Source organism: Rattus rattus, chromosome 8 (genome assembly GCF_011064425.1).
Source record: "Rattus rattus isolate New Zealand chromosome 8, Rrattus_CSIRO_v1, whole genome shotgun sequence".
In the NCBI taxonomy this organism is placed as follows: domain Eukaryota; kingdom Metazoa; phylum Chordata; class Mammalia; order Rodentia; family Muridae; genus Rattus; species Rattus rattus.
Genome location: NC_046161.1, coordinates 84,173,257 through 84,317,435, shown reverse-complemented (window position 1 = coordinate 84,317,435; position 144,179 = coordinate 84,173,257). Strand labels below are relative to the sequence as shown.

Genomic DNA, 144,179 nt, shown 5'->3' with positions numbered 1-144,179 from the left:
GGAAGGCACACATTTAATCCAGATCTTGAGGTCAGAAGGCTGACCTTTAATCCAAATATAATCTGGGCTAGGGGCTAGGCCTTCTGCTAGAAACCTATGTAAATACTTGGAAGAACAAAGATTTTGCTCTTTGCCTGCTTGTCACTGTCTTGCTAGCAAATCAATTCTTTCACTAACATTAGAACCTACTACTTCTGGACTCTGGTTTATACTATAGACTAGCTGAGACATCAGAATCATGGACCATTCAACCATTGTGTACGTGAACCTTCTGTTCATTGGCAACCATTGTTGTATTAGCTGAACCACAGCCTGTAAGTCATTCTAATAAATCCCTGTTTTATACATATAGATTCACTCTGTAAGTTTTGTTACTCTAGAGAAATCTAATACAGTTCCCAATTAGCCAAAGCAGTGATGAGCAGAGAGCAATTCTGGAGGCAATACTTTCCAGATTTCAAGCTGCGTTACAGAGACCTACTAATAACATACTGACACAGAAATAAATGGACCAAAATGGAAGGTATTAATCAAACGACATATACCTAAAATCATCTGATATTTGACAAAGATGCCAAAAATAGCCATGGAGGAAAGGGGTGTCTGAAACAAATGGTGCAAGGCAAACTGGATGCCCACACGTAGAAGAATAAAGTTAGACCTCTACCCATTGCCTGCACAAAAATCAGCACCAAATGCATCAAGAACTTCAATGTAAAACTTGAAACACTAACAAGTTGTAGACAGAAGGCATACCTTGCAAGACACAGGAACAAGAAAAGACTTTCTGCATGCAATTCCATTCATTCTTGACTTAATGCTAAAAATCGGCAAACACAACCTCATAAAACTAAAGGTTTCTATGCAGCAAGGGAAATAATCAAGTGAAGAGAAATCCAACAGCATAGGGCATCTCTGCTGGCTATGTATCCAACAGAGGATTAAAATCCAGAATATACAAAGAAATCAACAAAGAACCAAGAACGAACTAATCAAAAATGGCTAAGAGATCTAAAGAGTGAGTTCTTAAAGGAAGAAACAAAATTAGCTAATAAATAGCTTTAAGAGTATTTAACATCCCAAGCCATCAGGGAAATGCAAATTCCGTCTTCCTCCAGTTAGAATGACTAAGACCAAGGAAATAAGTAAGAGAAAATACTAGTGAATTTGTTGGGAGGAAGGAACCTTCATTTATAACTGCTGGGATTACAAACTGGTATAGAGGACAGTGTAAGGGATTCTCAAAAAAGCTAAAAATAAATCTAGCCTACGGCCTAGCCATACCAATCCTTGACATAAGTCCAAAAGACTAGATATCTAATACACAGATACTTGCTCGGTCACTCTCATTGCTACTACATTTGCAAGAGCAAGGAAATGATAGTAATTTAGATGTCTGTCTTAGTTAGAGATTTTCTGCTGTGAAGAGACACCACGACCAAGGCAACTCTTATAAGGATAACATTTAATTGGGGCTTGCTTACAGGTTCAGATGTTTAGTCCATAATTATCAAGGCAGGAGCATGGCAGCACCCAGGCAGGCATTGTGCAGGCAGTGCTGAGAGTTCTACATCTTCATCTGAAGGCTACTTTAAGGAGACTGACCTCCAGGTAGCTAGGATGAGGGTCTTAAGCCAATGCCCGTAACACACCTACTCCAACAAGGCCACACTTCCTAACCGTGCCACACCTGGGCCAAGCATCTACAAACCATCACAGTGTCCTTCAACAGATTCATGGAAAAATAAATTAGACGGCATATACCATATGAAATTCTATTGAAATGCATTCAGAAAGGAACATGGAGTCATGACATTTGCAGGCAAATGGCTAGAACTGAACCTACCACCACCACTTCCTCAAACCAGGGAATATCTCATTTCATTCTAAGTACTTAGCCTTATACCCACAGATCTGTGTAACTCTCACAATCGTTAAAGAAGCTGCTGTTTGCAGCAATCAGAAATCATTACAGAAACCCACAGCTGGTCAAAATACAGAGAAAAACTCAGCATAGAGTGGCCAACACCAATCAATACATCCACAACACAAGTCCTACACATCCAGAGCAGTAAACCTCATTGATGACTGGAGGAAAACTTGTAAAACGCAAGGAACCAGGACACAAGCTTTGAGCAAGTGTATCTTAGACGTGACAGGGATGCTATACCTACTAGTCTCAACGATATGGTTAAGTAAACCAGAGCTACAGAATGACCAATCAGTAGCCCTGGAAAGATAGATTGGGGGAAACTTTGCAAGGCCCCACCCTATCTCTCACACCTATTTGTACACATCATAAACATGCATTGCTGGAACGTTATTGGACGAACTCCAGAAATGCAGCTAATTTTCAAAGAAATGACTGAGATTATTCACTGGAAAGGCTCTTCTTAGTAACTATGACATAGTTCCTTTTAAAAATCCCTTGTGGTGGTGTTTTTCAGCACTTAGGTATTACAAATATTATGTTATGGATAAACTGTAGACTTCATCATTTTAGATGCGATTACAACAGAATTACAAATTCTGTTTCACATATGTCTGTGCATGCCGGCCTTGCCAAAATCCCTCTTGCATTTGAATAGATATTTGTAGATTTTTACATTTTCACTACTTCTCTTGCCAATCTACTTGAATTTTTTATGTACATACAAATATTAGCATGCACAAGTTGTCTGGGAAATCCTCTGCACATCAGCCACTTACATATGCATGTGTGTGTATGAACACACACACACACACACACACACACACACACACACACACACACACAGAGCCAATTTGAACTGGTTAGAAACTCTAACATGAGGTATATTTTAAAAAGCTTTGACGTTTGCTCTGATTTTAGAAGAACTCAGACTTGACATTAACTGTGATGGTATCTGTAAATTTATCCAGTTGTGAGAAATTCAATCCACTAAAAATATATTAAAGCTGCACTTTTAAAATTTTTCAATTGTTTTCTATATAAGTAAACATGATTTTCTTGTATTCTGTAAGGACAACTATTCTATCAATATTTCCTTTAATATTCAATCAACTTGGCATTCCTGAAAGAAAATCTCACTTGAACATGATGCTCTGTCCATGTATTGCTGGATTGAATTTACTACGATTCTGGGTCTGCCTTTAGTTTTCCATTAAATTTTTGTGAACCTTTAGTAGTGAGGGCAATGTGTTTATTATTGTGTTCCCTTATTCATTTTCTGAAATCCTCTTTGGGAATTTCATCACAGCTTTCTTAAACATTCTATTGCATTCAGCACGAAGCCAGTTGAGCCTGTGTGGGAATGTCTGTGCGTGAGCATCTGTGTGAGGATGTGCATGTGTATGTGTTCTGCATTTATGTGAGTGTGTGTATGGGGGAAGTGTCAGTGTGTGTGAATGCAGTGTATGTGCATATGAGTGTGTGTGTGAGTGTGATTGTATGTTTTACTGTGTTAACTTCAATCCTTCTTTAAACAATAATGATAACAGGTTTTCCATGCAAGCATAGTTTTACAATTTGCATTTACAAATAGCTTCAATGTGTATTGCTGTTTTCGTGACATAACATTGTTGGTGTACTTTTTGTTATTGATTTTTTTTCAAGTTATGAGATAGTAACCCCTCTATTATCCTAGAACTTGCAAATTTTATGCTTACTTTAATGAATTTTATTGATCTTTTGAAATGATCAACTGTTTGTTTCACTTATTTCTCTATATCATTTTCTGTTATATAGTTTCATATATTTTTTACTGTTTATTATTTCATTCTTCTACAACTTTTTCTTAGCTACTACATGAAAATTTGTCACTGTCTTAAAATACTTTTTCACTTCTCATAATAAGCATTAAAGGCATAAATATAAAATTTCTCAGCATTGAATTAGCTGTACATTTAATAGGACTTGCTGTATGTGCTTCAAATAGATTCTATTTTTTTCATTTCAAAAGATAGCTTCACTTAGAAAATGTTGACAAATGAGGTCAAAATTCACCAGAAGATGGAATTTTCTGGGCTGTCAGGAGCGGTGATCTGAGGCCTCTTTCCTTCTTCACATATTCTTTATCCCTCAGCATCTTGAGAACCTCTGGCTAGGCTGAATGGGGTTAGTTACAGGAAAGTTTATCCCAGCGCTATTTCTTAGAAGCAATTGGGGTTCATGGAGTCCTCAAGAGTCCTTTCTTCTGGAAGGGCTCTGATGCCGCAATACTGTGTAGATGTAAGTTTTACATCTATAACCTGTTACATCCATGTCTGTGTCATCAGGACACAGAAATAAAGCAATCGAAGGGAGAAAATGTAAGCATGAAACTGTAATAGGAAACAAGTTTGAGGCTACAAGGAAGAAGACAGCGCTGTGCTACTATGGGGGCCAGCATTTAGTCTTGATGGAGAGTACAGTAGCCACTGTGAATGTGGACGGGCTGACAGAACTACACCAATCCAGACTTGGCAGGCAAGACAACAGATTTCTGCAGTGTAGGCAGAAGCCCTTCTTGAGAGGGGAGCACTGTTTAGACTTTGAGTTCCACTGTGGATGTGAAGCCTCGAAGATGCCACGCCCACGAGAGGAACTCAGAGAAAATCAGCCTTTCGTGTAGATCAGCTGGAGATCGTGGGAATTGTCTTAGCTCTGGGATCTGCGTGAGTTAGCATGAGGTCCTGATTCTGAGTTAGCTGGCAATGCGCAAAGATGCTGTATCATTCCTGCCAAAAGCTGCCCCAGGCTAAATCACCCTCTGCCCACTCTGAGACGTTAAAAAGAAGTGCCTGTACCCAGTTCTGGTCAGGGGCAGTGGATGCCAGTGCCTGCACAAATGCTCAGTAGCTAGGGTGAGGGGCATAGCACCCTCACATTTTCCTGGGTTGGGTCCGGGAAGAAAGAGTGGAAGATTATTACGAATGTCGTGTTTCTTTGTTAGACCCAAATGATCCTGTTTTTAAATTAGAAATCCCGCATGCTGTTTAGGGGGACACAGGGATTCAGTCGTTATCTCAGAAAGGAGAATGATTGATTTTTTTTCACAGAATCACCATTCGGAAATACAGAAAAGTTGGTAAGGATGGGTCGGGGTCCCAGTGGGGACGAAGTGTAAGCTCAGCTACTTACACAGAAAATGGGAAACTACTGAAGCAGATAGTTTGTATCTGCGCCCCTATTTCCCTTCATTCTTTCTGTCATTCAGAAAGATGAGAAGGCACGCAGGCAGGGCAGTGTCAGATCACAGAGACAAGAGGCATGTGAATGAATAGAAGTCAGCAGAGACAGAAGAGAGGACGATAAAGGGACAAAGGAAAATGCTGTTTTGAAAGACTGAGTGAAGACAGTAGGTGAACCTGTGAGAAGTAATTTTAGGGCTTCCCACAGGACTGGGAAGTCATTTCCAGACTTCGTAGATCTGCAGTTGGCTAAACAACACAAGTTAGGGCACTGTAAGCTCGAAGCTGTGCACTTGGTTTGTTCAAGAGATGATTCGCTTTGAAAACAAGACAAGAGTCTAATCTTTTTAACGAACATCTTCTGATTTTTGAGGATATGCTTTTTGAAAGATGAAGCCAGCACCTAAGATGCGGGGGGGGGGGGACCGTGTGGTATAGGAAGTCTGCCACCTCCAAGGAAGATCTGTAGAGGGAAAAGAGCCCTCAGGTTATGCTAATTTAGTCTGGTCTTGTACTAAGGTTTTCCAGCTTACGTGCCAGACTGCTGAAACGGCAGTATAAATAAGATATAATTACTGGTTTGCCCATTGAGAATTACAGTCCTGCTGGGATGGAAAGAAAGAAGCAAGAAAATCATAGCCCTAAAACCCAGAGGTCACAAACCCAAGGGCCTGCTGAGGTCAGAGTGACTGCTGAGGAGGAGCTGTGGGCACTGCGGCAACACAGACTCTGAGCCATGACAGGGCCAGTGCCACTCCCGGTTCTATGGTTGTGTTCTTACCATGTGACACCTCAGATTCCACATGGCCGATTCCCCTCTGAAACTGCAAACATAGGTTATAAGTAAAATTACCTAGCTTTTTCTTTATTATTTACTTTTATACATTTTAATTAAAATAGAAATGTACCACTTTCTCCCCTCCTTTTTTCCCTTCCGGTCCCTCCCAGTCCCTCCCACTGGTAGCTTACTTCTCTTGGATTGCGACTGTTACATACATGTTACACTTACGTGTGTTAAGTATGTATATGTAGATGATATATAAATATGTACATTAGGTGATGCAGATATAGATGGTGTAGATATTAATATAGATGTCGATATAGACGGAGACGGAGACAGAGTAGAAATATCTACTGAGTCCATTTAGGTTATTTGCGTGTGTATCATTTCAGAACTCGCAGCTCTGCATTGGACATGGTAGCCATATCTGAGAGACGTTAATTCTTCTTTTCCCAGCAGTTATTGGTCACCTTCATTTCTTTGCCTAGGGGTGGCATCCTGTAAAATTGTCCCCCTCCAAGTGAATGTGCCCATTGCCATTGCCATCGTCACAGTCCTGTTTAGGTAGCCATTTCTAGGAGTGACTATTTCACATCCGATTTTCTTGTATTCTGAAGAAAAATTACTCAATGATTAAGTGTTCCAACCTTTTTAACTATGAGAAATGAGGAAAGAAAGAGACTTCTGTGGATGTAATGTATAATGCTTCCACGGACTTCCACCGTTCTAAGTCAGTACACATATTTCAGATGAGGAGTTTGGCCCCAGGGATGGGAACAGGCTTTCGCCCTGTTCACAGACTGGTTAATAGCAGGGCCAACATTTAGTATGAAGACTCCCTTGTTACCATGTCAGTACCTGCCAGCTTCTGTAGATTCCAATGTTCCCAAACATCCACACTGAACACTCAGAGCTTTTTGAGCTTAGAGAGAGCCTCGCTTGTAGTCCCAGTTCTTGCTGTTTTACTGAGAAGCCACCGCACTGAGTGCTGTTCCGAATCCAGGGTTGCTGTGGCCTATCAAATTCATTTTCTCCTGATTCAGTGTAGAGGGCTAAAAGGTCCCTGTGCACAGAGGTAAGTACTGGAGAAACCAGGAAAGGTTACACACACAGCTGATCTTTCCAAAGAGAGAAGATACTCGGCCATTCTCCAGGAATGCTGGGGAAAATGTAGTTTACCTGGTAATCCTTGGCTACCTTTTGAGCCAGGCTCCACCCATATCAACCAGAATATTATGTTTCTTTATCCCAGACCTTTTCTTCCTAAAACCTTGACCATTTTTGTTTAGGCCATAAAACTTATCCTGGTGAGGTTTGTACTTCACATATTTAATTCTATATTATGTTACAGGTTGAATTCTGTGTTATTTTAGGGCCAGACCAAATCCCACAGGGATTTTGTTCACCTCGGCCATTCTCTCTAGACCCCTATCTTGAGCATTGCTTCTAAGTCAACCAGGGCCCTTCCTATGCACAAAGTCCTGTATTGTAAGGAGCTCCAATACCAACAACCTTGAAGCACTGTTGTCCTCATGGGACAGAGTCAATTGTTATCTGAAAACTTCTTGCAAAATTGTGCTGCGCTTAAATTTGGCAAAAATATACAAGCTGATATCAGACTCCAAGAAGTCTTGGCCCAGCACCAGTCACCTAAATTGGACTGAGCCGTGTCTCACTCTTCCCTGGACCAGATCATTTTTCCTGCCAGCTGTAAAACCCACAGGGATCTCCTACAATTTGGGAGGCAATTCGGAGAAGGTGAATGCCTACACATTTTATGGTAATCTGAGCTGTTATATGAGTGGAGCATAAACCTTTGATCTACACTAGCCTGAGGCTGTCTAATCTCTCTGCCCACTTCTTGCTAAACATTTCCAGTGCAGTGGTGATAAGCACCAACCCGAATATTAAAATGTGTTAAGTACCTTAGATTTTTAGGAATACTCTTGAATAAATTCGAGATTTTTAGAGCTCAATGAAAATGACACCAAAGTACAAATCTGCGGAAGACTTTCCTGAGGGAGACCGTCACTCTTCAGGTTGAACCAGACACCATGGGGAGTAGAAGGGCTCAGACCCAGGGAGAGGAAGGAATTCCTCTGGTTCAGCAAAGATTGACAGTCCTGGTAAGCATCTGGGAGATGGATGAACTCTGTCTGACTAAGTTTGAAAGACGCCCGCCCCTCATCTTGCACTGAGATCTTGTGGTGGTGCTAATGGAAAAGAAGAAATCTTACACCTCTTCCAAGAAGAATGAACGGGAGGGAAAGGATACAATGGCTGGCCTGAATCGCTATAAGGTGCATGAAAATTGTAAAAATGAGTCACTCTTGTGGATGGTGTCATTCTATGAAGGTAGTGCTAGAGTGACCGTGGTCACCTGCTTTGATTGATAGCGTTGTGACAAGTGCTTGTCTATGAGTTAACAAAAAGATAGGAATAGATGAAAAAAATCCACAGAAGGTATATCGTGGGGAAGCACATGGAACCATCAGGCACTTCAAAGTGAAAACGCAGTCCCCTGCTGCTCAGATGTCTGCAGATGTTGCAGAAGTGGTTATTCCTGAATGGCACTCAGTTTGCTGTTTAGAGAACTCTGACAGTTGTGAGTAGTCTTGATGACTAATGCGGGTTATTAATAGCATCTACATCTGGTTTTAAGTCAAAGATGTCTGCAAATCCTGAAAAAGAAGAGGAGAGAGCTGCTGATCCTGGAGGGCATTGGACCTCGTGAATCCGGCAGCACTGCTGACCCTCGGGCACTGGCAGTGCTCACTCTTGGGAACTGGCATTGCTACTGCTTCCAACAGTTCCCTGCAATTTCTTAGAGATTTCAATAAAATCACTAAAGAATGATACACAAATGCAAAATGCTTCTGTGTTCTCTTAGCCACCAGAATGCCATTAAACATGCTTCATAATCTTGTATTTTTAACTGAATCTTTGTTCTTGTCTGCTGTAATTCACAGATTCAGTCAACAAGTCCTACTCAAAAGCATTTGGTGGGACAAGATGTGTGTGTAGCATCTACTATTAAAACGGACCAGGGGAAAATAGGTCAATGGGATGGTGTAACGGAGTTATAGATTTTTCTATCCCATCATGCCACGTTCTGTTTTGTGAGAGTCAAATCTAATTTCAGAAATTTCACTAACACAGAGGAAAACACATAAATCCCTGCAAAGTGCTTCCTTCTGAGGAAGGCTGAGGTTGCAAGAGAAATGGACCTCCCGGGATAACTGATGGGTGTGGGACCCTCCTCCTGCCAGCTGTTGAATCACTGAGCGGGAAGCTTCATCATTCAAGAACTCCCCTGCTCTGTCATTAGCACAAACCCTCACAGAAGGCTTCATTATGCTCCATCAGTGGGTGAAGTCTTCATCTAACTGTGTGTTGGAAAATGACCACTGTTGTACTGCAGATCCCCACACCTGTCTTTTTATAGGCAAAGCCTGCTCCTGATGCTCAGCCTCCGACTACCAGAATTCACCATACCAAACGAGCTCTCCACCTTCCCTGAATGCAAATCTGCTGTTCTCACAGTAGAAGGAGCTTCCAAGGACCCAGTTTCTCTAACAATAATGTGGTCGTGTGTTGGCTCTTCTCTCTCATGCTCTTCTTTTGTGTGCATCCCACCAAGTATGCATCTATTTCCTGGGCCATCTCAGTTGCCTACATTGCCCAGTTTTCTTCACACTCAAATATATTCACAATATATTTATCGTCATTTATCACTACATCTTCCTTACTGAGCCCATTCTATATTTTCAGCTAAAATTATTTCTATAGAAATTGATGTCTCTATAAGCTTATAAAGAAATGAAATGCTGGGACCGAGATACAGCTCAAGAGGTCAAAGTTTGTATATGAGAAAAGTCGGAGTTCAGGTTCACAGAATCTGTGTGAGCTGCATTGGGTGGAGGAAGGACAAACAGATTCCCAGAGCTTGCTCACTAAACAGTCTAGCTTAAAAAATTCAATATGAGCCCTGTCTGGGAAAAAAAAATGTGAACAGAAATAAGCAACGGAGGAAGGCACACACAGTTGATTTCAGCCCTCCACAAGTACACACAGGCTAGTGAATCCATGCAGGGACACTTTTCACAACATACATTCAGAAAAAAAGAAAATATATACATATAATGTTGATGACCCCTCTGTGCCTGCACACCCATTACTCTCAAGGGAAAAGTTTAAACCCTGTTTTCCCCATTGACATTGTTTGAAATTCTAAATCAAATTTCTAAGTTAAAAATATAATTCTTTTAAAGATACCAATCCTTAAACTTTAAAATGTATATAACGGATAAACTTATCAACAATCAAACTTTGGGCTGGAGAGACGGCACAGTGGTTAAGAGCATGCACTGCCCTTACAGTGAACCCACGTTCGGTTTCCAGCAACACGGCAGAGTTGAAAAGACTTGTAACTCTATGTCCAGGGAATTTGACATTCTCTTCTTGGACACTGTGTTCACATGCACCCAACCCCGCCCCGCAAAGACACATGCATATACACACAATTTCTAAAAAATAAAAATGTAAGCTTTCTGTTCATTCAAATGAAAGCTACAGTTAGAAATGTCTAGGCTAGGTTAAAATACTAGTGTACTAGATATATAATAAATCCACAACAGCTTAACAGTAATAAGAAAAATAACAAAGTTGGCCAAGGCTTACACAGATGTTTCCCAAATGAAAAAATACTAAAGACCTATAAATTCACTTTAATGTCACAGTGGGATACCAAGCCATGTTCACTGGGACAACTAAAATAAAAATACTGACAGGGACAGTGGTGCAGGTCAGCTGACACCCTTATAAGAACAGACCCCACCTTTAGATGGTGGCCACCTTGTCTTTTCTTTTATGGGTAAACGCAGTGAGTCAGGTTAGGAACCTCCCTGGGGACCAGCCCAAGATGGCAGGTTCACCTCAGGAAAATGGACTTTCCCTTCTCAGAATTCTTACCCCCTATTGGAATACTGAGAAACAAAGCAAAGTCTGGCTGGGCCACCAGCCTTTCTGAGCGCTCAGTCAGGAAGGTGTAATGTCTCTTTCTTCTCTTCTGCATTTGTTGGGCAGAACCTAAGTATGTCTTTAAAGTTTCCATTGCTTTCGGCTCCCTTACTCTCTTTGCTAAAGCCTCCCTGTCTATCTCATGGCTGGCTGCAGCCGGCTCCCTTTTCTTCTCCACTCTCCTTCCTCACAGTCCTGTGAGATTTCCTACCGTCTGGTTTTCATTTTAAACACTAGTGAAGTGTCATCAAGCTTCTGTTTGAGTCCACTCTTAAATTCTTTCAGTAACAAAACTAATGACATCTCTTATCACATTCCAGTCGGCAACTCTTGCTAAATCATTATTTGAGGGAAGTTTCGGTTTGAACATCTCAGTGAGTGTGGAAACCACAAATTCCAACAAGCTCAAGTGTTATTGGAATCTAGAAGGCTGGAAGTGAAGCAAGAAGTGTAAGGTCTGCTAAGCACAGAGATTCATTCTCCGTGGGCATTTCTCATCCTCTACTCCCAAAATATTGACTGGCAGAGGCTGACGAACAGAACAGGACCAATATACTCAACATAAAGAAGTAAAACCCATGACAGAACTTTCTCCCATAGAGATTTCCTTGAGGTTTTGTTACATATATATATATATATATATATATATATATATATATATATATAAAATCTGCATGTATATCTGCATACTAGATGATGGTACCACACAATTGTGACTGCCATGTGGGTTCTGGGAACTGAATTCAGTATCACTGGGAGAGAAATGAGTTTTCTTAATCACTGAGTCATCTCTCCAACCACATTGTTACTACTTTCTTTTATTTTTTATTATTAATTTTAAAGTTAATTATTTTATTTATTTCCAGCCCAAATATTGCCCACTCCCAGAGTCCTTCACCTCATCCCTCCTCTCTTTCATTCCCGAAAGGGTCCTCCTCTGCCAAGCCCCTTGGGCATTTCCTTTCCTTGGGGCATCAAGTATCTACAGGATTAGGCAAATCCTCTCCCACTGAAGCCAGACAGGGCAGTCCTCTGCTACCTATGTGCTGGAGGCCTCAGACCAGCCCAAGTATGCACTTTGGTTGGTGGCCTAGTCTCTGAGAGCTCCCAAGGATCTGGGTTAGTTGACACTGTTGGTCTTCCTATGGGGTTGCCATCCCCTTCAGCTCCTTCAATCCTTCCCCTAAATCTTCCACTGGGGTCCACAGGCTTGGTCAAATGCTTTCATGTCCCTGAAAAACGAAATCAAAGAAGACCTCAGAAGATGGAACGATCTCCCATGCTGTGGATTGGTAGGATTAACCTAGTGAAAAATGGCCATCTTACCAAAAGCAATCTACAGATTCAATGCAAACTCCATCCAAATTCCAACCCAATTCTTCATAGACATGGAAAGAGTAATTCTCAAATTCACATTGAAAAACAAAAAACCCAGAATAGGCAAAACAATTTTCAACAATAAAAGAACTTCTTGGGACTCACCATCCCTGACTTCAAACTGTACTACGCAGCAATAGTAATAAAAAAAAACCCACATGATATTGGTACAGGAACAGGACAGCCAATCAGTGCAAAAGAATCAAAGACCCAGAAATAAACCCACACACCTATGGTTACTTGATCTTTGACAAAGAAAGCAAAAATATACAATGAAAAAAAGAAAGCATATTCAACAAATGGATCTGGTTCAACTGGATGTCTGCAAGTAGAAGAATGCAAATTGATCCATATCTATCACCCTACACAAAGCTCAAGTCCAAGTGGATCCAGGACTTCAACACAAAAGAAGATATCCTGAATCTAACAGAAAAGAGAGAAATAGCTGCAAACACATTGGCACAGGGGAATATTTCCTGAAGAGAACACCGATGGCTCAGGCTCTAAGATCGACTATTGAGAAACGGGACCTCACACAACTGAAAAGCTTCTGTAAAACAGAGGACACTGTTACTACTTTCTAAACAGACTGCAGACCACGCTTGCCTCAGATTCTGCTCTTTTGAGAAACTTCTGAAAGGAACAGTTAAATCTCAGTGCTGCTCTCTGTTGTTGCCCGAGGAGTGTGTTAACAACCTGCAAAAGCTTGCTTTCTGGTGCAGCCACGTTTCTAAAATAGCTGGGGTTGCTTACCTCCGAGGACGACCTTCAGAAGAATAATCTCAAACTAAAATTGTGTGGGATTTAACAAACAAATGTGGAATGATTTTACTTTAAAAAAAAAAAAATTCTATCCCTAAATCTTTGCTTGCTTTAATCTTAATAATCTAAAACCTGTTAACTTTTATTCGCAGTACATGGTACACAGAGGTCCAAATTCCAGGTTGTTACCAAAGGTATTTAAAATTCCATGTTTTAGTTACACAAGCTTTCACCTACAGCGATACCCCGGCCTAGGCAAGGCTAGGAATGGACCTTCCCACTTTCCGTCCTCACTACACGAGCACAGGGCTCTACATTCTGATATTTGGAGAAGTTGATGATAAAACAAATAAAGATCGGGACTGTTATGTAGAAGTGAAATAACTGGCAGTATTAGTCTTTTATACTGTTAGTTTTCACAGCTTCAGCTCCTGCCAAAAACAGAGCCAACTATGTAAACTGTTTAAAGGAAAGTAAACTGTGGTATCGGCAGCGTGCCTGAGGGAGTGTCCAGAACATGACATTCCCCAGAAAGTACAGTTGATCCCTTAACAATACCCAATGAACGCTGCTGCTAGATATAGGCAGACGCAAATATAACCTTGCTGTTCTTGTGGGTAAGCTGAATTACTGCCTTCAGTTCTGTCTTTAACCTAGGGACATAAATTTGCAAGACATGTTACTGTGTTGTCAGATTTGTGGAGAGAAAAACCAAAGGACTGTCTGCGTGGCACGGCCTGCAGCGCTGGGTGCTAATGGTGTGAGCTGCGCTCCAGTCAGAACTCAATTAGAACGTACTAAAAGCATGGACATCTTTAAATATTGATTCTTGGTCAACCGAGGCCCAAGCCTTTTCTTCTTTCCTTGTATGTTGCCACTTACAGGATGTAAACGGATCAACAACTTGAAAATCCAGTGAATTCAGAATGATGTTCACATGATAACAAGTTTGAAATACGTATGATTTCAGGAAACAGTTATTTTATTGTGACAAGGGTCTTTCTAGCTCGTTACTTCCTATCACTATATGGGCCCCAAGAGTCAAGCTCATGTTTGAGGCTTAGTGGGAACCACCACCTTTACTTGGTAAGGTATCTCGCCAGCTCACATTTCTTAAATGTCACAATAAATAGTAAAAAAATGAAACCGTCAGATGAGAAAAAGAAAAGTAAAAATTGTATAAGTATTTTACTAAAGGAAAAAAAAGCAGGTTAAAGGAAACATAAAAATACTTTTAGATAAGAAAGGATATAAGATTTTAAATTAGATGAGCCCTTAAACAAATGATTGTTTCAAAGTTGTAAATACAAGATAAAAACAAAACAAGAAGGTTAATCACAAAAATGCTATAAAAGTTAAAATTGAAATAAAGGTTACATGCTAAGACTAAATTGGCTATAGCTAGAAGGCATCGAAATTCCCAAGGTCAAAATTCAATGCGTTAATACTGATGTAGTGGCTGAATTTCTGTTGAGAACGTAGCTTTCTTAAAATATTGCTCTTTTAATGGCCCTGGAATTGTTGGGGTCAGAGGCTGGGCTTTACAAGTCTGTGAAGCTAGAATCAGTCACACATTCCCAACAGGCCAATTAAAGAGATAAATAACGGTGAAACAAATGAATACACAAACACACCACCAGCAACAAAACAAACAGCAACAGATACAGAAATGAGATTCTTCCTGATATGGCTACCTTGGGGAGAGGAAGAGTAGTAAATAAATTCCCTCTTTCACCCAAAGCCCCTCCCACAACCTCTGCATTGGTATTTGAATAAAGAAGAAACACTAATTGTTAGACTTGATTTTAGACTTTGTCTTCCCTGGTCTGAGACCCTCCCATTAGACCTTCCACATCTAAGACCTGTCCTTGGTAAGGAAACACCCATGATCTCTTTACAAAGTATTAAACATCCTATAAAAATACGGTCAAAAGACTACTAAAGGGAGCCACAGTATACTATTATAAGGAAACCTTAAACCTGATAACTAAAAATTCAGAATTGATTACAGAATCTTTCCACTGAGAGTTCCCAGACATTAATAATTAACGGAACATGGGCTAAATCCAGCTGCTTTGATCTACTGGAAAAAGGAGCGCAGAGCCAAGGCTCCCTTCAGCCTAGAGGGAAAGACCACAGTGGCACGTCTAACCACCTCCTGTGCTGGAGACCATCAGGAAGTAAATTCTTCAGGCCACACTTTTCACCCCACACTTTTCTTTTGAAAACACATCCTCAGACTTGGGAAAAGCTGGGCAACCCCAAATACCACAACTAATGCATACTCCGATTGTGTTTTATTACGGACAATTTGTAGCCAGATAAAATTTTGTTCCCAACACAACCTTATAGTTGCTTTTTTTTTTTTTTTTTTTTTTTTTTTTGGAGCCAAGTATAGAAGCTATCAATTCAAAGCTACAAACTTTGTGGTTTTAGTTTGTAGTTCTAGATGGTTGGCACATTTGTGAAAGGTGGTTTTTCTTCCCACCTAACATAATTTTTCAGCCTGCCCCTGGTTCATGTCACCTAAGTATGTGCAAGTCACATTTAAAGTACAGACCTGTTCAGAAAGTTCAGCCTATGAAGGAGCTGAAGGGGATTGCAACCCGATAGGAAGAATAACAATATCAATTAAGCAGACCCCCACCCCCACCCCCAGAGCTCCCAGGGACTAAACCACCAACCAAAGTGTACACATGGAGGGACCCATGGCTCAGGCTGCAGATGTGGCTGAGGACTGCCTTGTCTGACATCAATGGGAGGGGAGGATCGATGTCCCAGCATAGGGGGATGCTAGGGTGGTGAGGTGAGAATGGGTGGGTGGGGGAGTACCCTCATAGGAACAGGGGAAGGAATAGGGGGCTTGCAGAGAAGAAGCTAGGACGGGACATTTGAAATGTAAACAAACAAAATAACTAACAAAAGAAGGAACTTGAGTGTAAGTTAAAATTACATCTTAATCTGAGTGGCAATTATGACTACAAGTATTAAAAAAATTGAAAGTTTATTAGTGTGTGTATATTCTTTCATATGATTCATTGATATACAAAAATATTCTCAGTAGAACTTATTAATGACCGATTTCAACAGTTCAAAGAAGTTTGTGATTTGTTTCCCAGGGATCTGCAGAATAGAACAGTGTCTACTTCATGTTTTCCTCTTGCAAGTCCACGATGAGTCACTCACTAAGAGAAGACTGCAAGTGACTGAGTGTGCATGGCCAACAAAGAAGGGATTAAAAGCTTTGCTTAGAGAAGAAGTGCTCAGAGCATGAACTTCTCTTTTATTAATAAAAATTTTATTTATTGGATATTTTAAACTTACATTTCAAATGTTATTCCCTTTCCTGGTTTCCGGGTCCCTAAGCCTCCCCCTATCCCTTCCCCCCCCCTTCTATGAGAGAGTGTTCCCCACCCAATCGCCACCCTTCCCGCCTCCCACCCTGACATTCCCCTATACTGGGATGCTTCAGCCTTGGCAAGACCAAGGGCTTCTCCTCCCATTGGTGCCCAACAATGCCATCCTCTGCTACATATGCAGCTGGAGCCATGTGTCTGTCCATGTGTACTCTTTGGATGGTGGTTTAGTCCCTGGGAGCTCTGGTTGGTTGGTATTGTTCTTAGGGGGTTGCAAACCCCTTTAGCTCCTTCAATCCTTTCTCTAACTCCTCCAATGGGGCCCCCACCAGCCACTGACATACATCTTCTCTCCTTAGATGATAAATGGAATCACATTTTATTATTTGAAATTCAATTCATACTAACTCCACATATCCTCTAGATAAGAGGGAGTTATATCTCAACACACAATAAATTTAAAAACCTTGTTGAAAATCCACTTAGCACAAGCCTGACATCCTAACACAGCAGTGCAGAGCACCCGTCCTGAGTCCAAACTTCTTGGGAAGTTCGGCACACTGAACTGACACTGAAACATGGAGGCAGTACTATGTACAGCAACAACCTGAAAAGAAGATAAAATTGCAACATGTGCATTACTTTTGAATCATCAACAGTTAAAAAAAAAACTAACTTGTCAGTGACTATCTTTTCTCTTCCCGTTGACTGTTAGTTATGTCACCACATTTTGCTGTTGCTGCAATAAATCATCATGACCAAGGCAACGTCTACAGGGATTTAGAGTTCTAGAGGGGTAAGAGTCCACCACCCTCAAGAGTGGTAAAGAACGGTAGCAGGAAGACAGGGGAGGCAGGAACAGCTGAGAGTTCACATCTGGAACAGCAAACAGCAAGCAGAAGGAGGAGAGAGGGAAGAAGGAAGAGAAAGACAGAGACAGAGACAGACAGAGAGAAACAGAGACAGAGAGAACTAACTGGGAATGGTGCGAGCATTTAGAACTCTCAAAGCCTGACTCAGTGACACATTTCACCTAGCAAGGCCATACCTCCTAAGCACCCCCACAGACAGTACCACCTACTGGGGATCGATTATTCAAATGATCCAGAACACACAGGACATCTAATTCAAACCACCAGTTACAATGCAATAAACTGCTTGGCAAATCGCAAAGTCTCAGGTAATTAATTATCTCAAATCAACTTCATTTCTCACACAAATGTCCTGGGTCGTGCAGCGCTCAAGAGTTATTTACTTATTTCCATGAGGGACTCTAAGATCAGGTCTCTCAGTGTACCTGGCTTAAGGGATATCCCAAACGAGGGCTAAATGCTTGTCTCTGGAGCAAGTTACAAAGAGTTACATGATCCCACGGAATCTGGGAATTCCTCGGGACAAGGCAGGGAATCTGGAAGCACAGTAGGACTCAATGAGTACCTGTAACGATCACAAGAGTGAACTATCAACCACCATCCAGGGTCATAAGCATCTGAGAGCCATCACCTATGTCATAGAGACAAGTATGTATTTTAAAATTAGTTGTGTCCTCATTTAGACCACAAATAGTTTAACAATGGACTATATTTTTACAAAATGTATTGCAAATACCCTTATCAAAAAAAAAAACAAAACTTTCAAGACAAGTGCCCCCAAATTTGCAGAGGAAAGCTATTTAACCAGCGACAAGCTCGTGTTAATTTTTCACCATGCATGGTGGGTGATAAAATCAGATTATTCCCTCAGCAGTGTCAGCCCTCACCTTTAATCCCAGTACTCAGAAGGTAGAGGCAAGCAGAGTTTGAGGCCAGCCTTGTTTACGTAGCTAGTTTCAGAACAGTCAGAACTACATAGACCCTGTCTCAACACACACACACACACACACACACACACACACACACACACACACACACACACACGTAATCACATTTCCTGAGCCCTGCCTACTCTACAATCTTCCTCATTATTTTATCCTTGAATTCACTGCAAGTTCCCTTTCTACACGACCAACTCACTTATAGCAATTGTAGAGTTAAAAATAACATGTTCATACTTTTACAAAAATTACTATTTTCTAAGGTTATATGATCCACTAATATCTACCTTTCAGCCAAAAAAGTTACTAAGTTTTAGCCTTTTTTTTCTTTTCTTCCGACACTACTCTAGTTTTAACGCTCCTAAATGGTATTTATCCCATTTTGCAGACCAGTCGAAAAAAGATGTTGAAATGATGTTTGGTCAAATCAGCCAGCCAAGCGGAATGAGCAATGCCTTCAGTAACCAGGGTAACCATGTGGCTCCAGTAAACACGTCAAGGCCACTCTCAGCCTCAGCATCTGAATCCACTCTCTTCACTCGTTACTATTTTAGAGCCATATTTTACTTCAGAGTTAGACGATTAAATGGGAGCTTTTTAGATAGTTTATAGGCATAGCACTTTCGGAAATACATATGAATACACTCTTTTTGAAGATATGGAACAACAAAATGACTATTGGAAGTCATGCATGTGGTCAGTGGGCAGGTCGCTCATAAACTGAATAAGCAGGGAGTTCTTGTTAGAGTCTTAATGCATCACTCTCTCCAATTTGGACTATATGTACACAGCTCTGTTCAAGGACAGACTCAACACCTTCATCCCTCACCTTGTATGTAGTAAAAAGGCCATGCATTTTCAAAAATGAACCTATTAGGTTCAAAGCATCTGCCCCACCCAAGCCTCTAGCAAATACTGGTCCAAACACAATAAAATTTTAGGAATAAAAGCACCTCCCAGTTACTCACAATTAAGCAGCACCAGACTTCAGACTGGGTGGCCAGAATGCAGGAGAGGCTCCCGAACTGGAAAGGCTGTTGAGGGAGGAGCCTTCACTCCTGCCCCTGGGAAGCTCTGGGTCTTGAGAGGGAAATGTAAATAGAGTGCTCAGAGGGCTTCCCAGGGGAGCTTAGTGGCTTACAGTTATCCCACCACTTTAACTTTTGAAGCCCATCTCTAACATGTGACTTGATAGGTGCTCAGCCTATGTAAAAACACTGCACTGGAGTCTGGAGAGATTTCCCGAAGAGTCACTGTCCAAGGAACTAAAGCTGTAAGTTCTGTAATTAAACCTGGACGCTGCACTTCCACTTCTGGGTGGATTTCTTTCCTCTCTAGAGTGTTCACACGGATGTGACATGGAGGACAGAGACTTCACAAGGGCCCATGACACTACCATCTAGGACCAGCTCTGGACAATCACGGCCACAAGCATCCACTCCTCACAATAACATGTATTTCCCATCCCTTATCCTTGAGGTTAAGGATGATTGTACAGTTACCACCTTAGAGCAATGGTTCTCAACCTGTGGGTCATGTCCCCTTTGTGGTTCAATGACTTGGTTCTCAACCTGTGGATCATGTCCCCTTTGTGGTCCAATGACTCTTTCACAGGACTCACTTAAGACTTTCAGAAAACACTAACATTTGCATCATGATTCATAACAGTAGCAAAATTGTAGTTATGAAGTACCAGCAAAAATAATTTTATAGTTGTGGGTTACCACAACATGACCAACTGTATTAAGGGGTCACAACATAAGGACAGTTGAGAACCATTACTGTAGAGTGAGCTGGATCCCTTTGATTCGGTTAAAGAGCAAAGGCACAAGGCAAGGGTGGTGGTGAACATGTGAACAGGAAAAGTAGACATACCTGGGAACTACTTCCCAACCTCTCTCCATTGACAAGAACATCATTAAGTCAAAAGTGTATCTTCAGAGTCTTGATCACCCAGTTTCTATTTTGTAATCACAGTAACTTGTCCTTAATGTTACACGCATCAGCCATGTGATGACCACTCACAATTATTATTCATTACTATTCATACACAGTAAATCAAAAGTTTCCTTTGTAGAATCCTATGGAGCTCTTCCTGTGGTGATAATAGCTATAACTTGTGTACTCTAATATTTATCAAACGTACCAGCATGTGACATCTTCTACACAAGGTTTATCAGTAAGTAACCCATGCTAGCAGTTCCTAGCAGTTGCTGGTAGAGACTGAACGTCAATGAGAAGCCGACAATGGAGGTCAGAACTGAGGACAAAGCATTTCATTAGCATTCACTGGCAGCAGGCCCATTCTTTGAGACTAAGGTTACAATTACTCCTTTTGAAACACTGATCCAGAGCACAGCAGAACATTTAAAAAGAACTGTGGAAAAAGCATCTCTGCGATTTTCATTTGTATAAGCTTTAAAGAAAAGGAAAAAGCTCAGGAATAACAAAAAGAAAATTCAAGTTTTTGCATTGTTTAGCTTAGACTGTTATCCTTGAATTCTAACCACAAGGTGGAGCTGTGATGTCACGGTTTGCAAACACAAACCATGTAAACGCAGATGAGAATACTTTAGTAAAACACAATGTAAGAGGATAACTTCATTTTCAAACTATGTACTTTTTCCAATTAATCAATTATATACCACTGATGCTCATTATCAAATGTTTCCACTTGCTCAGTCCTGCCCTGGCTGTCACAAGCTCTAGCAGATGCAGCTACCATGTGATTAACGCTTCCTTGCTCTTCTAAGAGATCCTATTACAGTGTCAAAGTTCACTGAACAACATTGTAAGGAATGCTTTTAAAAATTACTTTTAAAGTTACTGTGCAATTATGCAGAGAGCAGTTTATTATCTACCACAAATTTACAGGAAACCTCCATGTCTTAATTCCCAGTGATGAAGTAACATTTACTTTAGAACAAACTTTTGGAAGGGTAACCCTGAGGGAATGCTGTGGCAACTTTAATCTAACGACTCATGTTTTTACTATTATATAGTCAGAAATTCCTAATCTAAAAGAATATTAGTATTCAAAAGTAGTCACTTATTTTTCGGTGAAGACAGAACATGCTAATTGGTTTCTTAATGTACAAATAAACAAATATGAACATCATAAATTTGACAGCACAAAAATTGCTCTCATAACTGAATGCAGGGTTTTGTACCTACCTCTATGGCGAGAGCCCTTCCAATGGGCTCCAAGCCCAGTCCACAGCTCAGTCTGCATTTTTAGAAGCATGCATCCATGTAGTTTTCTACTTTACTTCTTAATTGGAATCAAAGCTCATTTCTTACACACACAAACATACACACAGACAGACACACGGCCTCTATGTTTCCCTCCAATGTCTTTCTCTTAATAGCAATTTCAAGTCTGTACTTGTTCTCTGAAAGACCACAGAAAAACAGTGCTGACAAAGCCTGCTTTCACGATGTCCTAAATAATTTAATTTTCCAAAAACAACATCTAGTGAAAGGAAGTTATTGACACAGACTGGTTCTTCACCATGAACAGCAATTTTAAATTCTATTAGATTTGTCTGCAGTTTAATGAGATCCGGGGTTTAAATAGTCCAAAACTCCGAATGAATGACATGTCCAAACACTAACACATAAGATGTGGTCTAGTGCTTAGCCAGCAGGCAAGCTAGCAGGAATGTGGGTGCCTTCTGTCACTAAGAGCCCCCCACTTACTACTACATATATGTGTGCTTTTCCATATTTTTACTCTATGAAATTACCAATAAAATGTTAGCAGTTTTTAAAGGCAAAGCAGAACAGAGGCTGAAATATTAGAATATAATGATCTATTCTAGGGGACGCTATACATATTGATTCCCATGTGCATAAATAGTTAACAAAAGCAGACTTGGGAGGTGTTTAACGAACATGAGTGAGTAAGAGGTTCCGGTTTCGAACAGGATAGGAGAGGAAGAAATTAGAAAAAGAGAGAAATAACTTGGAACAAAATAACTATCATGAGGATTTGAAAGTCTTCTCGTCTTACACATGTAAATGGTATTTTTTGCATTTTCTTTTAATATTACCTAAATGCATTTACAGAGTGAAAAATTTCAGTTGCAAGGAAACAAAAGACCAAAATATATTTACTCCTCCAAGGTCTCATACCTTTATGTCCTCTCTACAATATTTTACAAACACACACACACACACACACACACACACACACACACACACACACACACACACACACATGCAAAGAGATAGAGAGACAGAGATTTTTTTTAACCATAGCTGGTATTGTCCTCTAGCACCATGGTTTTCCTCACATATCTCTCTTCCAGAGACATCTGTCACCTTGTTATTCCTAAAAAGAATGCACGAATCATGGCTTCGGGAACTCTTCCCATCGGTGTCTCAATAATCAGTTTTCCCCACCTACCCAATCTTACATTTCCCCATCTTTTAACTTGTATGATCTACTTGTGGGAGGTTCACTCTCACTAATCATGATTCTAAGACACACTGCCTACTATTTCATTAAAGCGAGATGAAAAATAAAACCAGAAGATTTGCTAGTCTGTTATCCTTATTCAATTTCTGGAAACATGGCCTGATGTGTCACGGAGGAGCCAATGCTTGGCATCTGGCCTCCACAGAACAGTGTAGCAAGTGTCTGAGCCTAGCCTGCAGAAAGTAAATCCTTTAGTTTCTGGTGGACCTGGATGGCACCATTGCCAGACCAGATCTACATATTGTGAACAATCTGCCTGAAGTGCGATTAAATTAATAAATCATTACTAAAACACTTCCTCAATCTAGCTGATCTACTTTGGATGTTTAGGGCCACCAAAAAGAACAAGGGGGGGGGGAATCCAACTTCTTTACCTCTCGATCAGTCTCCCAGTGAGCACCAGAACAGAATCACAATATCCTCACTGCTTGGGACAGAGCCTGGATCTTCACAGAGATGTGAAACTACAGCTGGACAAATATGTAGATTGATTAAATGCATGGTTTCTGTTTGCACTGCTATAAAACGAGTTATACCATCTCATTGGTCTCTGTATGATGACCTGTCACTCTAGGAGTAGAAAAAGTACAGTTGAATTTAAAATTTAGGTAGTAACTGATATACTATTAAACCATCAAGGTAAATAAAATAATTACAGCTTTTATATCCAGGTATGCTTTCAGAATAGTTTATAATATGTTCACTTCTAAAGAACCACCAATAATACAGAAAGGCACAACGTTTATTTTAAATTATTTTATTTTTCATTATTTTCTAACACACAGAGTTAGAAAAATGCATTTTGGCACCATGAATAAAGACTTTCTTCAAGTTTAACCTTTAAATTAAAAACAGTAGCTCTAATAAAGATATTTAAACCTCATTCAGAGAAATATTAAAAATTCAAATAAAAATTTTGCTGTGGGAATTTTTAAAAAGTGGGGTAGAGGAAAAGTAATAACAAGACTAAGAATGAGAAAATAGTTTATGATGAGGAAAAGAAATGCCCCTCCTCCAGGAAAAACAAAGAGACCAACTACCAACTACGGCCAAAGGTAAGAACAGGCTCAAAAACTATTTTCCTGATATAAAATTCAAGTACTTAATCGTTAAAAAAAAAGATAGTAAAATGTACTACTAATCTCAATGAAACTGATATTTGTCCTTACTATTTTCTATAATTAGAGGGGAAGAACAGAAGGAAACACATCCTGTTTGACATAAGGCCACTTGGAGCTGACGCCTGAAGCGCTCTGTAAAGCAGGCAGATGTGAGCTTCCCCTGAGAGCTTGCCCTGGAGACACACAGGGGCCCAGTTTCCAACGGACAGGAGCACCTGCCTCACAAGCTGAGGATCTCCAGTGGATGGGCTTCCACTGGCCATCTGCCCAGGCTGCTTGAGAAAAGCCTCTGTGCAATGTTTTCTTTGGGTTTTCTTCCTTATCACTGAAAAGCGAATCTACCCGGAGGTCAGCATGGCTTAAAAGTTACACATAAATTCAGTACGCGGCAGAATCCCGGGCTGCCAGACGTGCCGGTCCTCATTTAGAACCATTTTCCATACTTCTCCCACTGAAAAATAAAATCTTCTCAGGTTCTCCTTAAATAAGAAAATATTATTAGGCTTACTGATTATCATTCATGCCTTTGTACCTAAACATTTTATAAAATGTCATCATTTTCAGAGACAATTAAAGCACAGAAATAAATACCAACTTTCACTTTTTTCCTCTCTCTTCTTCTTCAACCTGTGTTTTAAGGCTCAGAGCAGACGTTAAGAAACATAAAACAAATTTATATAAAAAGTTTTCAAATGCTTGGCCCAAAGGGACGTTGTTCTGGTGACATTATTTAAATATTCCTTTCGTCTTCTCAAGTACAACTTCAGAGACATGTTCCCGCCAGTCATCCATCTCAAAGAGCCACTCAGTTTGATTTCCGTCAATAACTTAGGGATCGATAAATGAGACTGCAATGTATCTTGTTCCATTTTTGACAGGAAGCCCTTCGTGCAGATGAGTAAGCCTCCCAGGATGCATGAAGCTCCAGCCTTTTCGGGGGGACTCGATGGAGCAATTATACCTTAGGAATTTGCATCCACCTCCCTAAGAAAGTTAAACACAAACACATTTTCAATCAGCAGCAATATTCAAACTGCGCCGTCTAAATAGCGAGCCAAGCCCAAATATCAGCAGAGCCTTTCCTGTATTACCACAGCTCAAAACGTTCTCCTATGCTTGTCATAATTACCTGAAAATCCTCTCCTACATTATTTAGAGCAATGTTGATGGTGAAGGTTGACGCATCGTGGTGAGGCCGAAGCGAGCGCTGTCTGTCGGGTGAGTACTTCACTACGAAGTTCAGCCGGGCAAATCCCTAGAAGATCAACGCAGGAGACTTGCTTAACAATGGAGACAGAAGAGCATGTTCCCATGCTCTTCTTCTACCAGCGGCGAGCTGGCAGGCACAGGACAGGCGGGACTACCTTGGTGTAATATCCCGCGAAGACCTTCAGGGTAACCGGAGCGATAAACTCTCGGATAAAGTGAAGCCAGACATTCTCCAGGTCAATCTGCTTCATATGAATATCATCCGTTGGGACATTTTCATAGCCACCAGATATACGGCTATCCTGGAAATAACATTAATATACCAAGACAGTTTGTATTGATTATTGGTGTTGTTTTCAATCAAGAACCATAATAAAATAAACAGCTGTTTGATTATGCTGTGCCATCTGTCTTAGTTTCAAGACGGTAAAGTTCATTCAGGTAACACGGCTTTGCGTATGACATACATGTGTCAGTGGGGAAGTGAGCTTCCATTGGAAAATGCTTCTCTACTTATTAGTTATCATAGAGTTTCACTGTTAAAGTGACTTTCTAAGCCTTCATACCACCCCTGAAAACAACTTTACAATCACCCTTGCTATGTGGATTGCCCTGGTGCTGTTTGTATTTTGATGCTAATTATGCTTCCTGAAAAGGGGCTCCCCCCAACCCCATGAGGACAGGATCACAGCACTCAGGGGATTTCATGAGAACCTTCTCCCCATTTTAACTGCTCAAATAAAAGCTAGAGCTAAAAGGTGGGGCTGGAAGTTTTGGAGAAGGAAGGAGAGATGATGAGACAGAGGGAGGGAGAGAGAGGATGATGGAGGAAAAGGAGGTGGAAGATGGAGCAGAACCACGTGGCCGGGAGGAGGCACGAGTATCAAGGTATCTCATAGCTGGGGGATAGAGTAGTGTAGTGGTATATCAACCTAGGCATGCAGCTTATAAATATTATAACCGAATTGTTTGTTCTTTGCATGGGCATATTGGGGGTGGAGATTTACCGATAGAAATCTGGCTGGTATTAAATATTAAGGCTGTATGGAGTTTTCTATTTGTGACCATTTAGGTGGCCAAGAGAGAGGGTGAAACTGCAAAGCAGTCATTGGCGAAGCCAACGGGGCAGACTGTGGAACTCATAGCTCCAGGTGATCTCAGAAAGGACCGGTTTGGGAGGCTTAGCAAGCCAGCCGCAGGAACCAGGGCCAGAAGGCCATTTTCAGCATCCAGCAAGGAGAAATGGGCAGCTACTGATTCTAGAGCCAAGCTGAAGCTAGCGTGGATTTTTAAAATTACAAGCAACACAGCTTCATGGTAGACCCCTCTGTGAGCTCTCTGGACTAGAGCCCCTTAACCCTTCTTGTGTTTGGTGTAACCCAAGGCTTTCAGCAATTGTTCACCACACCGCCAACGTCAGACTGCAGGTTCTCCCTCATATCTTGAAAGCATGCCTTCCTGGTCAGGTACATAACTGTGAGCAAAGCTAGGCAAATGCAGCTAGGATTCCAAACTATTCCCTAAAATTCCTTTGTAATGTTAAAAAGCAGGCTGCCCCCATGGCTTCTCAAATGACACACATGGAATCAGGGCTTGTATTACTTTCCTGCCAAGTTTCCTAACAATGTAAATAAAAAGCAGAATTCCAGATTCTGCTGCACTATTTTACACACACACACACACACACACACACACACACACACACAGGACCATGCAAACAGTCAAATGCATGATTGGGACAATAAGCACAGGAATAAAAACTGTCCTTGGAACACTGGTGAGTGAAGACATGGATTTACTCATTGCTTCCAGTCTGGGGGCACAGATCCCTCATGGCTACACAGTGGAATTACTCTCATAAATGAGAAAGTGACCCAGGTACACAGTGAGCTAAAACAACTAGCAATCAGTACAATTAGGCTTCCAAGTTTCTTGATGGCTAATTCAATTAGCTCAAGGCCCCAGAGACATGTACCAAACAAGGCGCACATCCTCTGAAATATCTCTGAATATCTACCCCTCCCTCCTCATTTCCTTTCTGCAAATTACAACTCACATGATGCTTTCCCCCGGACCACTTGCCGTAATGTTCCATTTCTTCTACCAACTCGTCACAGGCTCGTTCAGAAAATATGGGAAACCAGAAGACATCTGGACAGGGCTACAATACAGCGTGTCATTAGAAAGTTGAGTAACACCAGTAATAGTTCTTGATATGTATGCATTTTTTAAAAAATCTTCACCAGAAAATAATTTTATCATTGTTTACTTGATAGTGTATTTTATTCTTCTTGCTCCATAAAACAATGGTGTATCACAGTCCTGGCAAAGCTTCCACAGCAACAAATCTGAATGACAGTTTTGAACATTGAAATGTAGTTCATTTTTAGTAGATTTGCATAAAACTGTTTAAGAAAGGGAATCCACTGTTTTTACAAGACAAGGTTCCACTGTACCATTGTCTATCAGTAGTTCGCCAGCTTTAGTGGCTTGAGGGAGGTCCAACACCTAGATGCACATCTGCATGTTTTCAAAGACAGGTCTTAATGGTTGGCTCCATTAAGAAAACTAAAAGCCGTAGGTAAACCTTATGAATAGTACCTAACCAATACTTTCTCTATATTTAAAATTTCTGCTAATGTAGGATTGCTTAAGATTTTGTGGAAATTATAGAAAAACCACTCTACAAGTTAGAATCATTAGTACAAACCTGCTCGACTATATTTTCAGTGAAAATCTTTGAATAGTCACGGTTTATATATTTTTCCTTCCAATCCTAAGAAAACAAAGAACACATTTAAATAAATAACTGTTCCATAAACAAGTATACACATTGTTAAAATATTCAAATAATTTATAAGTTCAGAAACTTACAATTTTTAAAAACAAGCTTTTATTTCAGTTTTGGCCTGATTCTGCAAATGGGTACACCCCATGAAACCAAGCCTTTCATCTATATAGTTTCATGTCTCAGGTTACTAAAATTGAACAACATTCTAATAAATAGATTTATATGCAATTTTACGGAACTAAACATGTGGGATGTAAACAAAAAAGAAAACAGAACTGAGAATGTAGCTCAGAGTGTTAAGGGTAGGAGAAAAACCTCACATTCCAATTGAGTTGGGCCATCCTATTTTTAACTTGTTGATGTTAAAATCCCTAACGTTTTATATTGGGCACTGACACAAACTCTTCACTTGAAAACATATCTCTAGACATTAGAGACAAATAAGACAAATTATAATCTCACTCATCTTTTAGAACTTCTAAAAATGGGAAAATCTCTAAGTATTCTGTCACCAAGCATCTTCAGACTGAAGTAGGAAAGAGTGAGCAAGGCCATGGGAAGGCAGGAAGGGCCGGCTCCCTCAGCACAGTCACCACGACCTCTGGGGAGAGCTGAGCTCCCACAGGAACACAGACAAGGAAGGACACGAGCTGAAGCTCACCTGCGAGCTACAACCAAGTCCTGCTACCTCTCAAACTTCTACAAAAGGTAAGAGCATAAGTTAAGCATTCTATTCTCTCCATAAGAAAAAAAAAAAAAAACCATCCAGTTCTACCTCATAAAAGTTGAAAATATCCAGGTAAAATAAGACAAATGTTTCTTTGAAACACCAAAGTACCAAAAAGATATTCTCTCTCTCTTTTTTTTTTAATTCAACAGAGAATTCAGTGTTCAAAGTTGCTCTTTCTGGAATCCTGCTATTTTTCCAAAAATCAAAGATTACTCTCGTCAGGAGGTCAGAGTCTTTGTAATTTAAAACTTGCTGTTGGAAAGGGACGAGATCTTAAGAAGGTACAAAAATGACTGTCCAAGAAAGCTTTCTTTCTAATGGACAGATGTGCCAAAGCTACTGATGAACGAGGGCCCTAATTCAAAACCAGCAGCTATTACCATCTGACTCAATTTTCTTCAACTTAAGAGCACATTACCTTAGGAGGGAGGAAGATTTGCTCTGCACTGTCCTCTGGCTATCTTAGTTTACATTTACAAAACTGTTGTTTTATGACACTAAGTAACTTTAGTTAAATACTGGGTGTTTTCCAAAACTAACTTGTGATAGTGTGTGTGTCTGTGTAGGTGGGGAGGGGGATGCACAGCTGGGGATGAACTTAATGCATTTTGCATGCTAGGAGAGAGTTCTAAGCCCAAGTCAGTAAGGTCTTTTTTTCCCCTCCTTTTGAAAATATGTATGATATTCATATTTTTTTAAATTATGCTTAGTACTTAGAGAAAGTAATGAAACTGATAAATTCCTTTCCTTTGAGGATGTGTCTTAATTTTAAAACATTCTTGGTCAAATTTAGAACTATAAGAAATCATAAAACACAATTAATTGAACCCATTTAAAAACATCTATGCGTCAATATTAGTGCACAATATATGTCCATGTCGTGTGACAGGAAGACAAGCAGCAAGGGAGTTACTTGAACATGAACATACCACGGGATTTTCAAAAATCTGCCAGAGGTCATTGTTGAGATGGGAAGTGTTGTAATTAGCAGTTGATATCAGCCGTCCAAATTCATGTCTGTTAGAAATGTACATAAACACACCCTACATACCAAAAAACAGCAGTATTAATCTCAAAGCATAGAACACTTAATCATGGGAAAAATATATAAGATGCATTAATTTCAATTTTTACAATACTTCATTTGTAAAGACACATTATAATTCTGCATAAAACACGGATTATTTAAAACAGATATTGTTATAGATTCACACAACACACAAAACTACTAGCACTAAGGGTCAACTGAAAGGAAGAGGAGGACTGGGCTGCTGGGCCACTCTGTTACTTTCTCAGTGATCCTAGACACAGATGAGGGAAAAGTAGAAAACATTTCAGACATCAACAGGCAATCAAGTGTGTCTTCTCTTTCTCTTCATCTCCTTTCAAAGAAACACATATTTTATGGAAGCTCAAGATGTCCGAAGTTCTTTCTCAGCGATGCACTCCTCTATGGTTCTGCCCCAGCACCCACACCGTTCTGTAGGCACTGGGAGGATCTAAGAGGGTTGTCTCTTGGTCTCCTGCCCTTGCCTTAAACCCAGTAATTATGGCTGACACCACTGGATCAAGGACATCTCTCTGTACCTGTTTTTTGTTATAAAAAGGATTAGTGGCAAACAAACACATCCACAAGTACCCAAGTCTCATCTCTAATGGAGGTGCCCTTTAAACTCACTTCCTTCTCCTCTCCACAGCACCCTAAAACCTTACAACAATAAGTAAAAGTATCTGAAGTTATTTCTCTCACCTGCTAATTATAAAATGTAAACTACTTTAATCAGCCAAGAGCTGACCCTCCAGCAACACGTCTACAAAATCCCACAACACACATACAAGCAGATATGGATCCCCTGAGAAGCATCATTTTACCAGTCAGTGCAAAGGAGGCTCTTACGGGGTGGCTTGACTGCCACTGGAAACAGCATATCTAACAATTACATAAAGAAAAATCAGTAAAAATAAATAAAAATGACACCTTTGGGGGGCTGAGCATTTGGAATGTTTCCGGAGTGGGGGAGTCTTTTTCCCTTTGTAAGGTCTAAAATGAAGAGAAGCATCAGGTCAGTGATCTGCATACCCTGTGCGAGGCATCTTGGTAAATAAATACAGCAGCTCGGATAAAAGCAGACACTGTGAAATGCCCTTCCTAGACACATGCAAAACAAGCAAAGCTTACAGAGCACACAAGTACATGAAGCCTTCCCTGCCGCTTTATTTTAACTTGTTTGGTGAAACACATATCCAAGCTCATTCCTTAGCAAACTTCATTAGACACATAATTAAGACAAAGGAAAAAAATGAGTAACAGAGGCCATTCCGGATGCACTGTTGAGTGAAATCAGCCAAACATGAGCACAAATACAATCAAAGTCCTGAGGGTGTTCACTGAGGGTGCACACAGATACACAGGCAGTACAAACACACCGGAACACATGCCTTGTTAAACTAAGGAAAAATACTTGCCAACTTTTCTGATATTCCTTAGGCCATGACTGCTTATATAAATTGAGGAACAAAATAACAATGTCTGAAATAGAAAATCTTTTAAATATGTTTTCTGAATTAAAACATATCTGTGCATTTTGAAAAATTATTTTCTACGAGCATTTATATTTTATTGTAAAAGTACATTTATAAAATACTAATGTATCATCAATTCCACATATGTTAAATATACTCTTTTTATAGTTAGGGAACCTGCTTCGTTCGTACCATCACTTATCTTATAGGGTGCACTCAGAAAAAAATAGTCACTGATTTCACAAGAAGAGTATGTGCTTATCAAATGTGTAAAGTACATTTCATTCAAATTAATATTAACTTGATTTTCTTAAGTTAAAAAAAATTCAAATGTGAGTAAAGATAGTTCTCTTAAAAAGAACAACTCTTATTCTTAATTCTGCCTTTATTAAAATCTTTTCAGGTTGCTTATAAGACAAGCTCAGTCGAACATTTAAAACTCTACATTATAGACGCTCACGGATTATTCTTCAAAGAGCACAGGATCAAAAAAATTGGCTGGTATTTACAAGTAAGGGAGAAGGGGTCATCCAAACACAGGGGCACGCGGACTGAAAAGCAAGCGTCTCATGAGGAGGCTGCAGGAAGCCGCAGCTGCGGACTTACCATGTCTCGAGCATTGCGGCAGAGAGACATGTCGGGATCCAACTTATCACGCACAAAATAGTTCCTTTCACTCATCTCTGATCGCAGCGTCTTTCCTTGAATTAAGTACACATTAGCCATGTATGGGACATTCCAGATTCCTCTGAAGGTAAAAAAAAAAATGCATTCCAATAATACCACACATACAAGAAATATCTTTCGTGCTTACATTCTAAAATAAATACTTTGTAATGTTCAGGGTTTGCATATATAAATTATTCAGCTGGCTAACAATATGATGATGTTTGACAAAAATGAAGTTTTGTATATACATGTCCTAATGAGGTTCAGAAGAAACTATTATCCCTAGATAGACTCTAGTTTAGGTGTATCTAGCTGTTGTTACATGCCACTTTGTTACAGTTATGTTACGACAGACTACTGTACAGAATGGTTTCTGTTTATCAGTGAACGTCTGATAGTGAAAGCACTCACACAGAATCAGAGGTATGCTAGCATTAGCTGGCATAGCTCCCTGCAGCGGACATCAATACCAAGACACAGGTCATAGAAGTAGTCATACCACAGGACTTTGTAAACACCATTCCTGAGGGCATGCATCCAACCACAGTCAAAATAAATAAATAAAAAATACATGAACATAGAAATAAGAACCCCCTATGACGTGTCACAAGAGGGGCAATGATCGTCCTAAGGAAACTCACAGCATTATTAACTTTGAAATATTCACTGGAGTTGTGTATTTTGCAAGACATATAACAGACATATAACATGGTGCAGTTCATTTAACTTCATACATATGGTATTCTCACGGAATTCATTGAGCTTTCCTTAAATCTGGGCATGAAGAAGCCGTGAGGAAATGCAGCTGGAGTGGAACTGTCAGCAGACAGTTCCCTCTCTGCACTATCCCCAGCCCAGCCTGACACGACTCATCCTATATGAACAGTATCAGCTCCTGAAGGCCCATGTCTGTCACGACTAGGAAACAGAAAGTCTTGACCAAGGACGTGTAAGAATTCATTTTGTCTTACTTAGATGAGAAAATATAAACAATCAAAGGCCTTTAAATCAATATGATTTGTCAGGTAAATTCAAACACTAAACATGCTGGGATACACAATACTTCTTTCTGAGGGCACATATGCAGATGCACTCCTATGCCATGAATCACTCCTTCCTCCAGCTCAGTAACTGACCACAGTGCTTACCATCCTCTATGGGTGGATCAGACAGCAAACCACTGTGTACAGAGCAACAATAATGGTTTACTATAATCCACAGGAAGGCACGGCTCTGCATTTGACAACCTTCACTTCCATCCAATCCATGGATAGTATCAAATATATGACTTCTGTAAGTCATTTTAGACTCAATAAAAGTAACTGAAATGGAGTTGTCTTCCCACTGATTCCTCAGCTAACAAAAACTTTATTATAGATTCATCAATCAGATGTAATGCTCCTAAGTCCATCTTTATTTTCAGATTGACCTTGCCACATCTACAATTTCCCCAAGGACAATATGAGGTATTTAATCTGAGAACACCTCTTTTTAGATGTCAGCTGGAGTCGGATAATTAAGACCAAGCACTTAGGACTCCGGCATGCTAGCCTACCATCTGGGAAAACAGAGTGACATTCTTGCCTAGTAGTTCCTTAACAAAACTCTTGATATTTGACAGACTAATTTTCTTAATTTTAGAAAATGTCAGCTATCATCTAGAAAGTATATATGACTTGTACACTGGCACATTGTAGCATGTCACCTAAAAGATGACAATTGAATGTCGGTGAAGTTTCCTATCTTTTTAGGAACACATTAACTCTTACACACAGAGATGATAGACAAACTAAAAGCTACCGCCATCACCAACAAAACACCTCATAAGATTGCAAATGTTGGGAAGTTTTGGTTTTCTGCATTATTATTTCCATATTTATAAATTTTAAAGACAAGAAAGACAAGTTTTATTGGAGCTATTAAATGAATTAGGTAAACTAAACTCTTTTCCAGCTTTTAGGAGAGAGCTCTATTCCTCTCCTCCACTAGACAGGTACACATGGCAACCAAGTATTATCATCTAACAGTGAAGTTGCCCACTAATCACGTAGACCGCTTTCTAACTTAAAAAATGTTATTATGTAACTGTAAGTGATCTCCCAGTTTTCAAATTTATACTAAGGAAATTGAAGATAGATAGAGATGGTTTTCAAGTAACATTGCATGTTATACTGAACCACCCAGTCTAGAAGTCCACATAAGATCATATCTTCACTGTATTGTATATGAAAAGATTAATCAGTTAACTCACACTCTGTTTCCCTGAACGATATCTACGTAATCTTCCGAACGAGCATAGTATCCATCAGGACTCAGGGCTCCCCAGAAGTTGGACCACAACTTTCCATGACGTGTCACAAGAGGGGCAATGATCTTCCTAAGAAAGGAAACCCACAGCATTATTAACTTTAAAATATTCATTGGAGTTGTGCATTTTGCAAAACATATAACATGTTAACGTTCATTTAACATATAACAATCATAACGTGTGTGTATGTATATATATATATATACATACATACATATAAATACACAAATAAAAAATTAATCTCATCATTTTTTCTTCGATACAAAATTTTTAATTATGGTAATTAAAAAGAGCAAAAATGGAAAATTTATCGGAAATGCTAACAAAATATTCAAATAACTTAGCATGTTAGTTACATTGAAGAGAGTAAAGATAGATTGTTTCACTCTGTTTAAATTACATTCTAGTTTAACTGGCAAACCAAACACTCTCCACAGTGTTAAGGTAGCCAATGGATACTTGTTGAATGAAAAACAACACAGGCAGATGGGCCGAGACACTGACAAGGCAGTGTTCCAAAAACAAACCCTAATTACTTTACCGTCTGTCTTCGGGATTTTAGGACTTTTAAAACTGGGTTACAGTTGTAAGCTGGCCTCGCAGCAATGGATACGTCAGCTTTCACTTTAGAAAACAAAACAGAGATGCTTGCCTGGAACTGAAAGTCCCCTAGGAAACTAGAGTTTGAATTTAATTGCTACCACGATGGGGCTGAGAGGTGGGACTTTGAGAGGCCTCCAATGAATCTCGGTCCCTAACTTCAGAGAAGGTTATAAGAGCAGAGAGACCTTGAAACTCTTTTCCTCTTCTCCCTCTTCTCCTCATACAGTACTCAAGAATGTTGTGAGGCAGCTGGAGGCCTGCAGCAGCCCCTGCATGTTATACTGAACCACCCAGCCTAGAAGTCCACATGAGTGAAAGAATAAACTCTTACTCTTTATAAATTACCCAGTTGGTGGCCTTTTGTTACAGCCATAGCGAATAGAGTAAGACACTGTGACAATATCTTGTCTTATTAACTATTTGGAACGTGGTTCCTTTGAGAGAAACACGGTACAGGTTTGAAGTACATCAGGTTTTCCCTTCCCTTGGTTAGTCTTACTTATATTATCCATTTGCAAATGAGTAAAGTCTGACAGTCAGTCTCTATGTTTACTTTTAGGTTGCAGTGGCACCAGATCATGATTCTTCCATGCTTATGGACTGAACATTCTCCACAAAGAATCCTAATTCAAAATGCCCAATACTTCCGAAGATCAGCAGGCCCCTTGCATGAACATATACTAAAATAAAATAAATATAAAAATATTATATCTCAAGGCTAGAGAGATTGTTCAGTAATTAGGAGTATTAGCTTGTTATCCAAAGACTCAGGCTTGGTTCCCAGCACCTTCATGTCAGCTCACAAACCTTTTTCACTTTAGTTCCAATGGATCTGACAGACATTACGGTCTCTGGGCAACGGGCATACACATGTGGTTCCCAAACCTACATGCAGGCCATGCATTTATACACAGAAAAAGATCAATTAAAGAAAAATATGTATCATGCCCACTAAGATATTTTTTTTACTATTTACCAAATATTAGCCAGAAGCATGTGGTTTTGTCTTGTAGAATAGCATTAGAAATAATGCTACGAATTAGCACTATGAGAATTCAGGGAATGATGATTCAATGTCCATAACTGACATGAAGTATTTTGACAGTTTAAAAAGGCCAAAACAAACAAAAAAATCTTAGAATTTCTGATCAGTTGCTCCTGAAGTGTTAGACTGAGAAACTTAGAAACCAAAGCTTGCTTGCCGTGCACCTTAGTGTTTTTTAAGAATGGAAAATATAAAGACACAAACTGGGGGAGATGACTTCTCTTTTATCAAAGAAGTAAAACGGGGAGCAAGAAACAGGGAGAACAGAGAGGTGACAGATGCTCAAAGCTACATGTCCCATCCTGAACAAGTGGCCTACACTTGAGTTCTCTGTATCTCACACATATCGTTATGCACACATTTCTCGTGTAAACTTCAGAAACAGAAGCAAGAACCACGAGAGTCATACGTAAACTTTTGTAACTGAGAAGTCCATGCAAATAGGAACCATTGGGTTTACAAGTCTGTAAAGGGGTAAAGAATAAAAAAGGCAACTCATTTCCTCTTGAAATAAATTTTATTTTTCAGATTATTAAAACCTTTGATTAATAGTAAGGGGAATCTATACTTAATATCTGGCATGAATTGTTACACTAGGATAGTAACTAATAATTAAGTAACTATGACCAGACAAACTGTCATAAAATTAACTCATTCATGATGGTTAATTTTAAGTCTCAACCCAGCAAAACTTAGCATCACCAAGAAGGAGACTTAAAGAAAAAACTTCCAGATCAGGTTGGCCAATGGGCATCTCAGGGTGTTTTAATTGTTAACTGAGGTGTGATGATTCAGTCTACTGCGGGCGGTACCATTCCCTACACAGGGGATCCTGAGTAGTAACAAAAGACAGAAAAACTAGCTGAGAACAAGCGAGCAATTGTCCAAGAGCAATTACACTCTCTCTGCTCTCGACTGTTGATAATTTATATCCCAACCTTGACTATCTCACAATAATTGACTGTAACCCGAACCTTGTGCCAAATAAAGCTTCTTCCCTAAGTTGTTTTTGTCAGGTTATTTTTTTTTTACAGCAACAGAAATAGAACTAGACTGAAAGTCTGTATGTGTCATATGACAAGCATTCAAATCAGAGTGGGAAAAATATTAACAAAGCAAAATTTTAAAATTATTGAATTCTCCTAGATTTTTTATGAATCTGAGAGAACTTTGTAATATCTCATATCAGCTTATTCAAGTCAAATGGTTAAAACCTTAAAATACTTTGAGAAAGTATGAACTTGAAATTGGCTTAGAGCAGGTATCTGTGGATGAGCACAATGGGACAGAACAGACAGACCGCGTGTGCTCTGTCAGGTTATGTAGCAAAGGCTGGATCTGCAGACTGAGCAGACCTAGGAGCATGACTCCACATGCAGGAAGGGTTGATGCAGCATAGCTGACTTCCTGTGTAACTTGTAACACAGTGAAGTCATGCTGACATTTCAATTCCTGCTCCTTTTTTTTTTTATTGTGTCAAGTATAAATGCACACAAACAGCACAGATGTGGGCCGTGAGGACCGGGGAACAACAACGGAGTCAGTAGTCACTGTATTAGAGCAGGTAGGATTACGACCCTTGAATCCATGATGTTTTTATACCATTTCAATTCGAGTCAGTGACAGTCAGTATAACAGGAAATGCAACTCCAGCTCGCTGTGGAATGATCAGAGTGTTGGAAAAGTCTGACTTTAGAACTACAGTTCTACCAAATAACTGATGAGCTTTATGAAGGCCTAGATTTAAAATATCTACAAATGATAAAAATTTAAAAATGTTCTAGGATTAGATATATTAATATTTTAATTAAATGCTGCTTATATAAAAAATAGACCAAATACCGTTAAACAGCCACTTTTTGTCTATAAGTGCTATTAAACACTTTTGGCTACGATTGCTAATGGAATATTTAGTACAGGGAGTTTACAAGATCCAGAAGACAGTTGAATGTGACCTACCTCAATTTATTACAGTTAGAGAGTATGTCCACACAGAGGTGGGAAATTACCGACTAATGAATTCATGTTAAATCTTAGTACCTGTTTTGTTCAATCAAAATTTTTAAAGTTCTTGGGTTTGTCAAAACAACATCTGCATCCACACTAAAGTAGTAATCACACTTTTCATCCTGACGGCAGAAATCCCTGGTGTTGAGAAGGAAAATAAAGTAAGCATTAGATAAAAATTCCTGTTTGGAAATATTAGCATAAAGCAAACCTAAGTAGGGATGCTCTGATGCTATTTTCCCAACCACACTGCTTGACACTGAAAATCCCTAATTCATCAATGTACAGGAATACATCACTACAATCTTAGACCAAGTGAGACTGTATTTCAAGTCACTATATACTTTAAGGCATAAAACATACAGGAGCCACAGGGATGGCTCAGTGCATCACAGTTCTCGCTTTGCAAGTATAGGGACTTATGCCCCAAATCCATGTAAAAAGCTCAGCGTGGTCCAACATGCAGGCTGTACCCCAGGACTATAGCGACATAAACAGAGGGGGTGGCTGTGACTGGCTGGCTTAACACTGCCTCCAGGGAAGTGAGAGACGTTTCTCAAGGGAATAAAGATAGATAAGGGGATCTGATGTCCTGCTCTGGCTTCTGCATACACTGTAGTTGTGCACACTTATGCACATACATACACCATACATACAAAACATCTTGTGACAATGAGAATACGAGAACCTTGTAAATGCTTTCTGAAAAGGAAAAAATAATTCATCTTAATTTGTTTCATTTGAAATTACGTTTTACATGCTAACACATAGGTACACAATATGAAATACTGTATCTAAATAACTCAGATTCTTTTAGTGGTGTAGGTTTTTTGCTGGTGTGTGTGTGTGTGTGTGTGTGTGTGTGTGTGTGTGTGTGTGTGTGTGTGTGTGTAGTGATGGAGATTAATCCCAGCCTTATCCATGCTAAGACCAATGTACTACAAACCTAGACACCACATCTGGAATTTGAGAGGAATTATGGAGATGAAGCTAAAGGTGCCTTGAGTATTAATATCTAATACATGATTGCAGAGAATGTTTCTTAAGACAGTTGTCTCCTGCCTGCTCACTGGAGGTGGTGACTGGTATCTTTTTCCAAGAGAGCCTGCAGCGTTATCAGCAGAAATACCAAGGACTGAGCCTGTGCTGATACCATGATGACCTGTGAAATCATCCACATGCATTTAGGATTCTTTTGCCTGCTTGATCCTTCGAGTACTAGCCCCGCTGACTACTTTCTGCTTTAAGTTCATTTTCAAAGTAGATGCCAGCAGGAAAGTTGACTGGGAAGACTTACAGCAGTCACTCAAACCATCAGAGGGAGGGAGTCCTGAATGGGGACTCAGGGGGTTGGCTAATGATTCAGTTAGGGGGAAAAGCACTTCGGACTGTACAAAAAGCTCATCCCAAGCAGAACCCTAGCTATGAGTCAGACTTGCACAGTAAAAGGCGTAAGAGTCAGCAACAGAGAAGAATGTCTCCTGATAAGAAGCCACGGCATGTTTGCCCTTTGACAAGCAGTTTACGAAATGTTTCTGGAGAATCGGCTTGGCATTCTCTGAAGCCATGACGTCTCCATGAGCAGAGTTTTACATGGATTCTATTAGACGTATGCAGACTTCCAACGCTCTTCTGCGCACACAATATTAGCCATGGCAAGTAGGAGCACCTGTATTTCCCATAGGGGCTTTACTACATATAGGGCCTCTAACGGTGAATTTAAAAGCAAGTCATTCACTATTGCAGCCATAATATTCATTTATCTGCTGTTTTGCTTCAATCTTTATCTGACGTTCAATTCATAAACTGATTAAACATTTTGACTCAGTTTAAAGAAAAATGTAAGAAACTTCTATAGCCGTCCTGTGTAACCACACCCATGCAGAGCTGACTCCTGGAGCTGTATCTGTGACAGACATGAGGCAGCTGCCTTGCAACTTTAATGGAATAATTTTGAGACAATTTTCTCATGAAGTTCATCTATTAGAACACTAGTTCGGCATACAGCGTTCAGACATACATTCCCATGTTTCTGGCTTCCGCTTGACTTAGATTTTCCTCTGGTCCTACTATTTTTATAGAGCTGATGTCGTGTTTAGCTTTATCAACAAACACTTTGATGTCCTTTTCATGATAAACTTCCTGTAACATATTTTAAATAGAAAAAGTTAGAGAGAGAACAATCATGATTTATACATGAAGACAATGCTTCACTCTGAAAGTGTGAATTATACGATTCACAGTTGTTCAATTGGAGAAAATACACTTAACTGTCAGTTAAAACACACACACACACACACACACACACACACACACACACACACACACACCCCAAACATAAAATCGGTTTGCATCAATATCCAAAAAGAGAATTGCTTCAAAAATATTTCAGTATCCAGTCCTTGGTTAAGTCCTGCAATGCTACTCAAATCCTAGTCATTCAAGAGAATTTGAACTGAAGGGAGAAAAAAAAAATCTTATAGCCTAGGAATCCCATACATTTGTCATAAAAATCTAGAAAAGAAGGTCTACTAAATATAATAAATATTAATCTGTTATGAATGTAAAGTCTTGTGAAAAAACGTAACAATAATCTTTGAAGCCAAAGACAGCAATACAATGATATGAGAGACTGTCGTTAGTAATGGAGACTGTTTGATGTATTAATATCGACAGATATCCCGTCTGCAGTGTCAACCGCCAGTTTAGCCTGATCAGCCATACTGAAGTTCAGGGGGATTCTCTCTCCAGCACCAGGCCGTGAGGAGAGTTTTATGCAACAATCAAACTCAGCCTTCTCGAAAGGCTATCATAGCACGGCCAGGTCAGCTACCACACAAGGTGCAAGACACAGCCTTAAACAGAATGACGAACAGAAACGTTAAAGATTTTTTAAGGCCATTTAAGGCAGGTAAAATGTGAAGAAAAAGCCTAATACCATGAAAGTAAAAAGGGTTTGTTTTAAGTATCTCTACTATGATGAATTTTGGATGGCAAATGTCTGACATTTACTCTTTGAAATTATGAAAGATGGGTTTCTGAAATTTTAAAATACTCTACAGAAAAAAAATGATTCTGAGACATCCAAACGCAATAGTTAAACAAAATTCAAAATTATTACCACAAAAGTAGAAAATACCATGCTTCGTGGCTTGCAAGAAATAACAACATCAAATTCTCTGGTGAAGCAGATGCCACTTTGGGATGGATGGAAGTGGTTTTAGTTCTAATGCTGTGGGATTATTGCTAGAAAATCAGCAATGGCAGAAATCCACTAAAAGAAAGCCCCGAACCCTCTTCAGTGCAAAGGAACACAAGCTCTTACACACATCATTCACAGACATGTCGTATGAAAACGGCTAATATTCAGCCATTTTGATCTACAGAAACCGTCGATTTCATGCTGCTCAGCCTAACATTAGATTCAATTTTCAATTCTCAACATAGAATGGAAGCAAAACCTTCCACTTGGTTTATTTGCAAGGAAAGTCACTTCCAAAGAATTCTCACCCACGACACTCATGAGCGAAATACTCACTTTATTATGGATAAAGAGTCGAAGTGCTTCTTTAGGGTAATCCAGTGTTAACAGTAAGTCCAGGAACCGAGGTAGAAAGGGGGTTGGTTGTTCAATAAAAACACCTAGTGTTACCTTCGGATAGACCTACATGTTATAGCAAATACAAAAGCAAACTATGATCAGTCCGACTTCAAATTCTGCTCAGATCTTAAACAGTATCACAGTGGGGGAAAACCACAAACAAACGACACCACGCTAGACTTTAAAGTCAGCATAATCACTAAGCTCGCATCAAGCACTGATGTGCTCTGCACTGTAAGTTAATTTCCACAAAGCCAGTCAAGGTGACTTTATCAAATCACATCACATGCCTCCTGAAACTTGGGTGTAGAACTTAAAGTTCTTATCCTACTCATTACATGAATGTGGGATACTTCTGTGATTCATGTCCTTCAAGGCTGCTCTCAAAGAAATGTCTTCCGAGCTGAACTGTTTTGAAAGAATGCTGTAAGTTCCAGACCAGGGGTGTTGCTCACTGGTGGAGACCCTAACTATCCCTGAGCATGGAGAAAGGAGAGATGGCAAGGAAGGGAAAGGGAAAGGAGGGGGGTGGAAATGAATAATCTCACCTTATTAATAGGCTCTTTTTATCTTACTCTTTTCCTCACATTTTAAATACACTACTTTCACTAACATTTTGTTTTAATGAAAACGTTTATGCATTTTCTTAAATCTACGTTAGCATATTTAGGTGTCGTTTGCCCTTTTATTCTTTATATGAAACTGCAATCCACATTGACCACGATGGATGGTCATGTGATGTTTTCACCAAAGAGAATGGAAGCTCCCTGTTTTAAAAGAGTATCAGTAAGGAGGAAAAACAGACATACAAGTTAACTGCTATGCAACAGGGCTAAAGCCAGACCTACGAGCCGCTAAACACGCTGAGCAAGCTCGGTACCACTGAGCCAGAGCTTCAGTCCCACCCGTGCTGTGTGGACTTGGCTCTTCTCATCTCTTCACACCCATCCCTGCGTTATCTGAATGCGAGAATAGGTTTGCAGGAAACTGAGCCGATCCAGTGGGCTTGACTTATCACTTCAAACACTGATTACTAGACGAGCAAATAAATGCAAAGCCCCTAGAAGCAGCACATCCACCCTCTAGGAGCTTTCAATGGGGGAAATCAGTCAGGAGTAGCTCACGACCTTCTCTGATGTGTCTCATTCAATGTCCTAATGCCTTAGAAGTTATGAACCATCCCACATTATACAAAAGCAAGATGGAACTCAGGGGGAACTTAGAGCCATTAAATGTTCTTGGTTTATTTTTCTTAACAGTAGCAACAACAGGGAAACATCTATCAAACATTAAAAGTATCTGAAATATGCACACATAGTGCCAGTAAGATGAGTCCAGGAGTCAAGGCGGTAAAGGTGTTTATGACCTATAAGACTCATACTAAAAGGAGAAAACAAACTCTTGCAAGCGTCCTCTGACCTCTGTATGTGCACACAGAATGTGCACACTAGCATGCACACAAACATACGCACAAACAAAGCATGAATGAATTAAAATATAACTGAAATTTGATTTTAGCCAATAAAAATGTGCTATGACCCATATCTAAACATATTCTGACTCTGGAATCTTAACTCCTACAAATATTTAATTTCTATGTCCCTACTGAATGATCACTACATTTTGAGACTACAGACTTTTACTATATTTAGGAATAAGTTGTTTTCCTTTCCTAGCAGATTTTATTAAGTTTTAAGTCAAACAATTTAGAACGAAATTATTTATATACAAAAACCTTATTTATATGTTGAACTAAAAAAAAAACCCTCAACACGAACATTTTCTCCTTCAACCAGAAAGTTTATATTAGAAAGGAAAATCCAAACAGAAGGAATTGATTCTCCTTCCAGAGGACAACACCATTTTCTGCAGAAAACATTAAGACAAACGTTTAAACATCTCTGTGGTGCAGCTTCATTCAGAACTGCTCTGGCTTGCTTTCCAGATAGGAAACGTTTAGTTTGTTGCTTGAAAGTCTGGCCAAAATATCCTTCCTTCCAAGTGACATAGAGCTCTATTCAGAAGTTACTAAATGCAGACAATTTACTTTTTATCCTCCCTTCAGGCAGCAATGAGAAATGAAGCATTCATTTTGGGAGTTCCAGGGTGCTGCGTGGGGGACCCTGCCGCTCCACAGGTACCGCGGCCACACAGCCCTCACAGACTTTATTTTGAGCCTGTGCTGCTTTACCTCCCAGTCATGCTGTAAATGCTCGATTCTCTCAACTTTCAGCTGTTAGTGGTTTCAAAACAATTCAAAAGGACAAGTCAATAGATTTTCTCAGTCACCGTATCTTTACAGTATAAATCCATTACCTAATATCCAAGGGACGGTATAAAACAATTTGCCTTTTCTCCTGAGTCACTGCATTTTATGACAATGTAGATTTTTAATATAAATTGAAACAAATAATTTCCACTTACATCTACTGTAGACAGGTCAATTGTGTCAAAGTCACAAAGAGCACAGCCATTTTCCTGTGTCCATGAATTTGGAACATAGTTTCCAAAGTAATTCAAGAGAATCTAGTAAATGCAAGAAAAACAGATGAGCAGTAGTCCTTACCCACTGCGGTGTTGTCACCGGATACTCGTAGTTCCACAGAATTCTGTCTGTACCTGGCATATCCCAATAACCACACTAACATTTATCAACAATAAATACACATTAAGTAAAGCTCTCTTTAGACTAACTGCTTCAAACTGTGTCTAGAAAGGTCTATGTGGTTACAATGTGTGTTGTACTACTTTATATAATTTGATAAAGGAATACTAATAAAATATGATCATTGCAAAAATATGTCAAAAAATCTATTAAAGGAGCAAATAAGACATTTTAGACCAATTTCCATAAATCATATGTTAGCACTTTAGTGATGAGATAAGTGTGTTTAAATGTCCAGCAGACACTGCAGTAAATAGGGCAGGGTTAATGTGATCTCTTCCTAACACATCACACAAAACAAATGCTGAGAAAACGTCATCACCAAAGGACATTAAGCAATTTCTGGAGACTTAAGTGTCACTAGGCTTTGGAGTGCTGCTCAGAACACTGGTGCTGCATGGGAAATGTCCAATGCACAAACCAAGGTTGTGCTAAAGTAGAAGCTGCTTACCCATCTGACAAGCTCCCTGCTCCCTGACTATGGCCCTCCCTTCTCAGTATCGATTGAGAGCAATTGGAAGAGGTCACAAGACGCAAGCTCAGTACAATTCCCTTTGAGCCCTAAAAATAACTCCAAACTCTCCGAAATCAGGACATGGCAGGAGATACTCTCTAGGTGTCACTACACGTTTTGCAGTCTTGATATACATTAGCACTGTAGAACACCCCTCAAATCCCCATTGTGCTTATTTAATCATGTTTTTTTCATCGTGGCAAAAGTAAGATCATCAAAAGAAAGACTCAACTGTATTAAAGACAGAAGTGGAAATACATAAGGAAGTGCCCAGATTTTTTTTTCCAGCTCCTCCTGGCTCTACAGTGCAGCACAGATGACCTCGCCGCTTCACCAGAGCCCTTCCACAGTCTGGGCCACATTTTCCACAGCACTGAAAGTTTCAATCAGAGGCTGCTGCAACCAGTAAACTCTGCGTTAGGACAGAAAAGCCTTTGTGCTGCTAGGATGCTACAGATGTGGCTACACTGAACCTCTGCAAACCTGAGACAAGGACGTGCAGCACACGGTATCTGCTGTGGATGACATGGTACCTCTGAAGGCAGGAGCCATATGGCCATGACAGTCACTGTGACATTCAAGGGTCAGTGAGGCTGAGCACGGGGTTGCACACCTTTAACCCCAGCACTCCTAGCCTCCAGACTAGCCAGAACTGTACAGTGACATCCTCTGAAAAGGGGTAGAGGCCAATGGTGACATTTTAAATGTATAACAGAAACAAACACAGAAAGTACTTCTGATTGTCCAATAATTAGTGACTAATAAGACATACTTATATAAAAATGGACACCCTGATATGTGTAACTTTTAAAGGGCACGAAAATGTAAAACATGAATTGAAATACATAATTGGACACATTAAGAAAGTCCTCACAACATTTGACTGACAACTTTCCCACTTAGAAATAAAAACTTTAACATTTATGCCATGAATTCATCTACTAGATCCTTGGTATGAACATGAAAATGGTCAGGAACTCCAAGGGGTAAAGCACAAAGGGGCATTTGTGCCTTCTGTTTTTAGAATTAAAATTTGATCTTGTAACTTTCCACCTTCTGCCCTTTGTTTCTAGAGTAAGTAAGCTGTTGAGAAACAGTTCTTTTGATGGGAAATGTCCTCCCGTTTGTCATCCATGGCAGAGACTATCCACCTCCTCCCAATTCCCACACACCAGGGCATCTGTTTTCCTCATAATTGGAGACATTTCTGCTGGCTGCTGAGCAAGGTGTGGAAAGCTGCTCACAGGGCGAGGCTGCCTTGGGCTCCAGGGCACTGGATCTAGAACTTCCTGACTCTTCAAAGCACTTCCAAGTGTGATGTCATTTGCACTTGCCGAGGACCGATCCTGAACCAGAGCTAGCTATTCTTGAAGGTCACAGTGGCTACACATTATGATCTGGGGGCACGAATTGAGGTCATTTTTATTATACATCAAAAGAGTTGAAGAAATTACTTCTTTTCATGTGCAAACCGAGATTCTTCTAAGGTCTCTGAACAATATGGGGAATAAGGCCTGCTCTCCTGTCCCCTGGCCTTTGCTCTTCCTAAAAATACAAATAAATAAACACTAAAGCGAAGTATCTACCTATGGAATAAAAGGTCATAATCTTGCCAACGGAAAATCCTATTTTAAGCCAGATGCTATACTGCATAAAGACAATGTAAGTAAATGCTCACATGAAAGTTTCTCACACAGGTTTTAAGAGACGATGATCCTCACATAGTCGCCACAGTTCAACACTGAGAAACAGTGAACTGAGGACGCGGTTACTCACTTTGGTGGGCCCATTCCCATTGATTGCCACTGGCAGTGTTTCATAAAATGTATTCTTCACTCTGCTTTTACCATTTTCAAACTTTAAAACAACTTCGTCTGGGTTAAAAAGAGAAAAGTTTTTGTCAACTTCAAACATATACAGGTCTATAGATTTGTAAACACACTATCCCATTTTTTTATTGCACAGAAACTGTCTTCTCCAAGTCCGTAGTTAGCAAACAAAGGCTGGCTCCTAACCAAACGCCTTATCACTAAGCTAGGTTGTGAAGTGGTTCAAGGCCGCTTCACTGGTTCCTGACCAGGTTCCTAGTTGTGTGATACAAGCCACACTATCAAAGTTTATCCTCCTGCAGTGGACCCAGACTGGCCTTGAATGGTTGTTCTAGAAACAGCAAGCCATGTGTGTGTGGTGAGTGTGCATTCCCAGGTCTAAGCAAGACTTGCATAGTTGACTGGGCACCTGATCGGGTGGATGTATAATTCTCAGCTGTGATGGTCCAGAAAAACATAGAGGGGCATGAAAGGCACCGTGTTTGTACTCCAGGCTTCTCCCTTCACAGTTCTAAACACTACACGCTTTCTATCCGAACAACTTAATCACTGTACGGTCAGCACTGTGAACTATGCTGAACTCTAGCACGTTCTTAATTTTTAAAATGATAATGCATTAATAGATAAAAATATTTGACTCTTAGTACACAAATCAATGTACCGACATGTCCTACTAGGGTATATGTATCTCTAGAAAAGAATAAAATCAAGGATCCTCTCTATGAACATGTGCATGCTCCGTACAGATACACTTAAATATGCAGGTATGCACATGTTCTGTGTGTGTACTCACAAGTATGTAAGTGTGTGCACAAGTACTGTTTGAGCAGCCAGAAGTATACAGTTGTGTGCGCGCGCACACAAGTGTGCAGATGTATCTGCATGTTGTATGGGCAAGTTCTGACAAAAGCACAGGTGTACACAAATGTTACATATATACTCATGTGCAGGTGTGTGCCCATGCCTGTATGGATCCTCACAAGTGTGCACAAGCATGCTCTGTACATGCGCTCTCAAGTATGCAGACATGCTTGCTTGTGTACAAGTATACAGGTGTGCTTATACACTCTGTAAGAATGTACTCACATATGTAGTAGTGTACATACGTGCTTTTTGTGAGTATACACACATGTGCAGGTGTTGTACACCTTGTGCACACAGTCATAAGTTTGCAGGTGTTATGTACACACTGAGAGTGTATTCACACATGTGCAGGTATGCACACGCTCTATACATACTCACAAGTATACAGATGGTCAGAGCTACTCTCACTCTTCCACCATCCATTCATAGATTTTACCAATTGCCTTTCAATTTACTAAAGGGTCTCTAACCCTTCCAGGTAACTCAGGATCCAAAGAACTTGAACCAAACAGTGTGTTGTACAGATGTAATTAACACACAGCTACCCATCCAAGGTAAGTGACCCAAAGGACTATATGGAAACGTGCCACGTTAAATTCAGTATTTGATGGTTTTGAACATTTTAAGGGTTGCCACCTTGGCTACAGTACCACATGGTCTAATGCAGGAGAGAATGCATGGGTATCTGTACCTGTAGCTCCATTCAAGGCCTGGAAAATTTTGCATCTGTGATCCAATGTGATGTTAAGAGCTTCCTAAAAAAATAGAAAAACAGATAACACTGAAAACTACAACAGAAACAGCCAACACCAGCAATATTGATATATCTATCTTTGAGGGGATTTGCAACTTTTTAAAATACTTGTTTAACATATTATGAAAATATTCAGATGTCTAAGATAGACACCACTGTACACTTGACACTTGCTCTCACACACATCAAGCGTCCCTGGTGACAGTGTGCAGGGAAGAAAAATTACAATTATATTTATAGGGCACAGAAAATGCACAAAATGTTACCTCATGTTATTTAAATAATTTGTTCAAATTACATTTGCTTTATCTCTGAATTAAAGCTTAAATCAATTTTAAGAATGTTTTCTATAAAGCATGAGGCAGACTGAGTTATAACAGTACCCAGAATTTTTAGTATGGTCTATGCACTTGAGAACCACAAAATTTTATTCATGTGTAATGTGCAGTCACAGAATATTTTGTTAAAGAAATGCAAATGCACTTCCTGACCCCTCCAGAAAGGCTCACTAAGGAGAGCCCATGAATTTCAACGGCTTTCTTTGTGAAGTCTCCCGACTTTTATCTGTCTAGAATATGTCTGTGAAGACTGGGGATCCACCAGTCATCGAAGCTACAGAGAACACTGGGAAAATACGCACTCCAGGCTAGGTACGGTGCAGTGATGAGCAGAAAGACCACCACTGTCAGAGCCCATGTTCTCTCTCTTTATATTTAGTATAATAGAAAGGAAAAATAAACACAGACAAAGCATCTATCTTATTAGGCCCACTACTTTTGTTACTCTGTTTGTGACAACTATAGTATTTTACCTAGGAGATAAGACACTGTCTCTGCCTCCCTAGAATCTCAGGTCATGATCTCTGGAATTTCATAATCAATCCATTCCACGATCTACATACACACCAAAGCACCCTTTTTTTCCCTCCGCCTTTTGGATGATGATGGTGGTGGTGGTAGTGGTGGTGGTGTATGTGTGTATGTGTGTGTGTGTTAACCTGTATGTGAGCACACATGTATGTAGAAGCCAGAACTCTACACTGATTATCTTTCTCTACTGTATTCCACCTTACATGGAGGCAGGGCTTCTCACTTGAACTTGGGGCTCACCAACTGAGCTAATTTAGCTGGCCAGCTTGCCCCAGAGACAGCAGCCTCTGTTTTTCAGCACTGAGATTACAGGTGAGCCTGCGTAGCATTCATGTGATATTTAGGACCCCAACTTGGTCTTCAAGCTGACACAGCCAGTGTTTTACCCACGGAGACATCTGCCGAGCCCCTTTGCAAACATCCTTAGCCTTCCCGCTGGCTATAAAACTGACTAAAATTTATCTGCACAGGACCATATTCCCACACAGCCCCTGGATAACGGTGAGGCACCCTCAGACTCCAAGGGACAGGTCTCACAGAGATGCCCATTCTAGCTTGACATACGTCATTTTTCAAATCAAAAACTGTCTTTGAAGTGAGCTCATCAATATGCCATTTCAAAGTTATCAAAGTACTGCCTGGCACAGTTGTAATTGTGATTGTAATTTACAGCACTCCAGAGACAGAGACAGGAGGCTAAGTAGCTCAAGGAAAGCCTGGACTAAACAGGACCTTGCATAAAGATAGATAGATAGATAGATAGATAGATAGATAGATAGATAGATAGATAGATAGATAGATAGATAGATAGATAGATAGACAGATAGATAGATAGATATAGACAGACAGACAGATGATAGATTACTTTGTTATTGCTAAAACACTGTCTTAATGAAAGATATGTGCTCCAAATTTGGCATAATTGTCTGGTATTGTCGTTGGTCTCCAGGCTCAGAATCGCTACTGTCTTCACCTCATTCTGATATTCAGAGGCCTAGCAATGAAGTACAGCAGGTGGGCAGGTATGACGGTGTTGGGCCCTGAATTTTCTAGTTGTTCAATGTATCCTTCCATACAATATGGCAAATAACAGGGTCTTAACCCTACTGTTTTCCTCTCTGATGAACCCAGGCTCAACAAGGCTCCTGACCCAGCCACTGAGAGATACAGAGAGTTTTCATACCCAAGGGAGGGAGGGAAACCAAGGCCACCACTCTACTCTTGCTACGCTGACTTGTATGTTTTCAACTGTGATGGTAATAAACATAATTCGCAATTCAGCTTCCAAAATCCTTTGTTTCCCTGACCACTTGGTGAAAGCCAAAACAGCAGATGAGAAACCGCAAGCTACTGCTCACCCTTTTCAGCGGATCGATGTAAACTTTAGTGTAAAAGAGCTGGTCGTCATCATTATCCTGCAGATCCCACTGCTGGACCAGACGGCTGATGTAGGGAGCATAGCCAATAAAGCCTGCAACGCACAAAAACACAACAGAGAGCTTAGGATTCAAAGACCTAAATGCATGTCAACCTGTCAGTGTTAGCGCTGTTGGAGAACTGACAACGTTGCAAAGCCATGAGGTCTAACATACCTGTATGCACGCTACAATAGAGATAATACCAATATAATATATTACAAAGCAAGATAATCAAAGATACTTTTAGCCGCATGCATCCTGAAGTTAACTGACATACAGGAACGAACCTTTGAAGGTTGCCAAGGGAAGGCTAGCTAGGAGGAAGCAGGATAAAGTGGCATCCCTCCGACCTTGTGAGTAGCTCTCCTTGGACCCACTGGGGGAAAGAAAAAGGAGGCACTGCTTCTGAATGAGGGAAATGTCTCCTGCCGTGCCAAGATTCCAGTGTAGGCAAAGAATGTAGGTTGTCACTGACTACAAAAAATCGTGAAGAAATTAAATTTTTTCCATTACTTGAACCAGTCTTACTGTGCCAGCTAGACTGTTTTGCTGGCTAGCTTTTATATGTCATTGTCTGGAAAAGGGAATTCTAAAATTAGAGTGTTCCCCTTGGCCTTCGAACCAAGGCAATAAATCTGCCAATGGCATGTATCTATAAAGACCAGGGACCACAGGATCATTTTCTAAGCATTCCCCTGAGCTGCAGACATGCAGCCAGCCATTCTGCTTCACTGACAGACAAGAATCACCACACGGAGACGATACTTTATAAAACGACTTATGTTATGTTTGTGAGCAGTCTGCCTGTTTGCATGTGTGCCATGTGTGTGCACACTGGCCAGAAGACGGTGTCAGAGCCCCTTGAACTGGAATTACAGACTTGTGAGCTAGCTGATATGATCTGGGCACTGTGACCTGGAGAAACAGTGAGAGCATTGACCCAGAGAACCTCTCCGGCCTGACAATGCCATTTTAATTACTATGAGTAATGTTTTAAAATAAAAAATTAGTAATGTAACATTTTTAGTTGGTCATAGTATTGACTTATAAAAAATATTTTCTTATCCTTCTTCTAAGGTCAAATATCCTTAAATAAGTAAAATACAATTACATTCATATACATTCTCAATGCATTTTTTCTACTGCCATGTTTTAAGACCAAACGATCCATTTTCACTAGGTCATAGCTCATGTCCTCTGAGTATCTCTCACAGACTGTCTCTGAAACCACACACTGACACGCCCATGGTCCCTGCCTTCCCACTCACAATCCTGCTGCACACAGAAGCTTCATCCCCTGTCTCCTAGGCTTCCCTGTATTAGATCACTGCCAGCATCACTTCCGTGCTAATGTCTGTCATCTCCACAGCACCATGGGGCCCTCTGACATTTCCCTCAGTGGCTTTTTACTGCCCAGATGAATGTGTATCACAGGATATCGTGTACGTGCTATTTTCAGGAAAAAACAGTTGAATACAAAACACAACCTAATCCAAAGCTATTCACTCATGTGGAACACATGTCCTCCGTCTATGAGGTCATGATGTCCCCCATCTATGAGTTTATGCCTTCTATCTGTGTGTTTGCATGAATCTCAGTTCAAGGGAAACATCTTCTATAGTCATAATGTCTCCTGGGTCAAATTTTCTCTTATCTTTAAGGAGCATATGTGATCACTGTTATTTAATCTGTGGTGATTCATGTAAAGAATGCAACACTTCTGTACACTCAGAAACTATTTAAAATTTTGACTTAAAAAAGTCAAAACAAGTAACTTAGCACAATATATTTAAAAACAGACCAAATTAACAAGTGACTGCTTTTAATCACAGGATTATAGATTAAACGTGAAACGTTTTCAAAGAAAACTCAATAAACATCATATCCTATATCCAAAACACCTCAACGAACTGCAGTGGGAAGACGTCATTCTCACTTATAATGTGGAAATTTGAGCATCCACACTGCCTAGATACACAGACAGCTCCTGGGAAATGGTTTCCAGGCTCTAACCTGTGCATGAGCTTTCAGGATACTCCCTAGCAAGAACAGGGGCTGTGAGCCGTCCTGTCTCTAGCTGCATTGTTCATACCTCCAGAATTCAGGTAGCGTTTCCCAATGTGCACACCAGGATACTTGTCTGCCAGCCGCTTATCTGGCCACAACAGCGCATCCGCTGCAAAGACGATTTTATGATTTGTCTTTTGGAACTTTTTAAGAAGTTCTTCAGGCCCACCAGCAAATATAACATCAAAACTGTTTTTAAAAGAAACAAACAAGTCTTAAAATGCATGTTTCCGAATTTAAGCACAAAAACTAAGAAAAAAATCCCTAAAACATGAGAATTTAGAATCCATACAGGATTAAAACACATTTAGAGAACACAGCAGGCAACCTCTTCCCAACTCACATCACACGAACCAGGTTTGTTTTGGTTTTATTCTACATTGACACATGAAGTGAAAATATGAGACATTTTCATTATAATATATAGCAACTTATCTCCAAAATAAAACGTGTAAGTTAGTGTGCAAATGTTACAGCTAATTTAAATTAATAACACCGGCATAAATACTTAATAAAGCCTCCATCTTAACAGTCAAATATTTCAGTGACATTCACAGACAGGAAGTTTAAGGGACCAATTCATTAATACCCCTGAAAGTGGTTTTGACTTGTACGTCTCAAACTGCTATCAGTATACACTTAATACTTGATATACTCTATAATACGGAGTCTTAATCACATTCATAATCTTATTCAGATCCATAAATTCAAAATGATGTAAAATTAACAAAATTAACAATAGAATTTAAGGTCTCAGGTTTATTGATACCACCCAGCCTCAGATTTTATTTTCAGATCTAACTCATGGGATCATGACTTAACAGAAAATTAACTGTAATAACCTCTATTAGGAATACAACCCCTCTGCAGAAGTCCCTGTTTATTGCAACTTTAAATCTCCCAGTGTGGCAAGGATATGGAAGAAAGAGGAACATTCCTCCATTGTTGGTGGGATTGCAGACTGGTACAACCATTCTGGAAATCAGTCTGGAGGTTCCTCAGGAAATTGGACATTGTACTACCTGAGGACCCAGCTATGCCTCTCTTAGGCATATACCCAAAAGATGCTCCAACATATAACAAAGACACATGCTCCACTATGTTCATAGCAGCCTTATTTACAATAGCCAGAAGCTGGAAAGAACCCAGATGCCCTTCAACAGAGGAATGGATACAGAAAATGTGGTACATCTACACAAGAGAATACTACTCTGCTATCAAAAACAATGACTTTAAGAAATTCATAGGCAAATGAATGGAATTGGAAAATATCATCCTGAGTGAGGTAACCCAATCACAGAAAAACACACATGGTATGCACTCATTGGTAAGTGGCTATTAGCCCAAATGCTCGAATTAACCCAGATCCACAGAACACATGAAACTCAAGAAGGATGACCAAAATGAGAATGCTTCACTCCCTCTTTAAAAGGGGAACAAGAATACCCTTAGGAGGGGATAGGAAGGCCAAGTTTAGAACAGAGGCTGAAGGAACACCCATTCAGAGCCTGCCCCATATGTGGCCCATACATATACAGCTACCCAATTAGACAAGATGGATGAAGCAAAGAAGTGCACGTTGACAGGAACCAGATGTAGATCTCTCCTGAGAGACACAGCCAGAATACAGCAAATACATAGGCGAATGCCAGCAGCAAACCACTGAACTGAGAATAGGACCCCCGTTGAAGGAATCAGAGAAAGAACTGGAAGAGCTTGAAGGGGCTCAAGACCCCATATGAACAACAATGCCAAGCAACCAGAGCTTCCAGGGACTAAGCCACTACCTAAAGACTATACATGGACTGACCCTGGACTTTGACCTCATAGGTAGCAATGAATATCCTAGTAAGAGCACCAGTGGAAGGGGAAGCCCTGGGTCCTGCCAAGACTGAACCCCCAGTGAACGTGATTGTTGGGGGGAGGGCGGTAATGGGGGGAGGATGGGGAGGGGAAGCCCATGTAGAAGGGGAGAGGGAGGGGTTAGGGGGATGTTGGCCTGGAAACTGGGAAGGGGAATAACATTTGAAATGTAAATAAGAAATACCCAATTTAAGAAAGACGGAAAAAATAAATAAAAAAAAATGTCTTGTAAGAAAAAAAATCTCCCAGTGTTTCTTTTTACAGCAGAGCAGCTGAAAGCCAGTGTTTGTAGGACTCTAAGCTGATGCTTGTGGTAGGTGGCAAATATGAAAGGGAAGCTCTTGAGTTCCGCAAAGGATTCCCTAGTGGCTAACACTGCAGACGGACTGTGAGTCACGTGTCTTGGAAACCCAGGGCTGCTCCATCTGTGCTCTGTAGCTTTGTCTATGAGGGGCTGGGTACGCACATGTAAGGTTCAGTAACATATAGTTTACTGTGTTAGATCATTGCTAGCAAAAATACCGGAAGCTTGTGTTTTCCATTAGGCTCTTGGTGAAGATAACACCTGCCCCTCTTCTACATTCGAGCTTTAACAGCAGCATTGCTCCTGTGTAAGCTGAGCACACGGCCATTCTGCTGAGAAAGAACCATGAAGGAAGAAAGACGCCATGCCACAGGACCAACTCTGCCAGCACCGCCAAGCCACATTCTTTAAAAAGGAAACTGTCTGCGTCTCTTTGCTCTTCCTTTGCATAAGGGATAAGTGCTTACATCTTTACAAAATAAAATATAAAAAATTGTATAACTAAGTTCTGTATTTATGAATTTATTTTGAGATGAGAGTCTCACTACATAGCCCACACTGCCATTAAACCCGGGGCTGGAATTCCTCATGCAATCCACCACTCAGGGCACACTCCCCCCGACATTTTTGAAGTAATATTTAAAACTGCTGTTCAAATAAGTTAGTTTCTTTTCACTTGAAGCTGTTCTAGAAAAATTAATCAGTTACTTATATTTCTATTCTGAAATACTGCACTTCAAAATTAAATTTCTGTTTATGAATATCCAGAGAGGCAGACTGTCAGAGAAAGATTGCAGACACAGAGACACATACTAGAATATGGTTTTTTTCTTTCTAGAATCGGTAAGGAAGGTGCTCTTGGCGCTAACCGCAGGATCGCGAACTACCCCAGTGTGCAGCGTGCTCGCCGCAGTCTGACTCCAGCTTTGCTGCTGCCTTCGCAGTTCACTCACCAGTTCCTGGACCTACTTAATTTCTCATTTATAAAAGAGCGGGAAGTGGGCGTAAACAGGAACTGCTGATTGACAGTTGCTAACACACTGTTACGTACTGCACTCGAGAGCTGCTGGCTACGAACTCAAGGAGGGGCTGCCTAGAAAGCAGGACATGGGAAAAGGCAGTGCTCATATACGTGTGTGTGTGTGTGTGTGTGTGTGTGTGTTTGCGTGCGCACGTGTATGTGTATATATGTGTGTGTAGTGTGTTTTAAATAAATTCTAAAGATGTCAATTTTTATATCTCAGTAATGTACTCTGAAATCTCAAAACTAACTTTTTGATGTTTTTAAAATTAAAAAAAGAAAGCTAATCTGATTTACAAAACAAAATAAATACACTTTTCTGTATAACTGAATTCATCAATTCTGTTTATAACTATAGCTGCTTTATTCCAAAGAACTAGACACTAATTTTGTTTGTCTGTGCCCATGATGAGAGAGAGAGAGAGAGAGAGAGAGAGAGAGAGAGAGAGAGAGATAGAGAGGGAGGAGTGGGGGGATTAATAAATACCAAAGATGAGGCCAAAAGCTCAAACTCCTCAGTCAAGCAGACAGTGAGCTTTAGGAGACCAAACAACTTTCTGAAAACAGTTAAAAATAGTTTGGTGAGTAAAAGAACCTTAATTTATAGTCGATAGATGGATAGATGGACAGACAGATGAACAGAAGGACACACAGACAGATATATAGACAGACAGACAGTTTATAGAAAATTTGTGAGTAGTACCACGTACTCAAATGTTACGAATGAGGGTGAGATGGGTGGGTGTGAAACCCCATGTACAGCCTTGGCCTCAGTTGAACAAAGCCTGGATTGAATTCCCAGTTTAGCCAAAAAAAGTTACAGATGCCATTTGAAGGTTTTTATCTTTAGAACTCTAGTGAAGAACAAAGATAAAACTGTATTTTAGACTATTAATAAAGTCAGTAGCTTATAAAAGAAGATATGATTTTTAATTTGCTAATTTAGGATTTTATAATCATTACTTTTTAAATGCAATTCTCTTAATGTAGATGAGAAGAAAATTACTTTCACATAATTCAAGTAGGAATACTGACTGAAAAGAATATTGACTTTGACTTAAAAATGTAAAGTATTTCCTCTCCTGAGAAAGGGTCTCACGTAACCCAGGCAAGCCAGAGAGGGGCATGGTCCAGGCTGGCCCTGACATTCTGCCCTCACCTCCCGAGTGCTGGCGCTACAGGCAGGCGCCACTGCACTCAGCTAAAAAAGGTAAAGTTGCTGACATTTTTTCCTATTTCCTTCCAGCAGGTGTCATTTCTGTTTGCGTTCCTTGGGTGGGGGTTTCTTTCTGCCTATTTAAAACTTCTCAAAGGGAAGAAAGTTTTTCTACTTAAAATTATTTGAGCCACAAAAATGTACAATAAAAATATTTTTTTCAAAATATGAATGCACAGAGGTCATAAAAATAATTCTCACAGGAACTCAGTCCATTTAAAGACAAGGAATAAAATAAAACTTTTCCACATTTAAGCATGGTAAATACTCCCCAGTCCTGCAAAACCCATGAGTGAACACAGACATGTCACAGCTCTATCTCCAGCAGGTCATTGGGACTTTTATGAGTACTGGTCCTTCTGTGTTATGCTTGTGGTAACTTCTACCACAGTGACCCAGACTGGATGAAAATTCATCATTTATCCTGGACTCGTCGGTTTCCATGGCAACTGCCATTGAAATGCTTTTGCAGATTCTTACTGATTACACCTTACTTCTACTACTATTCTACTATTCTATTCTAGTTCCTCCGAGAAGACAATGATCTGTATCGATTTACGTTCCCTCCAAAGTCCATATGCACCTTCCCAGCGATCTGTCACCCCTGCCACACACACTCCTGGCTCGGGGAGTCTGAGACTCTCCTGAAGGTACCACGCCCCAGAGTCCACCAGTAGTTTCTAGCTGTGGCCTAAAATAAGTCAGCAAATATTTACACTGGCCTTCAGTAGACAGTTTGGACTCTAAGGCCACACAGTTTCTGTCAAACAACTTAATTCTGCCAGGCTGGTACAAAAGCAGTAACATATAAGACATAGGAGGTATAGAGTTCTCAGTTACAGAACAATGCTTGGTCCCACAAGACCCATTTATGGATACCTGCCCTGTAGAATAAAATCTAAATAGACCAGCTCACAACAATAACCTTGATTCACTATCCTATTCAGAAGCTAATATGAATTCTTTCATGTGTGGTCAAGTGTGTCTTCATAATGAGCATCTGTCTACATAACATGGATTTCCCAACTGGGCCCAAGCAACTTCCTCTCAAGGCTTACGTGCAGTCTCAACTCCTCTGACACCAACATGGCAGGAAAAGAGCATTTCCTTCCACTTAGCTCTCACTATCCTTTAATTCTTTGTACCCACCCAGATATCCGTTGTATTTTTGCACCTAATCAAAAGCCCCTCTTATTCCAGGCTGCATCTTCTCCCTTATAAGCTGGATTCACATCTTTAGCATTTATCTAGGCCCTTAGCTGAGGATTTTGAAGACATTAAGTATATATTTGTCAAACAAATGAAATGAATCAACCAATAAATGAATTAAATTATATCTGTATAAGAGGAAAAAGCTAATAGGTTGCCAAGGAAAAAAGCCACAGAAGTTTCCCCAAACCTTGTTACTTTGCCCTAATCCAAAACTTTACTGATCATTACATGCATAGAATTAAACAAAAATTATAATCCTCTGAACCATAAGGTTCAGGTTAAAAATAAAGTCTAATGAAACTGAACCACGCAATACCTGAAAACTATGTATCTTGAGTCTCCCTCAAATTTTGGTATTTCCAGAGATTAAAACCATGATGCAACAGTATAGAACCTTTAATACCTGCAACCTACACTGACGACACAGACACACAGATATACAGGGACACATAGATAACACACATGCACAACATGTACACACACACTCACACGCATGCATGCATGCACGCGCGCACACACACACACCATTTTAACTAGTTGAAAATGCTCACTCAAGTGAATTTTCAAAATAAAGTATAAATCGTTATGGAAAATGATCAAATTAATATTAGCTATTTGTGATAGAGAAAAGGGGAGCTGGTGGGCTAAAGTAGGTTCTATCCTAAGGGCCAAACATTCCTTGATGAGTATGTCCCCAGATGAAGTTACACATGCAGGGTATGAAATTATTCCTGATGCTAAACAGGGTCAGAAACGATGAAGATCTTTCTATCTGGAAGGTCACTGCCTCCAGACGGTTTTCAGAGGAGCCCAAGTGCAGGAGCCACAATGCACAGAGGACAGCCAGAGGGAGAATGTGGCAAATCTCAAAGATGTATGCTCCTCAGCCCAGCTAACTGCCAGACCAGGATCTCCCCGTTTCTCAGTCAGTCCCTTAAACTAAAATGATACAAAGAATTAGATGAGAATCACTGTCTCCTTTTAAAATGATAGGGCTTATTATCTCTGAATGATAAGAACTTGCAAAGCTGGCAAATAATCTGTAAAAATGAATATTCATTCACTCCATAAAAAAGTAGTAAGTAATTTTTCAGATCCTTTATGTCAGCTATGACACATATAAAAGAGAAAAATATTCAGAATGTCTGACCCAGTCAGCTGTCAGTACCCACAACTAGTATCTTATTTTGAACAGAGATAGCTAATACTTGTTCACTAAAGAACAAATTTCAAGTAGACAATTTGGCTTGGGAATACACATGCAAGGATGTGTGCACGTGTGTGTGTGTGTGTGTGTGTGTGTGTGTGAGAGAGAGAGAGAGAGAGAGAGAGAGAGAGAGAGAGAGAGAGAGGAGAGACAGACATAGACACAGAGACACAGACACAGACAGACACAGACAGACAGACCGACAGACCAGTCACTGCTATTATATCTATATGTGAAGTGCTGTCCATCACTAATGATAAGATCCTTTGTGTCTGCACATGTAAGCTGTCACTATTGCCAGGGAGGGGGTTTTACCAAATAAACCAGCTTTTCTTAATAAAAGTACAGGTTTGCTTTTAAAACTTTATTCTCAAAAAAATCTACCTGGTCCAGGAACATGGCGGATCCTGACAATGCCTAGAGCCATCGGACCCTTTTCAAACACTGGATTTTCTGCCAAGCTGAGTCTTAAATACAACCCAAATGAATCAGACCGACTCGTCTCAGGTATGTGTGTCTTATGCCCTCTTCTGTCTGTCAGAAATAGCTGGGCTCCTCACACGCCAACTCGCCAGGATAAAGCACATAAGGGAGAAAGGAGGCTGGGAAGGGAAGGTCAGAGAAAAACAGGGTCCCCATACTCAAAGGCTCAGAAACCTAGAGACCATCACTAGGTTCTTCACTGGTGTGTGATCACAGACTATCTCCCTCATAATCAAAATCCAAAGTTGCTTGTGCCAGGTTCAAACTCAGGCATGTGAATATGAGAAATCCATACTGAGCATTTAATCTAGATGTTATATGATATTTATTATATACGATATGGATATATTAGACAATGTAAAAAACTTCACAGTGCATAAGTTGTCCCATACCTGCCATCTCAGACTTGCAAGGAAAGTGCATGCATGAAAATCAAGCTTCTGTCTGGGGACCTCAGCAACTGGAAGTGTGACAGTATGAAGGACTGACGGGGCCTAGGCATCACTGCTTCTGTTTGTATGTCAGAGTTCAGGCCATCCTCACATATACTTTTGCCTAAGAATCATCTCTAGTTTCATTTGCAAATGATGTGGTTTTGCATTTGGGCATTGAAAACAAGAAGGATTTAAAATGACTTTATTACACCAATGAGAGAAATTCCAAACAGGATTTAAAATGAAAGATCAATAACAACATTATAAAAATGAAAAAGACACAAAGCAGTCTATGGTACAATGTGGTGTTTTTAAAATACATATGTTTTAAAAAGATGTTAAGTACTTCAGGAAAATAAGGCAGTATGTAAAATGGTACCCGTGGGCCAGGGAGATGGCTCTATGGAAGAATATGTGCTTTGGATACGAATCCCTTTGTATTTCAGCCAAGCTCAAAAGCAAATAAATGGCAAAAATGTATGCACCAAAAGACTCTTTGTTCTTGACAGCACAGGGTCTCGTCTGTCTGCCTTGCACTTGCAACTTTCTAGGTCATTTGGACGCCTGAGCAGAGCTCATTTTGCCGTCTCCCTCAACTGCACACTCAAGCATGATCTCCACTGTGCCTTTAACCCAAGATTAAAGTGAATGTCACAAGAATGTTACATGGTTCCATATTTTCTTATTAGTTCTTATTATAACTCATCATCTTTAATATTACAAGACTGGTGCAGATTGTGACTTCTTTCATGCGTAGTAAATTTATTTTACATAGAAGAAAAACTGCCGCCAACGGGAAAATTCAGTATAAAATCATCTTGCTTTTAAGTTAGGGCTCAGAAGCACCAGCTGCTCACTGGAAAAACTTCTGTTATACCTGAGGAAAATAAACTTTCTATAATGAGTCACTGTCAGTAAAATATTTCAACATTTAAACTTCAATTATCCAATTCTATCTTTAAAGGTAACATAATACAGGCTGAAAAACACACAGGCTTAGTTCTCTTACCATTCAGTAAACAAGATGACCAGATCGTCCTGACCGGCGTAGTGCTCCATGGCTTCTTTCATTAATCTCACCTTCTGGCCCCCTCCGATACTGTTCATCCCATCACCGCCTCTCCACTCTTGCCCTTGACCAAGAACCTAGAAATGAAACCAAGAATTATCCTGAGGAAAACGCCAATGGCGATATCAGCATTAAAATGTCAGCAGAGACTCGTGCTGCACTCCTTTAACCGACTGCTTATTTATAATTAAAGCGCAATGTCAGGATGGAAGGGAAATTAATGCACGGGAGGGTCTAATTCCTCAGTGCTATCCACCACTAAGATACCACTCCAAACAACACCTCAAGTTGATTCTAACCTATAGAAGTGGACTCAGAAAGTAGTTCTCATCTTATTCTTGTTTTCCAGATTTAAATGAAAATGAAGAGACCCTTGTGGTTTACCTGTCTAATGTGATAGGAACTCTGTAAGGAAATTCCTATGATCAGAGGCTCCTAGACTGGCCTGTCAAACAAGGACACAGAGAAAGCCTTCAGTATAAAGAACCCTGATTTCTTTGGCAAATCTTATTTGTATCAGCCTCAAAAGTTTAATAAGAATTACCCAATGCAAGGGATGCTGAAGTGCAGCTAGCCTGGGCTACGTAGGCTCCTTCCAGCATCTGCCTGAGCCTTAGCCACTTCACCATGAGCTCTAAGTGGTGAGTGACACCCTGGCTTTGAGATGGAGAGATATAATCAACATGTGCCCCACCTCCCACATACAAGTAGATCTGGAGAACGAAAGGGGAATGGAATTTAAACAAACTCAGTGAACCCAACCTCAGATGTTTGACTGCCTACAGGGATGTCCCGGGTAAAGACATCCAAATGGACTGAAGTTAGCATGGAACTGGATTCAAGCCGGAGGGGATGCTGATTGATCAGTGCTCCAGCTGAGCTTCTCACAGGACGCTCTGGAGTTTCCAATACTGCACCACTGAGCCGACCACATCTGGAGCCTATCCCAGCCCAGCAGAGGGAGGAGTCAGGCTTTGCTGCACATGGTCAAAAATGGTGAAAGAAGACTCCTGGGTCCACTCTGTGACTCACTGACCTGATGTGTGTGGGAGAATTTCCCGGTCCAGCTCCTTTCAAGTAATGAAGAGTTCCCTGGTACAAAGTGTATGCTTTAGAAACTTCTGGACTACGTGACAGGAGGATGAAGAGAGGACCCAAATCTCTACTATTCAAAGGGAACTGGACTCTAAGATATGATAGGTCAGAGCTATGTACTCTCAGGCAAGCAGGCAAGTTTCCCTCAAAAATAAATAAATTTTGCTCATAAGCATGTATATGTCATTGGTAATGCAATTGATCAACGGCATACCACATATGATTTTCCTAATACGTGCACATGAGATACTTTCTATTCTCTCCTCACATCGAGCCCCACATATCGACCCACCAAGTCCCAGGCATATCCTTTGTTTGTCTGTGTGTATACACCGGTTTCCATCAAGGCATGCCAACGATAGCGCTCCTCTTCTTTCTCACTCTTCCTCTTTAAACACACAGATGCTATCACTAAATCTCTTTCCGGCACAGCTCAGCAACATTAACGCTCTGCATGAAAATCCACACCTTGTCATCTAGAGGCCAAGTAATGGATGACACTATTCTCTACATTACATGCTAAAACAGGTCAGTTTCTCCCAAGCTAGGAGCAACATTTTCCTTTTTTTTGTTTTTCATTTTCTTCAGTCTCTCAGATACTTCCTCATGCTCCTCTTTCTAAAAACAATATGGCTGGCATACTCTTTATATCAAAAGATAAATAACCAGATCCAATAGGCACATGTCACAAAAGCCAGTGTAACACTCTATCAGGGGCTCCAAGTCACCTCTGATCATATCTGTGAACCATATCCTGGGGACAAAACATCTAAAACACTTGGCAATGTTCCAACAAATGAACCCAAACCAAACCAAACAGGAAAAGCAACTGTCAACAGCGTACCCGACAGCCTCCTTCCCACCGTGTTTTCAACCACCTATAAAGAAACACCATGGCAGACAGTCCTTAGTCAGGGAAAACATTTACTGTCAAATCCTGATTGCACTGTATGTATGCATGACCCTCCAAAGGAAGTCAGGAAAGTTACATATATATGTATTTCTGTTGCTTATAGAACATGTTTAAATAAACCACTAGATAATGTATTTTAGGCACATACATATTCTAAGAAGTCCAAAGACAGAAAGACGTATCATACCTTCACAGTATAATTGAAATACTTGGCTGAATTCATAAATCTGTGGAATCCATCGTTTTCTTTGGTTGCTACAGTTATGACTAATAACTTATCTGAAAAGATAAAGAAAGAAGGTTTAGCAAAACATTAAATGCTGTTTCTCCATAACATTATGGTGATTAAACACTTCCTTATCACACAGGAATTCTCTTGATTAGTTAAATGAAGAGTTACTGAAAAACAGGCATGGAAAATGGGCCGTATTACACGGCAATGATCAACCCATGTAGCAAGAAACTATTTTACTGGTATTCAAATAAATATAGGAGATGGGCTTTCACAAAAGGCCTATTTTATCTCCAGTTAAGACTTTTGTACACATCACTCCATCAGCCAGCCGCACTGTCACCTACACGCCATCCCAGTTGAGGCATGCTATCATGTGATTTCCTCAGCAAGCTCTATTCACTCCACACTGACACTCACAAAGGAGGACCTCATCGAAAGACTAATCTTAGCCTCTAAAATAAGCTGAACAAACTGAAAACAGACTACTTACAAAGTCTTATTTTTCCTCCTACGTCTGATACTAAGGTCTTAAAAGACATCACGTTTATATCCTTTCTTTATTCTTAGTTTTGTAAACAGTAATTGGATCAAAAGTCAGAGATGCTAGCAACACCATCAGCAAGTAGGTAGCCTTTAGTTGCCTTTTACAATGGCTCCCGAATTCACTATAGGTTCTGTTCTTAACAGAGACGGGTGGAGTAAAAATCTGTTTACAAATACTCATAAAAGCCGCTGTAGACAGATGGGATAATATTTATCAGGCAAAAGCATGCTGGAAAACTCGTAAAAGTTGCATCCTCCCCAGCAAGCACTAAGGAGCAGGGCATTCCTCAGGGAGTCAGACAGCTGAGCTAATATCTCAACATTGCAAACACCAAGTTATCCCACTTAATTCTCCATGGCCTAGTGATACAAGAAGACCGAGAAGGTTCTGCATGACCGCTAAATCATAAATAATCCGTAGTCATAGGATTAATGGATCATAGGAATCAGTTAACAAACTAGGGTAATTCTTCATATCAAATTCTGAAAATATTTTACTATAGAATGTAAGCATAATTAATTTGCGTAAGCTAAACATTCATTATTCAAAACAAAAGGAAAAACATTTCCATGAAGATAAATAATGCATTTTTAGATTTCTGTTACAAATGAAGTATTACCTTACAAAATTTTTGGTTGAGTAAATGTTCCAAATAAAATATAGCCAGTAATTAATTGACGTTATGAAGATCTGAATATGGTTGTTTGAATAAACATGGCCACCACAGAATCATATATTTAAATGCTTAGTCATCAGGGCAAGGAGGGTTAAGGAAGGATCAGGAGTTGTAGCCTCCTGGAGATGTCACTGGGATGGGCTTTGAAGTTTCAAAAGCCCACTTCAAGCCCAGTGTGTGTGTGTGTGTGTGTGTGTGTGTGTGTGTGTGTCTCTCTCTCTCTCTCTCTCTCTCTCTCTCTCTCTCTCTCTCTCTCTCTCTCTCTCTCTGGCTCTGCCTGTCTCTCACCAACCCCCTCCAGCCCTCTTTGCCTGCTGCCTGAAGATCAGGTTGTAAAGCTCTCAACTGTCCCAGCACTGTGCCTTTCTGCTCACACCGTGATGTCTATAGACTAAGCTCTAAGTAAGTCCCTCATTAGATGCTTTATTTTGTCAGGAGTCCCCTTGTTCATGTTTCTTCATAGAACACAGACTAAGACACTGAGGAAAGCTATCTTAAAGATATCTTTAAATTGTTAATTTTAGAGAAGAAAACTTTCCAGGGCTGAAGAAATGGGCAAGGCTGACCATGTGAGCTGGTTTTCCAGAACATGGAACATTGTCAGCACAAGGGTCTGTACTCCCATCATGCCCCACTGCAGAGACACAAGGCAAAGACAGGAGAGTCTGTAGAAAGAAGCCCTAGCCAGCAAGTTATGTGCAGTAGTGGTGGCATCAGTCTCTGGCTTAAAGATTTATTTTGTTAAGAACATGCTGCTCTTAACAATCTAGAGCAAGAATAATTACAAATTCACGAGAACAATTAAAACTTATGATCAAATTCTCTCCAACCAGACTATATCCAAAGACTTGAGATGTCCTTAAACATTAACTAAACCGTGAGGTTATCCATGGTATGCAGTATTCCATGGATTACTAAACTTTTAAAATTCATTTTCAATTGATACAAAGTAACATAAAATTGTACATATAATAGAGTACAAGGAATTTTTTTCATGTACATACATATTGTACGTATCAACATCTTGACTGAGTGGATTCATGGACAAAGGATGGCATGCACATGTGTACAAAAAATATTCATTTTCAAGAAAATACATAGCACTACTTGGCATTCACAGATGAGGAGAGTAAGAGTTAAATAGGATAAGTGATTTAACTAATATTACCGAACAAGCTATGTGCAGAACAAGGAGATCATGAGAGCTAATCTGTAAAGCTCATTTGTTTCCAGTATTTAAGGTTGCCTCATTTGGCAAAGGTCACTGGGCCAAAAAACCCTTTAGAGTGGTATATACGGTGTAGCAGAGGACTGCCTTGTCTGGTCTCAGTGGTAAAAGATGAGCCTAGTCTTGTAGAGACTAGATGACCAGGGAGGGAGGATGCCCTGTGGAGGAGGAACTCTCTCAGAAGCAAAGTGAAGGAGGATGGGGGAAAGAATCCGTGGGGGGGGCATTTGGGATGTAAATAAATAAATAAATAAATAAATAAATAAATAAATAAATAAATGGTATGTGTACAGAAAAGGAATGGTAAGCCAGAGCTTCCCTCTTCAGAAAGGTCTGATTGGAAGACAAAGTAACTTTCACAGAGCTATGGGTGCTTAAAGACATTTTCAAAGTATGTAAGTTGATTATTTATATTGCAAATAAAAACAAAATTAGTATATTTTATAGTAAAAGTGATTATTAGGTAAAGATTGAAATGATGTAATTTTAATATATTGTTGGCCACAAACTTTATGTCAATGATAACAATGACAGATCACAGAAATTAAAATGAGAACAGTTGGCCTTAACACAACGCCTAGTTTAGGGAAGTTCATGCTCTTGTTGTAACAATAGTTACAGACGTGAGCCACACAACCTATGTAATCTGTACAAAACGCACTCCATTGTAAGAACCCACACTCCCACCCAACACTCCCTCCCTCACCACTGCCACAGACCCACACCTGTGCCGAGTCCTGCAGTTACTCAGACCTGACTGTTCAAAGATCCCGAGCTCGTGTGGTAAGTGAAAGGAAGAACAATGAAGGGGATCCGCTCCCCCACATTCATAGCAATCCCTTCCCAGAAACATGGAAAGAAAAACTGCACAACCCTGGACAGCAGCCAAATACTCCACACAGAGATCCAAGAGTTCCTTCTGGAGTTTAGAATGTGGAAACGAAGTTCACACTCCAAAGAATGAGCATGGACGACTCCCAACGCAAGCAAGGAAACTCTGAGATAAACTTCTGAAATAAAACTTCAACAAAAACGAAAAAAAAAAAGCAGGGAAAAGCATTCACTATGATTATCTCCTACATGGTATTTAATAATAAATATAAATTCTACATTAAAAAAAAAAACTCGCAAGGTTGAACACAGGCTCAGAAACAGCCAGTGCATGCCAAGCAAGCCAAGAAAACAGCCCTCTTTACCAGGCAAGTGACATGTGCCAGCTCCTTCCCACGTGTGAAGTTACAAGACATTGGTGAGCTATGTCAGGAAGTAGTAACCGTGTGAGGTTTGACCGGGTGGCGAGAGATACGGAAGCCATGCCGTGTACTAATAGTTGAGGGACTGAGATGTTTTTCTACTCTGATAAAAAGGAAAAAATAAGAAAGGAATCAACCACCTTTTGCACTAACTCATTTCAAGAGGGAAAACCAAAAATCTAGGTTTCTCTGCACAACTTTAGAAAGCTGGTTGAGAGAGAAGGACAAATTAATTGAGGACATTGTGTCAACAACAAGAGTAAGATGTATCCAAAATAAATGAACTATGTGAGAAAATTGATGTGCATTCTATCCCTTAGATCCAACAAATACAGTGTAACTTTCCAAAATTCATAACAGCATATTTGATATCTCCACGTCACAAAATGTGAACACTAGATATAATTCCAATGTCAAAGACACAAAGAGCTGCCAACCACCCGCCCAAAAGAAAGAGTGTACATTAATGAACTGCAGGGCTTCAGAGACATGAAATGTCACAAAAATAGAAAAACGTGCGAGTGAGAAGAACATCCTCGGAGCTGAGTGCTGTGACACATCTGCTGGCCAAATGCTTTATCAGAGACGGGGACCGGCCTTTCGCCAATCCGCAAGCAGATTACGTAGCCTGTTGAAACACATTTGAACTGTTACTGTCTGTTCCATATTTTACACAGGCAGTAAAATATCTCCTCTGCTCATACACAGGGGGCACCATTTAGGGACCAGGACAATAAACCACAGATGAAGGTAACACCCATTCCCACGAGCTGCCACTGGCAGCTGTGCTGGGATTGAGAGACCATGCTCTAAGAGAAGGGTCTAATTAAAAGAAGATTCAGAAACATATGCTGTTGAAATTTAGTGAAAACAAAGTCCTAAACTTTACTTATCATCTTCAGTTACAAGGAAATAGTTGTTTCTTCTATCCTGCATTTCTAAGAGAACAGTACAGAATTATTTTCAAGGACTGGGGCTGCCGGGCTTGCAATGCTGTTTCTTGGTTCTCAGAGTGCTTGTTTAACATGCTCGAGGCCTGACTTGATTTACAGCATAATGTAAGAAATAGATGCTTTGGGCTGGAGAGATGGCTCAGTGGTTAAGAGAACTGACTGCTCATCTAGAGGTCCTGAGTTTGATTCCCATCAACCACATGGTGGCTCCCAACCATCTGAAATGTGATCTTGGGACACTCTTCTGGCATACAGGCATATATTCAGTCAAGTGCATTAGATTAAGCAGCAGCAGCTCAGTCTCATTCTGTCTTTAAGGCTTTACAGCATTTACTCCAGAAGCTTTAGAACGCCCTCCTGCTACTTCAGTTCACATTATACAGAGGTTGCCATGTAAAGGATTACTAAAAACATGGATGAGCATATTACATGATAATTTGAGGCTATAAAGGTAACTCCCAAATGACTCGCAATGCCACCTTTATAGACCGGGCATCTATGGAATAACTACAGTCATTACAAAACTTCCGTGCTCTAACTACCAACTGTCACACTCTCATCTTGCTGAACAAGCTAACAGTTTTAGCGGTGTTTCAGGGCTGGAGCAATGGTTCGGTGGTTGAGAGCACTGGCTGCTCTTCCAGAGAACTCAGGTTGGTTCCCAGCACCCACACAGTGGGGCTCATAACCTGTTGTAACTCCAGTTTCAGCAGATCTGACACCCTCTTCTACCCTCCGTGGTATCGGGTTCACAACTGGTGCACAGACATTCAGGCAAAACACGTATGCACATAATTTTAAAAACTGTTATAGGATTGAATAATGAAATTAAAATATATTTTCAGACATCTGAGAGGTTCCTGCTCAAGACATTAAAAAAAAAGTGGTTCTTCTGCTTGCTTCTAAAAAAAAATATCTCAATGCCACACAAGTGAGTATTCCATATATTATTATACATGAGCACACTTTACATGCTAAGCCATATTTTCCTTTTATAGGTTTTACATGTATTTGAGCTGTTTCCAAATGGAACAACAGTATAGTTTGGTTTATATAAACCACTACCTATTTAACCATTATACCGTGGACTTAGTCAAGCTATTTTAAAACACAGCTATCCTTTAGAGCATTTAAAAAGATACAGTTGTTCTTGATGTACATACAGTTGTAGAGGTACACTATATATAATAAATTCCAAGTTCAATTCTATTATGATTTGAATCTGCAATGTCCCCCAAAGGCACATAGCATCTGGTCTCTAACTGTTGGCCTTAATGGCCTGAAGTCCTCTGTCAGCATGGCTAGCATAATTCAGTCCTCTCTTGAGTTGCATGTATCAGGAATGCTGTTACAGCAACCAGAAAATTAATGGGTTCAGAAGAGAGAGATCCAGGGTTCTCACGTATGATAAACCTAACCATTTTGTTCACAGCCCTTAGGAACTGCTTTGTGGAAGACATTGTAGCAAACACAGAAAAACCCTAGCGCGCCATAAGCAAGGGATGCTGACAGAACACGGGCCGTAAAGACTGTTGCTGAGGTTGCAGGCGGCAGCAAAGACTGCTGAACGTTGACTGGAGGCCACTCAGGTTATATTCTGACCATGCTCTCCCCTCTCCTGGAAATAGGAATGAAACTGAACTCTAAAGCAATTACCTTGTTTACTTGACAGGGTGACTTTCATGACAGCCCAGCATGCAGCCTGTGGCATGAGTGTTACTGGCTGCTTTTGGTGAGATTTATTATGAGTATGCAAAGCAAAAAGAGCAAAAGAATATGTGTCCTGGAAAGGAAAGAGTGCCATACCCCTCCTGATTCCATGAGGAGGGAATGGTATGGTTTAAGAAGTGCCCACCTCAACTTACAACAGGCTAGAGAAGCAACCACACATTTTAAGAAGTATAGTTAGTTTATCCTAGTTATAAACTGAGGAGAAAATCAAAGAGTTTAGTAAGACACAGCAAATAGGCATGCATAGTAAATGATTGCTCATAAACAGTAGGTAATCAAAGTATTTTATTTCAATCTATTATTTCAGGTACCAAAGAGATACAGGAATACATGGACTATTTCCAAGTAAAACACTGGGAGTAATTTGATGCACACCTCCCAGAAGACACTTTGTTGACCTTAGTGATATACATGTAACGTCCCTCAGAACCAACCCCTACACTCCAGACCACTTAACCTTATCCTGAAAAGCACCCTTGCTCTCAGTGTCTGTGCTTTACAATTCTGTTTTTTGTTTTTATTTAATTTATTTTTATTTTATGTGCACTGGTGTTTTGCCTGCATGTCTGTGTGAAAGTGTCAGATCTTGGAGTTACAGACAGTTGTAAGCTGCCATGTGGGTGTTGGGAATTGAACTCAGGAACTCTGGAAGAACAGTTAATCCTCTTAACAGCTGAGCCATCTCTCCAGCCCCACAATTTTGGTTTTCTACTAACCAGTCACCAGTCCTTTTGTCATATTCCAGTCATGAAGCTGGAACCTAATGTTCTCACCCATCCCAAGTAGCCATGTATGCCACATTTAGCTCAGTATGGCTTACCCGTCTCAAATCTCCCCACTGTGGAGCTCACAGGAAGCAAGGCAGCTAACCATCTATTATCCAAAATGTGCTCAGAGGCCAACGTCTAAACCACAGATGTAAACACTGACCTATTTTCATCTCATTGACGGTTCTTTGTCCTACAGGACATCTCCCAATTAATGATACAGTCAGAAATAACCATATTATTCATTCTTGGAACACTGGGCCCCCAATTTCCACTCCAGATTTTCTATTCCTAGGGACTATTGAACCCTGATAATTCAGAGCTAGTAATCATAATTTATCAACTGGCCCCCTAATCCCAGGTATCACCATCCTGTTCCATTCATATACCGTTCTTGTCAACTGGTTCTCAGACATGAACATGAGTCAGAACTAACCAAGGTCTCATTTAAACATAGATACTGGGTCACAAGTCTCCTCTCTTACTCTGTATCAGGAGCTGCCGAGGACTGGTTTTCTGTGTACCGGGAGATATGATAAAGTCGAAATGGGGACCACATTATAAAATTAGTTACCTAAGTGTGCCAGCAAATATCCACAATGACATGCACCGAGACGTAGAATAATCTAGATCACTCCACAGAAGAAACAAACTGTAGGTGGTTCTTGGAGAAAGGCTGAGATTTAAACAGTAAGAAATAGGGGTAAGAGGTTCTGATCCTCTGCCTTCAGAAATGGAAAGAAATGGTTAAATGCATCCACTGAGAGAAAAGGCATCTGGAAGCCATCACCAGAAAAGAACATGCACAGCTCTGAGAAGTACCAGGCCTGGGCAGGGGAAGATGCTGCTGTGTATGGTTTGCAAGTGAGAAAGAAACAGTCTATGAACGCTAAAATGTCATCGCCCTCTTCAATATGTGCTGTGCTCTACCATGTGCCACAGTGTTCGAAGACTCTGTGTTCCAGGGGAATAGTGACAAAAGCAATCCATCTTTGCTGCCAGGGGGGCAAACACAAAGGACAATGCTTCTGATAACTCTGCTCTGAGATGCATGGACAGGCAACACAGGGAGCCGTGGTGCTGCAAGGCTGCAAATTCTGAGTCACACACATAGCACGCGGAGAGGAGAGTCTAATGCGGACACAGTGAGCCAGGCAGATAACATGCTAGAAGTTTTCTAGTAAGACGGAACAATCAATACAAAGGTTGCCACGGTGCCTGGCTTGGGAAAGGAAAAGAGAGGCACATACATGGCCAGGAGAGAACAAGCAAGAGAAGATGTGGCACACAAAAACTTCAGAACTGCTCATGACCTACAGAGGGCCTCACAGGTCAGTGCAGATTTTAACCTTGACATTGGATACCATTAGAAGTTTGAGGACAGGGATAAAATACAAGGCCAAGATTAGTATCTGCTAATAGCAACGACATTTACCTAACAGTCATTAAATCCAATTACTAAACGGTCTACTTTTACATCAACTATGCTGCTCTAAATAAAACATATTTGAAGTGACAGGATCCCAGATTTGGGCCCAGATAAAATGTTTGGTGCGACACAATATGGCTTTCTCAGTCATGATGGCTAATGATTATCAGGATTGCATGGCTTCGCTGAAAGAATGAAGTACAAATTCAGGCACTGCGGGCTAGTGGGGTGGAGGTGGGGTGGGGTGGGGTGGGGGTGGGGCTACAACACCCTAAACTAAAGAGCATGACTGGAACCAAGGAGTAGCACTGAAGAATGAATGTAAAAACCAACTGATCTGGATGTGTCTCGAATAATTCAACAAGTTAACTGATGTTAAATCGCCTCTGTGAGGAAGGGATGAAAGAAGGAATTCCAAATCATTTAAGATGATTTTGCTCTGAAAATGGCAAGAAACTGTAAAAGTACTTACAATGACAGTGTAGATCCTACAAATGTGACAGGAAGCTGTTAACTTTTCTTGTATTGATACTTGCTTCTTCCTAGGAGAATCTCGGACACAAACTCGCAAGAAACCCCAATGAGCTCCTGTGGGTTTTACTGCAGGGACGAAGGCGGCAGTGACTAAGCTCACCTCAACACCAAAGCTTTTCTATACTGCCCATTAGTCTGAATCTCAGCAGACTGAGCAATCGGTGTGCAGAGCCTTTTCCTCATTTTAAACTAGAGAAAAATAAACAAGCCACGGGTGCACTATGTAAATTCACCACTTTAAGTCATTACTGAGACGGTCTTACCAGGGTCGGAATATATCCACTGAGGCTCACTGGTGAGGGATAGCCCGGAGGCAGAGGACACCGAGGAGGAAAGGATGGGTGAAGGGTTAGTCTAGCTAGCTCTCCTTTCCCTAGTCCCTCCATTCTTTTCCTGTCTTCTGTGTAGAAATATCCGTTTACTTTCTTGCTATGATACATTAGAAATAAATGGCAGGCCACGTGGCTGTTCAAATGCTAAGATGACTTAAGCAAGGCATTGATTAGTCATAAAGACGACACACATTTAAAGCAGACGTTCACACAATAGCTCTATGAATGCAATCTAAGATCTGTGTATAAATCCTTTATGGATTTATACGCAGGGCCGTATGCCTCCCTGAGCACTGGCTAGGCTGTGCAGTACTGGACAATCAGAAGTTAAGGTAGAACATTTCTGGAGGAGAAAATGAAGATCAGTCATATCCCATGTGGCCAGCTTCTGATAGGAATCCTGAGACTTGTGAGCTCTGCAAACATCTCTTACAGTACAGGGTCACCCTGCCCACTGCTGTAAAGCTATTACTCAGCCTTGTCTAACTTCTACAGCCAAGAAGCCCTGTTATCTCCGGGTATTTCCTCAGAAACAGTGACCTCTCCCAGTGGGCCTCGCATGTCATTAAGTCGAAGATTTCTCCAACAGGAAACACAATGATTTCATTTAGTGCTAAATAAAACAATACCTATAAAACTATGCTGAGTACGTGCGCACGCATTTGTGTGTGTGTGTGTGTGTTTATGTGTGCACACATGTGCATCTGTGTGTGTTTCAAGTAAAAACGTTTCTCAAATTCACAAACTATTCTGCATTTTCTGTTACAACACATTCCCATAATTAGAAAAGGCATATGAAAAAATGACTTCTCCGAGATTTCTAACTGCCATATGAGAAGATGGACTAATTTTCACAGGCTTTCAACTTTAATCTCACTTTCCCTACTTTGCTTTTGTTTTTCTGATGTTGGGAATTGAACTCAGGACTTGGCATGCAGGAGGCAAGTGTGCTACCACTGAGCTACATTCCTGGCCCTGGGTCTTTAACTTCTTAGTTCCCAGAAGGGTCAGGGTACCTTGGGTCACCAGACAGCATGCGTCTTCAGTCTTCACTAGCTATCCCTGCATGTTTTTAAAAATGTATTTTATACTGAGATGCGGAAAGCTCATTTGCTCATTCTGTACATAGTCCTTAATCACAAATAATGCAGATCATCTCTGGATTTTAAGCTATGACCAGACAATACAGTGAGCTGTTAAACGATCGGTAGCCCATGTTTTCACCAATACTAAATGATTACCAACACGCATGGGATTTATCTCGAAACTTGCACAAACTGCATACACCTTCTCTGAGGGCATCTGGAAAAGTGAATGTCAGTCCAGGGAGGTTATATTGTTGAAAGGAAAGCCAGACTGCCCTACACACTTCCCGAACACAGCAGTGAATCATCTCAAGCTTCCATGGCATCTCGTAGGTTAACCATGGTTTGATAACTATTAGAATGGCATAGAAAAAATCCCAGGCCTCTTCTGGAGAAACTCACACAAACATCCTATCTGGAGATTCCCTTGCCAAGGGAAAGTGAATAATTACTGAAGAAAAGTGAACGCTCCACCCACACACTACAGCTGCTCCGTCCTCCTTTGGGACATGACTTTGAAGCCTTCATGCTGTTCGAACGCCTAAAGAATGTTTTAAACACTAGAGTAGATCCTAGAGGAACTACTATAGAATCTAATACAGGAACTAAGAATCTCGAGGCTACTTTTATTTCTTTTTCCTCTATGGCCAGACGAAAACCTCATATATAGCAAGAGAGTACCAGAGTAGCAGGACATTTGGAAATTTTAAGGAATAGGAGCTTTCATTCTTGAGGCCAGTCTGGCTCCTAAATCACAGCCTTAAACTAACTCCAGGCTCCACTCTGCCCTAAGGTCCAACAAATTACCATTACGTGTCTCATTTTCATCGGCTACCATCGTCCAATTGAAACAGATGCCCACTCATCCAGAGATGCCACAGGAAGCCAGAGAAAGACTACAATGTACAAGAACATAAAGTAATGACTGGCAAGCTCTCAGTGCAAAGAAATATCCCCGCAGATCTACTTTGAAGACAGGTTCCTGACTCCACATAACTCAGGGAATAGTGAAGACAACACAGGGTAGGTTTTGCCCCCAAACAAAGGTTTCGTGCTAACTGTGATAAATGCGCAAAGAATCCTTTTTGTAAAACAACTATAGTGAGGTGAGAGATTTTTTTTTCTTTTCGTTTTTTCAGAGCTGGGGACCGAACCCAGGGCCTTGCGCTTGCTCGGCAAGCGCTCTACCACTGAGCTAAATCTCCAACCCCCGAGGTGAGAGATTTTTAAAGGAAAAAGTTGTACTAAACAAGGAGGTTAGGGAGTTCTGAGAAATTTATACCAACAGTGAAACCTAAAGGAAAAGAAAGACTTTACCAGGGGAAGAAAGACAGTTGCAGGGAAACCGCCTTAAACCAGTAATAAGTAAATGTTCCAGGACCAGACTTCCTTTGTGATCCCTATTCTCAGAGAGTTGGAGGACTGATAATAACTCTCCTTACTGTATCACTGGTCAAATGCTGATGTAACAAAAATAACTGTGTCTGTCTGTCTGCCTGTCTGTCTTTCTGACAGTGCATGTGTGTGCGTGTGTGGAGGCCAAAAGTCATTAGTGCAAGGGTCTTCCTTTTCTGTGTTCCACTTCATTTATTGAGACAGGGTCTCTTGGAGAACCTGGAACTGTGGGACTAGCTGTTTGAGCAAGGCTGGCTAGCCAGCCAGCAAGCCAATGGGATCCTCCTGTCTCTGCTTGCCAGAGGTGGAGTTACAGATGTGCAACACATCTGGCTTTCATGTGGATGCCGAGATATCTGATTTCAGGTGTTCAAGCTTAAGTAGCAAGCTATCTCCCAGCCCACAATTTTTTTAAATTTTTTTGCTTTTAAATTTTTATTTTTTTTCTATTTTACAGATGTATACTTCGCCTGCATATATGTAAGTACACCACATGCTTGCCTGTGCTCAAGGGAAAGATCTAATCCTCTCAGAATAGAATTAACAGATGGTTGTGATCCACCATGGGGGCACTGGAAATCAATCCAGAGTCCTCTGTAAGAGGAATTACTGTTCTCCTAACTACTGTGCTATCACTCCAGTCATTCAGAAAAATTTTTAAATAAAAATGATCAAGAAAATATTTAAACCTTTTCAACGTACCTTTGAATATACTGTAACAGAACTATTACTGTTACTATTTAATGCACAGCATTTAAAAATTCTTTTAAAGATTTGTTTTTATTTCTAACTGGAGAGAGGGTATGTGTGAGTGCAGATGCCCGTAGAGTCAAGGCATTGGCTGTCCCTAGACTTGGAGATACAGGCAGCCGTAGGTGGTTTCTTGTGGGAGTTGAACTCAGGACTTCTACAGGAGCAATATGCACTCATAACTGCTGAGTCATCACTCTGGCCATGACCTGGCTCTTTGCACTGATTTCTGTCACCAAGGAAAATACTTTCCGAATCATTAGAAATAACACAATGGCCACTATCAACCATCACCACGAAGAGATCCAGGATTCCCTCAGGGACTAAGTTAGCTGAGGTGGAAATTGATTAGGTAAACTGTACGTGGCCCATTCCCTGGACTGGGATCCTGTACTACACAGAAAGGCAGGGAGAGAACTGAGCTCAAGAATGTATCATTCTTTGCTTCCTGACTGTGGGCACAATGTGCCCAGGTCCCTCACACTGTTGCCACTGTGACATCCCCAACACGGGAACTGTAACTGGAAGCGATGCTTTCTCTCCTTTACAGATGTTTAACAGCATTTTCTCACAGCCACCGAGGGGCAGCGTGTGAAGAAAAATAGTTTTTCCTTTTTTTCACTAAATATAAAATTATGTAATGCAATCAATCCCCTTTTCTATTAACAAACTACCTAGTGCCAAATTTACTGTCCAGTGCATTAATCCATTCTCCAGTGATGCCTCTCAATACTATTTTTTCTCTTCTTCTCTCTACCTTTTCAGTCTCTTTTCCAGTTATTTCTCCCTTCACCCATTACTGAAAGCTAAGCCCTAGCACACTATTAAATATTAACATCAATTCTAAATATCCTTTTTAAATTGCATAAGCTGCATATTTAGCAGAAAAGATCACCAGGCACTGAAAAGCAGCCCAGAAGAACTTAAGGGACAATGTGATATGAGGAAAGCACTTTTAGGGAACATAAATGCCCCTGGACTTCCCGTAAACAAACTAAGCCACACAAAGCAGCGCCTGTCTTTAAACAAAATTTAATGTGTGATTCATAACAAATAAAAAGAGAAATTAAAAATAAACTGTCTGGTTACTGTTCTGCAATACAGTATGAGGGGGCAGCAGAGTCGGTCAGTGCATGCTAATCTTGATCAAATCAGATATGATTATCCCTTTGGAACAGCTCTCTGCTGACTCAGGGGAAGATGAGCAAGGATCGTAGAGCCCTGGAGCCAGACTCCCTGGCCTATTTCCATTTTCCTTGCTGTAACTGTCGGAGCTTCCAGGGAATATAATTCCTCAGTTTTATCACTAAAGTACGGAGAATGCTGTGTCCAAAACTCATGGGCTCACTGACCAGTAGCCGCTGTTCCAGATCTTCCTGGAGTTTCCCACTCCAAGTTCCTCTACAGAACCCCTGTTTCAGCAGTCGGTCCTTTTCAGCCAGCCCTGGCACACCACCAAATTAAGCCCTTGGATAATATCACAGGGACAGACAGACTATACACTTTAATGAGTGATTACTGACAGTAAAACGGTCACCAAAAGTTTTCAGAAAGCTCTAGTTTACCCCACATCAGAATGCGAGAGCAGGCATAGTCCATTTTTGCTCTGTGAAGATTAGAGGAAATTTAAGCATTTAACTGCCAGGCACGTAGAAACTGTAGAGATATCTTCTACCCTATGTTCCCCTCTCTTGTGCATGTGCACTGTGTCTGCAAATTCTATCAGAGTGATGTGGCCCAGCCTCTCCTTGCCGCCTGTCCCAGGCATGGCACCATCATCTCCTCCCCTTGTCACATGTTCTAAATGACCTCAGAGCAACCACTCCAGACCTAGTCAACCTGTTCTTTACACTGTCATCAGAAGAGGCGGCCTGCAAAACTTCTTTCACCTCAAAAGATCTCAGCAGTTTCTCTCGTTTTCTGTACAGACCAGGCTCTTTGGTACAGTGTTCCCTGTGGAGAACCACGGACTTACAACAACAGAAATATGGAACGAAGCCCTGAAGAGACCTGAAGTGTGTTTTACAACCCCATCATCATTCTTACACTGGATCACACACACACACACACACACACACACACACACACACACACACACACACAGAGAGAGAGAGAGAGAGAGAGAGAGAGAGGTTCTTTCTTTTTGTTATTGACATTTACTGATAGAATTCTTTATTGTACTCCCTCCACTCAAGTAGATTGTATATTCCAATACCATGGTAAGACATCTCACAGGAAAAACAAATTGAAAAAAAAAAAAAAAAAAAAAAAAAGAAAAAAAAAAAGAAAAACCTCTTATTCTGCTAAGTAGAGAGTAAAAAAAAATCACTACGAATTGAAGAAATCAATCAGTAGCAGTATTGGAAAAGCTGCCACGATTCAATAGAAACGTGAGGGACAAGACGACAAGCCACACAGCTTTCTGCTTATTCACTTTGATACATGACACAAGAAAAAGTCCATACCCCGTGACACGCTTTTCCTTTTACAAATTCACATGCAAATAAGTATAAATGGGTCCAAAGTGTATTTTCAATAATACTATTAGAAAGTAATTTGAGTTAGTGCATCATACTAAATGGAGCATTTGTCCAACAGTGAGTAGGACCTAGGGATCTGAAGCAAGCCCTCCACAGACACCAAATATTACAACTATAAAACCGAGCCCCGAAGCAAATAAGCAAGGTGGGGAAAGACAGAACAGCGTTTTGAAGCGGGGCAGATTACGAAATTGTCTTTACATGCCTGCTGACAGCATGTACTGGATTTTGTGACGAAAACACATGAAGGTACATCAACTTAAAAAAAAAATCACACTATTTTGCTTACTACTTCATAGTGGGATCGCAGACAAATTTAATTTGCTAGTGACCGTATGTTAAGTCCCAGAAACCCATTTCACAGCACGATTTTAAATAATGACATGGTTTTTATATCAGTCGCTCCGCACTGGTCCTATTGGTGCTTTGACGCTTCTTAGGGAGCATTTAGGACGCGCTCTCTAGTTGCTACTTACTAAAGGTCTGTAGAACGGACACAGTAAAAAGATTAAGCAACAACCGAAAATCAACACTGTTTTTCTACACTAGCCAATGAAGAACTCCAGTGAGAATATAGTAAAATATTCTTTCTTTACGAAGGCTTCCACTTCTAATAAGATAGCTTTTAGAGAACAGATAAAATGCCATCAATAATTGTTTCGTGGGTGCACTAACAGAGGACTTAAAATTGCTAAATGGGATTTTAAAAGTCAAAGGGCCTGGAATTATGACCCAAAGTAGGTAGAGGTAAAAGGAAGCTCTGCTGACAACCAAGAAGCCACGGTGAGTCCTGGCCAGGGAGCGCAGACAGACTTGGAACCCTGAGAATCACGGATGCGGGCAGTGTAATCAGAGTGAGCTGAGATGGTGACTCTTCCTTCAAACTCGGCAGATCTGACAGTCAGGACAGGCAATTCTTCCTCGAAGGTCATGCTGCAGGACACCCCACCCACTCACCCACCCACCAGTGTTCATCCACGGGAATCCAGCAGCACCAACCAACTACTCACCACAGAGCCCTTACACACATTGTCACTTATCCGCTGAGAGAACATCTGCTCAGGAGACGCTGGACTTGAGAGGGGCAGGAGAAGGGTGCGGAAGAGTTGTGGTTGTCTCCCTCAGAGACCAGCAATGCACCCCACCCCCACCCCGTCCCCCTGCAGCCCCATCTGTGAGGAAGGCAGCTCCGGAGTATTTCTGCCTATGTCTGTCCCTCACTCCCTTCTCTCCCTTACCTTCTCCCCCTCTCCCTCTTCCTTCTCTGTCCCCACCAAAAGAAAAAAATAAAGACTACAGGTAAAATTCCCTGATCTGAAAACCCAACACTGTTTGACCTTTCTGAAATCCCATAAGCAGAAGAGATTTGACTCTGGCATAAGCTGGAGACAGCTGCAAGGGTGTTTAGAAACAGAGATTAATGCATCTGATCACACATGCTTCCCGGCGAAAGGATTTCTGAGATCCAGCAGCTGACCACCATAGCCTCACATTGTGTATTTAAAGGCCTTAGCTGCCCGAGACACTGACTAATGTGTGCATACACAGCTACTGAAGACGAGTAAAGCCGACGCCAACGGAATAACGGTGCACACAGCAAAACTGAGTGCCGGGACTAATCAAACCTGTATAACTCCGGAGGAGACAAGTGAATCGTAGGTTTGTGATCATAAATCCCAAGGACATTTGGGCTTAAAGGGTAAAAAGGAGGAAAAAATCATATATAAAAAGAATGACAAAAAATTTGAGTTTTGAAACTAAGTAATCAGCATCATCAAAAAGATAACATGTGCACTGTTAAATTTATCTTTAATTTCTTTTGAGATCTTCTGAACTTGCTGCCTCTGCAGCTTAGCTTGTTAAAACCTGCTGAGGCCCTCTCTATCTTCCAGTATGGAAAGGTAAGAATAATCCCACGACTTTTAGGTGCCACCCTAGAAAAATGGTAACTAGAATTACATTTCTTAAAGTGGTACAAAAGTAACAGCACAAACTGGGCAAGTTCCATTGGCAGGCGAGCCTCTTCTACAGGTACTGTCATAGTCAATGTGCAAATGATTGCCGAGGAAGCAGCATTACTGGTAGGGAACTAAGAGAGTTCAGGGAGGTTAAGAAGCTTGTGCAGAAGATAATCTGCTCACGTGTGACACCTTATGGGTCTTGAAAGCTTTATCCTCTTAACTACGGCCCTACACTGTTTCCACACTGTTTATCTTTCGGGTACTATGTAAGCAGTTGGTAAGCCCTTGGCTTTCAAATACATCATGCATCCCAGCATCAGAGGCGACAGCATGAGGACTTTACAGTCACAGTTAGGGTTCCATCAGTATTTTATGGGGAGCCCTCACTGGCTATTTTCAGAAAGTGAGCACTCTTCTATCTTCCTTTTACATCCTCTTTGTATTTCAAAATAAATTAGTACCATGCTTAAAGTCATTGTAATGTTAAACAGGATGAAGCTGATATTAATACAGCTATTCAGGTCATTCACAGCAGACATACACCTCAATTCATCAGAAGTACCAAGAGACATGTGAATCGTGTCCCTGCTTCACCAGCGAACACTCATGTAGAGTTGATATCTACCTTTCTCCATCTCTGCTAATCATGGAAGCAGCCAGCTCTGTGTGTGTGTGTGTGTGTGTGTGTGTGTGTGTGTGTGTGTGTGTGTGTGTGTGAGAGAGAGAGAGAGAGAGAGAGAGAGAGAATGTGTAAGAGAGAGAGAGAGAAAGGGAGAAAGAGAGGGGGAGAGGGAATACTGTCCACTCACAAGAGACCACAAGCTAAATGCCATGGTCTAGCAAGAACATCTGGAACAGTACATTCGTTATGGTCAATATAATATGCCACGGCATCAGTTAGCAAAACCTAAAGTCCTACAGTGGAACTGACCAAACCATATCTCTACTTTGCACAGAATTAAAGGTTCAGCTTATGATTATAAAACCCCATCAATGGATTCTGATAAATGTTTTTTTAGCTGTTTTTCTTAGCTTTCCTTCTCACTTGGAAGTGATTTATCTGCCACTCTGCTTCCTGTCCCCTCTTCACATGTTTTCCAGGTTTCCCTACAACTCAAAGGACTCTTCAATTCGTACACACGGATGATTCTGACTACTGAGAAAAACCCATGTCTTCCACCTATGATGAATTGGCTTACTTTCATTTTCAGTGTTGAGGATTAATACAAGTCCTTGAACATGACAGTCAGGTATATCTCTCCTGAGAGACATAGCCAGAGTATGACAAATACATAGGCGAATGCCAGCAGCAAACCACTGAACTGAGAATAGGACCCCCGTTGAAGGAATCAGAGAAAGGACTGGAAGAGCTTGAAGGGGCTTGAGACCCCATATGAACAACAATGCCAACCAACCAGAGCTTCCAGGGACTAAACCCCTACCCAAAGACTATACATGGACTGACCCTGGGCTCCAACCTCATAGGTAGCAATGAATATCCTAGTAAGAGCACCAGTGGAAGGGGAAGCTCTTGGTCCTGCCAAGACTGAACCCCCAGTGAACGTGATTGTTGTGGGGGAGGGCGGTAATGGGGGGAGGATGGGGAGGGAAACACCCATATAGAAGGGGAGGGGGAGGGGTTGGGGGATGTTTGCCTGGGAACCAGGAAAGGGAATAACATTTGAAATGTAAATAAGAAATATCTAATTTAATAAAGACGGAAAAAAAAAAAATAACAAAAAAAAAAAAAAAAAAGCTCTAACACTGAGCTGCTCACACAGGCACTCAGAATCCAAGCCGAGTTACAGGAAAGGAAACACACTGTTAGTGATGGCTCTTATCTTGAACATGTTTTAAAACATAAACTGCTTACTTGATCTCTCACACTTCAGCCAGGATCCCACCCTCATCTTCATAAGCCACTCATCACAAGCCGTATAAATAAAAGCCTCAGTCAGGGAGCTGAGTCATCAACTGACCTATATGGTGGGCTTAGCTATTTAGGACCTATCGCTGTGTCGGGGGAAAATGCTTGTACTTGAAGAACATAAAAACATCAAATATGTAATACCTAGTAATAAATAGCTTAGCTAACTCACGGCTACCGAGATGGCTCAATAAAAATGCCAGCCCCCAAACTTGAGGGCCAGAATTTGGTTACGCAGCACCCATATTAAAAACTGAGTGGTTATGGGCCACTGATAATCCCAGTGCCTGAAAGAAGACAGGGAAATCCCACCGGCAAGCTGATTGGCTAAAATAGCCCAGCCCGGGATTCAGGGAGAGCTCTCAGTAAATAGAGTACAGAGGGAACTAGGACTGAAAAGTCCCCAGCTTCAATTCCTGTCCCTCGAGCACAGGCAGACATACATGTTCATGTGTACCCACATGTGCAAATGGGCATGTATAACTATGCACTAAACCGTCTACCCACACACCAAAGCAGTTACCATTTTAATAAACCAGACATTTCTTTAATACATAATATACTGGGATGAATAAATGTCAATGTTTACTTGCTTACTCAACAAATCGTGGTTAATTCCCCAGTTCTCAAGGTGAATGCTTTTGCAACTCTATAGTAGCATAACAAAAGAGTAATTTTCACTTTTTCAAAATTTACACTCTTTCCTTCGGATCATCCTGCTTGAACTTCTTCCCTAAATTTACCTAAAGTCATTTTGGAGAGCTGGGGGGTTAGCTCAGGGGTAGAGCACTTGCCTAACAAGAGCAAGTGGGGGAGGTGGGGTGCGGTACTTTTGGAAACGGTAGATAAAATTGTCCAAAAGAAGGAAAAGAAAAGAAAAAGGAAAGACAAAGCAATCCTCCAGGTATACCGATAAGAATCCTGCTCACTAGATAACATTCAAATGTGGATGTGCAGACACAAAGAACGAACTCTGCTAAGACAGCAGCCCAGCAAGACCTCAGGCAAGGCACTCCATTCCGAAGGCCTAAGGGCGAGCTCTGTATCTAGCAGAGCACAAGCACACATGCACATACACACTCCAGAACACACACACTCCAGAACTTTTCTCCTACAAAATGATTTCTATTGAACTTATAGTTCTAGCACAATAATGTCATCATATTTTAAAATTATGGGATAAATTAACTATTTCAGTAGCAAACTAAAGAGAGTAAATTTCCAGGGTTATCAGCATCATCTTTGCTAATTTATAAATTTTAAATAGGAAGGAAACAGAATACAGTTCTTTTAAAAATGTTTACAGTATTTAAATGTCCTGGATTATCTAATTCCTCTGAGAAGAAAAAAAAATAGTTTCATAGCAACACGAGACTGTTTTTCTCCCTCATATGAAACATGTGGACTATTTTAAAATGTAAATTTAACTCTAGTTATTGTTAGCATTGCCTTACATCTAAATCAAAAGCTCATTAAGAAAAAAAAGCCACATCAAATTTCAGTCAAATCCCATGGGAGATACAATAACCAGGAGCAAACACAAACTTCAAAATACAAGACCACTATGTATCTCTGTTCTCTTCGGTCGAATAAAAAAATAGCAGTCTTCCCAAGGACTCGCAGGGGACGGGGTGGGGGCTGGCGAGGGCGCGCTTATACACTGCGAATCAGGTTTGCTGGTGTGGTGAGGGCTCAGCTTACAAAATGAAGGGATCTCAGGTCACCCTGCCTCCTGGCGCCAATCGACCTCCTGGCTCTTCACCCTAAAGGCTTTTTGATTTCTTCAACTTTACATATGAATCATTTTCCTATTATGATTCCTATAACTTCAGTGTACAAAAGAACTGAACCCGAGTTGATTTTGTTTATGTTATGACTTTTTCTTCTCCCCACATAAAGCAGCAAAACAGAGACAAGACACTCAATAAACATTGGAGCCCTGCAATACTGTCATACCCAGAGTATTAAACAATGGGAACAGTGGTGCTGTTAGCTACCAACAGAAACTCTTATTAGAGGAAAACAAAGTTTAGCTAATTAACTGCAGAATCACAAAAGCCTTAGCAAATTACTACTCAAAACCAAGAATTATAACAATAAAAAAAGAGTTCATTTACCAGCTCCACTGGGAGACCATGTATGCAACACAAAGTGGGCCTGGGAAGTTTTTTAAAGGAACAAGAAGCTGGGTTTGAAGAGAAGGGAGTTATATATCTGGAAAGAGTTGGAAGGGGAGGTGAATATGATCAAAACATGTACGGGCTTGAAACTCTCAAGTAACTAATAAAGAAAGGAATTACATAGGCAAAAGTTAAAAAGTAGACAAATAAAAACACAGAATCTCTCTCCTACTGAAGAAAAGGAATGCTAAATGGGTAAGGTTGTGCTAACAGGTCACTGAGAGGCTACAAACAGAACCATCCACTACTCTTCCTACCTTCTCTTTTCTACCTTGGAAAGCATTTGTCTCTGTAAAATACTGTGCTGGAAAAGGCAAGGAGATAAAAGATTGGCCAGACAAAAGTTGGGCATGGATTTTCGGAAACCAGTCCCACGCCAGGAGCATGGAGCTCTAAGGACGCCGAGTCAGAAAACACTGAGAACTCTGTCTGCTGCGTGGGTCTGGTCATTGCTTTGCTTTGGTGATTTTCCAGATTTGGGTTTGGTTTTGTTTTGCCCTTGGTTACCTAGTAAAGTCACTGTTTAAAAAATTCCAACCTTCTCTAAACTAAACTAAGAAGAAAAAGAGAACTGTCCTCTAGAAGTGGCCGGCAGGAATGAGTAGGGTCTGGATGAGCAGGGCACTCTGGTCACAGCCACAGTGCAGGCTGGCAGCCAGGAAATACCAGCTGGAGTGGGAGCCGAGACCTCCGGAGACGAGAGGTCTCAGATCTGGCTTGAGCAGGACTGGAAAAACCCAAACAACCATCCAGCCAGTCAGTCAGCCCTCAGCACAAGGTCTTGCAAGGCTTCCTGGGCGAGTGGTCATTTGGGCTTTGAAAGACATGATTTCAATTCTCCATTTGCAGAATTTTTGAAAACAAAATTGCAGCTGCTGTTTGCCATAACTAAAGAACCAAGAAGAAAAGTTTTCTCAATGCTCCAGGAACCTATTAGACACTGAATCTAGATTACCAAAAATAGGAGGCACATCTGGTTGACCTGGGCCTGTCATCCCAAGGAGACAGAGGGAGGAAGGCCAGCAGTTTAAAACCAGCCTGGGCTATATTAACTGAGATGCGGCCTTAAAGGGGAAAAGTACCTAAAGGGGCTGGATTCCCCCTGTGCACGAGATATTAGATATTAAGTAATTAGCACCCTAAGACCCCATATAAACCTTGGCTCTAAGCTAACCTCCAAAGGCAGCACCAAAAATGTGCCTTGGGCTCTAGAGGAAAGGAGGATGGCTTCCGGGTGTGTCTTCTACCAAGGAGGGAAGCTGCAGCAATAGGAGCTCAGTGACTGCCTGAATCCACACAGCTCTTCTCATTGCTGGGCCTGCAGAACGGTCAACCATGGTGCACTGTTCAGTTACGGGGAAGAACAGCACCAAGGAGGAACAATTTTCAGGCAGCACGAACAGGACAGGACACTGGGATAAAAGGGAACCTTCACCCAGCCCAGAAAGAACATAGTTCTTTAAGGAGGGGAAAGTGAAATGGACCCAAACTCACTGACATTACCCAGTTAGACTTAGAGGAATTCTTTCTTTTCACTTCTGGCTGAGGAGGTTTAAAGGGTCCCGGGGCAACCGTGGATAAAGGTCATCGGTGCAGCAGTGACCAAGGTTGGATGTCATGAGCCAGTTTTGTCTGACACAACCCCTCCGTGGCCCAAGTTATCTGTAAATGCCAGGTCCTAAGGAGAGGGATCAGCTTCCATGAGAGCTGTGAGAGACCAGTGGAAGTTGAGGCTTCGTCTGTGGGGGTTCAAGAAGCAGTGGGTCAGTCTGTCAGCCCTTCCTGGCAGTTCCACAGAGGGGATACCTAAATAGGGTAGAGATAGCCCATCCTGAGAGGGTGTGACCTAGAAGATACCTGATATCTCTTCTGTGTATCTGAGTGTTTGAGGCAGTTTAAGAACTGTTTATGCTGAGGTGGATATAATGGCTCACAGCCACGACCCTGGCCAGCCCTAGAGAGGCAGAGGCAGGAGGAATCCAAGTATGAAGCCAGGCTGAGCAACACAGTCAGACCCTCCTCTTCAAAACACAAAAACCTGTATTTGAAAGCCCCCTTTTTCCATGCAGAAAGAAATCTTCACCTGTCTGCATGGAATATAACCGCACTACTGGAATCTAATGAAAAGCCTCTCTCGCTTTGCTTTTGGAAGAAACCTTAAACCTGGAGAGCAAATGGAGGACTTCCTCAGCAACATCTGACTCTGCAGCCCTGCAGCAAAAAAAACCTGGGAAAGGTTAAAATAGCATAATGAATGGATGTCGGGTGCATCTAACAATAAGATAAATAATACTAAAATCAACACATATCTAACAAACGAGATGTCATTTTAACTTTCTCCTACTTAAATTCACCCTGGTTTGACCGAAACACCTCCTGACAAGCCCTCAAAAGCCCCACATATTAGCACAGGTCTACTAAAATCAGCCCAGGGGCCACTCAGTGCTAAGTGTGCTCTGTGGATTGCATCAACGTTTGAAGTGTGGTGGTTTGTTTGTTTTTGTTTGTCTTCATCTCTGGTGAAGTCTCTAAGTACAGTGGTCCTTCAGGAACAGAAATCCACCAGCAGAAAGGAAGGCTCCTCCAAGGCCAGGGTCTCCCTGTCTTGGCAAGGTGTGGAACATTCCTGTCACTCAGAACCCTGCACAGAGGTGACTGTGAGAAGAGACAGTCAAAAAGAACGACGGCGAAGGGAGAGAATTCAGTGTTGGCTGCTCTCAACTTGAGGAGCAAAGGCTGTCCATGGCCTCGTAGCAAAGTCTCGCTGGCTGCTCGGCATTCTAAACCTACCCAGACCAGATGTTAAGCTAAAGTTTTGGTAGCAGAATAGAAATCGTACGCGAACCAACAGAGTCACCACAGGTCCCTTTGCATATAACTGCACCGCCTTTAAAAAATCCAAGAAAATGTGTATGCTGGTAGGATGGGGAATGCAACACTCATTGCATTGAGAAAACTGCCGCAGGTCATAACTCAGAGATGTATAAATACTCTGGCTTAAATTATTTTTTTTTAAAATAGGATATTCATGTGTTATGGAAATGCTACGAAAACTTAATTTCCCCTCTATCAGAACATAAAAATAAAGGAAACCTAGCTTTTTGCATAAAACTACGTATCTAAAATCTAAGTTTGTATGTGAAGCTATCCTGAATGAAAAATATTAAAATGTACACGAAGCTACTATATTTTAAATTATAAACTGTACTTTTTTTTTTTTACATAAACAGTAACTTATTTGAAGGTACACTTTAAAATGCTGAAGCGTTTCGGATATAAAAGTATCATTGTGACCCAGTGAGTAGGGTAATAATTTAACAGCACTCCACTGACTGTCAGCCACTGCTTAACAAACCAGGCTTTCAAGGCAGTGACACTGCCCATATTCTAAGACTCCGAGTAACTCCTTGTGGGCAACTGCAATGGTAATAGCTTTGGAAGTTACCCCTTTCCAGTGTGTTCACAGAGAGAGGAAAAGTAAAACATATACACAAAACCGCTCAAGTCACTTGAAAATGCACTGCTTTTCTCGATGCGGCCTGATTTACTGCTGCAGTTACAAGAGACTAAAATTTCTGATGTACAAATATACTAATTATTTCATACAAGGAACTAAGCCAAAACCCACCACCAAGTCCCTTGAATAAAGGTCTAGAATATAAATCTAAAGAAAAATGTGTCTCCTTTCCCACCTGGCCAAAATAAAGATACTTTGTTTTTAACTACATAAACAGTATTTACACCAAAGTATATATCTAGTTAGATTCAAGTATCCGGTTTCAAAGATTGCAGAAATCTCCAGCAACATCTAAAATGAAAACCAGGCCTCTGGCATGCCCAGAGCCAGCTGCTACTGTCCCAACTGTGGCCCTTTCCAAGAGAGGAGCAAGCTACACGTGTTACAACTTCAGTAAGAATGTCATCTCCTATGGCAAGGACCAACACAGGGCAAGACAGTAAACATTTTAAGACTGTGTAGTCAATTCCATCTGTGGGGAACTCCTCAGCTCAGCCTGGGAGCACTAAAGGCCACCACAGAGAATGTGCTAGCAGTCACGAATGTGACTACAGCCAACACAGCTTCGAGTCCATAAAGTTTTCACTTGCCCTGATATATTACTTTCCTTCTGATCTTCTCCATGTATCCGAAATTGTGGAGTCTGGTTGCTCAAAGGCCATAGAAAACACAAAGCTGGATCTGACCTTGTGGATCTGGCCTGTGGTTTTCATTCTGTCCCTGGCTTAGGGGCAAATTGGTCTTGCACATATACCACTATATCCAAAACCTATGAACAGCATGCTTTGCCCTTTCCCTGTCAATCATTCATCTCTCTAAGTCCCTGAAGCCCAGCTGCTATTTCTTTACCAAATACCCAAAAGTCCAACAGAACAAAACTGAGGGCAGGTAGGGCATGGAGAAACAGAAACAGTGCAGGAGAAGGGGTACAGGCCCCTTTTACTGTTCCCCAGTGGCCTTGTGGGAGGTACGAAATACCCGAAAATCCTAATTCTGGTCCTGTAACTGATTGTGGCATACAAGCACCTGAAGAGAACAGCGAATGCACTATCTTTTATTAAGAGAAATCTGGGGTGGATACAAGCTATGGAGAAGAGCTGCTAACAGCAACTTGGAAATGAGGTCCTGGATGATAGGACATGCTTACAGTGCTCAGTCTCGGTACCAAGGGTCCCTAAGGGAGAAAGAACACTGGGCCAAGTTAACTGAAGGTCTGGAAGAGGCACTTCTAAGCTCACTGGCTGCATGCTGTTTTTCATAATTCTTAAAGGAGGCCTTAAGCCTTACAAAATAAATGGTGAATCTTTTAGTGGTAAAGGGGCCAGACGTGCATTCTGAAAACCATAAAAAAAAAAAAATGAGTAAAACCTCAAAGAGTCTAAGTCATTAACTTATAAACACAAAGCAAAACAGGTTTGAGCTGCATAAACTGACCATATTAAGTTATAAAAGAAAGAAAAGCAAAAACAAAAGACAGCAAGTGGGAGAAGCTTCCAGGACCCAGACTGGGGAGAAGTGCAGGAAAGGCAGAGTACAAAGAAGGAGACTCCCCCTTTCCCTCCCCACAGCCTGTCTGGGGACTCACTGTCTCCCTCTCCACCCTGTAAATTACTAGTTTGCATCAGCAGATAGGGACAAGCCTTTTCTTCCTTCCTCGAACGCACCATAGCAAATTAAAGAGCTTATAAATGAATATCACTGAAAAATGCTAGTCTTAACAGAAATGTCTGAAACCATCTCTTTCAACTTTGCTCCAAACTTGGTTTTGGCCCAGTGGAGTTCACACAGTAGTCAAGGTACCTCTAAGAGCACACGCTAGTCTGGATCCAGGTCTAGCACCCGGACTGCAGAGCCTTGGCAGGGGCACCCTCTCCTTCTCTCATCTAGAAGGCATGAAGTACAAGAAGCATCAACGTAGGAACCTGACTGAAGACCTCAGCCTGGGGAAAGCTCCAAGAAAGAAAAATTTGATAAATGCTTCGAGGACAAATGGGGACAAATGACTTTAACTGAAGTCATTTTTACATTCTTTTTGAATCTGGACTACTGGGCAGCCAAAAGGCATCCAGGACAGCACACAGCCGACCCTTCCGTTGCTGTAACAAGCAGGACATTCCCAACTGTTGAGCCCCCAGCCAGGAAATATATGAGAGAAGCACATTCACTGAAACAGTGGAAAACTGAGAGAAAAAATGTTTTTTTAAAAAACTAAGGAAGCTGAAGGAGGAGGAACACATGAGCCCGGAAGTTCCAGAAAACGCTCACAAATAAATGGAAGAACAGAGGAGGATCTATTATCCTCCTGATAGCACTGTGATGTCCCATTGCGTCAAGGACACCTATTAATCTTGGGCAGTGTGATTCTCAAGTAGGTAAGAGGTCAAGGAAAAAGCTAGACTTACAATTTGGGTTATGACTCAAATTATCAATGGGGTCCATTTCCTGTCGTGTAGGAGGGTGAGCATACACTGGTGGGGCTGGGGCTGCATGTGAAGCCATGAAGACAATCTCAGGAGTCGCCCCTCAGGCACCAGCCACCTTTTGTTTGACACAGGATCTCTCATTAGCCAAGCAAAGGTTGCCAGACTGGCTACATTAAGTGGCCAGTCAGCTCCAGGGCTCTGCCTCAGTCTCCCTACCATCTCACCATCAATCCATCTCACCATGCCACCTTTTAAGTATACCCTGGGGATCCAAAACTCAGATCCTCACACTTTTGGGACAAGTCCTTTACTAAATGAGCCATCTCCCCAGCTCTGACTATGCTTTTTACTGACCAGCAAGAACACATTGTCAAAGAACGGGGGTCACAGGTGATCTGCACTCTTCGTGAAGGTCTAATTCATCTAGACAACTTAAAGAATTACTTCCATATTTATGTAGTAATTTCCAGTTATACTAATTTAGGAATAAAACTTACCACAGCTGATAATAATTCTGACCAAATTACCAAACAATGCATCTATCGGCTCACCACAGAACATGTCAAACCATCTCTCTGTGTGTGTAACCAGAATGTCTACTACTCACTTGGCTCCATTCAATGTACACGGAAATTTCCAACACTTAGCTCATAACTGAACTCTGGGCCCACCTACCACAGAAACCACGTCTCAGATATTAGCTATGGGTTTTATATGGAAAAAACTTTCAAATCTGAAATCCCCTGCCTCAGCCATTACAATCCATTAAAAATTTAACATCCAATTCCACGAAATGTAAAAGTTTGCATTGGGAAGTTGATTTCTAACCAAGAACAGAAAGGGAGCAGCCTGGCACAGATATCCTCTTTAAAAAGTGAGAGGTTGCATCGAGGTGGCATAAAATACACAGAAGCTGAAGCCCAACTCTGAAATTAGCAAGTCCTAGAGGTTATTTTTACTTTACTAATAAAAGCTTGGTTTGGGGGTTGCAACAAAGACAGTTTTCAGAAAGAGTCTTTCTATTTTGTGTCTCTATTTGCATTTATCTGGGTCGTTTTCTAGTATTATGCTGAAAGAAATACCCTTGATATGTGATTAAAATGAGTTCAAACTCAGAATAATCGCACAGGTTCAGATTTCCCTGTGACTGGTAGAATAAAGGCACCCATTTCTGCAGCCAACAAAGGGAGCACTGTTCCCCAGAACCAGGTGCTTCTAAGCCCTTAAGTTCCATTATTGAGCCAAGAGAAAGACAAAAAAAAAAAAAAAAAAAAAAACAATGGCTACAAGGAACATCTGGACTTGTGCCAAGTGTCACCCTCTGAATTGGAATCCCAAGGTAGTAGGTAATGTTTGCTCCTGGGTTTGGTTTCCAGCAGAAAAGGATCTAACTAGTTATTGAAGAATGCAAAATTATCGCATCCACCCACTCACTCACCACCAGAACACATCAGGTCATTTAAACACAAAGCTCAGTTCCAGGGCAGTTGAGCCCAGGGCCCAGAAGTGGAAACCGCCAAAGAACTCCCCTGAGCGTTAAAAGCGCTGCAAGTCCCTTTGAGACAAATAGGCGGCGGGGCTCTCCTCTGGCTGAACCCAGAAAGTTCTGTTCACACCAACTTGCCTCCAACTACTAGCTTTAGTTCAGCTTCCGAACACCGTCCAGGGGCACCCAAAAGTGAACAAAAGGAGGAGCGGCTGGGTGAGCATTGGGTCCACTCTTAGCCAGGTCCCAAGCGCGGCGTGTAGATAGAGGCAGGATGGCGGGTTGCTTCCTGGGGCGCAGGGAAGAATGTCCCCGTAAGTCGCAAAGCACGGAGCCCCGCAGGTCAGGCAGCGATGAAGCACGCAAAGAGGAAACATGCCCAGCTCCCTCTAGACCGGCCGATGGAAGCCGGCATGCAGAGCTCACCTGCAGGGATGCGCGAGGGAGTCTCCTCCGCTACGCCCAGGCTAACCGCCCAGGAGAGCAGGGCGAGCATGGGCATCAGCAGCCCCAGCCTCACTCCGCGGTCCCCCATCCGCCCCTAAGCCCGAAAGCCCGAGGCCTGCGGCGAGGACTTCTCGCGAGACGCGGAGACCCCGAAGAGCGCCGGGTTAGACGTGGGGCCCGGGACGGCAGCGGAGGACGGATGAGAGGACTGCGTGGGTACCAAAGCGATTGGAGAACACTGAGCGGACTAGCGCGGAGCCCGAGCGCACCGAGCAGACGACGGAACCGGCGGTGCGCCCGGCGCGGGCTTAAGAGCAGCCAAGGAGGGCGGGGCCGGGGGCGGGGCGCTGTCCGGGGACCCCGCGTCCCGGGCTATCCGGGCTGCGCCCCCACCCTCCGAGTCGCCTACGCCTACGTGCACCGCCTCACGCCCGGGCTCCAGGGAGCTTGCTTGCGGAACGTGCGCCCCTCTGCGCTCCCCGCGTTCCAGAAGCTTCCTCGACACGCCCTGGCTAGACCTCCTTCCCCACTGAACCGGGCGCTCCCGGAGGTGAGTGGTGACTGCGGGGCTTCAGCCTGCCTGGCTGAGCAGGCGCTTGTCACACTCACTGCTGTTGCTTCTGAACTTAGCCATCACCGCGTCGAGGAAGGCCATGCTTTGATTTTATTCTGTAAACAGAAACTTTTCATTGTCCGGTGAACATCTCTCCTGCCGCTGGTGCCAGGAGAGCCTTAGACTCTTTCCAGTAATGAAGCTTGTAAATCCGAAGGAGTCCAAGCCCAGCTTTTGTGCAACCTGGGGCTGTGCTTTACAAGTTCTCCCTGCCAGGCACATGGAAAATTACTTCCGAAGATGTAGGGGATCCATTCCTGGGCTCCTGGGCTCCTGGGAGCCGCCTCCACTACTTCGGGTTTTGATTAGTATGTCTATGTAAAGTCATTTGTCCTGTGTTTTCAGACTTTAGCCCAAGATTTAAACTGTGCAGGAGCAAAAGTTTTGACAACTTTGTCTCACACTTTCCGTGGTATGCTAAAAATTGAGGGAAGAATCAATTTTTCCAGTCGCATTCTAGAAGGTTCTACTTAAGTCTCCATGAAATGAGAGAAGAAAGAAAACATTCATTCTATCTCCGAGTCCTTCAAGATAAAATTACTCAAGTTCATGATCACAGTTTTTGTAAAATTAGCATCAAATGCAGAGGAATACTAACTAACAGATTGAGAGCAGGTGGGAGAGTTTGTAAATATTTGGAGTGTGACATTTAGAAGAAAAATAATCTTGGGACTGAGCCAGATTTTGCTGTGTTTTAAAGGTCTTGGTGGTGTGTCTGTCATCCTCCTCTTTTTAATAAAGGAAAATTGGGGAGACTTCAGAGATGAGTAGAAACAGTGAAAGAAATGGAAACTGTGACTGGAGAAGAATGTAGTAAGAAAGAATGAAGTAAAACTTTTTTTTCTCTGAAGAGGAGCAGCTAAGGGATGGATTCTTTTGCGGTGTGGGTGGCAGGTGTAGAATCCAGGCAGGGGCAGGTCGAACCAGCCCTCGGAAGAATGGCTGGTCGTTTGGCTAAATATGTTTCCAGAAATCCAGACTTACCACTGCCAAGTTCCTTGAACTTGAGTTCTTGCTTCCCCGAACCTCCAGAGTCCTCAACTTGCCTGGCTAGTGATGGAATTTCCATGGGTGCTTAGCTACAGAGTCCACCAGTAATTACTGGTTACCACGACAGGCTCATCCTCTGTTGAGTCTCAAAGGCAGAACTTAAGAGCTTCTATAAAGCAATAGTCTCTGAGATTTTCAAAATAGCCAGACACTTCAATAACAGCCTGAAACCAAATCTTTCCAGCCCTCTCAGGTTTCCAGCCCTCCTGTCTGCTGGGGTTGTCTACTTGTATATTCCTATGGCAAATAGCATCCTTAGCTCAGCAAATCCAGATCTCAAACCTAGCTTCTTTATCCTTTTTTTTTTTTTTTTTTTTTTTTTTTGAGCTGGGGACCCAACCCAGGGCCTTGGGCTTCCTAGGCAAGCGCTCTACCACTGAGCTAAATCCCCAGCCCCTTCTTTATCCTTATTAATGATGCTCTAACTCACATGGCTTCAGATTTTTTTTTTGAAAAATATTTGTGTATTATTTATTTTTATCATTTTATTGGATGTTATTTATTTACATTTCAAATGTTATTTCCTTTCTCAGTATCCCAACCATAAGCCCCTTTTCCTATCCCCTCCTCTTCTTCTATAAGGGTGTTACCCTCCCCAACCACACACCCCAACCCACCACCCCCACCACCACCCCCCAATCTCCCTGCCCTGACATTCCCCTACACTGGGAGGTCCAGTATTGGCAGGACCAAGGGCTTCTCCTCCCAATGGTGCTCAACAAGGCCATCCTCTGCTACATATGCAGCTGAAGCCATGGGTAAGTCCATGTGTACTCTTTGGATGGTGGTTTAGTCCTTGGGAGCTCTGGTTGGTTGGTATTGTTGTTCTTATGGAGATGCAAGCCCCTTCAGCTCCTTCAATCCTTTCTCTAATTTCTCTGACTAGGACCCCATTCTCAGTTCAGTGGTTTGCTGCTAGCCTTCCCACCGTATTTGTCATGCTCTGGCTGAGCCTCTCAGGAGACAGCTATATCAGGCTCCTGTCAGCATGCACTTCTTGTCTTCATCAATATTGTCTAGTTTTGGTGGCTGAATCTCCAGGTAGGGCAGGCTCTGAATGGCCGTTCTTTCAATCTCTGCTCCAAACTTTGTATGCACACCTATGAATATTTTTGTTCACCCTTTTAGGAAGGAGTGGAACATCCATACTTTGGCCGTTCATCTTCTTGACTTTCATGTGGTCTGTTGATTGTATCTTTGGTAATTTGAGCTTTTAGGCTAATATCCACTTATCAGTGAGTACATACCATGTGTGTGTTTTTTGGTTTTTGGTTTTTTTTGTTTTTGTTTTTTGTTTTTGTTGTTGTTTTTGTTTTTGTTTTTGTTTTTTTGTGGTTAGGTTACCTTACTCAGGAGAATATTATCTAGTTCAATCCATTTGTCTATGAATTTCATGAAGTCATTGTTTTTGATAGCTGAATAGTACTCCATTATGTACATTTTCTGTATCCATTCCTCTGTTGAAGGGAATCTGGGCTCTTTCCAGCTTCTGGCTATTAAAAATAAGACTGCTATGAACATAGTGAAGCATGTGTCTTTGTTGTATGTTGGGGAATGTCATTTGGGAATATGCCCAAGAGTGGTATAGCTGGGTCCTCAGGTAGTACAATGTCCAATTTCCTGAGGAACCTCCAGACTGATTTCCAGAGTGGTTGTACCACCTTGTAATCCCAGCAACAGTGGAAGAGTGTTCCTCTTTCTCTGAATACTCTCCAGCACCTGTTGTCACGTGAGTTTTTGGTCTTAGGCATCCTGACTGGCTCGAGGTGGAATCTCAGGGTTGATTTGATTTGCATTTCCCAGATAACTAAAGATGTTGAGCATTTCTTTAGGGGCGTCTCAGCCATTCGACATTCCTCAGCTGAGAATTCTTTCTTTAGCTTTTTATCCCATTTTTAATAGACTTATTTGATCCCCTGGAGTCCAACTTCTTGAATTCTTTGTATATATTGAATATTAGCTCTCCATCTGATATATGTTTGCTAAATATCTTTCCCCAATCCGTTGGTTGCCCTTTTGTCCTAATGACAGTGTCCTTTGACTTACAGAAGCTTTGCAGTTTAATGAGATCCCATTTGTCGATTCTTGATCTTAGAGCATGAGCCATTGGTGTTCTCTTCAGGAAAATTTCCCCAGTGCCTATGTGTTCAAGGCTCTTAACAACTTTCTTTCTATTAGTGTCAGTGTATCTGGATTGATGTGGAGGTCCTTGATCCACTTGGACTTAAGGTCCTTGATCCACTTGGACTTAAGCTTTTTACAGGGTGATAAGAATGGATTGATTTGCATTTTTCAACATGCTGACCTCCAGTTCAACCAGCACCATTTGCTGAAAATGCTATCTTTTTTCCATTGGATGGTTTTAGCTCCTTTGTCAAAAATCAAGTGACCATAGGTGTGTGCGTTCATTTCTGGGTCTTCAATTCTATTCCATTGATCTACCTGCCTGTCTCTGTACCAATACCATACAGTATTTTACTACTATTGCTCTGTAATGCTGCTTTAGGTCAGGGCTGGTGATTCCCCTGTAAGTTCTTTTATTGTTGAGGATAGTTTTTACCTTCCTGTGGTTTTTGTTATTCCAAATTAATTTGCAAATTGCTCTTTCTAAGTGTCTGAAGAATTGAGTTGGAATTTTGATGGAGATTACATTGAATCTGTAGATTGCTTTTGGCAAACTGGCCATTTTTACTATATTAATCCTGCCAATCCATGAGCTTGGGAGGCCTTTCCATCTTCTGAGATCTTCAATTTCTTTTTTCAAAGTCTTGAAGTTCTTGTCATACAAATCTTTCACTTGCTTGGTTAGAGTCACATGGAGGTATTTTATGTTATTTGTGACTATTGTGAAGGGTGTCATTTCCCTAATTTCTTTATCAGCCTGTTTATCCTTTGAGTAAAGGAAGGCTACAGATTTGTTTCAGTGAATTTTATATCCAGCTACTTTGCTGAAGTTGTTTCAGGCTTAATAGTTCTCTGGTGGAACTTTTGGGATCACTTAAGTATACTATGATATCATCTGCAAATACTGATATTTTGACTTCTTCCATTCCAATATGTATCCATTTGACCTCCTTTTGATCTCCTATGGCTCTGGCTAGGACTTTGAGTACTATATTGAATAAGTAGGGAGAAAGTGGGCAGCCTTGTCTAGTCCCTGATTTTAGTGGTATTGCTTCAAGTTTTTCTCCATTTAGTTTAACATTAGCTCCTGTCTTCTGTATATTGATTTTTCTATGATTAGGTATGGGCCTTGAATTCCTATTCTTTCCAGGACTTTTATCATGAAGTGGTGTTGAATTTTGTCTTATGCTTTCTCAGCATTAATGAAATGATTACATGGTTTTTTCCTTTGAGTTTGTTTATATAGTGGGTTATGTTGATGGATTTCCATATACTGAACCATCCTACATGCCTGGGATGAAGCCTACTTGATCATGATGGATAATTGTTTTGATGTGTTCTTGGATTCAATTTGCAATAATTTTATTGTTATTTTTGCATCAATATTCATAAGGGAAATTGATCTGAAGTTCTCTTTCTTTGTTGAGTCTTTGTGTGGTTTAGTTTTAAGTTTAATTGTGGCTTCATAGAAGGAATGGGTAGTGCTCTGTATGTTTCTGTTTAGTAGAATAATTTGGACAGCATTGGTATGAGGTCTTCTATGAAGGTCTGATAGAATTCTGCACCAAACCCATCTGGTCCTGGGCTCTTTTTGGTTGGGAGACCTTTAATGACTGCTTCAATTTCTTTAGGAGTTATGGGGTTGTTTAGGTGGTTTATCTTTTCCTGATTTAACTTTGGTACCTGGTATTTGTCTTGAAAATTGCCAATTCCTCCAGATTTTCCAGTTTTGTTGAATATAGGCTTTTGTAGTAGGATCTGATGACTTTTTGAATTTCCTCTGATTCTGTTGTTATACCTCCCTTTTCATTTCTGATTTTGTTAACTTGGATATGCACTCTGTGACCTCTGGTTAGTCTGGCTAACGGTTTATCTATATTGATTCTCTCAAAGAACCAGCTCCTAGTTTTCTTGATTCCTTGCATAGTCCTTTTTTTTCCCTACTTGGTTGATTTCAGCCCTGAGTTTGATTATTTCCTGCCTTTTACTCCTCTTGGGTGTATTTGCTTCTTTTTGTTCTAGAGCTTTTAGGTGTGCTGTCAAGCTACTGATGTATGCTCTCTCCTGTTTCTTTCTGCAGGCACTCAGAGCTGTGAGTTTTCCTCTTAGCACTGTTTTCATTGTGTTCATAAGTTTGGGTATGTTGTATCTTCATTTTCATTAAATTCTAAGAAGTCTTTAATTTCTTTATTTATTTCTTTCTTGACCAAGTTATCATTTGAGTTCAACTTCCATGTGTATGTGGGCTTTCTGTCATTTTTGTTGTTATTGAAAATCAGCCTTTGTCCATGGTGATCTGATAGGATGCTTGGGATTATTTCAATCTTCTTGTATCTGTTGAGGCTTGTTTTGTGATTATGGTCAGTTTTGGAAAAGGTAGTTTGAAGAAGGTATATTCTTTCTTTCTTTTTTTTTTCTTTCTTTTTTTTCGGAGCTGGGGACCGAACCCAGGGCCTTGTGCTTGCTAGGCAAGCACTCTACCACTGAGCTAAATCCCCACCCCATATTCTTTCTTTTAGGATGAAATGCTCTATAAATATCTGTTAAATCCATTTGGTTCATAACTTCTGTTAGTTTCTCTATGTCTCTGTTTAATTTCTGTTTCCATGATCTGTCCATTGATGAGAATGGGGTGTTGAAATCTCTTATTATTGTGTGAGTTGCAATGTGTGTTATTTTATGAATGTGAGTGCCCTTGTATTTGGAGCATAGATATTTAGGATCATCTTGGTGGATTTTTCCTTTGATGAATATGAAGTATCCTTTCTTATCTTTTTTGATAACTTTTGGTTGAAAGTCGATTTTATTCGATATTAGAATGGCTACACCAGCTTGTTTCATTGGACCATTTGCTTGGAAAATTGTTTTCCACCCTTTTACTCTGAGGTAGTGTCTGTCTTTGTCACTGAAGTGTATTTCCTGTATGTAGCAAAATGCTGGGTCCTCTGTACATATCCAGTCTGTTAGTCTGTCTTTTTCATTGGGGAATTGAGTCCATTGATGTTAAGAGATATTAAGGAATAGTGATTGTTGTTTCCTGTTATTTTTGTTGTTATATATGGGATTATGTTTGTGTGTCTCTCTTCTTTTGGATTCATTGTAAGGAGAGTACTTTCTTGCTTTTTCTAGGGTGTAGTTTCCCTCCTTGTGTTGGAGTTTTCCATCTATTATCCTTTGAAGGGCTGGATTTAGAAAGATACTGTGTAAATTTGGTTTTGTCATGCAATATCTTGGTTTCTCCATCCATGTTAATTGAGAGTTTTGCTGGATATAGTAACCTGGGATGGCATTTGTGTTCTCTTAGGGTCTGTATGACATCTGCCCAGGATCTTCTGGATTTCATAGTCTCTGGTGAGAAGCCTGGTATGATTCTGATAGGTCTGCCTTTATATGTTACTTGACCTTTTTCCCTTACTGCTTTTAATATTCTTTCTTTGTTTTGTGCATTTGGTGGTTTGACTATTTTGTGACAGGAGGAATTTCTTTTCTGGTCCAATCTATTTGGAGTTCTGTAGGCTTCTCGTATGGTCATGGGCATCTCTTTCTTTAGATTAGGGAAGTTTTCTTCTATAATTTTTTGAAGAAATTTACTGGCCCTTTAAGTTGGGAGTCTTCACTCTCCTCCATACCTATTATCCTTAGGTTTGATCTTCTCATTGTGTCCTGGATTTCCTGGATGCTTTGGGCTAGGAGCTTTTTGCATTTTACGTTTTCTTTGATGATTGTATCAATGTTTTCTATGGTATCTTTGGCCCTTGAGATTCTCTCTTCTCTCTCTTGTATTCTGTTGGTTATGCTTGCTTCTATGACTCCTCATCTCTTCCCTAGGTTTTCTAGGAGGTTTTTCCTAGGATATTCCAGGGTTATCTCCCTTTGTGATTTCTTTATTATTTGTATTTCCATTTTTAAATCCTGGATGGTTTTGTTCAATTCCTTCACCTGTTAGGTTGTGTTTTCCTGTAATTCTTTAAGGGATTTTTGTGTTTCCTCTTTAAGGGCTTCTACTTGTTTAACTGTGTTGTCTTGTATTTCTTTAAGGGAATTATTTATGTCTTTTTTAAAGTCCTCTGTCATCATCATGAGATGTGATTTTAAATCCAAATCTTGCTTTTCTGATGTGTTTAGATATCCAGTATTTGCTTTGGTGAGAGATCTGGGCTCTGATGGTGCCAAGTTAGTCTTGGTTTCTGATGCTTAGGTTCCTGTGCTTGCCTCTCGCCATCAGGTTGTCTCTGGTATTAGCTTGTCTTGGTGTCTCTGACACTGACTTGACCCTCCTGTAGGCGTGTGTGTCAGCAGTCCTGAAGACCTGTTTTCTTTCAGCCATTTCTGGGAACAGAGAGCTGCTCCTGGCTTTGTGTGACCTGAAGCCTCCAGGTGGGTTTGCTTGGAGCAGAGGAGTTGGCCTTACCTCTGCTCTCAGGTGTGTCAGTGCTCCGGGGGACTGACTTTAGCTCTGGGCTCGGGAAGAAATGGCAAGGCTCCTGCCCCTGATTGCTCCTAGGTTACTATATCCAGAGGACACTAGGCAGGTTCCTCATGGACCAGGATGTAAGCAGAAGTGTCGATCTTCCCTGAACTCTCAGGATTGTCTGCACTTCTGAGAATCCAACTCTCTTTCGGGTACAGAGCCAGATTTTTTTTTTTTTTTAATTTCTGCTCACAATAGCACTAACCTAGAGGACTGTTACATTTTCCTTCACATCTCCTCTCCCTCCTTCCATTCCTCTTTTCCTGCTTAAGTAGCATACCACTTAATGCCTCAGCTCAAGCTTTTTATCACTGGCCCAATTTTCCGTGGCTGCTTCCACTACCCAAACTGTGGCACTCTGTATTAAGGCTAGATCCATCATATTCATGATTTTTTTTCATCCCCAGATACAAAGATTTCACAGAGCCGGAAACAATCCTAACCCATTTGCCTACAATTCAAATTATTTCACTAAAATTTAAGCCACCTCATGCTGTATCCTGAATTTGATTGGTTTGGCTACTTCATCTCTTACAAAATGAATGTTTCGTTTTTATCCTCCAAAATCTGCATGGCACTCTCTTCTCCTTTCCTCTGCCCTACACCTGATCTCACTTCTTGCCATGCCTTCTCACAAGGCTTTCAGAATCAAGCGATCCCTGGCCAAGAAACAAAAGCAAAATCGTCCTACTCCTCAGTGAATTCAGATGAAAACTGGGAACAAAATCAGGTAAAACCCAAAGAGAAGACACTGGAGGAGAACAAAGCTGGGTCTGTAATAATTCACAGAATGGCAGGACTGGGGGTTTATACTGAATCATGGTCATTGATCAATCCTACCAGACAGAGTTTAACATTTTAACCTGGAGACTTGCTCGTGCCTAAATTGGGGGTGTGGTTTGTCCAGTAATAAAATGTCTGTAACCTTAAAAAAAAAGTTTATATAGCAATCACTGTCATTGTTTGGGTTCCTCTGTGTTTCAGCCTTGGTTACAGGAAGAATGTTCAGAAGAAACTGAGTAGGTGAGGTTGAAGAAAGTCCAAAAAAGACAACCAGGAGTCCATTCATGTTGTAATCTAACCCAGTAGGTACAGCCCTTAGTCCACAGACCTGATGTATAATTACACCTTATAGATAGCATAGTCAAGGCACGAGATATCTGCGATATCTTTATTCTCAACTCCAAGATAGCATAGTCAAGGCACAAGATATCTCCGATATCTCTATTTTCAACTCCAACATTCTTTGAAGGGCCTTGAAACAATGCTTGTTTTCCACACATTCCCAGCATGTGTGCTCAGAGACATAGCAACCTACCAATGATTGTGCAACTCTAGATTGCAGGATGTCAAGTTGTCATGCTCAGAAATGCTAAGGTCAGAGGAGAAAACAGGAATAAGCCTGCATTTGTTCATGTTATCTTTCTGTATAAAGACTTCTAACAACCCTCTCTGCCTTCTCTGAGCCAGCCAGCTCAAATGGAGCTCAACCTCTTAGAGATTCAGTCTATCTTATCCTACGAAACAGCTGAGCACATAGGGAGCCTGCCTGACCTCTTTCTTTGACCTAAGTGAACAGAGAAGTCCTGTGAATGTTTTAGGCAGAGCAGAAGTGTGCTCTGTGGTGAGTTATAAAAGAATAAGATTCCAGATGTTGGATGAAGAACCAAGGGCAGGCAGTGGTGAAAAGCAACACTACAGACCAATTTAAAGATTGAAGCCTAGCAAAAAGGCCATGGCGGCATTAACCACATTGGTATTACTAAATCAAAGTCAGTTTCTCAATAAGTTCTACTGTACAGCCGACAAAATGTGATGGTCTGTATGTGGGTGTAAGAGAATGTCAAAGAATATTTATTCAGTGAATATTTGTTGGGTGAATGAGACGTAATGCTCCGGGGACATACTTCATGATGGGTGGATATGAAGAAGAACATTGTAAGAAACAAACTAGAAGGAAAATAACCAGACAGCCAAGGAATGAAATGAAAGAAAGCAGGCCCTTCTGGAAAGGGAGGGGCAGTAGTCTGTAAAGGAAACCGATAAAGTCAGACAGACAAAACTGATCCAAAGGAAGAAGTTTAGGAAAAGGAGAGTGGTCCGAGTAGTCGGGATACGCATGTAAGATCTTAACCTCAAAAGGGAGGAGAAACCACATGGGGGAGAAGAGAGCGAGAAAACAACAGACCATTCCTCTGTGACTCCATCTAAAGCAGGGGTTTCCTGGGCATGTTGGAGTGCAGCGTTTCCTCACTTAGGGATGGCTAAGTTACCACAGTGCTGACTCTGCTCCTCAAGTATGAAAGGTTTGTAACATGCTCGGGAACTCCAGTGGTATTCCAAGCTCTCATCTAAGGAAAGACGATTTCCCAGGTGGCGTATGTATGGTAAAGTTAAATGTCTTTTCAGCCAGTAAGAAAATTAGATGAGCTGCTTAGCATAATGAATAATTAGCAAACAAAGCTACTTACTTATAACAGAGAACACTGACTCGTGTTCTGAGGATTTTAATTTACTCTCCTTTGTCTGTGTCATTAGAGATTAATAAGCATACGGTTTTCTATAAGAAATCTCAGTTCTCATTCCAACGCTTTCAGATTAAACGTCATTTTTTTTTAAAACCTTGATTGCATGCCTTAACCAGCTTCTATGGAATCTTCCCTAGGTAGATATGAGTTGGGAAGTCCATGTACATCGGAAAATGATGTCATACTTAAAATTAACTCAGCCAAGTTAAAATAGCAGAGAGAGGCCAGGACGACAGAGAGAGCCAAATCGTGCATGGTCTTCTGAGATGATGATTCTAGCAGATGCTTTCTGACTAGTCACAATGATTGAGACAGAGCTGTCTGTGCTATGAGTCACCCCACAAGCCCAGAAGCAGACATTTGTGGTGTCTGCATTTGTCATCCAAGTAGGTTTCAATGAAGTCCAGAGCCGCAACATATCTGTTGACACAGATAACACTAAAATGCTACTAATTGTGACCAGCTGGGGCGTAGTGTCACATTTTTCTTGTTCAACAGCAGTTATTAATGGTTTCTTTCTGGTTCTTTTGTTTTTAAGTTTTCTCATTTCCTTACTTAAGGACTAGCCCAAGGCACAGGAAGCTGAAGTGACATGAATGCACTGCACATATAAGGACTAGAAGTTGTGGCTTAGTCTTTATTAGGAAGGAAGTTATGGCAAAATCAGAATTATTAAGAACACATCCCTTAGACACTGCATGAGGGTTTTAGAAAAGGGGGCCTGAAATTTAACAAACATTTTATTTTGGGCATTGGAGTGCCTGAGTGCTACTGCAGATGTGTTGGGTCAAAGAACATCTTTGTAGAACTGAGTTATCTCTTTATGAGTTTCAGGTATGGCACTCTGTCACTTACTGAGCTGGTTCTGTGGCCCAGGCCCTGAGTTTCATTTATCCAATAAAGTATTAGGATTTATTATTATTATTATTTCAAATAAGTACTCAAGTTTATGAAAACAAAAGCCACAAGTAAAAGACAAATGCATGAACATACAGTTAGAAACATAGACAAACATGTCTGTGCCCTTCAATAATGTCAGGATTTGTTGAACAAAAATTAACTCACAAAATATGGCAGGTAGCCCCATTTTTTTTTTTTGATAGCCAACTGTACTGTCTAGTTTTATAGCAACTTGACACAGTGACAGTCATTTGTGAAGAAGGACTTTTTCAATTGAGGAAACTATATAAGATTGGCATGCAGGCAAGTCTACAATGCATTTTTTAAAAGTTAGTGATTGGTGTGGGAGAGCCCAGCCAGTTGTAGATGATGTCATCCTTGGACGAGTGGTTCTGGATACTGGAAGAAAATAGGCTGAGGACGCCACAAAGAGCAAGCCGGTAAGTACCACTCCTCTGCTTCAGTTCGGGCCTCAAGTTACTGACCAGACATCTTTTGAAGATGCACTTGCTTGTGCAATACAATGATTCCTTTCCTCTATAAGTTGTTCTTGGCCATTGCATTTTTATCACAGCAACAGAAACTCTAAGAAACCAGCCAAACTAAATCTAAGTTTCTTCTCGTCAATCTTAGTCACTAATATTAGCTCTCAGACCACACTTTACATATCACACAAGAAATGTAATAGCTCTATCAGGTAGAGAATGGCTAAAATGGTTAAAGAGGTTGAAGCAGAGTTTAGGGAGTTTCAAAGAAGCTTGAGAGTCAGAAGCTGGCAGCCCAACAGGGATGCAAAAATGTCTCTGCAGGAAGATAGGGAGCAGGGTTGGGAATCTTTTATTGCCATTGAGACAGATGGTGAGGTTGGAGCTGAGCTGCAGGGGTGTGACACTGTGTCGGCTGTCATGATGAAGGGCAGAACCAGATCCAGATGAAAGAACAGGTGAACAGCTGGATCACAAGTCCAACTAGATAAGACACAGGATGATAAGTGGATGGCAGTTTAAATAGGCTGTGTCCACAAGCTGACCTCCAGTCCCTGGGACAGTGAGGATCTCTCTGCCTGTCTATCCTTTGATGAACACACGGAATGATCACGGGATTGGCCTGTGGGACTTTGACTATGGGAGTGTCCTCCACTCGGGGTCTAGGTGAGGCAGTTTCACTTTTCCCCAGCCTGATGTTCAGTAAGTTTTTGGGCCCAATTTTCCTAGTATGATTTTGATATTCTCTTGTGTTCTAGTGGTCCCAATTTTCTTTGATATCAGGGAGGGAAGCAGAGAAGAGAGGAGGGGAGTCTAGCACTCTGTGATCTAAAAGGGATTGTTTCCGTTTTTCTCATTGAGACCAGTCTGAACCTTGCTATAAGTCACTCTATACTGAGTAAAATATGTTTTTTCAGACTGTGTCTTTCCCTGAAAGACTCCATTTCGCAAGCAACTTTTGATTCCTTTTTGATGAAGGAGAATAACAGTGTATTTCATGGATACATAAACACTCCCATCTGCCTGGCTCTACGCAACAAGCACAGACCAGTACTTAGTGTATGGGAAAGGTAGAGAGCTAGCTACCTGATGGTAAGAACAAAATTCCACAAGAAAATAACAGGAATTAATAAATACTGTTCAAAAATAGCTTCAGTAATAACAGTCCCAGTTACCCCAAAAAAGATAGAATAACAGATTGGATTAGAAGACAGAATCCATCTTTTTACTGCATCCAAAAAACACACCTTCCAATGTAGGCTTGACATACCTTAGAGTAAAAGAGTGGGGAAATGTTTTCAAGCAAGGGTAACAAAGAAACAGCTAATATCTGACAAAATAACCTCAAGCCAAAAGTGGTCAGAAGATAGTCATTAAAGGAAAAGACAACTGAGAGGACATTACAATTCTAAACATTTATGAATCAAACACAGGGATAGTGTGACTTCAATCTCTTATCAATAGATCATTAAGACAAAAACTAAGTAGAAAGACATAGGAGCTAATTAGTATAAATCAAATGCATCTCTACAGCCTGTAGCCAGATTGGTTCAGCATGGAATTCTACCAGACATCCCAAGAATACCAGTACTCTGTCAATTATATCATAAAACAGAAAAGAAAGATCACTTCCAAACTCTTTTTGTGATTCCTGAATTATCTGAACCAAAAGCAGACAAAAATGAGAAATAAGTAAATAAATCAAAGTAGAAAAGAAAAAGAGAATTACGTCCCAATACCTTTAATGAACTCAAAATTCAAAACTCCTTGATAAAATACTTGCAAACAAATTTAAAAGCACATCATAAAGACTGTACCATAAGCAAGTGGGCTTTATCCCAAAAATGTAGGGATGGCTCAATATACATAAATCAGTTAATGTAATCAGACACATTATTAACAGACTCAAAGCCAGAAATCACACGATCACTTCATCAGATGTAGAAATATCCCTTCATGATAAATGCAGTAGAGAATGTAAGGATACACGTGGCATATCTCATCTTAATTAAGGCAATGTGCAAGGAGCCTACAGATCAACACCATGTTAAATAAACTTCAAAATACAAAGCATTGCTATTAAATCAGAATCGAGAAAAGGGTACCTGCTTTCATCAATTTTGTTCAAAATAGTGTTTGAAGCCTTAGCTAGAACAATAATACAAGTGAGGGAAATAAAAGAAGCACAAATAGAAAAAGAAAAATCAAATCATCCTTATTTGCAGATGATAGGATTCTATACAGAAAAGAGTAAATACTCCACCAGACATTCCTGCATCTGATAAATGCATTCAGCAAAGTAACAGGTTACAAAATAAACTCACAAAACTCACTAGCCTTCAGATATACAAGTGACAATCATAACAAGAAATTAGAGAAACAACCTCGTTTGAAAAGAAAACACCAGCAGATGGGAATTTTCCTCATGCTCATGAATTGATAGAATAAATATTGCAAAAGGTCATCCTACCAAAAGCAATTTACAGACTCAAGGTGGTGCCTATCAATACTCAAGATCATTTTTTCATAGAAATTGAAAAAACTCTTAAATTTTATTTGAAAACAAATAAGAAAATAAAATAATCCTAAACAACAAACAAATAGCTAGAACTATAACATTTCTGAATTTAACTTACACTACAGAATATAAATTAAATATATTATATATATAAATATACCAAAGATATTTTATATATATATATATATATATATATATATATATATATATATATATACACCAAAGATATGATAGCATCTTCAACATGTGGTGCTCTAAAGCTCTAAAGTTGGATAGCTACATGCAGAAGTCTAAAACTAGATCCTTTCCTCTCACCCTGCACAAAATCACTCCAAAGATTGTCATCAAAGACTTTCAGGTAAGACCTGATACCCCAAATCTGATAGAAGAGGAAAGAAGGGAATACATTTGCACCTGTTGGCATGGGAAAAGACTTTCTGCGCAGAATCTTAATAGTACAAGCATTAAGGCCAGAGATCAGTAATGGAACTGTGTGAAACTAAACATGTTCTAATGTGTCAAAGAAAACCATCATCCTAGTGAAGAGGCAGCCCACAGTGTGAAAAATCTTTACCAGTTATATATCTGACAAAGGATTCGTTTTTTAAAATATACACAGAAATAAAAAAAACTAAACATAAAGAAAAAACACACCCCGATTTTAAAATAGGACATGGATCTAAGCAAAGAGTTCTCAAAAGATGAAATACAAATGCCTCAGAAATAATTTTTAAAACATTCAACATACTGGCCATCAATGAAATGTCAACTAAAACTCCTTTGATACTTCATCTTACCCCAGTCAGGATGGTCAAAATTTGTATTGGTTGTTTCTTTAGCTCTCCAGACGCTTTTTAGTTTTAGAGGGCCCACCTGTCAGTTGCTGGCCTCAATTCCTGGCAAATTGAACCGTATTCAGAAATTCCTTTCAACATCTTTGTGTTCTAGAGTACTCCACATGCTTTCTTGAAGCAGACTCAGTGTTTCCAGTTTAACCTTTAGGACTTTGATTCCATTTGGATTTGGTTTGGGGGAGGGGAGGGAGCGCGCTGCGATCGGCAGGGCCCTGATTTTATTTTTCTCCATGTAGACATCCACTTTTCCCAGCACCAGTTGTTGAAGATAGTAACTTGTCTTTTCTCCAGTGTCAAATATTAGATGGCTGTAATTACATGTACTCCTGTTTCTAGCTCCCATTTTGTTCTAATGATCTATATGCATTTTTTTGTGCCATTACGACATTTTTTTCATAATGTTTTTAACTACTATGGCTCTGTAAAATGTCTAGAGGTCTGAAAGAGAAATTCCTCTAACTTTTTTTTTTTTTTTTTGCTCAGTACTGTTTTGGTTATCTGGGGTCTTTTGTGGTTTTATATGCTATTCCTATTTCTTACCACGTGTCCTTGATGTAGCCCTTTGCCTGGGGACACAAGAGATTAGAAGGAGGTGTCCTCTGAACTCAGACCTATGGCCCAACTTCCTCAGCCTCATTTCTCTGACACTGGGCTTTAACCCTTTCTCTGACCTCTAGGCCTAGCTAAAATGCATGCCCTTTCCGTCTACACCTGCTCACCCTGTGCCTTGTGGTTGCTGAGATATTTTTAGCTTTACTGTCCTGTAGTTTTTCTCCCAATGTTTAATAATGTTGTCCTCAAGATTGCTTCTAAGTCTGCTTTTAAATTTTATTAATGAGACTAAAAACTCAAAGGGAACTCTAGTTTCCATCCATAAGAAGGCCATGCCCTTCTACAATGTGGTACTGAGAAAACACTGTGTCAAGCTGATGCTTGGGACCACCTAGTATTGGTTCCACACATAACAGGAGTCTATTAATGTAGCCTGGGATTTCCCATTACCCCCCCCCCCCCCCTCCCAAAAAAGAAAAAAAAAAAAAAAAAAACCAAACAAACAAAAAAAAAAAAAAACTTACAAAAGCCAGAGATCCATTTTGTTTGTGGTTTTGTTGGAATACTCCCTCAGTTTCCCATCATCCAGTTTTTGAATGTTATCTTTTCTTATCTTTAGTTTTAAGCTATCTCTTCTCAGCTATCTCCCTTCTCAAGGCTTGACCTTGGCTACAACTTTCCTAAAGAAGATTTTTTTAAGGTTATTTGGTCTCAACTTCTCCGTGAACCAGCACATTTTATTTTTTTTTTTTTTTTTTTTTTTAGATTTTTTTTTTTTAGATTTTGGTTCTTTTTTGGAGACTGGGATCGAACCCAGGGCCTTAAGCTTCCTAGGCAGCGCTCTACCACTGATCTAAATCCCCAACCCCGAACCAGCACATTTATTATTGCAGTCTCCTTTAGGGAATTTTCACAAGCTTTGTCCAGAAAACTCAAAGAGAAAAGTTTGCCTTCAGCCAAACTGCTAACTACAGAGTGCAGTAATCTAAGTTTCACCCAAAAGCTGGCACTGGTCACTCAGGACAGCCCCTATTTGTATGGTGAAGATTTCATTACTATCAACTACACAGCAACTCATGCTAACCTGGTAAGACCAAACACAAACCAATCTTGACTGCCTTTAACCACATGGCAGGAATTACTTTCCAAGAAACTACAAAGTACCAGCTCCCCCTAACAGAATAGGAATTTCTCTAAAATGGAGACATTACAGCCCAGTACCTTAGGCTACAGATGGTACAGATGGTGCACTCCTTACTGTCCTGTCTACTGCCTCTTACCACAGACTAAGTAAACCTGTTTCCTTCCTATTGGGATCATTCACTGACTGCTAGTCCCTTCCCTGCCACTGGGGTAGTCATCCATCCTAACATCTGTATTCCATTTACAGTCATAGCTTTTATGCTACTTTCTTGAAAATATCTGTAAAATATTAAAGACAGCAGAGTCCTAATAGTCTTCGCTTGACGCTTTGTCTTACCCTTAGAATCTAGAACAAGTCTGACTCAGGATATTGAGAATCTGAAGAGCTTCTAGATTCCACCTCTGTGACTAAGTACTTTCTTATGCAATTCAATTTTGTTTAAAAATATTCATCATAACTTCAGATTTCTACTAGCTAATTCCTCTATGAAAAAGAATAAAATCCACACCTGTATTAAAGAGTCTTTGAGGCTGATTGACAGGTAAGCGCTTCTGTGACAGAGCCGTATTAGTTGGCTCGTCAGGTATCATAATTAATATGGTGCGCCAACTTCACAAGACTGAAGACACGAGTTTGACTCCCAAAACCCACTTAAAGGTGGAAGGAATGAATATAACCTTTGTGATTGTGGAGACTTGAGTGTTTCAGGTCAAAAGTTGTTTGGGTCAGCTTTAGTTGCCATTATGGTCACTCATTGTCCATCACTGTTTCACTTAATATCTGTCCTTAGGTAAATCTGTTTGCAGTGCACAAGAGTCCGCTAGCTTCCCCTGACATGAGGGCTAAGAATGTCATCAGACAGCATCCAAGGCCTAGAGCAGAGATTCCCCCACATTTCTAAACCTTCCTGCTGTTTCCACAAATACGTTTTTAAAATACCCTGATTAATGACTTGTGTTACCGTGAAATCCTTATGAACCTGCAACCATGTTCTAATATGGTATTTTGTGTGACATGAACCTGTGTTCACAAGGCTATGGTCATTCATATTTGGCTCCAGAATAATCTTGTCCCGCTACATTGAAATATCTCAAGCTAGAGTTACCATTGCCTAAGTCCCAAACAATGGACTTCTACGATGGACCTCCTGTAGGCCTTTCTCGGTGGCCCCACTCATAGTCCTGCTGCTGACTGAATTACTTCCATGCCCTGTCATTGCAGTTGGCATACTAACCCTTATCCTTGTAGAGTTTATTCTGGCAAACGTGAACGTAACATACATTGATCGCATTGTTTGATTCAATGAGAGCAGTTTGATGTTCATAATTCCATTAGGATGCCCTTTGGCGAACTCCCCAAGAATGTCACCCTGAAATGAGTTACTACCTAGCATGGAGAAAAAGAGACCCATCAGTAACTGATACTATAAGACACCACTAGCAGAGCAGAAGGTGAAATAATAGAAGTTATAACGCTTTGGTCTGAGACAAATGACCATTATTCAGATGTGCATCGTGCAAGCACTAACTCCTGGTCTGGAGTAGGAGTTCTGGGGCATACACTACAGGAAGTGCCTTTGCAGTGGAACTGAAAAGGAGTCTGTACTTGAAAGGGTGTGTCATTTGAGAAAATGCTGGAGCGTGGCCATTCCCAGCCCAGTCTGCCCACAGCACCTCGGGAGCCCGTGCTTTCTCCTTTTGAATACTTTCCATTACACGTTTCTAAAGCCGTCCTTTGCACCAGGTGTAATTTTCTGTATTCCAGACACAGATGGCAGAGCTCAGAGCCACTGGAGACTTTGCGCTCAGCATAATGAGCACGCGGCTTCCTTGCTCCCAGTATAGGAGATGCTCAGGACCTCACACACGCCTATTTTATAGGGTCCTCCGACTTTATCATCATACCACTCCAGTATCAAAAGGCTGCCATTTGGAAGCAGCCCTCTAATTTTTCTCTCTCATAATCACAGTAGTTTTCTAAGTAACTGTAGTGTTACTTTGTTAAAGCATGTGGACATTCTTGGGTTTTTCTCTCCTATGATCATTAAAAATCACAATTTAGAGATAATTAATATGAATTTTATCCCAAAGTAAAAGCTACTAAGTTCAAAGGATAATCACCATCTACCAAAAACACAGGTATAGCCTATAAAAAGCATGTGATCGCTTAAAGCATGTTTGAAAATGAGGTTCAGTTTTTCCATGAAAGCTTTAAATTCATAAAATGGAAAATGCCATGAAATTAAGTACTTTAATGGCTCATTTGACTCATTCAACTTTTCAACACTGAATATACATTGCCTTACTCAAAACAAATAGCATAGATAATGTTCATGAAGCAAAAATGCCAAAAAATGAATCTTATGTAGGAAAAATATGTTTTTCTTTTCCTTTATTCCATTCAAGGTTGTTCATACAGTTATCCTCACTGAAGTGTCATAGGAGTCAGAAGGGAAGGAGAGGCAAGAACCTAGAAAGAAAAGGTTGCTGTCATCATTGCTAACCCAGAATGGAAGCCATCTTTTCCCAGAGGCCTGGCTAGAGCTAGTAGTCACCACGTTGCCATTGCATTCAGACCCTCATGGCCAGATCCCAAGGTGATTCAAACTCTCTCCCTTCAAATGCCTACACATTACTAATTGTTTACATCTACATTATACCTTAATAAAAGTTTTTTTTAAAATAAAATATGGTACTTGAGTGTAGGCATAATAGTTTTGTACACTGTGTAAAGTTTAACCTTGTGTTATTCAAATGCAGATTTCTCTGCCCTCATATCTCGTTTCAGTCAGGACACAGCATTTTAATGCTTATACCAAAAATGTCCTGTGTCAAGTTTCTGTAAGCATTTCTTCCCATTTAGTCTCTGTCTTGTCAATAAACACTGATCAACCAATGGCTGGACAGAATAGAGAATAAGGCAGGACATCCACCAGTCAGAGGGAGGAGAGACAGAGAGAGGAAGTGAAATCCATGAGGGGGATGGAGGATTTGTAGCCATGAGGAAGGGGTCTAGAGAGAGATAATGGAAACACACCTAAAGCCCAAGGGCCAGATCAATAATAATATGCACGTATCATAGGATGGGGCTGGGAGGTAGCCAAATTAGCATAGAAGATTAAGGTAGATCATTTAACTATTGATATTCAAGTGCAGTTTTAAATAAATCTTGGTTTCTCTGTGTTGTTATTGAGAACTAGCATAAGGTAAAGAAATACAGCTTCCAGATTAATTGCTAATATTTATATTAAAGATAATTCATTGAAACTTGAGTATTGGACAGTAGATATTTTAAAGATAAAATAAAATGATGTAAATAACTTTTTTTTTTTTTTTTTTTTGAGCTGAGGACCGGGCCTTCAGGGCTTTGCCAGGCAAGCGCTCTACCACTGAGCTAAATCCCCAACCCCCTAAATAACTTTTTCTAATTGACTTGTTTATAGTTGTAAGATGTGTTTGATATTGTTTTATCAATAAATACAATAAAACATTATAGGATTTATGTTCTTTTTTATTGTTTCATTTGCAGAAATTATTACATGATTATTTATTTTGTGTGTGTTTTCATTTGTTTGTTTGTTTGTGTGCCCATGTCACAGCACATATGTGACACTCAGAAGAGCTTGTGGAAGTTGGATCCACCATATGGGTTCTGGGAATTGAACTTGGGTCATGAAGCTTGGCTGCTGGCACTTTGTTGAGTCCTCCTGTCATCCCCTGGGCCTATTTTGTCTATGTTAGTTTGTATTATTCTCTTTTAGAAATTGTAAACATGGCAAGGAAAGATATAATTTTGAAACTTCAGTTACCTTAAAAAATAACAATGACCAAAAACTTACACCATAAACAATAGGAAGAAATAGGAAGCAATTGTTTGTTTCTTTTTTTTCTTCCTTCCTTCCTTCCTTCCTTCCTTCCTTCCTTCCTTCCTTTCTCTCTTTCTTTCTTTTTCTTTCCTTCCTCCCTTTTGTCTTTCATATGTGTAGTTTTTACTATTGATCAAGAATGTTTTTCACTTACCTTAAATATGCTCTAAGTTCTTTCTCGTGAAATTGTTGTCTGTTTTTCATTTTATTATTTTCAATTTCTTCCTCTAGTGTCAGCACTCTGAATAATATGTTTTCTGGTGGCATTTTTACACACGCTCCTTGGGCTGATCCTCCTTTCCCACTTCTCTCCCCTACGATCATACCCTATCTCTTGCAGTCCCTTCCTCCACTAGACTAGCTTCAGTTCTCACCTCACATTTATTCTGTTATTCACTTTTTTTATTTCTTCTCCTAACCTTCCCTTGAAACTTCATTTTCCCTTTTTGTGATCTTCTTTCCAGTTTTATAACATGCATGCCTACACACAAGTACACAACCATAAAGATTATTGATATGTTTATAAAAAGATAAAGAGGAGGGGGTATGTTCTATGAAAGTGTAGTCAGGTATGGGGGAAGGGGGTTGCTCTGTGGGGCCATGCTAAGGTATCCCTTCCCCCTAAGGGACCAGTCACAAGATGGTTTAGTATGGAATAGAGTTTTTCAGGGCATGGGGAGGGGAATCAAGAGGGTAGTAGAGGCAGAGAAAGGCAGAGAGAAAGAGTAGAGAAGTAGAAAAGTAGAGGCCCTAGAGGCTGGCCATGAGCATGTGGAGAGAGAGGAGGGAAAGGGACAAGAGGGTGGAGCTTAGACAAGATGCTAACAATTATAATACAGAATCTGCATATGAAATAAAATTTTCCATATTTATGTTTCTGAGTTTGGGACACTTTGCTTAACACAATGATTTCCAGTATCTTCTGTCTTTCTGATAATTTCATTTTTCTTTGCAGCTGAATAAAATTCAATTGTGCATGTGTAGCAATTTCCTGCACCCTTTCTTCTGCTGATAAGCATGTAGGTTGTTTTCCTTTCTTAATTCTGTGAAAAGAGCTGGAAAAAAAAAGTCACGTCAAAAAATACAATAGACCCATAGGCTCACTGTGAGCAAAAATCACTTAAAATGAATCAAAGACCCTAATGTAGAATGTGAAAAGCTGTTACTAAAACAGAGTCACAGTCTGGACTTCCAGAAGTCTGGTTCAACCACCCGTCTTTGAGGAGTGAATCAGAACAGCCAAATTAACTTGTAAAAAGCAGAAGAAAGAAGATAGACTCAATGTGAACGCATTTGGATGGAAAGATAAAAGACCCAGTCATCCCCTGCCAGTCTGTCTTTGAGGATCTGAAAGGAGACTAAATAGTGGGCCAGGGTTATGTGCATCTCAGCAGTCCTTGTCAAGATGTGGTCCCCCTCACCACTGACCTGTCTTTATCTGAGCTCCCATTCTCATCAAAGTAGTCTGATATGTTCTTAGAAATGTGTGAAATCTTTCAGGATCACTGTGTGACTAATATCAGGCTTCTGCCTTTCCTTTCTCTTAATATGAGATCTTACAGGGAATTACAGTTTCTTGAGGTCTATTGCTTCAATAGTTCTTTAGTCAGAGCAAGGGACACAGTGTCTCTTTAGAATATATAGATTCTAGATCCTGTGTACCAGCCTGACCTGGTGAGCAAGCCTGACCCTAGCATGTCTACGAACTACAGCCTGTGTGACTACCCAAGGTTTCATATCCTGTGCTCCTTTCCAGACTGGTGAGCCTTCTATATTCTAGCTTGCCTGTACCTTTCCTAATCCCCATAACTAGCCTTGGTTCACTCCCCATCCGTGTGCATAGGCACATCCTGGTGAGTTCCACCTGTATAGTTTCCAACCTTCAGGCTTGGCCTAGTCTAAAATTCTGAACACCAGGCCAGCCTTATGACCACCAAAGAATACCCTATTTACCCTAGGCTCAATCATGCATCCTATGAACCATTCAGCCTGGGGAGTCCCATAGATCCTAGTCTTCCGACACTATTCCCAATCTCTAGGCTTGGCCCAAAGCATACATTTGGTGCACTACCCCAGTTTGAGTTATCCTGAGTTACAAATTGTGCACTGGTTCACTATGGTGAGTCTCCAGATGCTAACCCTTCTGTACCAGAGCCAATCTCACAGTCTAGTCCCACATGAACACTTATGTATGTGCCAGACCAGCCTGGATCCTCCCTTTCCTGTGACATCAGGCTTCCCTTAGTCTCACAGCATGTGCACTTGTCCAAGACCCCTGGCCCACCCCTGATATCCCCATACTCTCGGGTATAGTCTGCGTGGCACAGCTTTTACTCTAGCACAAGCAATCCAACCACTCATTCCATCCCCTGCTTTCTTGCTCAACACTGAATTGGAGTCGCCTCCATTTCTCCAATCCAAATTCATCACTGAGTATTTGAAGAACTGGCCTACAACTCCATATACCTGGCCTGAAATCAACCAATCTAGGAAAACAACAAAAAACAAACTTCTCAACTGAAGTAGTCTACTGTTGTCGTAAATAAATAAAAATAAAGTAAAAGTAAAAATGTATAAACGAAAACCGGGGGTGGAATGTTTTCCCTCAGGGTGTTTTTCCCTGCTAGGGTTCCACACCTCGCTTCCCCAGATATCTTCTGGATATCTTGGCAGAAACACAACCCAGCCACACACTTTCTTATACTGAGACTCTTACACAAAAGAGCATACAACTGGTGTTTTTACCCTGCTAGGGTTCCACACCTCAGTGCCCCAGATATCTGCTGGATATCTTGGCATAAACTCAGCCCAGCCACACTTACTTAAATTGAGACTCTTTCTTAAAAAAAAACACACTCATTCAGCATTAAAGCAATCCAGCGTCTAGATTTGGCAGATCCACATTACACTGTCCTAATCCCAGTTCCCAAATTACTCATCCCTGCACCTTTTATTTACCAAGTCTCCAGCTTCTTCTCCCCCCTGGTACCTCTAACTCCTCCCAGTTCCCCATCGTCCCTCCAACTTCCTCTCTTCTTCCTCCTGGCTTCCTTCTCTAACCCCTCCTCCCTCAACTGTCAATCCTCACCCCCCCCTCCTCAGGTTCCACTCGCTCAACTGTCTCCAACTGTCAACTGTCAACCTAACCTCTGAATCTAATCCCCCTCTCACTCCCAACTCCTACCTCTGCCCAAATCTCACGCTCTTGCCTTTATTTAACAAATTCAGAGAAAACCCCAAGGCAAACCACAACATTTCCCCCTTTTTGTCCAGTAAAAAAACTTTTTCCTATACATAGGTGAACTAAGCATCATTATTACCATTCTGCAATTTATAAAACCAACAATATGCTGATCCCCCAGTCCACCAACTCTGTTCACCAACCATGTTATCCACACCACATCTTGGCAAGGCAAACCACAACATTTCCCCTTTTGTCCAGTTAAAAAACTTTTTCCTATACATAGGTGAACTAAGCATCATTATTACCATTCTGCAATTTATAAAACCAACAATACGCTGATCACCCAGTCCATCAATTTTGTTCATTAACCATGTCATCTATACTAAAAACTATACTTGACTATATCCTGGTTCTAGATCCTATGCCACCCTAAAACTACTCTAACAGATTTATCATCTTTCTCAATACTAAACCATTCGGGTTGTCTATGAGACTACTATTCTCCAACCACATCAGAAATCCAAGCATGATTAATATTACCTGAATACATAGGAAGCACAAAACATGGCTTCCAAGCTTAGCCAATTTTATAAAGACTGCTGATCACCTGCACAGTCCCCTTCTTCCTTAATATGCTGGAGCATCAGTCTTCAGCCTTCTGGCACAGGATCATCTGACAGACCTTATCAATGCAGATTTTGAAGGGGGCTGATCACCCTGCCTCGGCAGAGATTATCAGTCGACTATTCTGCATAATTTGTCCCTTTCTGGACAGTGTCTTGTCTGTAGATGAATTGAAGCAATTTGCTCAGTGGCTGCGTTACCACGATTTGAGCAACTCCATTGATGCTCAAGTTCTTCTTCCGAGTCTAAGGGGCCCTGTCAGGGCAGACAAGTCTCTAGTAAAATGATCTAGATGAAGAAATGTCCATAAACAGGTTATTCTTTGGACTTCTGATGCCCTTGAATTTCCTATCTACATAGGCGTTTCTGAACTGTTAAGCATAGAGTACCGTTGGCCCTCTCTAATCGAAGGATTTACAAAACCCATCTAAACTGACTTAGAACCATAACCTTGCCATCTGACCCTTAGCTGGTACTGGTTAATCAACTAAAAATAATGTATAACAGCAGTTATAGGACCGGGTCTAAGACTTGTATTCTTAGATGCATAGTGGAGGCACAATGCCCATGTTAAAGTAGCAATATTAATCTCAATTATAAATCAACAAGAAAGTATACCATTGAAAACCTCGCATTTGTGTAAAATGCATTCTATACCAATGAAAAGATTACAGCTTCAACTTTGTATCAATTACAAACATTTCTATCAATGTAAAATATAGCGGTAAAATTTTGTTTAAGAGTAAGTTTGCCAATCTATCTGTTTGTCTATTTCTCTAATTTCTATGTATTACTATATCTAAGAAGGATACAAAAAAGGAAAGGAAAAGTAGCAATCCCTAAGTTTACATTCTCTAGTTTCCCCTGCCCAAAGCTACATTTGTATTGTATCCCTTAAAAGAAAACTTATCCACAGTTCTTAAAATAAACAGAACCATCCACCCCAACATAAGGAAATGGGACGACGATCTTCCTTGTCTGCTTCTAGCTGGATTGGGCCGAACAATTCCCTTCTGGGGCCCAAGGGATATTAGGAAAAGTTGGCTTTGTCGAAGTAGAGCTAGCCGGATTTGCCTGCCAGTCATTCTGTGCTGAGAAAGTTCATGGCTTAGCTGACATCTTTACTATGACAGTTTGAAGTGCTGTATAAGGAAGATGTCCATTCTGGGAAAGTTCTTAAAGCAGGCCTTTAAATCAAGCATCTTCAGTGTAATTAAGGGAGAATCAAACACGAAGTTGGACTGGAACGTCACGGAATCTAAGAATCACAGAGTGTGTATAATTTCAGAGCTCTCTTTATCTTACTTCATCCTGCAGCAAAAAAAACTTTAAAAGAATTATATACTTATATAAGCATTTTCAAATGGGATAAGCAGGGTGCACAGTTTAGTAAATAAAGATCAAAAAAAAAAAATGACTACCTTTTTTCAGGTTAGGTTAATCATATAATCAAACCGTAACATAATTTTGTAATACATCGTATTACAAGTTATGAGAATTTGCACTCAAAATATCACTGGCTGTTTATAGACATTTCAGTCTCAACCAGTTCATACGGAGACCTAAACAACCTCATATATACATCACCTATTTGTTGATCGTCTTAGTCTCCTTTTCTTCTGTGTTGCCAAGGACTTCAGGAGGTCTCCCCTGTCATTTCTGATTTTTATCAGCTTGGAAGGAACCCACAGCTTTTCTTCTCCTGTAGAAACATAGGCATAACCCTTCCCCAGCGTAACACATTTCCCATTTTCCATTCTGACGTCAGAATATCCTTAATATAAACAGGCTGGTTTAGTTCAGTAGTCTTTTCCACAATCCAATGTCTTTCAGCAGCTGTGCTGTTTTGTTCATCAACATTTAAAAATTTAAGGTTAATAAGCACTATGTATCCTATCTCTGGGAGTTTTTATTGACCCCTTTTGCCTGTTAAGCATCTCCTTTAGACTTGATTAGATCTCTCCACAATCGATAAACTTCCTGTAGGATTGTGTGGTATACCTGTAACATGTTTTTATATTATAATAGTCAAAGAAGCGCTTAATCTTGTTAGAGATATATGGGACCATTGTCCGTTTAATTTGTATGGGTATTCCCATTATAGCCATAACTTCTAACAAATGTGTAATTACAGAATCGGCCTTTTCTGACGTTAAGGCAGTTGCCCATTGAAATCCTGAATATGTATCTATAGTATGATGTATGTATTTCAGCTTACCAAACTCTGTAAAATAGAGAACATCCATTTGCCAAATTTCATTTCTTTGGGTACCCTTAGGGTTAGTTCCTGTAGGCAATGGAGTTTGATTATATAACGAGCAAGTAGGACATTGCCTCACAATCTCTTTGGCTTGTTGCCAAGTGATAGAAAATTCTTTCTTTAAGCCTTTGCTGTTAACATGGTGTTTTTTATGAAATTCTGAAGCATCTAGTACACTTCCTATCAGTAGCTGGTCAATTTCATTATTACCTTGTGTCAGAGGGCCTGGCAGACCTGTATGGGATCTTATGTGTGTTATATATAGTGGGTAACTCCTATTTCTGATTTTTTGTTGTAGCTGAATAAATAGTGATGTCAATTGGAATCATCCTGAATAAGTTCAGCAGTCTCTATGTACAAAACAACCCTTTCTGCATATTGAGAGTCAGTTACTATATTAAGAGGCTCTCGAAAATCTGACAACACCATGAGTATTGCATACAGTTCAGATTTTTGAACTGACTTATAGGGACTCTCAGTCACCTTGTTTACATTTTCCGATTTATATCCTGCCTTCCCTGACTTACTGGCATCAGTGTAAAATGTAGGGGCTCCAGATATTGGAGTTCCCTTTACTATCTGAGGAGGATCCAGTTAGTTAGTTTTTATGAACTGAAGTCTTTTTGCTTTTAGGGTATTTGTTGTTAATGTCTCCTAAAAGTTACTGCATGCTCTTTGCCAATGTTCATTTTGTACCCACAAAGAGTTAATTTCTGCGTTAGTAAAAAGTACCACAATTTCAGCCGGATCCATTCCAACTAATTGTCGAAGTCTCAATTTTCCTTTAAGTATCAATTCAGAGACCTTCTCAATGTAGGTTTTCAGTTTCTTACTCTGTTTATGTGCTAAAAATATCAATTCTAAGATATAATCTTCCTTTTGCATGAGAATTCCTGTAGGGGAATGAGTAGAGGCAAGATGACTAATATGCAGGCCATCTTTGGATCAATCTGATCAGATGTAATCCTGCAGTTTCCTTTCTACCAAAGCTAGCTCTTTCTCAGCCTCAGCTGATAGTTTCCTTGGGCTATTTAATTCTTTATCGCCTTGTAGTGTTTGAAATAAATTGCTCAACTCTTGAGTGGTCAAGCCAATCACAGGCCTCAACCAGTTAATGTCTCCAAGTAGTTTCTGAAAATCATTAAGTGTCCTTAATTTGCTTCTTTTGATTTGCACCTTTTGTGGCCTAATTCTTTGTACACTTATTTTATACCCTAGATAATTAATAGAATCCCCTCTTTGTATTTTCTCAGGGGATTCGTAATCCCCAACATGGTAATGTTTTTTTTACTTCATCAAACATTCTTTCCAGGATATTTATATCTGAATCAGACAATAAAATGTCATCCATGTAATGATAAATAATAGATTGGGGAAATTTTTTGTGAATTATATCTAATGGCTGCTGTACAAAATATTGACACAAGGTTGGGCTATTTAACATTCCTTGTGGAAGGACTTTCCATTGATATCTTTTTATGGGGCGACCTCTATTAAGGGTAGGCACCGAAAAGGCAAACCTTTCCTTATCGCCTTCATGTAGAGGAATAGTGAAAAAGCAATCTTTTAAGTCAATCACTATAATAGGCCACTCCCTAGGCAACAAAGAAGGCAGTGGGATCCCAGGCTGCATGGAACCCATCGGCTGAATAATCTTATTAATTGCTCTGAGATCTGTCAATACCCTCCATTTGCCAGACTGTTTTTTAATGGAGTAGTTTAACAAATACTGGAGAATTCCAAGGGCTGGTGGACTCCTCTATATGCTGAGCCTCCAGCTGCTCCTGGACTAGCTGCTCTAATGCCTGTAGTTTTTCTTTTGTCATGGACCACTGATCAATCCAGATGGGTTGGTCAGTCAGCCACCTTAGTGCAAGGCTGTTGTTGTTTTAACAGCAGTGGCTCCTTGGGGTAGCACTAAATTGTCAGCCTCTGCTGTATCTTGCTTATGGACAGCTTGGACAGTCTCTAACTGTCCTTGATAACATTCCCTGACTAATTTAAAGTTTTTATTAGGAGTCTGATGAATTTTAGGGCCAGAACCTGAAACTGAGGGGATATTAATTTGAGTTTTCCACTGCTGTAGTAGATCTCTTCCCCATAAATTAATGGCTATATCAGCCACGTGTGGCCTTAATTTTCCTACCTGACCTTCTGGTCCTATACATTTAAACCACCTGATGCTTTGTTTTATTTGGGATAAAGTGCCAACACCTTGAAACTGCATCTCCACTCCTTGAAGTGGCCAACTAATGGGCCAAGATTTTGGAGAGATGATGGTAACATCTGCTCCGGGGTAAACCATTCTTCCAATTTCGATTTTTTCTACAAGTATTTTTAGTTTTGGCCTTTGGTCCTCTATAGGCGTTAGCCAAAATATTCGTTTTGAAGTCTTGTTGTTTAATCGTTCTGAGGAGGAGAACTCTCCCTGCCTGGTATTGGGGCCTCAGAGGCCCCCTTGGGAGTTTTTTGTCAGGATCGGTCCCATCTGTCTGTTGTTGCTGTACACTTCCTAGTCAAATGTCCATATCTGCCACATCTTTGACACATTCTAGGAGGCACAGTCCCCTTTTTTGTATCACTTTGGTTTTTTATTACAGTAATATCTGAGATGGCCCTGCTCACCACAATTAAAACATTTGAAATCTTGGGTCATCTCTAGCTGTCCAGTGGCAGCTTCTCCTATCAAAAGTAGTATCAGGAGAACAAGATCCAACATCAGCTGTATATCTAATCCACTCATCTATTGGTGCGGACCTTGCCTTTAGTGGTCTAATTACTTCCCTGCATTTGGTATTTGCATTTTCAAAAGGCTAAAGACTCAATTATCGCCTTTCTTGCCGCTGAATCTGATACACTCCTTTCCACAGCTGAGGTAAGCCTTTGTAAAAAGTCAGGGAAGGTTTCTTTAGGACCTTGTATGACTTGAGTGAATGTTTCAAGTCTTTTCCCTGATTCTGCGACTTTGTCCCAGGCCTTTAAGGCTGACAATCGACACCATGACAGAGTTTCTTCATCATATATAGCCTGCACCTCTACTTCAGCAAAGCGGCCTTCACCAAGCAGTTGATCTGTGGAAATCTCTCTGCCCCTAGCTCTATTTTGTCTTGCTATCTCCTCACTTCTTCTCTCACCATGAAATCCATTGCAAATTTTCAGCAGGCTCTAGAATTGCTCTTACCATATCTTTCCAGTCTTGGGGATTACTCTATTTTTTAATAGCCCAAGAAATTAAGATTTGTTTTACAAATGGCGAATGCATTCCAAAATTAGTTACACTTTCCTTAAATTTCCTTAATTCTAATACATCCATGGGTTGCCATTCAAATTCTTCATAACCCTGTGGATGATCATCGTTTGGAGGCCTTTGTTGCACACTAACTGGATAGACTAAAGTTTGTTTCCTAAAAACCTTAGGTTGGCTTTCCTTAATTTTATCTTCTGTCTCTACCTGAGTTTTTTCTTTAGTTGTAATTTTAAATTCCTCTCTTAAAGTCTGTATCCGTGCTTCATATTTCTCTTTCTGTCTTTCCCCCTGTTCTTTAAGTTCCTGAATTCTCTGTTCAAGGTTTTGCTTCCACACTTTGAATTTTTCTTTATATTGTACTTCTAATAATTTGTTATCCATTATCTTTTGATTGATTAATTTTAAAAAGTTATTCTCTAAGTCTTGCTTCCAAACCTCATTACTTTCTCTCTGCTGTTCAGTATGATCTGTGAGCTGTTGTATGTTCTGTTCTAACATCCTTTCTAGTTTCTGTCTATCACTTTCATTTTCATCTTTCTGTCTCTTATTCTGATCTATAATTTTCTGTGTCTTCAATTCTAGTGTTCCTTCTAGGCTACATTGCCAAGATTTAATTTTCTCTTTTCTGTTGTTCATGTTGTTCCATAATTACCTGTATCTTCTGTTCTAAGGCTAGAAATTTGCTATTTAGGGCTGTGTGCTGTTGTATGTTCTGTTCTAACATCCTTTCTAGTTCCTGTCTATCACTTTCATTTTCATCTTTCTGTCTCTTATTCTGATCTATAATTTTCTGTGTCTTCAATTCTAGTGTTCCTTCTAGGCTATATTGCCAAGATTTAATTTTCTCTTTCTGTTGTTCATGTTGTTCCATAATTACCTGTATCTTCTGTTCTAAGGCTAGAAATTTGTTATTTAGGGCCCTGTCTTTTGAGAAGATATAGTAAATCAGAAGAATGAATATTGCAATACTGGTAAATGATAAAGTGTCTTTTTCCTCAAAATTCTCAACTGTCAGACCATTCAAAATATCATTCCATAAGGCCCAAAAGATATTCATTATGTTTCTCATCTTTAAGTATCATAAAGTTATATATCTCTCTTACATCAAAGTAGTATCTGATCTGAAGCCCTTGTACCTTTTTCTCCCTCTGCTTCAGAATAAATGCAGTCCTCTCGATTCTTAGGAGACCCTCAGACCCAGTCAATTCCCAATCCACTAGTACTCCTGCCTATTCTGGGGTTGAGAGGGAAGTAAACTTTTATATCAGGTTAGTTGAGTTCTAATGGTTTAGTTGGGCGCCATATGTTGTCGTAAATAAATAAAAAATAAAGTAAAAGTAAAAATGTATAAACGAAAAACCGGGGTGGAATGTTTTTCCCTCAGGGTGTTTTTCCCTGCTAGGGTCCCACACCTCGCTTCCCAGATATCTTCTGGATATCTTGGCAGAAACACAACCCAGCCACACACTTTCTTATACTGAGACTCTTACACAAAAGAGCATACAACTGGTGTTTTTACCCTGCTAGGGTTCCACACCTCAGTGCCCCAGATATCTGCTGGATATCTTGGCATAAACTCAGCCCAGCCACACTTACTTAAATTGAGACTCTTTCTTAAAAAAAAACACACTCATTCAGCATTAAAGCAATCCAGCGTCTAGATTTGGCAGATCCACATTACACTGTCCTAATCCCAGTTCCCAAATTACTCATCCCTGCACCTTTTATTTACCAAGTCTCCAGCTTCTTCTCCCCCCTGGTACCTCTAACTCCTCCCAGTTCCCCATCGTCCCTCCAACTTCCTCTCTTCTTCCTCCTGGCTTCCTTCTCTAACCCCTCCTCCCTCAACTGTCAATCCTCACCCCCCCCTCCTCAGGTTCCACTCGCTCAACTGTCTCCAACTGTCAACTGTCAACCTAACCTCTGAATCTAATCCCCCTCTCACTCCCAACTCCTACCTCTGCCCAAATCTCACGCTCTTGCCTTTATTTAACAAATTCAGAGAAAACCCCAAGGCAAACCACAACAGTCTACAATGTCACATTGGACTCACACAAACAAAAGAAGTCTCTATGCCCAAGTCTTAACACATACACATACATGCATACATGCATGCACACACGCACATGCACATAATGTAAGCAATATGAAGGGCCAAGACAGTATATCTCCTCCCAATCTGTAGGTCCCATAAAAATGGTATCCAGTGATAGTTTTCTATGAAACAGAACAAAAAATTCAGAGATATTAAAGGAGACAAAAACATCTCAGTAAACTTAAAGAGAATAACAACAAATGTCTGAGTGATGTCCAAGAAAATACTAACATGAAGATAAATGAACTGATGAAGATGATTCGGGATTTGTAAACTGATTTCAACAAAGACACGGGATTATTGAAGATGGCTCAAACCAAAATCAAGATGAAATTGAAAAAAAAAAGTCCAATAATGCAATTAGAAAACTCAGTGGAGTGCTTTACAGGAAGAATGGTCCCAGATAAAATATCAAGATTAAAGCATAAGGTACGACTGCCCTTAGGAGCATTGCAAGTGTGGCTGCTGTGTCACATGTGTTTCAGTAGATGGCAGTGAGGGGAGAGGCTGTGCCTAGGCCCAGTGTTCTGCCCTGTAAACATCAGAATAATTAGTAGCCAATGTTCCCTGAAAAAAGTGAACCTGAGGAGATCATCAGTCCAGTACCACATAAGCCCAGACAGGCTACGCAGACAGGTAGCTTGTCTGTGAGGACCACCAGTCCAGTGCAGTGCAAGTCAAGGGTGGGGGCACCTTCCTAAGATGACACCTGCCAGGTACCATAATGCATGAGTGGGGCATAGCACTCCTAAGACCACTCCTGAGATGACCACAGACATTCAAAGACTCCGGGCACAGCCTAGAAGAGCCTGGGAGTTGTAAGTGTTGGGGAAATGGAAGAGAGAGAGAGAGAAACAGAAGGATGTGGGCACAATGAAGGCAGGCAGAGCTGGAGACTCAAGGGTAGTGAGGAACAGCTTGATGTGAGGACCCAATGATGCCATCTGAGACTATGGTGAGGTCTTGGCCTGTGTTGCCATCAGAGGCCATGTTTGGATCCATGGCCCCACAGCAGCAGAGGTCTGTTATGACCAAATGCCAGGTGGACATCTCTGGTAAGGTCTGCTGCCTGGTGACATGCTGAAGTCTGAGTACTGTGAAGAATTCCCACCCCTTACTTGGGCATCATAAAAGAGCTGGCCCTGGGGGTTGGAGAGCAGGAGAGCCGACCCCACCCCTAGCCAACTACAGTACTCAGGAGAGCAGCTTCCACACATCAAGGGAGTTGTGGGTAAACCAGTCCCCATGTTATGAGCTTGAGAGAGCAGACCCTGCCTTGTGTCTGGTAGGCAGTGGTGTAGATGAGGGAGAGTTGCCCTCCACCCCCTTTCTTGTCCCTTAACACCTACCACAGGCAACAAGCTGGCCCTGGGTCATGAGAGTAGGAGAACTGGCTATGTTCCTCACCTGTTATAACATGTGGCAGAGCAAGCATGGAACCTCACCAGTGCAGCCCTGGTCGCAGGGGTTTCTCATGATCTAGCTCCAAGGTCTTGAAAGGGCTGACCAGTTAAGATATCTCTCAGGCCCAGATCCAGGACTTTGGGTTGCCCAACCCACCATCTACCAATATCAATAAAATGCAGATTGCATCAAGGGGCTGGTCCTCCAGATCAAAACTAAAGGATCTCCATGGCACAGGGCAACAACAGGATATCTGAAAGGAGTTCCAATGAGGTTCCAGTATTGATAGAGTAGCAGAAGCCAGAGGCTTCCTACCAGACCAAAAAGTCATTGGAATGAACATTTGCAAGCAAAGAAGTTTAGACAAAAGTATATACTGTGAGACATCCTGATATGCTACGGATTTTACATCAAGGGTTTTTTTCTCTCTTTTACCATCAGTATGAGTTTTAGAAATCTGTGTCTTCCTTTTCTATCATGTGAAAAATAAAATTATATCCCCATACATAAGCCAGTCATTAGCTATTACTTGTCCCTAAAGCAAAGGCAATGTTGTACTGAAAAAGTCACAGGAGTCCTCAGCAGGCGGGATGTGGCAGAAGCAAGAAATTAAGTGGTAGAGTGAAGAGAGAAAGAAGGAAGCAAGCAATTAGCTGGTGGAGGAATAGAAGAGGAAGAGAAGCTAAGCATGAGTGTGCTATGAAAAGAGGCAGAACTGGAGACATGGAAGTCATGGCTGCTCTTGCTTCTTGGGAAGTGGTGAAAAATCTCGTTCATCAATAGAACCAGTAACTAATGCAAGTGCCGGTGGGCAAGTGCCGTTTTCCTTTGAGAAAACTGACCACTGTGTGAGCAGCTCTGTGGGCAGCTCCCAGAGCTGCATTCTACCCAGGAAGATGAGCAGGACCTGCAGGGTGGAGAGCCAAAGATGACTCGACATTCTGTTACGGTGACTTCTCATCATTGGTCCATTGGCTAATCTCTCTAGTTGGCTGTGGTACCAACTCAACCACGAGACTGGATGAAGAGCTACAAATTTGAAGAGGTTAATTTTTTTTCTATTTGCAAATGATACCACATACATAAGAAACCCAACAAATTTCACCAGATGACTTTAGAAATGATCAACACCTTCAGGAAAGTGGCAGAATACAAAGTCTGCTTTCAAAAGTCCTGTGCTGTTATACCAATAACAATACTTTGAGAGAGAAATAGTGGAAGCAGTTTTTTACACACACACACACACACACACACACACACACACACACACACACACGCACGCACGACCAAGAAATGTATTGAAGAATAAGCTCATGCAAGGAGATGAAAGAACTCCACAGTAAAAACAGAAGACACTGGAAAGTGGGAGGATTTTCTATGCTCGCAGATAAATAGAATTAATATCGTGCAAATGACAATCCTACTAAAATATGACAAATGGGATTACATGAAATAATAAAGCTTCTATACATCAATGGAAACAAACAGCCAAATAAAAAAGACATTCTAGAGAGTGGGTAAAAAAGTGTGGCTGTTGAAGCTTCAAAAGGAAGATTAATGTCTAGAATATCTAAAGAACTGCAAATGTAAATGCCAAAAAAAATCAAATTTTCAGTAAGTAAATGGGCTTAGGGAATCATCTGACTGTTCTCAAAAGGAGAAATGCAGATGGCCAGTGAACATTTGAAAAAGTGCTCAACACCCTTATATTGCGGGAACAATAAAAGCCCTTTTAGGGAAAATTCCTTTTGGTCAACAGAATAAAATCTCTGACTTGGATGGAGAACAAACTTTGCACTGTGCACGTCAATAATCAGACAAGGGACCACCCCTCATGAAGGGCATTTAAATCACACTAAAGAAATAGGAGGGTTACTTCCAGATAATTCCTTCCCAGAATTTCCTGTTCCCTAACACAGTCACTCACAATGCCACAGTCACATAGCTTTGTAAGTTTGTTCTTCTGAGTTGCTCAGAAAACTGTAACTTGTCACTTTCTTCTTTGTGTCTCCTTTCCAAGCATTCTTCCCTCGAAACCTTGGGCTTTACTTTCTCTGAAGCTCACCTGCGTGCTTGGCACCTTGTGGCTAGCATCTCTGTCCATTTGACTCAACTGCATGGTTTCTTCTTTCTCTGCTTCATGGTCCTCCTTTGGGCAGCTGCCAGGACTCATAGTTTGTCCTGGTGCTTTCCTTTAAAATGCTAATAGAGTTATTAGCTAGCTTTTCAATATATTATTGGTGATACTTAGAACCCTGATAAAAGACTCCAATTTCCAAGGTAACACGGAGCAACTCTGTTGAGAGTCCCCCAAATTTCCAGTCACACGTAGCCATCAAGAAAATGAAGATGAAAACTGCCTCAAGATTCCGTCTCACCCCATCCACAATGGCTGTCATCAAATGATAGTAAGGGTTAGGAAAAGGGAATACTGATCAAGTACAAGCAATGCACATACCATTGAAATCAATAGGAAGGACTGGTAAGAGTGAAAAACAGATTTACTATTTTATGACCCAGCTATGCCTTATCTGAGTCTATATCCTCATAAGAATATGAAGTTAGAGTCTGGATCACACTGCTTCTCAGGCCATGATACCTACAACAGCCTCTTCCTTTATTATAGACAGTAGCAAATGCCCTACTGATGACATTTTCTAGTTATCAGACTTCCAATTGCCTAGATTTCTCACTTGGGCATCAAAAGGGGCATTGGTGGCCATATAATCTGCTCCCCATCCTCCTCCTGGCCTCTTGTCTAAAAAAGCAGAGGCTGGCTGCAGGGTTCTTCTGTGAAATCACTCCTATCCTCACTAAATATAGGAAAAGACCCACTTCTGCTACAAGGACCCAGATTCCTATTTGTGGAACTCACTGCCATGATGTCTGCCTATGGTTCTGAAGCCTGAATGCTCCTCAGAGTCTGTGCCAGGCTGTTCTGTCTTTTTATGCCATTAATAAAGTTGAGAACAGAGACTGAAGGAACGCCCATTCAGAGCCTGCCCCACATGTGGCCCATACATATACAGCCACCAAACTAGATAAGATGGATGAAGCAAAGAAGTGCAGGAACCGGATGTAGATCTCTCCTGAAAGACACAGCCAGAATACAGCAAATACATAGGTGAATGCCAGCAGCAAACCACTGAACTGAGAACGGGCCCCCGTTGAAGGAATCAGAGAAAGGACTGAAAGAGCTGAAGGGGCTTGAGACCCCAAATGAACAACAATGCCAACCAACCAAGGCTTCCAGGAACTAAGCCACTACCCAAAGACTATAGAGGGACTGACTCTGGGCTCCAACTGCATAGGTAGCAATGAATATCCTAGTAAGGGCACCAGTGGAAGGGGAAGCCCTTGGTCCTGCCAAGACTGAACCCCCAGTGAATGGGATTGTTTCGGGGAGGGTGGTAATGGGGGGAGGATGGGGAGGGGAACACCCATAGAGAAGGGGAAGAGGAGGGGTGAGGGAGATGTTGGCCTGGAAACCGGGAAAGGGAATAACAATTGTAACGTAAATAAGAAATACCCAATTTAATAAAGATGGAGAAAAAAATAAATTTGGGGAAGGTTTTCAATCCAAATAATTCTATTTCCTATTAAAAATTGCTTACGCATCCATGTTTACTCCTTCTCTGTAGAGAATTCATCAAAAACAATAGCATTCTAACTGTCCACTTCAGATTTGGGATAGTTAATATTGTGTCAACTTGAAACATTTAGGAAGAGAGAGCTTCATTGCAGGAGTTGCCTGCATCAGACTGGCCTATGCTCACGTCTGTGAGGCACTCTCTTAATTAGTATGTTATTATTTTAGTTGTCTATTAATTAATGAATTTCTAAAGATGTAGAACAGGCCAGTCCACTATGAGCAGTGCCTTCTGTAGGCAGGAGTATCTGTGCTGTAAAGAAAGGCAGCACAGCAAGCCTTGGAGAGCAAGCATGTAAAATATATTCCACCATGGTCTCTACCTCAGTGTCTGGATCCAGTTTCCTTCTTGAGCTACTTACTGCCCTGGATTCTCTCAGTAATGGACTTTAATCTGTAATATATAAAACCTCTTTTCTCCTCAAGTTGGTTTTGGTTTGTGTTGTTGACTTATTTGTGTGTTCGAGTGTTTTGCCTATATGTGTGTAAGTGCACGACTATGTGCATTACCATCCCAGAAGAGGGCATCGGATCACCTGGAATAGTAGTTATGGATGTTTCTGAGCCACCACGTGAGTGCTGGGACTCAAACCCGAGTCCTGTACAAGAGCAGCAAGTGCTCTTAAATCCTTGACAATCTCTCTAGGCTTTTGGTCGTTGATAACAGTAACAGATAACGCACTAGAAACTGTAATCAGCTAGGAAGAGATTCTAAAGAAAGCTTTGTGTCCCTTAATCTATCAGATTGTTGATAACAATGGACTCTAAAGAAATGTGACTCCACCCATCTTCCACCCAGGAATCTCATTCTGGAAGGAGGAAAAGGCACAAACCAGAGGAAAAACCTCTCTATCTGAGAGAAATTCTATCAAACCTATCAGATCACCTTACGGAAGGAGACTGGAGACCAGTCAAAGAGGAGTCAATGGTGGGCAGGTGCACAGCTTGATGGGACCGCTTAGATCTTCATACCCTTGGCCCTCTGTTTAAACATTCAGCTCCCTTCATGACTCTGAAAATGACTTGGGAGAACTCACTGATCTATTTTTTCTCTTCTCAATATGATTACACTGAATAAAGTTCTTTGTTCTGGTTTCTATTTTTAGAAATGGCTAATCTAGGGCACAGGTTGTTACCCTCAAGCTCAATAACAGAACAAGACCCTTAACTCTGGTCAACCCAAATTCCAAACCTGACTTGGCTCCTTACTATCTGTGACCCACAGTCTGTTTTCTCAGACTGTGTTTTCTTGATTGGGTTACTATTAAATGAAATGTCTCCCTGAGCATACAAAGGCATCCCAGTGCATAGACTGTATTGGGAAGAATGCATGAATGATTACATAGCCAATATATTCCCATTGACTGCTCAGAGAGAAAACTGAAAGTTTAGAAAGTACCCAAAATGCCAATTTGCTCGAAGTATGTCATTATTTTAATTAGATAAAAATCTAGGATTTTCAAGGTCATAGTTGGAAAAATGTTCAGTTTCCCTATGAAATTTTATATGATTTAATATTATTTTTATACACTTTCTTCTTTTCCAGAAATCAATAAATAGTTTTGCTTATTTTTGTTCGCTTGCTTGCTAGTTTGCTTTGCTGGTTTGTTGAACTAGTAATTTCTTTTCCTCTGTTGCATCATTTTCTAAGTGCCATGACAACAGCTTTAGCCTTTAGGATAAATGGAAAAGCTCCACCGAGCTGGTCAAATCATGTCTGTTTACTTCTCTCCCTTAGACATGCTTGCTCCTAGATTGAGTCTTTGTCCAGGACCTTGGTGGACAGGTGGAACTGCCTTCCCATGTAGTTTTTCTTCCCTGGAGTGTGGATAACCCCTTATCCTGGATTCACGGCTTGTTCTACTGTTATTGGGAGTGTTCATTTTCTAGTTACCGCCCAAGAAAAGTGGAATAAACATGTTTGGAGACTTGACACACGAAAAAGTTCTATTCTGTCCATCCTCATACTCTGAATGCCATTGTCGTGAATTCACAGTTCTAGAATAGTTCCTCCAGAATCTTAGATGACCTGTCCAGTCAACAGTGACAGAGACATTTCCCACAGGCAAGCATTTGCTACCTACTGTTCTGTTTCTGCTGGATTTCTGGATTATGTTCTTAACATTGTTCTACTCTGCTTTCTCCCTTCTTTCCTACACTGATCCTCTGATTTCCTTATCTCCCCCTGCTGCTCTGTTGGGTTTCTTTGCCTTCATGATTTTGCTTCTTAGAAAATCCTATAAAAATTTTTTTATTTTGAGATTTCTTTCATTTGTATATTTCTCACTCATTCATTCATTTAAAATTGAATATTTTTACACTCGAGATTTGATTTCCCTCTCCCTGTCTCCACAAGGATGTCCCCACCAGACATCTACACTTCCCAGGGCTTCCAGTCTCTTGAGGGTTAGGTGCACCTTCTCTGACTGAACCCAGACCCCAGAGTCCTCTGCTGTCTATGTGCTGGGGTCCTCATCTCAGCTGGTGTATGCCGCCTGGTTGGTGATCCAGTGTCTAAGAGATCTCAGGGGTCCAGGTTAATTGAGACTGCTGGTCCTTCTACAGGGTTACCTTCCTCCTTAGCTTCTTCCAGCTTTTCCCTAATTCAACCAGAGGGGTCAGCAGTTCTGTTCTTTGGTTGGGTGTACATATCTACATCTGACTCTTTCAACTGCTTGTTGGGTCTTTAGGAGAGCAGTCATGGTAGGTCCTTTTTTTGTGAATGCCCCCATAGCTTCAGTAATGGTGTCAGGTCTTGGGGCCTCCCCTTGAGCTGAATCCCCCTTTGGGCCTGTCACTGGACCTTCTTTTCCTCAGGCTCTTCTCCATTTCCATCCTTGTATTTCTTTCAGACAGGAAGAATTATGGGTCAGAGCTTTGATTGTGGGATACCAACCCCATCCCTTACTTGACGCCTGTCTTTCTGCTGGAGGTGGATTCAATAAGTTCCCTCTCCCCAGTGTAGGGCCTTTCATCTAAGATCCCCCTACCCTTTGAGTCCTGAGAGTCTTCCACTTTCCAGGTCTCTGGTACATTCTAGAGGGTCCTCCCAACTTCCTTCCCCCCAAGGTTGCCTGTTTCCATTCTTTCTGCTGGCCCTCAGGGCTTCAGTCCTTTTCCCCCACCCAATACCAGATCATGGTCCCCTCTCCCTCGATTCCCACCTTTCCCTCCCCTGGCCCTCCTTCCCTCTCTCCTTCTGGTTGCTTTTGTCTCCCTCCCAAGTCGAACTGAGGCATCCTCACTTGGGCCCTTCAGCTTGTTGACCTTTTTGAGTTCTATGGTTCTGTGGACTGTATCTTGGGTATCATGTACTTTTTTATTTTTTGACTACTATCCATTTATTAGCCCTGCATGTTCTTTTGGGTCTGATTTACCTCACTTAGGATGACATTTTCTAGTCCTATCCATTTGCCTGCAAAACTCAAGATGTCCTCATTCTTAATAGCTGAGTAATATTCCATTGTGTAAATGAACCACATTTTCTGTATCCATTCTTCTGCCGTGAGACATCTGGGTTGTTTCTAGCTTTTGGCTATCACAAATAAGGCCACTATGAACATAGTGGCGCATGTGTCCCTGTGGCATGGTGGGGTATCTTTGGGGTATATTCCCAAGAGTGTATTTCTGGATGTTTAAGTAGGTGTATTTCCAATTTTCTGAGGAACCTCCAAATTGATTTCCAGGGTGGTTGTACCAGTTTGCAATCCCACCAGCAATGGAGGAGTCTTCCTCTTTCTCCACATCCTTGCCAACATGTATTGTCACGTGAGGTTTTGATTTTAGCCATTCTAAGTAGGCGTAAGGTAGAATCTCAGGGTCATTTTGATTTGCATTTCTCTGATCACTAAGAACGTTGAACATTTCTTTAGGTGCTTTTCAGCCATTTGAGACTCCTCTATTGTGAATTCTCAGTTTAGTTCTATACCCCATTTTTTGATTAGTTGGGTTTTTTTTGTTTGCTTGTTTGTTTTTGTTTTTTGTTTTTTAGTTTTCTGCTGGTAAATTTCTTGAGTTCTTTATATATTTTGGATATTAGCCCTGTATCAGATGTGGGGCTAGTAAAGTTTTTTTTTTCCCAATCTGTAAGATGCCGATTTGTCTTATTGACTATGTCCTTCGCCTTACAGAAGCTTTCCAGTTTCATGAGGTCCCATTTATCAATTCTTGATCTTAAAAGCATGAGCCACTGGAGTTCTGTTTAGGAAATTTCTGCCTGTGCTAATGAGTTCAAGGCTCTTTCCCACTTTCCCTTCTATCAGATTCAGTGTATCTGGTTTTATGTTGAGGTCCTTGATCCACTTGGACCTAAGCTTTGTGCATGGTGACAAAAATGGGTATATTTTCATTTTTCTACATACAGATATCCAGTTAGGCCAGCACCATTTATTGAAGATGCTTTCTTTATTTTTCCATTGTATATTTTTGACTTCTTTGTCAAAGATCAAGGGTATGTAAGTGTGTGGTTTTATTTCTGGGTCATCAATTCTATTCCATTGATCAACCTATCTGTCTCTGTATCAATACCATGCAGTTTTTTTAATCACTATTGCTCTGTAGCAGAGCTTGAGGTCAGGGATGGTAATCTCCCAGCCATTCTTATATTTTTAAGAATTTCTTTTTTTGCTATTCTGGGTTTTTTGCCTTTCCAGATGAATTTGAGAATTGCTCTTTCCATGTCTTTGAAGAATTGTTTTGGGATTTTGATGGGAATTGCATTGAATCTGTAGATTGCCTTTGGTAGGATGGCCATTTTCACTATATTAATTCTGCCAATCCATGAGCATGTGAGATCTCTCCATTTTCTGACATCTTCTATTTTTTTCTTGAGAGACTTGAAGTTCTTATTATAAACGTCTTTCACTTGTTTGTTTAGAGTTACCCCAATTCTGTAAATATATCTATTACTCTCAAAAAGTTTGGTGTCATAATTGTTAATTTAAGAATCTTTCTTTTTGTTCTGAATGGTTCATAATGGACACATCATTAAATTATGAAAGACCTCCGGAGAGGACCTTTCCCTCAGGAGGAGACCCAAGCGCCCAATGACCGAGCCGAGGCCACTCGGATGCAATCAGCAAGAGGGTTTATTGGAAAACACAGGTACCTGCGGGCACACAGTCTCTTTGGAGGACTTGCGCGCCCAGCAGCTCCAGCATGGGGCTTTTATAGGGTTTGGGGAAGCAGAAGCAGGCGTACAGAAGCAGATGCATAGTTACGAGGATTGGTGGACTCAAACGAGGCACATAGACATGTTCACGTATGATTGGCTATTTCACATGATGAGGTAATAAGATATAGCTACACACATTGGCAGGTTTGGGGCGTCCTGAATGTCAGGGACTGGGGGCTTATCTGTTCCTGCCAGGTGGCCTGTGAGTCAGATCCGGTACTCCTGGTCTGTTCTGCATTCCTTTCCCTTTATGGTCTGTTAGTTTTAAGGGTGACTCAGCCCTAGGTATCTGGGCGTGCCTGGGCTCGTTCAAGCCTGTTGCAGCTCTGAGTTAAGACTCATGGGGGGGTCTTTCAAATTACAGTCGCTTTCTTTTAATTATTCAAATATATTGCTTACATGCCATGTGTGGGTAATTTTTGTTATTCTTGTTGTACTTCCTTTCAGACCTTCATTTTTTAAATTTTCTAGTTCCTTTGTTCTAGATACTATATTTATATGAATACTTACTGCAAATTTCCCAAATAGCCTTAGCAAACAATACTAAGATGCTCAAAGGATCAGCGAGAGCTAAGTGAGTGCCAGTGCTAGATCCTGTGCAGATAGAAATTTTAATGGGATGAAAAGTCCAGACGTTTGTTGGAAACAGCTCCAACTATCAATGTTCTCATTTTCTGATGATGATTATATCCAGACAAAACCACCATTCAGAAAACAGGAGTGGCGTAACTCTCAAGCCTAGTGTTAGGTTTAGCTTTTAAGCTTGGCTGTTATATTGTAGCTCCTAACAAGGAGAAGAAGAGTGTTTTTAATCTGTATGCTGTGGCTCATTGATATTTTCTCCTTTTTGGGGTTGATCTTACTGTTGTACTCCACAGTCTGTAGGAAGCATGTCTCCACTGTTTTGGGATAGATTCAAAGCTTGTCTATTTTCCTGGCCCACATATTCTACATAGAGGAGAAAATAACTTTTCCACTGTGTCTCCATTGCATAACCTATACCTTAAATTCAGTAGCCTAAATTATGATCTTCTTTTTCTTGCATGAATTAATTTGTTTCACTGTGGAATTTTAATTCACATTTTAGCTTTTAGAAACCTGTGAATTAACACTGAGGGTCCAACGTATTAAGCATATATTCTTTTAAAACTTTATTGTTATTTTTAGCCACCGAAGAATTAATTTGATATTATCAAAATTTCATGAGAAAAAAAGGAAAGCAGTAAACTATTTTATCAATTAAAGCATTTCCCAGATCTCTAAGCAAGCTCCCATCTCTTCTCCCTGGTCTGGCATTCAATCCTTTTAAAATTCTTGTCTCTCTATAAGTGAAATTGCTTATATTGTCACCTGTATGAGTATTGCAAGAGGCTCACAAGATCTAATTATCTGCACAGTGAGGAAATCAGCAAATGTCTAAATAATTTCCAAACTTTCTTTAGTTTTCTAACATGAGGGAGGAATGCAAAGTTTCTGAGTGAGTGTACTAAGGGCCTCATACAAGGCTTGTATTCTCCTCTGAAGCAGGGACATACCTGACTCATGTTTTTATTCCCCTAAAGCCCTGGCACAGTGCCTTGAATCTGCAGCCATGTAATAACCACCTGATAAATGAATGGGTACATTTACTTCTCTCTCTTTTGCCACAAACAGAGACCCAATTCATTGATTTCCTTTGCCCACCAGGCTTTCAATAATTTAGACATATCTGTTTTACTTCTTATGTGGTAGCTAATAAAACAAGATTCATCTCATACAATGGTGAACCCTAATCCATAATCTTGATGTTATTATCGCAGTACCTCCCTATTTTCATATGTTATATTTTTATGTCTTATATGTGAATCTTCATATCGCCCCGTCTTTTTGCTTACAATGCTAGGAACCTAGAGTTAAGCAGATAATACAGTCTTTTTAGAGAGAACTGCCTTCTATACATTGTGCATTTTTATATCACTGGAATTCAAGTGGTCCCCACTTTTGTTTCCTGAAACATTGAAAGTCTTTAGTATAAGTAAAGGAATGATGTCGTTTTGCAGTTTTAGATCATGGTTGGTGATTTTTTTTTATCCAAAATAGAAAATGAAACATAAAGTTTGAAATAAGAAGCTATAATTAGAACAAAAATGTTCTGGAATGATACTGTATTGGAGCACCTTCAGAATACAGTAACAGATCTAATAACAAAATCAGTGGGAAAGGGGAGGAATTGGTGCTCATAAAATCGCTCTCTAGCAACTATAAAATTATGGCATGTTTATAAAACTGTGTGCTTCCCTGCTTTATTAGAAGCCATAGCAATATTGTGATAGGTGTGTTTATAAAACTGTGTGTTTCCTGGCTTTAGTAGAAGCCATAGCAGTGTTGTGGATGACAAGCAGTTCCGCATAAGCACGATGAATGGCTGCATACCTTGAGAGTGTCCTCGTGTAACTTGCTTATTATACACTAGTGGGCATTTTCCCAGGCTGGTGAGTTATGAGAGTTTTTAAGGAACAAACTTGGGGGGTGGTTAGGGACTAATAAAATTGGATTTGGAGTATATGTAACACATTTAAATTCAGCTTGCTTCTGCCTCATACAGACAAGCAGACCTAATCACAAATGAAATTGTATTGGTAATTATTTTCATGAAACCAGAAACACATTAAGTGAATCTAGCATACTGAATGAAGTTCGGCAGGAAGGAATTTGAAGATCATTTTCTTGTATTTCTAACCCAGTGAGTGTAGTAAAAGGGCGTGTCTGCAAGCCTGGAGAGCCAGATTTTCTGTGCTGCCAACAGTGGGGTGGACCGAGGTCAGCACCTGGCAGCTGAGATTCTACAGAAGAAAACATCTTAAAATGAGTCATAGACTAGACTCCTATTCATAGTTAAAATAATTTTCATTCATCATACCAGGGCATTTGCAGATAACAAGGCAAAACAGAACATAGGTTATGGAAAGCCATTTTTGACTCAGAAGCAGAAGGTTCTGGGAGCACAACAAAAATAAACTTCACACACACACACACACACACACACACACACACACACACATACATACACACACACACATGCACACATACACACACACACATGCACACATACACACACACACACACACACACACACGCGCACACACACACACACACACGAAGGCAAAGTTTTTAGTTAAATAATAACCTTGTTAAGTGCTTTTAAATAAGATTTAAACGTGTGATTTATATAACAAAATTTAAGTGCTTTTGTGTATTGGATTGTTTAAATCTTGGCAGAACTTCTTGTGGAGCTTCTAGGTATTTAAAACATTATTTATATTTGTTTTTTATGTGTATGAGTTTGTTTTTCATGCATATATGTCTGCATCATGTGCATGCCTGGTGACAACGGTGTAAGAAAGGACATTACAATCTTTTGAACTGGAGTTAACAATGATTCTAAGCTACCATGGGCATGCTGGGAACTGAACCTAGGTTTCTCTGTGAGATCAGTTCATGCTATTGGCCACTGAGCCATGTCTCCAGCTCAGCCTCTAGGTTTTTAAAATCCTCATAGTTTAATGGTTAAGGTTCTTCCAGTCCCTGTGACTACTATGAAAACATAAGATGGCACCACCAGTCTACAGCCTAAAGAACTGTGTGTAATGGCTGTACACATGTTTATCCCGTGTAAACAGAGCAGCACAATTTGCTACGCGTATGAATTGCTATAATGACATAACCACGGCTCAAATCCAGTCATGTAAGAAAAGCACAGCTAATACATTTTCTAGACAGAATATGATTTATAACTGTATCTATAGGCTAGAAATCTTTGCAGTTTGCATAACATGTTTTGTTACTTAATTTTTACTTAGGTGCTTAACAAGGTATTCCTACCTAAGGGATTCAAATTCAATACTTTTTTCCCCCAATTTTAACCAAACGCATTGCTATTCTACATCATTCGTTCTGATTTTCCTCATATACAGAGGGGAAAAAATAAAGGGCTACAATGTACTTTAATTAAAACACATTGCTATAGACAACAGAATTCAGCGTTACTTCTGGGGTGATCTTAAGTGCTGAACCACTTACAGAAGAGTTTTCATCAAGAACCCCTGTTTAATCTGACTCAGATTCGTTCTTTACAGTAGTGTGAGAAAAATACATTCTATGTATTATAAATTATAAATTTAACTAAAAAAAATCAAGACATCAATTCCAGTTGTAAAACAAACATGTGGGTAATTTGAATTAACGGAGCCACACAATAGAGATACAGATACTCTCCTAATAAAGTCACCCAGAAAGGTCACCTGAGACCCCATACTTCTGTCCAGGTCAGGTGATTGATGACACTTTCAAGGGTACAGCTTTATGAAACAAGTCTGAGAAGACTTCGTTGTATCAGTTGAATAAAGTACTTTGGCTTATGACAGTGCAAAGAATCTGCCATGAAAATTGAGGCCTGGTCCTCCTTGCCGGGCTTTGCCAGGCTCTGCCCACACCATGATTTGGCACTACTGATGCTTCCATTAATCGCTGAAAATTTTATTAACAAGATCATCTTGTTCAGGGATTTGGTGGACTGTGAAGGATGAGGTAGCTGTGAGGCCACATTTATGCTTTAAGATGTGCTGCCTCTGATATGAGACCTCATCACACTTCTGTTACCTCCTGTGCCCTGCGCACATGACATGTCCAGAGCCACACCACCGCCTTTCTCTCTGCCTGACAAATACTGGAGATGGACCTGAGCCGTGACTTTAGGTGATTTAAAACTATTCAGCACTTTTCACAGAATAGCCTGAAAGGGACATGGTATTTTTGGAAGAGACAGAAGCAGAGTGGAACTCAGAGCATACCTTTGTGTTTCCATTAGTTGAGCTGTCGTTGTCTAGGCTACTTTGAGTGCTAGCTACAAGGGGAAATGTTACTTTATTCTTAACAGCTCCAATTTATTCACATTTACATTTTTTTGCTTATTTTCAGATTACATTTTAATAACAGCATTTCTCCTCTTTCCTCCCTCCAAACACTCTGATCTGCCCCTTCACACTCTCCTTCAAACTCATGGCCTCTTAGTTCATCAATTGTAATAGTATGCAAATATGTATTTGTACATACATCCATTTCCCCAATTATAACCTGTCAAGTCCATATAATGTTATTTGTATGCATGTTTTCAGAGCTGACTCTTTGGTACTGGACAAGCAATTGGTGTGCTCTTCCTTAGGGACGGCCACCTCTCTAATTCACAGTTTTTCTCAGTCACCTGTAGTTCTTTGTGTAGGGCTGAGGCTTCATGGATGTCTCCCCAAGGGGAGAATATTGATACAGACTGAGATCCCAGCCTGTAAATGGTCTAATTCCTGCTCTACGCTTTTATATCACAGAGCAGTTAGAAATGGACAGACCGCTTCTCGTGCTGCACTTATAAACAGTAAGGATGTGGACTCTTCAAGAATTTGAAAAAAAAGTTCTCTTTAACTTAATTCGTGTTTCAGGGTAAGATTTATTCATGACATCTAACTTCAAGATTTTTATTTGTTATTTATTGTTGCTTGGAATAAAAACCAGGGCATTGCTCATTATCTTTGATCCCTAATTTGTTACAATTTCTAAGACGAACTTTATTTTTCCCCTCACTACAAGAGGAAAATCGGAATGAATAATAAGTATTTACTAGCAACCGCACAGAACAAGGATTCTGTCTATGAGACAGGTCAAAAATTCATGTATTCATATGACAATATGCTTCCTAGGAATTCAACTGTTAGGAAGGAATGAAGAAAGGAAGGAAGGAAAGAAGGAAGGAAGGGAGGAAGGGAGGAAGGGAGGAAGGGAAGAGAAAGCAAGCCCTTGTCCTCTGCATAATAAAAAGTTAGATGCTGTCTTTATGAAAGTTCTGAGCTGCTGTGCCTTTGTGTCCCACCCTTCCAGCTGCAGTGGTTCCTGCATTTGTCTCAATGAACTTCCCTCCTTAGTCTCTGCCTGCAAATGCAACGTCCTCCTCCGGCAGTGGCCTTTCTTCTGGTTCCTCAATCCACTCAGACTTGCTTGGACTTCGTAGAGACCCTGCCCGTGCTGTAGACACTGTAAGTTATTACAAAAGTACATGTTCTCTTCCCTGATGCTGTAGATCCATCTACCCAGGCCAGAGATTCTTCCAAGTTTTTGTTGTAGAATACTTTATACACTTGAGAATTATTAAAGACTAAAAACAAACAAACAAACAAAAAAACCCAAACCGGATGCGTTTGTGTGAGCTATTTTCATCTATAGCCAGCATTTTTTTAAATTTTTTTTTATTTTTTTAAATTTATTTATTTATTTATTTATTTTTTATTAACTTGAGTATTTCTTATTTACATTTCGAGTGTTATTCCCTTTCCCGGTTTCCGGGCAAACATCCCCCTAATCCCTCCCCCTTCCCTTCTTTATGGGTGTTCCCCTCCCCACCCTCCCACCATTGCCGCCCTCCCCCCGACAATCACGTTCACTGGGGGTTCAGTCTTAGCAGGACCCAGGGCTTCCCCTTCCACTGGTGCTCTTACTAGGATATTCATTGCTACCTATGAGGTTTGGAGCCCAGGGTCAGTCCATGTATAGTCTTTAGGTAGTGGCTTAGTCCCTGGAAGCTCTGGTTGCTTGGCATTGTTGTTCATAAGGGGTCTTGAGCCCCTTCAAGCTCTTCCAGTTCTTTCTCTGATTCCTTCAACGGGGGTCCCGTTCTCAGTTCAGTGGTTTGCTGCTGGCATTCACCTCTGTATTTGCTGTATTCTGGCTGTGTCTCTCAGAAGAGATCTACATCCGGCTCCTGTCGGCTATAGCTAGCATTTTAAAGTTAAAATAGGCATCATATGAGCCTAGGCACGTACCTCAGAAATAGGACAGTTAATACCAACCAGGCCTAAGACTCGAGTTTGCTTTTGTTGGCACCACAATAAAATATAATATATAATAAAATAAAATGCAGTACTTTAATAGTATGTACCAATTAAAAATAGCAATGTTAGCATTTTAGTACGAATAAAATTGTGTGACAAATAACTACGCCCTAAGAAGCATTAGTACAAAAATTAGCAGCTTTTAATATTTAGCTTAGACACTTAAAGTTTGCATTTATGCTGTTATGATGTTTTGAGTTCTGATTGAATTACAAAGAGAAAATCTTGCCTCATAAAAGTATGTAGCAGAGAAAAGAGCATTTCTAAAGCCCCGTGAGAAATTGTAGGTATTTTCCTATAGCCCCAGGGTGGAGTTTTTACCTAGCAGTTTAGGGCTCTGAGCATGTGTGCTCCAGAAAATAAACTACAGACAGCAGTGCTGTTCATGTCTCGGAGTCACAGGCCATATAGTGTTACTCTTTCTTTCCTTAATTGACTGAAACAGACATAAAGAAAGATTGCTCACATTCGAGGCAAGCAGACATAGAGCCTGCCTGTCCCTGAGAGAAGCAGAGCAGTATGGTTACGTTCCATGTGCCAAACTGTTCCTTAGAAGTTGAAGGACAGACTAATCTTTTCAGTTGGGTTCCAGGGACAGAAAACAAGCAAGAGAAGAAACCAAGGGCTTGAGAGCACAGAGTCAGAATTTTAAAGGAGCAGGGGTCTTCGGTGACAAAGATGGGCATGAAGACATTGAATGAGGAAGACTGACAAGGGAAATGAGGGAAAATAGTAGGAAAAAAGAGAGGAAAAGAACACATAGAATCAAATGTCACGTGTGATGTGTTTTTGTAATGTTGAGTCCAGATGCAGGTGATTGATGTCTGTCAGAAATCTATACCTGTGCTTAGGTCAACATACCACTTAGCTAGCTTTCTGCTCCATCTACTGAGGACTTAATTTGTCATTGGCTTTCCACTCCGAAGAGATTTGGAGCCCAGCCATCTTCCTGTCTGCTAAGTCAACTAACTTATTCATGATACAGTTTCCTTGGGCCTCAGTTTTTGTTTTTGCTTTTGTTACTTTGTTCAGTGCGGGCAACTTGTCACTGGATTTTTGTTACTGATTTTCAGGTTATTTAACAATTAAAAAAACAACTTCCCAGGTCAGAAAGTTACAAAATAACTATTACGTCTGTCAATCAACCAAAAACTAAAGTCAATGCTTTCATCTTTTAAATCCCATCCATTATCTTCCAGTAACAACCATTCCCAGTACAGTTGCAACAGTAAAGAAGGGAAAAAAGAAACAAAACCTTGCTTGATTAATGCCATTAATCCTTTCTAGAGACTACTATGACAGCTGCAGGTTGGCCTTCTAGCAACCTTAGATTTTTCCTTTGTTTTCTTCTGGAAAGAAATGTCTAAAGCACCATAACAGATTTCTACTTCCCCACCCAGCATGTTTCATCTTTCTTTACCAGCGACTGATTGTTCTGCAAGGAGTTGGAGGAGAGTCGACCTGCACCTGCCTCTGTTCCTGTGCCTAGCTCAGGGACACATATTGGATGCTTAACCACCGGCTCCCAAAGCAAGGCAGTTTGGGAGAAAAAAAAATAATACCAAAAAATTCCAGATTTGAATTCTGGAACAAGCCAGGAACCATATCTAGATGAAGGGCTTTCAAAAGTTTAAGAGCAGAGAATGAGAGTGGGGATAGAATGTTTTTCACATTCTATTCTCATATATGCAGTATGAACTATGTTCAACATAGCCATTTTTCTTATGGTCAATGGATATTTCTGGGTAGTCAACTGTGATTCCAAGCATTGATCCTGTCTAGAAACACAACTCTAATGACATCATCACTGTCCGTGCTTTAAAGAAGTCTTTTAAAATTCTCTTCATAACAAACCTCATTCCGATTTGTCAATGTGGCCATTAGTTCCACATAAATGACTTTTCTTTAAGTCTCTGATTATTACCAGTTACACCAGATGATCAGTGAAGACACACTGTAAACATTGCAGGCAACCTTTTCAGACTTGGG

General features: G+C 40.7%; 1 protein-coding gene, 1 non-coding gene and 1 pseudogene across 3 annotated transcripts; 2 read left to right on the top strand and 1 right to left on the bottom strand.

Moving 5' to 3' along the window:
* Positions 1-23,480: 23,480 nt before the first annotated feature.
* On the bottom strand, positions 23,481-92,779 carry Plod2 (procollagen-lysine,2-oxoglutarate 5-dioxygenase 2). 2 transcript variants are annotated; one of them, XM_032910672.1, is made up of 20 exons: positions 92,516-92,779; positions 63,331-63,422; positions 61,076-61,212; positions 52,352-52,515; positions 50,200-50,312; positions 47,910-47,973; positions 46,302-46,399; positions 43,771-43,872; positions 41,284-41,409; positions 39,766-39,887; positions 37,779-37,883; positions 34,034-34,159; positions 31,720-31,861; positions 30,569-30,631; positions 29,520-29,633; positions 27,780-27,845; positions 27,126-27,230; positions 25,225-25,371; positions 24,990-25,115; positions 23,481-24,844 (listed from the first exon to the last, which is right to left on the bottom strand). In XM_032910672.1, exons 1-20 carry the CDS (start codon positions 92,622-92,624, stop codon positions 24,689-24,691), a joined length of 2,277 nt encoding a protein of 758 aa, XP_032766563.1. In that variant the 5' UTR covers positions 92,625-92,779; the 3' UTR covers positions 23,481-24,688. The 2 variants fall into 2 exon arrangements, with proteins under 2 accessions (XP_032766563.1, XP_032766564.1); XM_032910673.1 differs by lacking the exon at positions 30,569-30,631.
* An 8,571-nt stretch (positions 92,780-101,350) lies between these two features.
* LOC116907874 lies at positions 101,351-101,631 on the top strand (annotated as a pseudogene).
* A 23,853-nt stretch (positions 101,632-125,484) lies between these two features.
* LOC116908405 lies at positions 125,485-125,615 on the top strand. Its single transcript, XR_004388948.1, has one exon. It is a non-coding gene; the product is annotated as a small nucleolar RNA SNORA17 (small nucleolar RNA).
* Positions 125,616-144,179: the final 18,564 nt, after the last annotated feature.

Coding starts and splice junctions, on each gene's coding strand:
- Plod2 (XM_032910672.1), bottom strand. CDS start 92,624: ATGGGGGACCGCGGAGTGAGGCTGGGGCTGCTGATGCCCATGCTCGCC. Junction 39,888..41,283: donor GACTCTTTATCCATAATAAA/GTGAGTATTTCG, acceptor AATATGTTACAG/GAAGTTTATCATGAAAAGGA. Junction 25,372..27,125: donor GGTCCGGGGGAAAGCATCAT/GTGAGTTGTAAT, acceptor TGTTATTTCCAG/GATAGCCGTATATCTGGTGG.